Consider the following 141,552-nt stretch of genomic DNA (forward strand, 5'->3'; position numbering starts at 1 on the left):
CAGGGCTATCTAATCAATGTAAATTTATTTCGCTGTGCCTAAACAGAGCGCAAACCCAAGAGGGTTCCATCCATTTCCCCCTTATACTACGGTGGGGGTACGAGTTAGCTTGTACATCCGAGGGTTAAAATAACAGTGCAAAACACCTAAATTCTATTTGTAGAATTTAAATATGGGAATAAAGGGCCGTGATGTTTACATTCTAAAAAATTGACTAGTTACATGTAGAGGAGAGTTTTTCTGGGCAAATCTCACTTTTTAGATTTCCCTTGAAACCCTGCTCGAGCATCATGGGTGGGTCACATGCTTGATGTTGCAATTGATTATTGTCAACTCTTACTTTACACTTGGCATACAAACTCATCAATCCTGAGAGGTATTCTTTGCTGACACTATTGTTTGCCCTCATATATTAACTCTTGAGCTCACCCAATGAATATCCATTTCATGCGAATCGAGTTATAAAACATCTATGATTTTTTTACTTTGCTGCATCAGGCAGGCAAGTAAATCTTAATTAGTATAAAGATAAACATTGGGCATATAATTTTGAAAGCATGGGAACAAGAACCAAAGACCTTGATCAGCAGCAAATAATATCACTAGGTGATAATTAATAGTTTGTTGTTGTTATTGTTATTGTTTATTATATTTATTTATATTTATTGTTGTTATTATTTATTATTTATTCCCACTGCGTAAGGAATTTCAATCTCTATTTATAGATGTGCACACTCCAATGATAAAAAAGAATGGCTTCGATGTTTTGCTCAATTGTAACTTTTTTGAAAGAAAAGCTCGACAATACCAGATGTTACCTTTGTTCTCATTTCATCCACTCACTTACCAGCCTTAGAGAGTGCACAGGCATTAAGATCGTCAGATATGATTTCAGTGATCCACAGGCTGAAAAGGACCTCTGTGACAGAGAAATTGCCACAATGCAGAGCCATGTGCGTTGTAACATAAATGAAGGCCACGACATTGAAAGTGCTAGTGATATCCTATGGCGGGTTAAGGGGTGTCAGGCATCAATAATATTGTTAAGACTCAAGAGTCAGGCCAGACCTTGAAGCACACAGTGTTCGGAATCTGTCTCTAAAATTTTTTAGCTTCAAGTCCGGAGGTTTGAAAGTGTAGAAGGCTTATGATATGGGCCCTGGTAAGCGTTTCACACCTGCACATGAGGAATGGATTTGAAAGACCTCAAGGGCCTGCAGACTTATGCATAGAGCAGCCCTCAAATGTACTGCAAGAGAGACTGCTACTTTTACAGCCAGGGGTTTGACAAGTGTCAGCTCCAACAGCCTCAGTCTAGGCATAGTTAATAGAAGGGGATTATTATGAAACTCAACAAAGTTCTTTGTTGTATGTTTTTGTTCTCTTTTTTGGCCTTGACCGTGCACAAAACACAATTGTTGTATACTACTGAACGAGTAACTGACCAATAGTAACGTTTTGGTTACGTAATTCATGCATAGCGTATGAGTGCCCAAAAAAGATTTTGCACGGTCGTGGACCTTCCAACACAAATCTTGGCATCTTTGTTTGCTCCTTTGATGTTTGCCGGGCTTCATAACCATTCCTCTCTATTAACTATGGTCTAAGACCTTGCAATCTATTGAAGAGAGTCCCAAGTTGTTAAAGCTACAAGAGTGTATTCCTCCTACCCTGAAGAGGGATTCATAAAAGCATAGCAGTCTTTTGCATTCTGCAGAGACACTTGGATGCGGGCAAACACGTAATGAAGTTAGAGAGGGAAACGACATAGACAGCATCAAGATAAAATGGGTTGAAATCCCAAACGTCCTTTAGTGATCATGATCCACGTGAGAAATCTCAAAGGGATGGGTCTGAAAACATCACGAAGAGGAACCCGAAAAAAACATTCTTGGAAGGTGAGGGGACAGGACGAAAGTGTAGTGAATGAGTGCGGTAAGATGAGACTGTGCAAGACAGTAGTGGCAGGAAAATGTCCAGCAAAGAAGAGTAGCTTGCTGCAGACCAAATAGCCCAGTACTTCAGCATGTTGTCTGTAATGTACAGAAGTGGCCGACTAGCCATACACCAGGCATATCTGAATCCATCTCAAGGTGAAGCAGAAGGGATCTTGACCAGGCTTGCAGTACGAAGACAGTACTACTTGCCAGCTACTTTACCATCCACCATATAGAAGATGTAACATAGTCTTGTGACCGGAAAAAACAAGTCACTAATTTCACAGCGCCATGGAGCTATGGATATACTCAGGAGGTTACTGAGCAGAAAAGAAAACGATAGCCAAGAGCCACTCAAGCTTGCTGAGTGCCTAGAAAAATTTAAAAAGTTCAACTGGGCCAAACCTTGTTAAACATAAGACACTGGTACCGTGTATGTTGTCATGTGTGCTCGCTTGGACGCTAGGTTTCAGATAATTTCAGCTACTAGATCTTCTCGAGGCTCAATTTTTCCTCAGAATTGCAATTTTTTTCGGACATCTTCTTACTCGCAGACATGCAATCATTTACAATGTGTTGTGCTAACATCTTTGAGTTATAACCTTTATCTGCGGTTAATTCAGTATAGGAACTTTCAGAAGAAAAACGCATTTTCATAAAAGCTAGCTAAAGCTCAATCTCACAGTTGAAGTATTATATACAAACTGTACGTGTTTACGAAGATTTACTTGCATGCCTGATGCAGAAAAATGAAAATTTCAAGTGGTTTTTGAACTCGGAATGAGGGCAAACAATAATTTCAGCGAAGAATACTTCTCAGGATTGATGAGTTTGTATGCTGAGTGTAAAGTAAGAGTTCACAATAATCAATTGCGACATCAAGTATTTGACCTGTGATGATTGAGCAGGGTTTTAAGAGTAATCTAAAAAGCAAGATATGCCGAGAAAAACTCTCATCTAACTAGTCAATGTTTTAGAATTCAAACATTCTGACTGTTCATTCCCATATTTGGATTTTACGAATAGAATTTAGGTGCCATTTGCATTGTTATTTAACCCTTGGACGTACAAGCTAACTCGTACCCCCACCGTCGTACAAGGGGGAAATGGAAGGAGCCCCTTCTGGGTTTTGTTCTGTTAATGCACAGCGTACTAAACTTACATTGATTGGATAGCCCTGAGCTTGTTCTACAAAAATGATACCATATTCAATGGCTGTGATGTCGTAATGTCAAATGACGTCATTTGACCTGCCATCGTGGATCCGCCATCTTGGATTTTACTTTTTTCTTAAAAAGTCAAGAAATAATGGAAATTGATACAAAATCAAGCCAGAATGCTTATGAAATGTACAAATTGGTGAATTTCTGGAATTTGATGAAGAAAACTGGAAAAAATGCAGAATTATGTCAAAAAAGTTGATTTTTGGCCAAACCTACATGAAACTAGTGGTTGCTATGGAAACATAAAAAATGATGGACACACACTTGACAGATCAAAATATCCGCGAAGGATGAATGAACAGCTAATGAAAGTTTCAGCCCCTTAGAGTAAATCGTCTTTTCAAAATTTTGAAAATACCTTCTTAGGGGGATGGCATCCACCCCACCCCTGTCTTGTACGTCCGAGGGTTAAGGGATATTGCAAAGAGTTTTGCATTCATTGAGCTTCCACTGCCCAAAATAATATTCAAAGACTTTGTAAATGACATTAACATAGAAATAACTTTGATAAACTGATTCAATAATATCTAATATTTTTAGATTTCGCCCTTGTCTCTTTGTTAAAACTAGCCTCTTGTCATGTTGTTTGAACAGCTTTTGTTACCAAAAAATAGCAGATGCCAAAAATTTTATTCTTGATTTCATCAGGCTAAGGGTGACTCTAAACTGTGATGAAATTAGTTTTGATTTAGAAAGTTGGACTTAAGCAATATTTGAGTCAGAATTTCAGCTAATTTGCCTTATAGCTAAATGTTGCGTGACATGGGTAGGAAATGACATTCCTTGATTGGCACCTGTCACTTCAAATGACTTGAAATTCCTGGTGTGAACTAAGATAGGTCCAATCTTTATTTGTGTGAAATACCAATAAAATGCAATGTATTCTGTAAGCAGGAGCGGTGTTTAAATTTGATGCTTATTTTTAGTGACATTTTGGGGATTTTGGGCAAAAAACCAGGGGGGGGGGGTGGTCTAACTCCTAAGGGAAAAATCACAAAGCCGGCCCACTTTGTCTTTTAGAGTTGTTGGGTAGTACCTTTAATCTGGCAAAGTTTCATCCAAAAAGGAGAGATGGCATGTATCACTCCTGCCTGGTCCTCTGGTAAACTCGGTCTTAAACTTTATCTGTGAGATCGTGAAGTAAAAACTCACCTTACCTGGCGGGCGTGTGTTCTCAAATAAAACTTGCAGATGTAGACGAGATATGATGTATCCTGTGAAAGAATTCAGTGAAATCGTAGCGAAAACACCTTGCCGCTATTGCGGGCAGATTGTTAGGTCCATGCACGAGTAAAAGCCGTTGCCAGTAAATCACGCTAATTCGGACACCCTGTTTATAGACGAGATCACTAGAAGACTCAAAGGTTTCTTGGTAGAGTATGGAATGAAACAAAGCAGAAACTGACTATTCAGTCATTGATATAGTTTGTCTAGGGTCTACTAGTTTAATTTAACCGGCTTACTCATGAATCATGCCAATAAATTTCCAAAAAGAGACATCTCGCGCACGCCTGCGGCTGTTGTCCTACCGAGTTTGACATTTATTCGAGAAACATGCTCAATAGTTGAAATGATCTATTCAATCTTGGGGAAAGGCTGAAAAGGCGTCGATTCCCAATTAATGAGTAAAAATCATGCCGGAATACCAACGCGTTAACAAATGATTCAAGTTCACTGTGTATCATCAATCAAGCTATAATACAGGAAGGAAGTTTGAAGAGCACCGACGAACGAGGCAGTAGAGTTGATAAAGGCACAGGCTAGAGCAACTCTAGCTTCTTGCAGATGGTGATCTCCAAACTTCCCAAGTACACCATAAGTCGATAATGCACACTGAAACATCAATCGTTTTTTTAACATCACCGATAGAAATGACTGTGTGACGACGACCACTCACGCAAGAGAATAATTTGTTCGTATCGAACCGATTAGTGAGTCACACCCGACTGACAGCCCATGTCTGACTTTATCCTATGTTAAAGAAATCTGAACTGCTACGATGATCAAGAAAAAGCATTTCGAGGAGTTATCAACCATGAGCTAGAACAGATGGCTGATTCACGATTAAAGCACACTGATCCCTGACATAAAGGAAATTAAGAAGATCGCGTGATAAACAGCAATCTCATTCACAACCTCGCGCACAACCTTTCATATGAAAATGACTTTGATTTACTTTAAAATGAATTTGTAAAGGGGCGACGTTTCATGCATAGTTCTGTGGGATCGTGAAGTAAAAACTCACCTTACCTGGCGGGCGTGTGTTCTCAAATAAAACTTGCAGATGTAGACGAGATATGATGTATCCTGTGAAAGAATTCAGTGAAATCGTAGCGAAAACACCTTGCCACTATTGCGGGCAGATTGTTAGGTCCATGCACGAGTAAAAGCCGTTGCCAGTAAATCACGCTAATTCGGACACCCTGTTTATAGACGAGATCACTAGAAGACTCAAAGGTTTCTTGGTAGAGTATGGAATGAAACAAAGCAGAAACTGACTATTCAGTCATTGATATAGTTTGTCTAGGGTCTACTAGTTTAATTTAACCGGCTTACTCATGAATCATGCCAATAAATTTCCAAAAAGAGACATCTCACGCACGCCTGCGGCTGTTGTCCTACCGAGTTTGACATTTATTCGAGAAACATGCTCAATAGTTGAAATGATCTATTCAATCTTGGGGGAAGGCTGAAAAGGCGTCGATTCCCAATTAATGAGTAAAAATCATGCCGGAATACCAACGCGTTAACAAATGATTCAAGTTCACTGTGTATCATCGATCAAGCTATAATACAGGAAGGAAGTTTGAAGAGCACCGACGAACGAGGCAGTAGAGTTGATAAAGGCACAGGCTAGAGCAACTCTAGCTTCTTGCAGATGGTGATCTCCAAACTTCCCAAGTACACCATAAGACGATGATGCACACTGAAACATCAATCGTTTTTTTTAACATCATCGATAGAAATGACTGTGTGACGACGACCACTCACGCAAGAGAATAATTTGTTCGTATCGAACCGATTAATGAGTCACACCCGACTGACAGCCCACGCCTGACTTTATCCTATGTTAAAGAAATCTGAACTGCTACGATGATCAAGAAAAAGCATTTCGAGGAGTTATCAACCATGAGCTAGAACAGATGGCTGATTCACGATTAAAGCACACTGATCCCTGACATAAAGGAAATTAAGAAGATCGCGTGATAAACAGCAATCTCATTCACAACCTCGCGCACAACCTTTCATATGAAAATGACTTTGATTTACTTTAAAATGAATTTGTAAAGGGGCGACGTTTCATGCATAGTTCCGCACGAGGACTCGTTTTGCCACAGAGGCCAAAAGGCAACTAAATATGGGCGCACTTAATATAATTTTGACATAACTCTAAAGGCATGCATGCTTGAATAAGGTTGTGGTCTTTGATGACGACAAGAAACAGTTTGTTTCTGAGATGATAAATCTTGCAAAGTGCTTTTATTAGGGTATAATGTCTCACAAATTGCAAACTCGTGGAACTTACCTTCAATATCGTTTTTCTTTGGGGATAATCGATGACTTTGCACTCTACTGCTCGCAATGCTAACTAGACAATGTTGCGATATTCGACTTTGCCTCTTCATTGTACATCTCCAGTGACTCGCAACAAAGATGTCTAAGTAAATCACTAAACTAATGATACAAGGGTAGATGGTAATTTGCCTTTCCAGCCGGCTGATTTGATAGAACCTGCTACAAGACTTCTAGTAGTTTTATAGAATGAGTGAATTAACCTTCCAGGGTCAGCTTGTACAAAACTTTATAATGGTGTGTTTGGGATCGTGATTGCCAAGAAAGGTAAGATTTTATAACATAGCCCCAGCGGAGCGCGCGTTCTGATTGGCTAATACGCTCGATCCATTTGCCATTTGACGTCATCCATTTGATGTCAGTTTGTTTATTTGTACTTTTTCTCGGCAATTTTTTCCATCGATGTGGAAGAATTTGCAAATGTAGCGAGCAGGAGTTGAATCAGCTGGTCATGCAAAAAATAATTAAGTTTTAACTGTTTACAAATGTTGCACGTCTCACTTGACTGATCTTTCGGCGTAGAAAAGGACGTTGTAATACTCGGTTTGTACTGCAGTTTAACATTGGAATAATCAACTCTGGCTGATTCTGTGAACGCACACCGTTTTAGTCAGTAATGGTGATCCGATAAACAATGTTTTGGAAAGAACACTTGATACCAAACAAGCCTTCGAAAGCGGACCAACGACATACGCATATAAAATGCCGATTCATTTCATGCGTTACGGAATTGCGCAGTGTCGCAAATTGCATAAATTAAAGTATTTAATTATTGTGCGTTCCCGCCAAATCAATTTTTTGTCAACAGAATATTGAACTGAATGACAAACGCGTTTCATGCGGCTTCAGAAATAATTTTCGGAGTCAAAATTATCAAAATAGTTTCTTTTAAGCGACTGAGCTCTCTTTTTGCACTAGCGCTGAATAATGCTATTGCTGGTATACACCTGAAGGAGTCTTAAAACTACGAAATATATATGAATCTCTCTCTAAAATTAGACAAACTTTTAGGGGACAACATGGACAACCGTGCGTTTATTTACCCACAAATATAATTATTGAAAATGTATGGACGCCTTCTGCTAGTGAAAAGGTGAAATAGGTTTTTTAACGGGAGCTAACTATATCCATATCCTATCTTGTTCAATTTTTTTTTTTTTTTTCAGTTTTGCAGACGTTAGCCCTCTCTACGTTTTCCATACTTTTTATTTGCGCGCGTAAATTTCGCAGCTCATTTAGCCTGTATAATTTGTCATCTACGGATCTGTTGACTCATACGTATACAGTAAGATTTGTTGGGACGATTTCTACTTCATTTGTAACCCGAGGATGAAAATCGCCTTGATTTAATCAATCTTTTCATTTGTATTTCAACGTCGGGCTGAATTTTTTTTTCTTTTTACCCTTGTACTCATTAATTATATCGGGCCAAATCGAGATGTCAAATGCAAGGAGCTGTTGATTCACCTGGTGGAATCATGAAATAACCCTGAACTCACCTTACATGGCGATCTTGTGTTCTAAAATAAAAATTGCAGAGTAAAGTTGAGCAGCAGACAAGATTTGATGTTTCCTAAGAATTACGAATTCAGTGAAGTCTTCTGTAACTGTCTGTCTTCAGTTTGCATCGGGCAGAACGGTCAGACGTACAATAGCTCTTTTCACGGTTAATTTTTCTCATTTGCATTATAATGTAATCCAACGTGGATGCGAGGCAATTTCGGGCTAAAACTGCAAAATAGCCCGGAATTGCCTCTCATACATGCTAGATTTTATTGTTCTATTGTAATGCAAATGAGCAAAGGTAACCGTGAAAAGGGCTATTTTTCGAAAAAACTGATCCAAATTTAAGCTTAACCAATTGTTGAGAAACGCTTTTACCGACTGCAATTTTCGTTTGTTGTCAACTTGATATTTAGGTTAACTGAGCAGTTTGAAATTGTTTGCTAGCCCGAGAAACTATTACCTCGCCGCGACCCAAGAAAAATTTTGATGTGTCGCTTTGTCAGATTTTTGAATGAACATTTTCGCGCGGTATATTGCGCTTTTGACTTCATGTAAGCTGGACGAGATTCAATATACACTATCTCCAAAGTCTCAATGTTATGAAAGAAACGGTAAGCGTGCAGTGTGCAACTATCGAGTTATGGATGCACTTGGGAGGTTTGCTAAGCACTGAAGAAGCTAGAGTCGCACTCGGCTATCGCCTCGTGCGACTCTTACGCTTCTTTCGTGTGCATCCATTTAACAAATTGACGTCAGTTTTTCATGCGTCTGTCCTGTTATTGATCATGATTTTCGTCATAACATTGTCAAAGTAGCTGTGGATCCACGAGGCGATAGCCGAGTGGATCCGCAGTCTGCTTTGACAATGTTATGACGAAATTCATTGTCAATAACAGTGAACAGGACAGACGCTGTAGTGACTAGAACTTTCTTTTCTTTTGGGTGTTACGTTTTTCCGTGACCCCTGGGAATTATGCAACCCACTCTGTAATACTTAAGCGTTCTTCATTATGCGTAGTTTTGTGTTTTTCATTTTTGGCCAGTGCTTGTTAGCGCTGAAAGTTCGATCTGCTGGTTTCTACCGCGTTTTTTCCTTAGCTGCTTCACTGTTGTGTGAGCCCTGAAATAAAAATTCTAGAATTCGAGTCGCCACAGTTTTGTAAGTTTATTTTGCTCCGTTGTCAGTTTTTTCTATCGTTATATTTTGTACTTAAATATTTTGTCTCGTTTATTTTTCAGTTGAATTACACACACACATCACACACCCACGATCACTTTTGTTTCTCTCGTGTTTACGCCCAGTATGATTAAACTTGTGCATTCAAACTGTGTCGCCTGTAGCGCTTACTAGACCTACAGACGCATTAAAAACTGACATCAATTTGTTTTTTACGATAACAAATTGTTAAATTGTCCGCTCTCGCTCCCTGACGCATCGAATAAATTATAAATTCACGTGTCTGTCCGCTTATTGACAATAAAAATTAGCCAATGAGCACGCGAGAATTTCTGCAGTTATCGTAAAAAAAACTCGATAGTTGCACGCTGCCCGCTTACCATTTCTTAATTCGTGGTTTGAATATTGTTCAGTTTAATTGTCACGTGATATTCTGACAGGAACGATATTAATTTGATGTCAAGGATCAGTGTGCTTTAACCGTGAATCAGCCATCTACTCGAACTTATAGTTGATAGCTCCTCGAAATGTTTCAGTTTACTTGATCATTGTAACAGTTCAGATTTCTTTGCCGTGGGATCATGTCAGACATCGGTTGCCGGGTGTGACTCATCAATCCATCATGTCAATCGGTTTGATCCGAACATATTGTTCTCTCGCGTACATGAATTTCCACTGGCGATGTTAAGAAAACTCCCCGAGGCTGATGCAGGCTTGATGTGTCAGCGTGCATCATCGATTTATTGTGTACTTGGGAAGCTTGGAGAGCACCATCAGCAGGAAGCTAAAGTTGCTCTCGCCTGTGCGTTGAGAAACTCGTGCTCTTCAAACTTCCTTCCTGTATTATAACTTGATCGCTGATACACAGTTAAAAACAGGAATCAATTTTTAACTTGTTAGTATTAAGGCATGGTATTTACTCATAAGTTGGGAATAGACGCTTTTTCCCAAGATTGAATTGGCAATTTCAATTTTTTGAGCATGTTTCTCGAATAAATTTCACACACTGTAGGTAAACAGCCGCGGGCGTGCGTGAGATGTCTCTTTTTGGAAATTTATCGGCGTGATTCATGAGTAAGGTAAATTAAGCTGGTAGACCCTAGACAAACTACATCAATGACGACTGAATAGTCAGTTTCTGCTCTGTTTCATTCCATACTTTACAGTTTGGCAAGAAACCTTTGAGTCTTCCTCTGATCTAGTCCACATGCATTGGTGTTTCAAATTTGCACTATTGTCAAACTCCACTCTTTTTTAGCCAATCAGAATTCAGCTAATTATTTGCTGGTTTTACAACAATCGATACTCACTCTCCCACGCAGTCTAAGAACCTCCCCGACCTGTTGAGTTACTAATGTAAAGCAATAAGAAAATATCTCTACTCGGAACCGTGCTGGGAGAGTATCGGCCGGCCGTCTTTTTTGTACAGACCTCGCTGCGCTCACTTCGCACTGCCAAGACCTCGGACCGATAGTCTCCCAGCACAGTCCTCGCACTTGGTTAATAAGTAGATATATGTCGATTGTAGCTTGCCTTAAAACAGCATAACACAGTTTTATGTTACGCAGATCACACCCGGAATTACAAGTACAAAACGTTACAGTTCCAGCTGAGAGCATCAAAGAGCATAGCAATGAGAGAAAAAATTGTTAATCCCTAGGTCATAGTTTGCACAGTTTGGTCCATTGTAGCTCATTGTAACGGACAAAATGTCACATTTGTTTTCAGAAATGAAATCAGCATCATCCATAAGAAGAATATAATTCTTTCAGCTTTAGCTGACTTGGAATACGCATCCGCTGCTATGGCGACTCTGGTGTCTGTCATGTCTCTTGTGTTAACTGACCAGCCCATCACACCTGTTAATAGGGAGCTTAAGCAAACCCCGACGACGACAGCAACGAGAACGCCACCAAACAAAAGGTTTAATGAACTGAACAATAGCTGTGCACGTGCGTTTTAAATCTTTGTATATTTCTTTGCCGTCCTCTGCAAAACAACAACGTGAAATGACCAAGTTCTGCATCGTCTACGGAACGTGGACGACGACGGCTAATTTTTGGTGTTTCCATTTGGAATTGAACGCCGTCGTTGCATATTTAACTTAAGCATATTTTAGAGCCATTGGCGTTCCGAACAGATCTAGACAATCGCGAATTTCGCTGGTAAAATATAAATTCATTTTTCACTAGGCGTCGTCCTTGGCGCCGTCGTGGTGGTTGCTTAAGCTCCCTATTGCCTTTATGCTGCTCGCTTTCATCAATGTTCTACGACCGAGAGTATCTTTTCGCTTAGCCTACGGTTTGGTGGCGGCATACGAAGCGTATGTGTCCCTCAAGAGGATAGAGCACCTCCTTCTTTTAAAGAACTTGCAAACTGACTCGTGGAGAAGCTCGGAAAAGATAGGAAGTGGTCGGATAAATAATCAAGAGGAAACTCCACGAGTTCCACGTGTCTTGGTGGACTAAAGGGCAAACCGGCAGTCTGTCTGCGTGTCAAATTTGACATACAAACCATTCGAGCGAGAAATGAAAGCTATTCTACAAGAGAAACTGAGGAACTCAACAGTTATCACTATAGCTCATCGTTTGAACACCATCAGACTGTGACAAGATCTTTGTTTTCAGGGAGGGGAAGGTAGTTGAGGTTGACACTTTTGATGCGCTAATGAAAAGCGAGGGAAGTGAACTGAGTGGACTTGCTCGAGCTTCAGACGACGGAAATTAAAGCAACCTCTGCAAGAATCCAGAATTTGACTCTAGCCACATGCTTTCAGTCTTTTGGGGAATAGTATTGCCTAATACGTAACGATGTATATGTGAAATAAGCCATACACGCGAACTATTCTAGGCCTTCGTTGCAACAAAAAAGTATATTAAGATTTAAGCCCGGTCCTCACTAGCGACGCAAGCATAAGCGTAAGCATAGGCACAGACACAGGCACAGGTAGTTGTCTGAACTTTTATAGCAAGTAAAAGTTTAAAACTTTCTTTTACTTTAAATTGTGCATTAAAAAGTGCTAACAACTTAACAACGATTTCAAATGACTCGTTTTGCCTTCGACTTGCGCCAGAAATTTGAAGCCGTTCCACATGAATAGAAGTCGTTCCCGAACTCGTCAGACACACAGTAGAGATATAGTAAATATTTTGCAAGGCTCGTCTTCTCGATCCGTACTGTAAGTTAGGGATCCTCGCTTTTCTCCTCCGACAATTTGACTCGCTTTTCCCCTCCGACAATTTCGATTTATGGCCAAAGCGCAAATCGAAGGAGAAAAAGAGGATCCTTAACTTACAGTACGGACCGACAAAGTAAATGCCCGGACTTTTCCGTCGACTGGACTTTAGATACTAAACCAAGGGAATCCAATATAAATCACTAAATCTGATTATTTTTACCAATAGCAAAACTCTACCAGTTCAAAATAGTAAGTAAATAACTACGCAACTAAGAAACTTTATTTACGTGTCGAACACTTCTGGCGCGGTAGGGGCGAATTGGGGACACCATATAAACTAGAAAATACTATTAAATTATTAAAAAAAAGACTTACACCAACTACTACATAAGCATAAGCATAAGCGAAAAATCGTAATATATAGATTTAGTCAAGCCTAAAAGCGGAGCTTCTGGGCCGGTTTACTCAAAGCCCGGTTAATTAAGATAACCCACGTTTAGCGAGATTTTGATTTTAGTTTTGTAACTTTGCAGTGAGGTTTTCTGTATATTGTATATCGTTTGAGTTTCAATAATCTCAAAATACACAAAACAAAAGCAGTGAAAAACATTTGTATACAAGAAATATTTATACTTCCGTTAACTTTTAATCCTGTGTTTTCACACGTGTCAGTTGACCTTAACATGGATGTCCAATATTAAAGAAGGCTAATATATAGATTTAGGCCAGCCTAAAAGCGTAGCTCCTGGGCAGGGTTGTTCAGAGCCAAATAACCCAGGAAAAGGTAGAATTTTGATTTGAGTTTTGTAACTTTGCGTTGAGGTTTTCTGTATATTGTTTGGCCTTCTGTTTTTGGTTTTAATAATCACTCTAAACACAAAACAAAGCAGCAAAAAACATTTGTGTAGAATAAAAAGTTATAATTCAGTTAACTTTTAATCCTGGGTTAGCGGTAACCGGCTTCCGAACAATCCTGCACTGTTTTCAACAAGTTAACCTGAGATGAGCCTGCGATCCAATCGAAAACCAATACTTGGTCAGCGGTCAATTTCAAAAAACCACGCAGCCTTGATGAGTTGTAAATTTGAGCCCGCGATATGGTTACGTGATACTGGTCAGCGGATACCTTGTTTTGGCAGGTGTCAATTGATCATAACATGAATGTTCAATTTCAAAGAAGTACACGGTAAATCAAGGCTGCATGTCTCTGTCAACCTTTTATTTGGAGTATGGCTGCCATGTTGCGCGACTCTGTCGTCGTCGACGTCGCCGTCGTGCGTACGTGCCCACGAGCAATACCACTAGCCGTGATAACCATGAGAAAATCAACTCATGGGTTTCCTTTTCTTTCCTTTATGAGTATGGGGCTCCGCTTGGCGGCCCTTCGGGCCGCCGGAGCTCCACTATAAATCAAGGATATATGTCTCTGTCAACATTTTAGCTGGAGTATGGCCGACATCTTGCGCGACTCCGTCGTCGTCGTCGTCGTCGTGCGTACGTGCCCACGAGCAGTACCGCTAGCCACGATAACCATGAGAAACTCAATTCATGAGTTTCTTTTTCTTATCTATTTAACAAATTGACGTCAGTTTTTTATGCGTCTGTCCTCTTATTGATGATAAATTGCGTCATAACATTGTCAAAGTGGCTGTGGAACAAAGATAACTGAATTTTATTCAAAATGACGCGAACATTGTCAATAGCTTTTCTCGCTTTTTGATTGGCTACTTAAAAAAGTCCATAAAATATCATTGGTTAAAAAGTTGACAGTTTGAGAGCAGAAAGTCTAACTTAAAAGTTGCATAAATTAAAATTTTATCCGTCTGTATTCTTATTGATGATAAAAATAAGCCAATCAGCGCGCGGGAAATTAGACAGTTATTGTAAAAATGGGTATGGGGCTCGGCTTGGCGGCGCTTTAGCGGCCCTTCGGGCCGCCGGAGCTCCGCTGTTAGAATGTCACTACTGCGCATAATTTCTCACGTCGCAAGCGCGTGCCTATATGCATAACACAAGCTGTAGACTCGTTTTTTGCCTCTGTCTCGTGTCTGGTCAACGTTCCTCCCGAACAGCGGCTGATAATCGAGCCTACATTACCTGCGGTACAATCTTTTACGGGGAGGCGGAGAGGGAGACCTTTACGCAATCCACCTTGCCAGGTTCCTGTACGGCTTCTTTCCAGGCCTTCACGGTCAACTGATTTCTGTGAAGTATCCGAGACGAACGCCTCGAACCACGTGACCCGAAAACGATTGACCGAGGCGAAATATCGAGGCCTAGGAACTAAGCAACAATCCACCAACAAGTTTACTTCTGTTGCAGTATGCAAAGCCAAAAGTCAAAAAACAACACAACTGGTGTAACTGTCTTGATCTCATTTAATGCTTCTCGCTCAGTTGGTTGACTTATTGGTATTTTAAAGATGCTTTTTTTTAATTTTTTTTATGTACAACAGTATTAGCACAATGGTGAGAACGATGAAAAGTGAGAAATATCCTAACTATTCTATCTCTGTTAAAGACCACAACGAAAACTGGGCAACATAGTAATAACAATTTTACAGCATCCAAGGAACATTCAATGGTAAATCATTCTTGTAACTGACGCAAAAACTTCATACAGTTCAGCACTTAAGCTCGTGACAATAATATTCTTTTATGGAGGGAGTGGGTACTGGTTACGCCGCAGCTTCCTCGGGGACTCCCCTGTATCCCAGGGACAGGGTGATTTTACGAAGAGCTGGCTGAGCTTGTGGAAACTCCTGATTCAATCGATCAACTATCGTCATAAGAGACTGGAGCCGACCTCGTTGTTTTTGGAGCTCGGCCTCAAGCGTCTCCGGTGTTTTGCATAGCGGTGTATAGCGTCCGCTCTTCAGCTGTGTGTAATATTTTAACTTCTGTTGTTTGGCGACGATGTCGGCGAGATTCTGACAAAGAAAGAAGGAACACAAATCACAACTTGGTTACAAGCCTTTTGCAAAAAGTCGCACCACGTTACGCTCGCAGTTCTCGGATTCAGCTAATACAAGACTGATCGGGTTGTAACTAATATATCAAACACAAGAGACAGCGGATCGGCATATCCAGACACCGAGAAGAGAGTTGAAAATACGACGCCCAGCGGAGTATTTTCACGAATTTCGAGGTGTTTGGATAGCTGATGAAACACTGTCTCGAGTGTTTGATATATCTTCTAATCGAAAGAAAAACTAAGGAGTAAACGGAGAAGTAAAATCGTCAAAATCCATGCTAATTGAGACCGGGTATAGAAATCTCCTTCATGGTTGTGATTTTCTTTGTTTTAACTTGGTGAATTATTAATGAGTTTGAGAAGGTGGGAGTAAAAACTTACCCTCTGCCTCTCCTCTGACAATGTGTCAATTTGTACCTCCAGTTCGTCAGCACTGGTCTGAAGCTGTTGGCATGTTGTCTGTTTTTCCTCCAAATCGCGGCTCACAGACATCTGTTTCTCACGTAACACTTGGATATCTACAAACAAGGCAAACACAGTTACTCACATTGAGAGATACGATGACATAGTCTGTGTAAAGGACTTAAGATCCGAGTTCCCGGTCTATTGTTCAAACAACAGACATCTGAAAAGAAAGCGATTCTGGACTTTTAAAGTCAATTTGCATTAAACCAAAGCTTGAAAGATCTGGTTTCTAGAACATTGCAATTTCCATCACAAATTCACGGTTAATCAGCTCCCAGAGATTACCATATTTCAGTGGCATGGTAAAGCGCTATGCAAACCACAGAATAAGAAACATTCCAGTGAATGAAAAATCCAGCAATTTACAAATTTCCCTATTTAATACAAATATTTCCTGCTAGTGGATAGGGACTTATTCTATGATAATGACAGTGATCTGTTCCTTTGGGTTCCGGTTGTGTTTTTAGCAAAACACTTCTATTTTACTACAGAAGTATGATGGAGTAGACAGAATGCTCATCAAAAATGTAGTCTAAAAAGGGAGAAAGAAGTCTAAAAGGAAGAGAAGCGCGCTCCACGTCCGCGCAGAATCACGCGGGCGCGAATACCTCGTGTACTTCGCTTGCAATTTTGGAGAACATGGCAAACTGCATATCTGCGTTTAATCCCGAGTACAGTACTTACCAGTGTCACAAGCATTAGCGTCCTGGTTCGTCTGCTTGATTTTCTTTTTCATTTCAGCGAGTTTCTTCTGGAAAGAACCTTTCGTGTTCGACACTTTACCCATCTTTGCCTGAGCATCTCCACTAAGGAAAAATGAGAAGGAAACTCGTCAAACTGATTGATCTGTCCTAGCGGTAACTAGGACAAAAACGATGAAATAAGAGAAGGTCTTAGGTTGTTTACCATCTTAACGGAGAAACCGGTTCGTCAACGGTTTGCGCAAATGGTAAGCAAAAATACCTAATGGTAAGTTCCGTTCGGATTGGCCATTTACTTCAATCTACCGAAAGTGACTAGGACGAGTTGGAGCTCCAAGTTGGCGGAGAAGAATTGCAAATGATAAGGACGGAAAGCACATTTTCCACTCGGATATTTGCCCCGTATTTGGGTTGGAAACTTTGGACTACCTTTCAAGACGTTCCGTTTCTTCCGAAAATTTTCCGGTCGGTCGAGCCAAAAATGGCTTACCATTTACATTTTGACCGAAATTTCCGGAATTTTTTGGTAACTGGTAAACAACCTTAATGAGGGCTCACCAAAGTGGTTAAGTGTGGTCTATTGGTTATATGTTTTCCCGCGCTGGTCGCCGTTTAGCATGTTCTCCCGCACTTGCCGCTAGTTTCCTGTTTTTACCCACTTTTCGTCGGCTGGCATGACCGTCTGTTACATGTTTTCCCGCGCTTGTCGCCGGGTTAGCATGTTTTCCCGCGCTTACCGCTGGTTTCATGTTGGCATGACCGTCGGTTGCATGTTTTTGCCTCGAGCTCTGAGATGTTCATTTTTTGGTCTTAGATTCACGACACTCATACTGTTAATTAAAATCTTCGCTCTAAAACATTCACTCACCGGGTGATAATGACCTCCCTTCGAACAACAGTCTTCTCCATATCTTGTATCATCTTCTCTTGTTGCCTCATCAGCTGCGAGTAACGAACCTGACCACAAACAAACCTGTTGTCAACGCATGTCTCATAACGTTTCTAAATAATTAAAGGAGCTACGTCAAGGTTTGCGCATCTTGAAAAATTAAGCCCAAATTTTTCAAGATCGTCGTTCGTAATCTGCGTTACTCTTCTCCATCCTTAACCATCCTTGCCTCTTTATGGTTTATTATTATCTCTTACGTGTTTTTCTATCTTTAGTTATCTTTCCTTCTATTTAACAATTAGATTATGAGCTCGAGATTTCTATGAGGTGATAGTTGATGAGGCCGTAGGCCGAATCAACTATCGCCTCATAGAAATCGAGAGCGCATAATCTAATTGTTTTAGTAGAATTCTAACTTAAATTATCGCAAATAATGGCTTCCAAATATTTTTCGACGCATCATTGAACTTTACGCTTTAACAAAATCGCACGTATTGAATCGTCCTTGGGAAATTTGCAGTTGTTTACGCGCGCGCACCGGTTTTTCAATAGTTTCAAGTTTTTAAAGTCAAGAAACCGTTAATGCCCTTCTTTCGGTCTTCTCAGGAATTTAATTAACGATTTACATCCAAACTTCCTTCCAAAACTTCGGAAAAACGACAGAAACGTCGCATTTCGTGGACGACCGACAGTTTAATACTGCATTCTAATGGCTGATAGTATACGAGTAGCTCAGCCAATCAGATTGCAGCATTTGCATTAGTGTATTAGTAGAATTCTACTAACTTTAATTAGTAAACTACTATTTTCAGGTTTCCTTCAATTGGAAGGTAATTTTGTACGTGGCCAAAATGTGACTACTGTGACTGAGTCTCTCTTAAGCAACGCTCATGATCAGAAAACGAACCCAATGGGACTGAAACACAGGCGAGAGGACGAAAAAACTTTGTTACAGTATTTGTATTTGAGATACAACTGTTAGAACAAGCACAGTATGTTGACGTCATTCCGCGCGCTCTACGTCAAAGAATAGATTTTGCGCATGCCGGAGTTCTGTTATTCAATAACACTTTTTTTTACTGGTTGACAAGCCGTGAGTCTTAACAGTTTCTGGCTAAATGGTCTCTAGCTCAAAACTGAAGGGCAATAACAGTATAAACAAAAAAAAAAAACTCACCAAAAAGTTACAAAACTGAAATCAAAACTTTCCGGCCCAGCGGCCTGTTTCTCGAAGGTCCCGAAAAGTTTTCGCACCCGGAAAGCCGTAGCAAAATCTCAAACCTTATGACTTCAGAGCTGTTTTATTCACGTATTCTTAATGTGAACAGAAGTTCTCTTCATAAAGAAGTTTCAGGCGTATACACCTCTCTGTTTTTAAATACAGATTACCTGAAAATGGCCTCGTGGGCCCAAAACGTTTCCGGGGCTTTCGAAAAACGGGCACCGACTGGAGCTTTAAACTCCTTTACAACCAGACGTGCCCTGACTGACCTGCATTCTATGTATCTCAGCTTTCATGGCTCTTATCTCTCCTTGGCCGTACTCTAGGTCAACAGCACTCTTCGCTTCACGGGCCAATTGTGTCTTCTTCTCCCACAGCATGATTTGGCGCCTGGAAAAAGGCAACGACGTTAAATATCAGATTATTTTATGAACTAGCCAAGCAGAGCAGCGCAGTGATATGTCAAATTAGCCGTCGTGGTCACGTTCTCCAGACAACGCAGAATTCACGTTTTTGTTTTGAAGAAGACGGCAAAGAAATGTACCAAGAATTATAACGCACGTGCACAGCCATTGTCCTGCTCATTAAATCTTTTGTTTACTCACTCAGCCTCCACCAAACTGTTGAGCAGTCTTTCCTTCTCCTCCTTCAGCGCGTCAATTTGATTCTGCATGTTGATTGATTCCCCCTCTGCTTCCTAACACGAAAAAACACGAAAGAGTGTAGAAAACATGAATGTACTTGAACTACTTTAAGAAGAGATTAAACGTTTTAGGTTAGTCTGTTCAATATTGTTGCTGGCTATCCTAACAGAACACGGGCTAAGATGTCGCGTGCTATGGGAACTCTACACATTCTTTGTCGACGCTTTTGGCCATATTTCTCTTGATATTTCCAACTTTTTAAACAATCAAACAACGAACAGCTGCAGGCGCACACGCTCAGTGTTTTATTGGCAAGATTGACAGGACACAATTTGATGGCTTGGGCAGGAAACGGTAAAGCCAGACATAAGATGTAAAAATTTATCAATGTGTTAGCTTCAGAGAGAGCATTATATAAAATGTTTTTAGACAAGTGCTCTTTTACCTTGAGCGCCTGAATGAAGTCGCTCTCCATCAGAACAGTTCCCTGTTGTAAGGCTTCTCTCAGACCACTCTCCTTAGTAATTAGCGTGTTTAATTTGGTCATGTCGTTCTGCATGCTCCTGATGTTCCGCTCGATATCTTGCATTTCGCTATTGTGCGAGTTGATTTCACCTGTAATTAAAGGAAAACAAGGGTTATACAGTTAGAATTACCTGTAAAAAGGAAGAATCTGTTTGGGAATGAGCATCTTTCAAAGTTATCCAGAGCAAAACATGTTTCTTTTTGTCCCTTGAGCGTTCTCTGAGTTCGTTAAGATCCCAGATCATTCGATGATAAACAAGAAATAAAGCTGATTTCCAGGACAAGATAAGAAACTATTTGTGCTGAAGCCGATCGAGAATATAGCTAAACATTCTCGTAAACAGGTAGGCCATCGCGTATTTTATATGGCCTTGGCATATGAGGGCGATAACCAATAATGCATCAAAGGGTAAGCTTTTTCACATTAGTTTGGACAGGACCTCGAGCAGCCCGTATATTCCTTTGGCTCATCGAGTGAGATACCAAACAAACCAAAAGGAAAATATAATTTTTTTGCTCTCCCTTAATTTTTTCGTGCCCCGAGGGAAAAGTTGCTCGTAAGGTCTCAGTTCACACTAGCGACATAACGTCAAACGACATAACGACATAATAGCTTATGTCGCAATGTGAACATCGACCTAGAGGTATGAAGGAAAAGATAAATTTTTTCCTTATGTCGTTATGTTCTTGCTGTTATGTTGCTAAATATGTTATTATGTCAGGATGTTCACAATACAAACAATATCGACAGAACGTTCTTGTTATGTCGTTGTGTTTATGTCGTTTTGGTCACTAGTGTGAACTAAGCCTGACTTCTAGGTAAAAAAAAATCTGCCACAAACCTTCGATCCTCAGTTTCTTTTGTAATAAGATGGTGTATTGTTTTTTGAGATACTCCATGTCTTCAGACTGCTTTTGTACATCCTTCAAGGTCTTCACCAATTCGCTTTGATTTCTGAGCCAGAACTGCTGTAATCCGGTGATTTCATTCAAGCGAGCCTCGATCTGTTTTTGCAATGTATGGATCTGTAGCTCTAGTGGTCCAAGCTCCTCTCCCTAACAAAGACGAAAAAACAATAAGTCCGAGATTACATAGTAAGATATGAATTCTCCAAAGCAATTGGCGTAAATGTATTCTAATGTTTAGATTGAAAATGAAACTTATACATAAACAGTAGCCTCCATTTGGCGCGAAAATATACTCGGATAATTGCCCGCGGACATTATCTGTTTCGAGAAGCGAACAGTTTTCCGAGAGCGTAGCTCGAGGAAAACTGAGAGCTTTATAAATTTATACGTAAGTTTTGAATTTAATTTTTTTAAATAAAGACCATTACTAGTGAACATAAAATACCTGGCAAAGATCTTTCTGATATCATTCGATTCAGGAGATGAACTGGAAAGTGCAAAGTTTTCAGTTTTCGTGCAAAGTTTTCAGTTTTCCTGCAAACTTTGATTGGGTTACAAGCTACTCTACTAACTAAACTTCTATACATGGGCTATATAGCTTACAAACTTTTTACACCAATTTATACATAGAAGATTCGTCACATACCCCATCTTTGCTTCTCATTTGATCAATTCTCTTATTATACTGGTCAATGGTGCTCTGTTTTCTTTCGATGATGGCGTTCCGCTTTACAATTTCTCCTTCTATTTTGGAAATGGTGCCGTTCTTCTGGTGAATCTCGTCATTCAGGTTCTCCATAATGTCCTGGAGCTGGCGGATACGGGTTGTGGTGTTAGAAATGTCCAAAATGTCTCTGGATATCTCGTTTTCCACCTCGGCTACTGAACTTTCCTGATAGACAAAAACGAAAAAAAAATGCGAATTAATTGAAAGATGACCTCTAAATTTTTTTTTTTCACAATTAATTTTCAAGTATTGATGGTTGCAGCTTCAGATAGATTGTGTGTCTTGTTGCTTTGGCCCTTCATCACCAGTTTTGACTGGAAAGCCAAGTCTGTTAGCCAATTGAACACTGTTCATAAATTCACAACATCGCACTGTTCACAAATTTGGAATTAAACCTTTGGACCGCTTACCTCCAATAGTTGCGGCAAAATTTTGTATTTGGCACAACAAACTCGAACATTTCAGGCAGTATAGTTTCAAGATTCGACAAAGAGCTTCTGCAAATATGCGCTTCAAAGCCTTTCTAAATGATCAAAATGCACTGAGACCGCATAGTTACCAGTTCAGTGGCTCTCCTTCTGAGTCTGTCAGTCATTTTCTTGGTGTAAACTGCAGCCTTATCCAATGTAAGCTGACTTCTCATCTTTTCCATGATGTTATCTTCAAGTTTAACTTTCTCCATGAACTCTCGCTCAATCTGTTTTCTCAGAGCTGTGATTTCATTCTCCTTTAGAGTGACCTCCTAGTTTGGTACAAAATAAAACACAGCAGTCAAGTACAAACGAAATATTAATTCTTCGTTTGATAAAATAGCTATTATCTTTTAAAATGTCTTGCATGGTAAACAGACATCTCTTTCATTTCCCCCACACTAACAAAGAGTATTCCTAATTTCACCCTCGTGTAACAATTTTTTCCTCGCCAGAGTAGACAATAAAAAAACCCATTCTTTTGCATGTTCATTTCTATTTTTTATAAATCCCTTTGAGTGATTTGCGGGCCTTTAGGAGTCATGAACTGCAAGTGTGTAGCTCTGTTAGAGAAAAAGAAGGCACCTTTCTTAAACCACCTTTTCATGTATCCAGTCATATCTATGCACATGGCCATTGGAAAACAATAGACCAGTGTGTGTATCTGGGAAAATCCAAGATTTTCTTCTTAAATTCAAAAACAGATTTTAAATTTCTTTACTAAACAGATTAATCCAAGATCACTTGGATCATGGTGTATTTATTTAAAGGAAATGAAGAATTCACTCTGGGCAAGAATGCTTCAATTCCTTTGATGCACCATGATCCAAAAGAACTTGGATTACATTGTAATCTGTTTAGTAGAGAAATACAAAATCCATTTTTTGGATTTAAGAATTTTCCCCACAGAGGGCTTTCTGGTTTGAACCTCATTGTGTAGTTCCAGAAAATAACCATAGCTTGCCCATGAAAGGGAATTTTTCTAAGACATCCCCACCACAACCCCCTCTGAAAATTCCAGTTAAGCTTCATGCATTTCTTTAAACGTTTTGGCCTCACAGAACCCTGCCTCCCCCCACCAGGAAATTCCACTCCCTTCTGTGCAGGGAGTATGGATATTTTCTGGAATTGCACATTGTTATTAAACACACAACATTTCACTCACAGTTTCTGCCCTGCTAAGTTGTTGTTCTGTTTCATGGAGTGCCCTCGTGTACTTGCTGTACTCAGTCTTCAACACTTCCTGCTTGTTTCTACTAACTCCAATAAGTTTCTTCACCATGGAGATATCGGCTTCAATCTTGTTGTGCATCAGCGTGATCTGCTCATTTTGTTCCTGGGCTTTACTAATTGACTTTCTGTAACCTTCGATCTCTGTTTCTATGGCCTGAATTCTTTGTCTTTGGAGACTATTCAGTGCATAAGCAATAGAACTATTTATGGAAAGTGCTCATCTCCTGAAGCTGCAGTCATCACGTGGTGCAAAACATGTTTCAAAATCCTAGGACAACTGTAAGCTTGCATGGGGTTGATTTAAACAAGACCGCTCATGCCATAGACTTGTACTTAAGCTGCTGTATGCAACAGGGTTATAACACCTAAGATACCCCTTAGTTTAATGTAAGTTATTCAAGCAGCATTATTCTTGTCAGCATACATCTCACTACATGTAGGTACATGCACATTTACACAGCTGGATTCAGATATGCTCAGTGATCAACAATTGTATTTCTTTGCTGAGGAAATGACATGAGAAGGACGGCCAGCCTTAGAGAAAATTCTTTAGGTCCAGGGAACAGATTTCTCTATAGTAACTGTAAGTACCTGACTTACCTCAAAGCTTCTTGCATGGCGGCATAAGCCTCATCACGTCGCCTCATTCCAATCAAACTACTGTACCACTGCTGAGTCAGCTGTTTCTTCTCAAGTTGAAGGGCCTAAGCAGTGTTAATTTAAAGCTTTAATCACCAAACCATGGAAGATGGAATTCACCACCTCAGTAACGTTGTGCAAATTAAAGAGTTTTTACCCCGGGTTGGTATAGTATTGCTAGGCATAGTGTATGTTTATTTTTTATTTTTGAATTTGGATGCCCCCCAAAATACAGCACCTCATAAAATATACTTGAACTCGGTGCACAATAAAAGTCACTTTCAAAAGCATGGGGCTAGTGAATTTTTCATTATAAGGCAGGTCAGAAAATCACAGATTTTGGTCTTAAATAGGGTAACGGTTTTGGGAGACAGGACACACACCCCACCCAATTTTTCTGTTTGGTTGTCTCTACAGTTCTTCAATAATTTGAATTTCCTCAAAAATTATTCCAAGAAACTTCACTTGTCCTTTAGGCAGGTAATGGACAGACTCAACTAGTTCAACTGGAAAAGTAGCTTCTTCAGTCTAAAAAACAAGCCCAATTCAACACCATTCAAGACTAGAGTGCAAACACCATGCCATATCTGAGACCAAAATGGCCAAAATCAATACCGTATTTATGACTAGGACAGCTGGAAAACCATACCCTTTGAGGCTGCACATACATGTACCTATAGATATAGATTACAGCCCATATAAGAGGGGATGCATATTAGGCCTCACTTATAAACTGACCGACCTCTATTTCTGTAGTGGCCTCTGAAAGTGCCTTTTGGGCAGCTTTGGTTTCCTCTAGTTGAGCAGCGCACTGAGTCTCAAACATGTCAATTTCTTCCCTCAGGCGATCAACAGTTTGTGTGAGTCTGTCTACAAGGAGATCCTGTAGAAATTTAAGGGAAAAAATTGTTCCTTATTACAACAATCTCAAAAACCTATAATCCATTTCATGCAGAGGGAATTTAGATCTACTTTGTGACTTGTTCACCAATGATTAGATGTTTATTTTCAAGATGTCATTGTTTCAATATCGCCTGGTATTGACTTGTTGATCAGTCAATCAAAAATGCAAAGACAAACCAGTGTGACAGTTCTGAGCTGCTAGTTTTTCTTTCAGGCTTAAGAATATCCAAAGGGAGAAGTAACACTTTTGGGCATTTTGGTTTGTTTGGGTTAACAGACAATGGCTGTAACTCATGCAAAGGACAACCTGGAAAAGCTAATGAATTTTCTTTCACCCTTCTGCCGACCAAATTGACACAAGGGTTCAGTGGGTTGACAGGTTGACAGAAAAGTGCACATAACAAACTACTCAGAATTGAAGACGTGGTTACTGGTCATCTTCACCAGCAACCATGCAGCTATTACTTCCAGCCCTAATATGTGGTACAGAAAGCTCTAAATGCAGCTCCACACACTGTATGTACAGCATTGTGACTGATAATTTTGCATAAATGTTGTGTGAAGTAAGATTAGCTAGCGTGTCCAGTCATTCATTCATATTATTTAGCTTAACAGCGACAGTTGTATTCACTTTGAGGTCGGTATTGGAGTTCAAAGACATAATTGCTTTTGGTTGCTGTTCCGTCTGACCACACTGTACATACCTGTTTCTTTTTCTCTGTCTCAGCCTTGGTAACTTCAGTGTCTGCTTTCTCTGCTGCTCTCCTCATGACAGCAATATCAGCCCTGACATCCTCTTTAGCTTCTTCCATGTAATGCAGCCTAGCTGCCAGGTTTTCAACCTCTGTTCTAAGCTCCTTAGCTACAGACAACAAATATATCAATTTATCACAGGACTGGGGAAATCAACTGAGAGTGGTCAGCTTAACACTAATTTTGAATTTACACTGCAGTACAAATTAATATAGGCATGTTGACTTCATAACTTTTTCAGTCAATATAATAAATGAGTAATCGAATGAAGGCTCAAGCAATTAAGGATTTACACTACTCATGATACTTGAAAATTCTTTCAAATTGCACGCAGCTTAAAGCGTATCCAATTTTGAGAGAACTTCAAAATGTCTAACGAGTGTAAATCCTTAATTTCACTCACATTCACCTGATTTCCCATTGCAATAATGAATAAAATTATCCAATAATTCCACATTGAAAATTGTAAACCAGAAAGTTATTCCGTTGAACTGAATCTGTACAGTCATATACATGCCTAACTGGCTTATTTCAGGAAAAAAATCCACACTCTCCAACAGTTGATATGCTGTTCAAAATTTTTGCAGGAGATGGGTCAAGGATCCTGGAAATCCAAGTGAGAGGAAGGTAACTAAATCTATGTGTGGATTTATTATAGAGGACCCATTCTCCGAACCTTGTTTTCTTTGATGGTTGACCTCTTGTGATGTCTTGTCATGTAACTGTTTAGTTTCCTCCAGAAGTTTTTCACATTGTTGTCTCAGTTCATTCTCTGAGTTGTAGTTATCATGTTCTTTTTCCAAAAGCATTTGCTGTCTAGCAAGTTCTTGTTGGATTCCATACAACTGGACACCAAGCTCCTCTCTCTCACGCTTTTTGGTCTTAAGATCTTCCGTCTACATCCAAAGAAAGATACAAATAATCTCTCAGAAATTGATAAAGGAAGTATAGACAGACAAATATTTTGCAAACTTCGCTAAATTGATAGCTGCTCAACAAACACCTCTACATTGTAACAATAAAATCAGTGTACATGTACTGTATCTCACTCTAATAGTAAACAGACTTTGTGTTGCATTCTACAGTATGGTTGAATCCCTTCCCCAAAGCAAGAGATATACGCTCTAAGGGGTATCTTATCAACCTTGTTTCAGATTCCATACTGCACGTTACTGAGCTTTGTTTTCTCCATCCCACTTCTCACTTGGGCCATAACTCAGGGTGAAAATTTGTAGCATTTTCACCATGCAATTAATATCACTGCTTATTCAGTACTAACAAATAACCATTCTACTCACCAGCTCTCTTAGCTCCAAGTTAACCTTCTCTTGTTGCCTGAGTAAATGGGATTTGTAAGCAGCTTGGAATCTGACCATGAGAGGCTGAAATGACATAAAACATCAAAATTAATGCACATGATAACAGAATTCATGTCACTTATCTTGAGAATAGTGCAACACCCTTAAAATATGTGGATGTGGACAGTTAAGTATAAATCCAGTCAATTTAACAATAACAAGTATCAAGTCCTTTTGTCTCATCAACCTCAGATCACACCACAAGATATAGCCTTCATAATTTATGGGGTGAAATAGTTCTTATTTTATGTGACAACAACTTCAGCTTCAACTGTACTTCCTTTATTGTGCACTATTAACACTGTCCAAAAGAAATTTCTTGTTCAAGAAGAGCTATGTATGATATTGACCAAGCAAAGAAGCAATAGAGAAGTCCATGAAGTGTGGCTAAGATGATTTACTGTTACATAGCAGTGGATTTTTAGGATCTTTGCACAGCATTGTAATGTTACCATTTTGTTTTACTCAAATTTCAGATGACTCTCACTAAATAAATAAACCTGAGTGTTTGAAAAGAGACCAAACCCTTTCTGGTTTGTGGGAACTTTGAAGTTTTGATTTAAATTGAAAATCCACGTTACAGTAATTCATTGGTTGGTGCTTTGGTAGCTGTACATTATATACAAAGAGTAGTTGACAAAAAGCTACAATGTAGTAAGATTGTACAACATACATTATGCAGTAATCTGCTTATGAGCTAACATTGTCTTTTCTGCAATGAGGCGGTTATCACTATTAACTTTAAAGATAGATAATTTCGGAAAGTATCATCCACTCACATGATCTGGATCAAGAACCACCATGTCACTTTCTCCATCAGAACCAGACTCCTCATCACTGAGATCTTCGTCCCTGTCTTCACCGTCATCACCCTCAATCTCGTCTTCTCTGGCGTCCTCGCCACTTCCACTGATACCTTCGGAAAGCAACGTCTGCGCTTCGGGAGCTCCTTGAGGATCGAACGCGGGAATATCCTGCGTTAACGTAGCCGTGGGTACAAGGCCTTCGCTCTCTGCACCGGTCACAATAGTATCTACATCACTGGGGTCGCTCAAACGAAACTCTTTCAGAGCTTTGACGGTCAATTTGCTAACTGCATCTTGAATAGACTTTCTGGAATCAGCTGAGCCCTTTGATCTTCCGGATCCCGGCCTCTGTTCGCCGTCTTTTGCTTCTGTATCGCTAAGCCCGTTTTCTTCTGGTCTGTCCGCCATATTTTTCTCCTTCAAAAACAAGGTTGAACACTTGTTTCCTTGACGACCTGAGATTTGAGCCCGCGTTTCAAAGGTGAATCGTTGACGTCACATCCTATTTCCTTATATGTAGTATCGACTCGTCATTTATGGCGGAAAGAATGAGAGAGATACGGAACATGTAGTCTGTTTGTTTGTACTTTTCTCAGCTGTTTCTCACAAAACCCTATTCGAAATGGGTAATCGATTCAGCAGACAACATGAGGGAGTCGAGGATATCGACGTTTCTTCAAACCCTTATCGATATCCCCCTCTTTCAGGTAAATATCTCTCGCGATTTTCTTGCACAACACAAGAACGGCACATACACACTCACTAAGCTTATATTGATCATCACGTTATTCGAATGCCATCCCATCGGTACTAAACTTGAACATTTCGTCTGTAGGAAAGAGCTACTTCGCCGATTATTTTCTTATGGGAGGATCTAGGTTTGATACGCCGCAGCCGGAGGCGTACCTTTTTGGAGAAAATAGCGACTTGAATCTACTAAACCCGAAACCAGTTTCGGTAAGTACGTGTTATGCTCAAGTAAGCGCCTAATTCCCATCACTAAGAAAAGGTGTTAAAAGTTTTGTCGTAACTGTTTCATGGTTGAAAACACTGGGATGGTCTTTTCTTCACTCCAGTTAGACAAGATCGGCTTGTTGTGTTGGACATGGATTCAAAAGCGGGACATTTATAAGATCTGTGCTTGAATGACAGAAATGATGAATTAACAGACTCTATTGCCACATTTCTTGGGTACGATGTAGTAATTTGCGCTTGGCAACGCTTCTGAAGCACTTTTTACGCATTGCCGTGTGTCAGCAAGTTCTCTTTTTAACTATACGCAGTGAAGTCACGATAATCGAAAAGCTGTGATTTACACGCATGTTTAACTTCCGTCCTCGACTCAAATTTCCAACCGGACTCATCTGTTCTTCAAAACTGGCTGGAGAAATGCTTTCGTCTCTAAGCTGACTATTTATTACAAATTCTAAGGGAAACTTGAATATTAAATGCTGATTAACAGAGAAATTTTTTTAAAACCAGTTTGCAAGTCACACTAGTCTTTTGTTTACACTCAGTTCGATTTAAGGTTCTTTCTTTCATTTACCACACGAATTACCCTGACTTTTGAAGTTTATTAATAGGGGCTTCAAACAAACTGTAGCACTCGAACATTCAGAGAATGTTCCTTTTCATACGAGAGATCCGTAAAATGTCTTGACAAACATGGGCAAGTCTTTTTTTTTTACTACATCTGGTTATACATGTACACCGTACATTTCAGCATAAAGATGGGCACAAGACAGATTGTACATCAAGAAAACCTGCAATTTTGTTTTAGTCCATCTTTAACAACAACTAAGAGACAAATGTGGCAGGGACAGATAATCCGTCTGCATGTTCATCAGATGAATTAAACATGTGTGTACATGTGTCAATATTAATGCAGGCAGAAGACGAAAACCTCAAAGATGAACTGTCTGCTTTTGTAATTGATGGCTTAGCGTTCTTGGTAGTTCAACTTGTTTTGTCACTAGATGTACGAACAGCCAAACGAGGCTAGACTTCCTCACAGTCTCACAGCTGATAAAACTTAAGCCGTAGCATCTCAGATCAGTGACTCTTCTGGCAATTTAAAACCTGGAGAAAAGGCCTTGAGAGAAGCAACAAAAAACTTAAAACACATATATGTAGTCCCCAGCCTTTTGGTATCTGAAAAAATGAAGGTTTCATTGTTAGGACATAAGTACTTACCTTACTGCACCATCTTTGCTGTGTTTTAAATGCACTGTATTTGAGATAAAGTGTGACTTTAACCTGTTCCAGGCTCTCAGTAGTTGGGGACAAGCAGAAAAAGAGGTGAGCGCCCTCTTTTCTCCCCAACTACCGAGAACCTGGAACAGGCTAGCATAACTTAGAAAGGAGAAACAGGACATTTAGTAAACTGAGCTTTGTTTTAAGTGAACCAATGGCTTTACAAAGCTGATCTTTTGTGCCGGCAATCGTTCTATTTAGAAAAGAATCCATAAAGTACATGTAATTTGTGGATCTTCATTGTTAAAGTTCTTGATATTCCGGGAAGTTTCATGTAATATCCAGCAAAAAAAGTTTTGGAAAATATGTATGTGTAGCAAACTGTCTGTCAGTTTGCCAATTATGCTTCAAAAAAACATTCAATTTCTATGTAATCTATGTATAGAAGATGATTAGAATTACAATTGATTGTTTTTCCTTAAAATAATTGAAGCTTTGCATGTATTTATGTGACATCACATCACTGAAGCATTATGTGCATTCTTGTTGTTGTTTTCAGTTTCCATATCCACAGCCACCAAGTAATGAACCAACAAAGACACTTAGAAGTCTTGTGAATTTAAGAAAAGATTCACTCAAGCTAGTGAAGTAAGTGTTTTTGTTTTGAGGACACTTTGTGTTATTAATCATTGAAAATTGCATGCATATTATATTTAGATGATTGGATGATCAAAATTTGTCATATGCAGATTAACTATAAAATGTACATTTACATGTAAAATGTTTTAATTATCCAGTCAGGCATGATGGAACATACATTCCCCTGACTAAATCATCAAAATAGAAATAATTTATGCAAAAAGCATTTTTTTATAATTGAACAACACCTCAGTTTTACATGACTTTGTACATGTACTTGCACTTGAATGTGTGAATCTTTGCATTTTCTCATTTTAAAAGCTACTATGCAGTAAGGGTTGTTGTGTTGCAAAAAGCTAACAGAATGTGGACGGTTGAATGAAGAGTTTTTTTGTCTTTGTTGATTCAGTGTGTGACACAATTGCAATCAGCAAACACAATCATGGCAGCAATTTAAAGTCTAAGAGTATGTGTGCCACCATTAAAGAGAAATGGTAATGAAAAACTACATTGAAACTTGCCTGTAGGGTCAGGGTAACAAACTAGCTGATGCAGAAATGAAAGCAGTTTTATTTGAGTTAAGGGACAATTTAGGAACAGTTTTTCAATCAGTTTTTACTTTATCCAGGTCCTGGGGTGACATTTTTTCTTTGTTCTTCTTCTCTGTAGGAGCTCAGATCAAGAGAGCTACTCAGTTGAATTTGTTTTTGATGCTGATGTGAAATGTGCTGTAACAGTCCACTACAGGGCAACTGAAGACTTGTCCACAGGCTTAGCCATGTGAGTTCATTGTTCTATGCTAGATCACAGGAAACTCCACAATAGTTTGATTTTCTACTTGTACTGGACAGTCCTGGACATTGCTGTAACCTCAGCTGACAAATGACAGAAACATAATGCAGAGACATGTAGAAAGTACTGATGACTACCTGGTAAAATAAGCTCAGTGACATGTTGATGAGCAAGACATGACACAGTCACTGCGGGTAGTGTTTCTAAGTTTAATTCAGAGTCCTTTGCATGAGTCTTGTTGCTAGATATTAACTAACATGCAATCCTAGTTTTGAGTTTATAGAACCTGGGCTTGTAGAACTTCAAAGAGTTCATTTTGGTTGGCCTTACATGTATTAATCATCTAGCCCCGGTTGTTTGAACGCTGGATAACGCTATCCATTGGATAAATCACTATCCAGGAGATAACTGTTAACAAAACAAACCATGCTACCTGGTGGATAGCGTTATCCACCTTTCAAACAACCCAGACCTGGAAGGGTTCGTATTACATATGATCATGCAAGTGGTGTAAGATGACGTTTTCAATTGAGCTAACAAGAAATGACTTCAGATCTGTTAAAATTCCCACATCTCAGACACAGAGTTCTTGTGATAACAAAATTTGTTCTCCAGGGCTAAATTTGATGGAATTTTAGTGTCATACAAGTTTCAATCTAACATTATTTGTCCACATTGCAGTTACACATCTACGGAGCCTTTCTCGTCGTCATCCAAGACACGTTTTCCAAAAGGTTCTGGTCAGGTGTATAACAGTGCTCCTAAACACAAAATTAAACCCAGTATGTTTACTGAGGAGGAGGTGAGTGGTTGTTGTACCTTCTCTAATTATGTGTACTTAAGATACAGAAGTGGAAAAATCCAAATGAACAGTCCATACATATGCACTGACTTCAGCACAAGGTATAGTGCATCATTAGAAGCAATATCACCCCAGAGTCAAGTGGTGTGACTGAGATTGGTGTGACTTGTGACTCTGGCACAATAAACACTATTAAAGTCAAACTTAATTCTATCAATATTTGATTCAGCACAATGATAACATGATATTTTAGCATTGCTCATGGCAGTCAAACTGCTTTTTCTTCACACTTTTATTCACAAATATTCTAATTTTTTTCCTATGAAGTATTTTTCATCATCATCATCATTTCATCAAGTCTCTGTGCATCAGTAGGCGCCCTTTTAAATGAGATATATAACTTAGGCTATGCTGCTGTAAATAACTGTTCAGAAATTAAATAAAGAAGAGAGTCAGGAAAAGGGTGATCATTGTATGATAATCAATTAATCCTTAAGTGATAGCAAGAGTGACTTCAGTTCACCTCTGAAATAAGATTTGATTTTTGGTAGCAGTTTGTGGTTGTCCAGGTAGTAAATAAAAGGCAATGGAATAGTGTAGTCATTTACTGAATAATTTTACTTGTGTGTGGAGAAGGATGAGTCTGTGTAATATTGCTCTACTCATCTCTTGCCATCTGGGGAAAACATATCATCTTCAGTGTTAACCTGTTTTATTATTCAAATGGCTATACTACATGTATAACTTTGTCTATAACTTTGTTTCTCAGGGTTTCTTTAGTTGTCATCATTGCTGCATGTAGTTCATTTAAAGAGTGTATGGTTAAGTTCTTATATTTTTACTTCATTGTAGTTGAACTATTGCCCAATAAATCATTCCCACATTCCAGTAGTGATTCAGATTGATGCCGATGAGGAAGGTATGGACCCTATAGATTAACTAGATAAAAACACTTGTTAAACTGACTGAAAATATTTATTTGGCAATCAAGATTATTGAAAAGTTTAATGTTGTAATTAGAGACTGAAGAATTGTCTGAACACTGAATCTATTTTCAATGAACATCTTCATGTATAGTCAATCAACTTGTTGAAACATAATTGAACTTCATTATTTACACTTGTCTTTCTCTTTTGCTTGGATTTAAAGTACAGTGGAACCCCACCTTATGGCCACCCATTAATATGGCCAACTCTTTATGATTGCCACTTTACGTTGGCCTGAACAAAAGCTCAGACATTTTCTTATTTAAAGAACTCCTTTAATATGGCCACCCTGTTAATATGGCCAGATTTTGTTTGGCTCGTTAGTCACCGAATTAACAGGATTATTTTCCACCATAGCTACATTTGTTCATATAATTTACATGTATGTACATGTTTGAGATTAACAAACAAATAATGTATATATTTTTTAAACAATGACTTAAAAAATCAAAACTTTTGAACAGTTAAATGATTACAACCTAGCAAAATAAGTCTCAGGGTCTAAAGAATCAAATTGCAGAACACTGCACTGTGCTTGACAAATTAAATGAACTTGTATCTAACCGTGTTTTGGATGTTTTTGTACAAGTTTACAGTTTTCTTTGTATTTGGTCCACAGATTATCTGGGTCATTCAAACATCACACTGGCAACATTTGAAAAAATGTCTGATGGATCATACATTGTAAAACCCATCAAGCAGAAACAAATGGTATGACAAAAAAAAAAATTAATAATTAAAAATAGGAACATCTAAATTAAGAAATAATGTTGTTAACAATAACAAAACATCTATCAACTGACAATCACAGTCATTCTTGTCATTCTTTTCTACTTGACAATACATGTATGTTAGTTTAGAAAGGATAAAAAATGCTAGAATAACATCATTCTTAAGCTCTTGCTGTGGCTAGAGTTCTCTAGCATGCATGGCCACTCATTTGCTTTTATATTGTAAGTAGTTGCTTTTGTCTTAAAAATTCTGACATAGATGACAAGGAGAATACACAGGAGTGCTCATGTTCTCTCTTATCCTGCTGGCTCAGATACAGCTGCACATTTTTGTCTTAGCATACAGAGAAGCTTAGGGCTAGATGACTTTACAGTCAAGCTGGTGGCTTCTATCTTTCATCTTTTGTTTTTCAGGGGGATGAAATGTTAGAAAATTCAAATTGAGGAAGTACAGTACTTAGAGAGATCAAATTGTTGTTGAAATTTTAGCTTTTAACTGATTACTTGTGCAAGTGGGAAATTTTTTCTCGAGCTAGTAAAATTTACTGTCAGGCTAGTTTATGCCAGAAAGTCAACTGATTTTCTTTGCACCCTGATATATGCTCAGGAAAGCTAATGAGCTAGGCAACACAGGTTAAATTAAAGATTCTAAAAATAAACAGCAAGTATTGCACAGTGGCTTTTCTTTAATGAATAGTCGCACAGTAAAGCTTTCATCCACAGACTTAAAATCATTAATTCCACTTCCAAAAAGAGTTTCATGCTTTTTGCTAGCTTCATAGGTCTGCAATGCATGCTAAGGACCCTTTCTTGATATAATTTTTGATTTTTCATCAAGAGTCTTTTTTGTTTCCTACTACAAGGTTGATGGCCTGTGCTACCTTCTTCAAGAGATTTATGGAATTGAAAATAAAATTAATCAGAAGAGTGGCAAGGTTAGTATTTCAGCCCATGACCGTTGCCATGTTGGGGCTACTTATCTCCGCAGACCGCGAAGCTTGGGAGTGTTTTATTGCCGTACTGTTAGAATGGTCTAGGGTCTTTGGTCTTTTGTCATTTGGCAAGCCTTGCATTTTGGCCAGAATCACTGTGTGGTTTTCTTGTGTAAATATACACTGTACTCTCACATTACCTCTCTCTACTGGGAGTTTAAATTGGTACATGCATGTGGTAGGGGGAATGTTGTTACTTGAGGCAAAATGTTGTGGTGTTACCTGAGATCATGTGATGGTCTAGCATCATGTATTCAGGTCACAAGTGGGAGGAATGGTGGAAGCAGCACACCTAGTTATTTCTTGTCTTTTAGAGGCATAATATAGGCTCATTTGAACAGAGCACAAAGCTTACTATTAATGGACACAAGTTAGAAAAATATCACCTTATAACACTTTTTGTAATTTACTGAGACCATCATATCCCTGTTAATGTGTATTGTTGTCAGGAGATTAATTTTTTGATAATGATTCAATTATCTTTGGCAGGATGAAGATAATGAATTAGAAGAGACTGGTTTGGAATGTGTGATCTGCATGAGTGACATGCGAGACACCTTGATCTTACCCTGCAGACATCTATGTCTTTGTCGAGATTGTGGTGAGTTAGGAGTTCCAATCAATGTCCAGATGAGTTGAATTTAATTGCACAGTTTGAATAACATCTTTCAGATGCTCTTGCAGAAGATGTTGTTTAGCATAGTACTCTCTGAATTGAACATGCCCTGCAGCCTTTCTGTTCCAGCAGTAGTTGCAGAAAGTAGAACTTGACTCCACTCTGTGCATCTTCTGCTGTAGCAAAAGTGTTGCAGGACATGCTTACAGAACCTTTATTGTCCCTGTGGCTTGATTGAGTAATACGTCAGGGTCAAATCAAAGTATTTTCAGATTTGCACCGGAAGTATTGAAGTTGAAAGCATGTGTGAAAAAGTTTCCTTCTTTTTCAGCTGAATCACTTAGATATCAAGCAAGTAACTGTCCCATATGTAGATCACGTAAGTAGTGTTCTTTTAAGGACGGAAAACGTAGTTGAAGCAGGGTATCACCATGATTTCTAGCCTGATGTGGCAATTTCTGAGTTCTCAAGCTGTTTTAGAGTCACCCCTCATCAAGTGTGTCCACACATGAGGCCAGAAGTTGCTGTTTCTGCTGGGGCATGAATGTTACAAAATTGTTCTGCTACATTGGAAATTACGTTTTCCTCTTGACTGTGTGTTCACTGCTTTGAATAAAATGGCTAGTTATTAGAGGAAACAATTTTTAAACACAAACTGAAACAACCTTAGTAGTAGTATTAATCTTAGCTCTAGTTTTCAACCTTAGTTGTATTCTGAAGTTTTTATTATTATTCTGTATTTTAGACTTTTAATGTTTTTAGACTTTTATTTTTTAGAGGAGTCTCCTAAAAACCATTGCTAATTGATTGGATGTTTCCTTTTAAAATACGTATTTATTATTACTATTTATTATTTTATTAATTAAATTATAATGTGTCAGATTTCTCATCCGTTCCACCTCATCTAAAACATGTAAAATTATAAAACGTTGTTTTAAAAGTTGTCCTTTGGTACATTCATAATTTCTCTGGTCGTTTTTTTTCTTAGCGTTTCACGCCTTGTTACAAGTTTGTGCTTTCATCAAGAAACAAAATGGTTCAACTGCTCAGGTAATACGCTGTTAAATGCACAAGCAAACTCCATTTCTCCATCAGACATCGTCTTCCAGTTGCTGATTTCCCCTATTCTCGTCACTTGCTTGCTTACAATGTATTGACAGGGTGAGGAGAAATTTGAGTTTGATAACATGCACTTGACTTCAATTTCTCATTGTAGGACAGCGCATGGCCTGGTTACGAAGAGATTCCTCTTGTAGAAGCATTGAATGGAACGATTAAACCAGACAACATACCAGAAGGTATTGTGTTAATTTGTAAAGCATTTGACCTCCAATATCAAAATATGACTTATCATAACGAATTGTCATTTTGCTGGAGCACGAAATAGACCGCTTGCAGACGAGTGTCAGTAAGCCATTTCAAACACAAAAAAGGCGGTATGGCCGAGTAGGGATGTGCCCACGTCTCGTCCCATTCCCCTTAAGGCTAAAGCGTCTTACCTCATAATCCCAGCTGAATTTCGAGAAAACAGACTTCCAGCAGTCTATGCTTGAAAGCAATGTCCCACAGGTATAAAGAACTGCAGTAAAACCCGTGCTTGAAACGTAGCCAGCGAAAAGATCCCCTTCGTATTAAACGCCAAAGCGACGGGAGCAATGACAGGCGTTTGTGCCTTGAAACGTGGCCTTAACGTATCGTATGAGGGGTGAACCATTTGACCTTTGAGGGGGTGTGAGTGATTTGGTATAGGCACGATTTTTTAACCCTTTTCATGCACCAGAAAAAATTTTCTCGGGACGTGTCTATGTGTGATATTGTTTTTTTTTTCTCTCTGTACAACATCCTTTTTTTCCGGTTCACTGAAGGTGCCTGAATTTTTTTGGTGGTGGTCGGGTGCATGAATGTTTTTTTTGGTTCAAGTATGCTTGCAGAATATTTTTTTCAAAATCACCCACCCACCCCCCACCCCCCTCAAATGTTAAATGGTCCACCCTAATCTAAAGTTTGTCACTAACATTTCCTCATCATTGCCCCATTGCAGAAGCTGCAGCACGCATGCGCCGGAGGTCAGCGTCAAGTATTCGATACTCTGGTCGGAGACGAGTCGAGAGTGCTCGCAATCACCGGTACGTTGAACGATCTTTGTCTGCATGCTCGGGGATGTCTCGGCCTGGAACAGCTCCGGCTAGTAGAAGCAGAGTTGAACAAGCGGAGGAACCTAGTAGAATTGAACCAGTTGAAAGACAGGAGGCTTCTCTAGAGACAAAAGACATGGTCACGCTAATTGGAGGCACAGAAATCGAAGAAGCAACTTCAGTGCATGAGGATGAACAAGGTGGGAATCAAAGTCCTTGTCGTCCTGTTTCTTTTTTTTTTTTGTGGTAGAGTTACAGCATTGATACATAAAGTAAACAACACCCTTTTAAGTACTACATACATTGCTTACTTGCTGTCGCTTCTCCAGCTTCCCTGGTAATTTACTGCGACGAAGCTGTCATGGTTTCGTTAATCTTCCTAATATGACAAACGCGTCCTTTTTGTGTGAACCATGTTTTGGCGTACACTGGAACCCCGTTAATAAGGTCACCAAAGGCCATAAAAATTTGGCTGCATTAACGGGGTGGCTGTAATAACGGGGTAGGGTCATATTTTATGACCGGCCTATTTCAAGTGACGTCTTGCGACAGATATATCACAATTGCATTTCTGAACAACTGCTCTTTAATAAGCATCCGGCAGGCAGATATAATTTTAAACAATTGAAGCTTCATTCAGTTCATATTAACCGCGGAAAGATAAACGTAACTGGATTCTAAACACGAAACGAGAGCAGACATGGCTATGCATATCGTTCTCAAAACAAAGGTTCTGACCTCTCGGTGCGAGTGGCCGTATTAACGAGGAAAAACTATAAAGGATTATCCAGAACTGGCCATTGGCCGTATAAACGTGGTGGCCGGATTAACGGGGTTTTCTTATAAGGAAACGTGCGGGCGTTCCACCGTAACAAATTCTCCTGTGAGTCATTTTGTGTGTTTTTCATTTCTGTAGCATGTCCAGTATTCACGGGGAAACCAGAAGAAGACGAAGATGCACAGGACCTCCAAGTACACGTCGACGTGTCCTTACCCGGCACACCGCTGAGTAGTGATATCAGCGGGCGCAGCAGCCTGAGTGCCGGAAGTGTTTCAGCTACTACGCCTACGTATATCCGGTTAGAGGAAGGGACTGGAGAAGCTACGGTTACCACTATACCTACATAATTTTCTATGATATTTAAATTCTCGGAATTCGGGGCAGAAGGGTAGCATAACTTGTCCCTTAGCTGTAAAACAGTTTCTTGGTTTCACATAAGGCAGAGTCGGTTCAGATCGGGTTTTTTTTCGCTGTGTCTACACGCCCGGCAGCCGGACAGCGCTTTGAAAATAAAGCGTGTTCGGCAGTCAGAAAATTATTCTATCACATCGTGTTACCATCATAATTCTTGAGAACGAACCGTAAACAGGGTAACCGGTAACCTTTTGTTCTTTTCATGGTAACCGTAGAGCTATTCAGGCTAACCGGACACGGAGTACTACACGTCGTTGAAAAATAGTGAACTTTGTTACAGTTAGCCTGAATGGCGCACCGGTTAGCCGGTTTACGGTTAGTTCTCAATTGTAGTGGTAACACGATTAATAGTTAGTCTGCCGGACATGCAGACGCAGCGGGGTTTTTTTAATTGACAGGCAATGAAACGTTTCAACGGTGCTACAAACTTTTCACTGGATGCCTCTGGGAGAAAAGATCATTAACTATTTGCTCCCTTTGAAAACTTAATTATGATGAAAGTAATCCGACATTTCAGTTTGCAGAATGACAAAAAGCAAACAGTACCCCTTAAAAGTGCTGCTTGACAGCTTTCATTTAAATGGTCACACACTAGGGTTTCATCCACAGACTTTAACGTTTGAACCACCTTGCACAGCATAATAAACAGTACCACATGAAATTACTGCTCAATAGTTTTCATTTGAATGGCCGCACATAGCATTTCATTCATAGGTTTGAAAGAAAGTAAGGACTATATTTTGTTAAGGTTTGCCAGATAACTTCCTTTTTCGTAACAGATTCAGTTTAGCTTCGAGGATATTTAGGTCGACTATCAAGAACTGTTTTGCAGCTTACTTGTTGTCATCTTTTTATTTTACCCCCAAAAAAGCAGTCGAAAAATTGCGAATATGCAAAACTATGTTTTACAGCGATTCTAACCTGGTTTATTGACAATGTTTTCCCATGTAAGACAACATATATTGTCTAGCTAATCTTTATTATTTTTTAACATTTTCAAAGTATTTTTTAGCCCAACCTTAAGTTTCGTATTTAAGGCTAATGGAAACTGCTCTCGAATCTCCGTTGCAAATGAAAAGAGCAGGGTTAGCTTCGTTTTAAGAATCTTTCTCCAAACCCTTATAACGAGACTTCACAGGAATCAGAATTATCCCCCACCCCACCCCCCTCCCAACCAAGGACACGCATACGTTAGAATAGAGGCGTTTAAATTTCACTGCTTGTTTAAATAATTATGCCGAAGCAGTCATTTTGATTGTAACTGTGTGTAGGTAATTAGATAGTTTAATCAATGGCAACTTGGTGCCTTGCACTAAAGAATCCAAAGATGGCGGCTAAAGGTAGCCACCATGGGTAAGAAGTACTGATGTAACAATGGCTGTAGATTGAATCACTATTCGCTAAGTAGGGGTTTAAGACCAATTTTAGAATGAGAGAAAATGTTAGTCTCCTTAGAAGACTGGTTTTGAGCAAATTTCGAGGACTTTCGATTCGTAGGCGGCGATGAAACATCGCGCGATTCACGCAGGTTCGAGCAACCGGGTTGCCAGGCGAACTTCGTTGACAAAACCGTCACGGGTCACGCAGTCTTCGTTTCTGTTCAAATAGCTAAAAGCATACTAACGCAAAAAAAAATTACTCAAAGGAAATACATGTGTATATCTTTTGTACTATTGCAAGTACGGAGTAAATCAGTTATGTGCTATTTGTATTTCGATCTCTCGCTGAGCACTGAGGGAGCACTTGCTTTAAAGTTGGTTGCATTTGGAAAATAATCTTGTTCTTTGTAGTGTTAGTTCCAAGGGAGCTAGTGATTCCTCTACAGGTTGTGGTACAAGGTGTCGCTTGACTGATTTTGTATTATAAATACTTTTTGTACATAGCTTATACACTTTTTTTTTTCAATTGAAACTTGTAAGCGTGCTATGACCTGCAGTCATATCGGTGTGGTCAAGTTTCTGTAAGCGCGGTTAGGAATATAAACTGCGAAAGGAAAACATTCCTCGCATATCTTGTGAAGAAGCGTAACATATCGAATAAAATCCCGCCCCTCCCAATGTCTACTTTGAAATAAAAAAAAATGAACTTGTGTTGTAACTATCGAGTCTTAATTACGAGTGGTCCGATCGTTTGTCAGAAGAAAATAGGGGTTCTTCTAGATCACGGTAGTCCCGTCCGTCACGCAGGTAACGCTATGCTCGTGAATGTAACGGTGTTTTGGAGGGGACGCGGGGAATCTCGTGTCAAAAAGTCAGGGATGCTGGTGCTTTGCTGAGGGTGTTATAACGTGTGAGTCCAGGGCGGGAAGCCAATATTTTTAGTCGTCAAGGAATCATTCAGCGCTGCACGCGAGGAAATTAAAATAAACACTTTCGCAGTGTTCCATGTGGTCTAGAGCGATCAGGCTTGAGCTTAATTTTTTTTCAAAAAATTATCTTTTCGGGGTCAAATACGGTAAGGCTTGAAAAAAACACGTGCAGATCCCCTTGAGGTCATGATTCAGATTGTCCGAAAACCGCCCCGACACTTCAACTTGGAAGTTCCTCTGGACTTTGAGACCTACAGAGCTATGAATGACTCTTGTCTTGTCATAAAGCGAAAGAAAATGAGCTACCAATACAACGCTGTTTGAGGTCAACATACTGCGACGATATATTGAAATCCTTTTTACAGGATCAATTTATGGTAAGGCGAATTATTTAAAGCCTTAGTAATTGCCATGGTGTAATGAATAATTCATAGCACGAGGAGTAAGACAATGAGACATCTGTTCGCTTTGAGTCTATAAAGTCACAATGCCGGAGAGCGAAATAACGAGGATATCAAGAAGCACGGCCAGGGTATTCCTGTCAAGAAACCCACAGCCTAAATACAAGTACATCGAAGACCCGGCGGACGTTGTGTCTTTGACGTACAAGAACCAGTTCAGTCAATTCAACGAGAAATATCACGAACTGAAAGTGACCGTCTGGCCGATCTTCGGTCGCTTTAGCGGCGAGCGAGTGGTTTTCCACTATGACTGGGACACAGTGAAAGTATCTGTGGATAATAACTTGGCTTACGTCATGTTTCTCCGAGCAGGGACTTCCCCGGAAAATATGTTAAGGTTTTGCCTGAACTTTCTCTATTCAAGCGACGCGGAGGGAATTTTAAAGTAAGGCGATAATTAATGAGTTTTTTTTATCGTTTTTATGCTATTGAATTTTAACTGTGCTCCCATCCAAATGCCACACTCTCTGTCATGATTGAGATAAACTTTAATATGGAAGATTTGATGAAGATCCGTACCAATTTAATCCTAATCATAAATTCTTAGTTGAAAATATATCGTGACGTGACTGGTATTAAAGTAGCGAGCGCTATCGCCAACAGATGCTTGATCGTCAAATCATTGTTTGCATTTCTCAGGGGTTCTTTTAAATAATGATATTTCCGATATTTCATAGCATCAACATGTTTTACACCAGGGTTGAAAGCGACGGGCTAGGCTATAGTGTGAGATCTTCAGTTGTATGGTGGTTCGATCTGTTAACTTCTGACTGTTTATAAAAGAAACAGTTATTTCCTAAAGCCAAGAAAGCTACATCATACATTTATAATATATTATTAGACATTTTGACGATCATTATTAAACTTTTGTAAACATTCTTTTCGGTGTCGTATCGAATGTATCGAAAGTTTTGACATACGTTAATTCTTGAGGTTGCAAGGTACACTTCTAACGCGTGGCTAATGAACGCTTCGCGCGCTGTACCCTGAAAAGCTCATGACATGATTCACGGTCCAGTGGGATAATCTGTACGTTCACGGCACTCTCAATGTTGTTTTTATTCTTTTTTCTTCCAACACGCTCTGCCAACCGATCAGTCAAGAGTCCCTTAAAAGGTCAAGTTCCCTAGTTTGGGGAACTCATCTGATTTTGACTTGATCTGGGGGTGAGGGTGGGGGTGTACTCCTTTGGAGTAGTACTCCTTTATATGGTCTGTATAGGTATGTGGGGCCCCAAAGGGGAGGGTTTTTTGGCCTGAAATAGGATACCGAGTTTGGCCATTTTGGTCTGAAATAGGGTATGCCTGTTGTGCACTCTAACCTTGAGTTAGGTATGTCTTTTAGAAGAAGCTATTCCTTCATCATGATCATTATTTCCGGATAAGACCATCAACAAAAGCCTTTCTCAAAATTATGTCTACGCCAACCGTGTAGGTGCCGCAAGGGCTGCTCGACTAATGAGGGTCAGGTCGGAAATGGGGTAGCAGGGTAGGGAAAGTCGCAGAGTTTGGTCTGATATCGGGTAAGGGCTTCTGGAAGCGGGTCGCACAACCCCACCCACTTTTTCTTGGGGTATCCCCCCGGGGTTTGCTCCAATGCTTAGCTTGTTTTAGACCAACGGGGGATTTCTACTTGTTCTCCTTTGACCCCGCTAAAATTTGTAAATACAATTCGCTAAGTAGTGCCACAAGCCTATAAGCCAACAAAATAATTTTATTTCTACAGTAAACATGATGCACACGTCGGCGATGAAGTCTGCGTTCTTCAATCGAAGGTGAAAAACACTCCTGCGTCTTTGGTGGTCCAGTGTTTGAGGTCAGTGGTTATCAACATGCAAAGCATGCCTAGGAATGAACTACAATATCTACCCTCTCCTTATCAAGAACTTGTTCAACCAGAATCCTTCGTTCAAACGAAATTTAAACTTTGGCCACGGTACGTTCGAGGAGAGAGCACAACTTTGATGATGAAAAAAGGCACAATAGTCAGCGAAATTCTGCTCTTGTTGAGACAGAAGTTACAGCTTGGAAGTGACTTAGAGGTATGCCTGTTCAAAAGTTGTCTTCCTTTAGAAGAACATGACGTAATTCAAGAGGAAAATGGCGACTATGACTGCGTCTTTAATCCGTCAAAAATACCAACGAACATTTCGGATGCAGCGCGGATCGGGAAGTCTCGGGATGTTACTCTTACAACTCATTCTAATAAAGATGTAAGTATTGCTGTGTTTCGTACAACTCAGTCTAATAAAGATTTAAGTATTGCTGTGTTTCACTCTGCGAACATGCTCTAGGCCTATTCATTATTAGCATGAAATTAGTCTTCGCAGAAGGCCAAAGAAATCGGTACGAACTACTAGCTAAAACAGGAGCGCAAAACAGAAACAAGTGGGCAAACGCAAAGAAAAGAAAGCGAAAACGGGCTAGGAAATTAAATACGGAAGAAAACAGAAAAACTGAAAAAGGGCGCGAAATTAAAGACTGGAGCCGGAAGCCTAGACGGCATGGTGGATTACAACAGTTTTAAATGTTAAAACTTCTTTTGAATTGTTTCAGGTTATTGTTGCATCACTGGTAGGAAAGGAAATGAAAGAGGTCCACATTAATTTGTCTCTTCCCCTCAAATTTCTGGATATACAGCTACGCCAGATTTTTCGACTCAAGCCATGGAGTTTCCTGGCCTTGTACCTTCCAGGCGAAGATCGTAACATATTCCACACCGGTAGAACGATTTACACATCATACGAGGAAGAATTCGCCAAATTTCTTATATCAAACGGAAAAAGAAATTTCCCGAGGCCAGATAAAGGCATCGAAACACTGGGAGTCAAAGAAATGTATAAAGAATGCTGCGTTTTCAAGAAATCGCTTCGCAGTCTCGGCTTTCATCCGGGAGCTTTTGTTGAAGTGTTTGAGATCACTGGGCCGAGTATCCCGGTCATGTACTCTGGTGCGGTGACTAAGGCTCAAGTGATTGACGTGAATCCTGATTGGCCGCTACAGACATTTCTGTATTACGTCAAAGTGAACACTCCGCAAGCTGCGAAAATCGAATCTATCGACTACGTAAACAACTGTAACGAAGGCATTGTGACCGACATCTTGAAGATGATGAGAAATTTGTGGAACAGGCCTAATGAAGGAGGACGACTTGAATATGTGAGATTGCGCAGCTAAAACATAACTATAACAAGATGTGCATTTTTATAAGACAATCGTAATGGAAGATATCAAGGAGCAAATGAACTTAGTCTAGCGAGTGACTCTTCATAGATTTTAATACTTTTATAGAGTATTAGAAAATGGCCCAAAGGATGTACGCGCGCTGATTGGTTTAAAATCGTGTTTCTATTTAACAATTAGATTATGAGCTCGAGATTTCTATCGTGGGTTAGTTGACGAGGGCGCAGTCCCAGTCAACTATTACGCATGGAAATCGAGAGCGAATAATGTAATTGTTTTAGTATAAAGCTACTAGTCGTTCAAAACTTTATCTAAATCGTCTTAACAAAAACCTTTTCTATTTCCTCATTAAAAGTTTTGATACAATTGTTGACGTCGCGGTTAATGACCAAACAGTACCGACGTATCTTTGCTACTCCATCGCGAGTCGACACCGACAGTTTTTTAGGTTGTTGGAATATTTCACCGAGACTCATTTGTACCGCACCTGAGTCAAGAAAAGCCCTGTGAAGGTTAGATGTCTCAAGAACATTATACAATGGCTTTACCAGAACTCAAACTTTGCTGTTCCTCTCCAGGGTTTAGAGTACCTCGTACCAGGGCACTTTCCTCTTCAGAACCCGCTCTTCCTACATTTGAGGAAAGCGCGCTGGGGACTAGGTTGGAGTCTGGACTGGTACCAACACTAACGGAACAACGGAAAGGTTGATTTGGGTCAATAAGGGGACTAAAGAGCCAAACTGCTTTTGTTTAGAACGATAACAACTTTTAATAAGAGCAAATCTTTGACTATTCACATTTAGTCTTTTAATCTTATGAACATCAGTAGGATATTTTGAATGGTCGTATCAGTGGTCTGTAGACAAAGTAGAGTATAAACACGAATCAGCATGAAGACATGCAATGAGGGTTTACTGCGATTATCAGTTGAGTAAGCCGCGACGGAACTTTGGTGTATGACGAGAATTACGGTGTTGTCATGGGAAACTCTACTCGTTTCCAGTGATAACAATATCGTCACCTGCAATTTCGCGCGCTAGGCTGCGCATGACGTCAAAAGTCGACAAGTTGCCAGTAGAAACGGAACCAGTTTCCCGTAACAACACCTGGTTGAAACCTGGTTACTAAACTTATTCATCTTTTAAACGTAGTAATTATTAGCTATCCAATAGCAATCTGCAATTTTATGACCAGTGTGAGTTAATTAGGGAGGGAGAAACAATCGTCATATATGCTGATTGACGACTGCTGTTCTACTGCAGTTTAAAACTGTGAGATTAATAAAGCCAAGCCATCCGTGCTCGAGAATTTTAGCCTGCTACTATGCCAAACGCCGTGAAAAACAATGTATTATCTACGCATGTAGACAAAATTTTAAGTGTCACCTTTCTTCCCACACAGCTTGCTAAACTTACCTTCTATCAGAAAACGTTCTTCTCATCTTGGTTCTTCTGTATCTGGTTCAGCACCTCTCTTCTTATCCACTTGATTAGTGCGAGATATTCGAACAGCGTTAAAGAAGCGATCACAAAATTCTTTTCTAGAAGAATTCCAGCCTTTAGTAAAACCGACAAACAGAACCTAAAAAATAAGTTTTTCTGTCAATTTTAATTTTTATGTGTTTAACATATTGCATATTTTAGCTCAATTTTAGAAGGCTCAAAAATGCTCTTGCGTCAGCAATGTTTTATTTTCACCTGCTCAGAACAAGTAGAAGAACAAGAATAAGGATCAGGACTTGATTTAATTTTGTAAAGCTGGACCTACCGACTATTGCATGTAATAGAAGCCTATCAGAAAGTGAAGATATCGATAGCTAATTTTACGATAACTGCAGAAATTCTCGCGCGCTCATTGGCTAATTTTCATTGTCAATATGGGGACAGACACATGAATTTATAATTTATGCGTTGCGTCAACGAGCGAGAGCGGACAATTTGACACTCGGATTTCCGAGTCAATTTGCCTATCGCCTCGTGGATCCGAAGCTTCTTTGACAACGCTATGACGAAATTCATGATCAATAACAGGACAGACGCATGAAAAACTGAAGTCAGTTTGTTAATTTCACAATAACTGCAGCAACTCCCCCGCGGCTGTTAGCTAATCTTCATTGTCACTAAGCGGACAGACACATGAATTTCTAGCGTTTTGACGTAATTTTCTCCTTTCTGCCTTTCTGTTGTTGTCAAAAACAAATTGACGTCAGTTTTTCAGGCGTCTGTCCTGTTATCAACAATGAATCTCGTCATAACATTGTCAAAGTAATTTGCGGATCCCCAGCTTCCTTGACATTGTTATGACGAAATTCATGATCAATAACAGGACAGGCGCATGAAAAACTGGCGTCAATTTGTGAAGTATAGAGTGGACTCGCAATGCGCCTTTTGCAGCAGTGTTTGAACCGTTTATTTTTTAACTCGTAACAATATCAAAACCGCCTCGACCAATCAGAGCAGGAAGAAAGAACAAAAAAGTCAACCACTGAGGACTCAAATAAGATACTCGTTACGACATTCTCGCTGACCATTTGGAGCGCTGACTCTGGCCACGACATTGCGCCAACAGAAGTGGCCAAATCCTGATTGTTTAGATTTTGCATCTGGTTGTGTACATAGGTGTTGCAACTTGCAAGCGTTTTAAACAAATGAAAGAATGTGATAAAGAAAAACACACTGAAAACCGTTCCATTACTATTCAAATCACGTGTTTATACCCACGAGCCAAAAAAATGAGATTACCAGTAAATACCTTGACAATAAGTGTTACTATAATCAGAGCAAGTTCCAGTATTGCGGTAACAGCTAGCGACGCTGACAAGTCATCGTTGACGCCAAAAGATGCCGCAAAACTACTCCTGGCAAGTTTACCCAGAATGCTCTTCACGTTTTCACATTCCTCAATTTCACCTGACGGTAGAAACAAGGGAGGTGTTTACCATACATGAATATTGAAATTCAACATTTTTTTCAAAGGAATTTATTCCTTAACGTGCATATATCAGCGTGAATGATTTGTTCAGCTCAGTAATCAGGTGTCGAAATACTGGGCGCTTTAACAACGACTTTTCTGGTGGGAAACCAAATGGAACGGGCCTTTTTCAGAGGAAATCTTTTGGAAATTTTGGAATAGCTTCGGAAGTAACACTCTTTTCTCGTTTTTACTGCAATGACCAGAAAATCACTATTCCATTTGCTTTTTTGCACTATTGCTCCAATGAAATACTCAGTAGTTTCGGTGGGAAACAGAATGGAACAGTCCTTTCCAATGGAAGGTTTTCAAATACTGTCAAATGGTACACACTCATACCGTCTCATTTTTTTGTTGAAGATTTGTAGTGTTCCCTTTAGCGAAAAAAATTATCATCGGTTTTTCCACGCGAATGGAAACGCTCATTGATATGGCTCATGATACTTTTCCCGCGCTTTCCACGGTAGCCGGTTACTTGTTTCTCGCGGTTGAGCTTGTTTTCCCGCGCTTGCCACGCTTCGGTCTCTGGTTGTACCTCTATGTTCTTTGTGACAGGAAACATGTAGTTCGGTCTTGAGAGCATTGGTTTTATTAAAAAAAAAACTCGTACTTGACAGCTAATTCTCACCATCTATAAAGTCAAACTTGGTCTTCTTCACAGGAGTGATGACTTCGCGACAGACGTGAGATATTTTTACAAAGCATTTTCCTCGGTAGTTCAGACTCGAAGCTCCTGAACTGTTCAGCAATTAAAAGGTAACATAAGTATTGCAGAAGTATTGTCAAGGTATTATTGAACATCCCGCGAGAGGTGTTGGTCATGTAACTTTCAGAAGAAGAAAGTTACAGTAAGAGTTTTATGTCTAATGTTACTGTTATCAAAATCTGTTACTTCACTACTTCACCAAATCACCGTTAATTATACTACGCACGTTTTCTTCCTTTATGCTCCTATTTCCAATGAAAATTCATCTGTTTTTGCTTAAAAGGGGTGGTCAGTTTATACGTTCAAGTTTCTGTCCAGCCCCTTGGTCCTTTCCTTAGATTCGCTACAAGAATCTTACGAACACAGCACAGACGAGTAGTCAGTCTGGTTTAACGTATCATAAGAGTGTACGCAACAAAAACATCACATAGCCATATAGTTTAATTTCAGCTAGGGGAAATCACAATGTGATAATAAAGGAAGATGTCGTGTTGTCATACAAACTACCACTAGGAAATCTAAAAAAAAGGTTGATTAAAACTTCTCCCAAGTCGTCGACTTTGATCCTAAAATCGTCCTTCATCTATTTTGTGACTTTCAAGTTTTAAGTTCCAAGTGCAAGTTTCTTTATTTTCACACAAGAAAATATAGATTAAGACAGGGATTGGAAAAATGTGAACGAAAACCCACGGGTTTAAAAGATTTTACCCATGCTCTTAATATAATATTTAGCAGGAGATATTTTTATATTATATGTGACTCACCAAGACAACGGGAACTCAAGAGTCCATTTCTTGCCCTTATCAAGCTGCTTGTACATATCAACCAGTTGTAGGGTCAATACCGCAGGCTTGCAGGTTGCGTTGATAAGAAGAATAGAAGACTGAAAACAGAGGTTAAAGAGTATAGCCATGAAAGTTAGTCTCCACAAGATAGAAGTATATAATCAATAATATAACAATTGTGAGAGTAAAATGTTCCATTTTCCATCTGAGGTCTCGAAAAGGAAGTTTTATTGGTTAGAAAGACGGATTTTGATTCAGGTTTAAAGGTTACGCCGGTGGCTGCAGTGGCTGATCTAGGGGAGGGCCCCTCTCTCCCTTATTTTGGGTAAAAAAGGGAAAAAAAACACAGAAGGAAGCAAAGCCGGCAGAGCAAGCAAAAAAAAAGATCAAGGTCTGGATCGCCACTAGGCTGTATTGTGTTCTTCAGCAAGATACTTTATTTTCAGTGCTTCACACATCCCAGGTATACAAATGAGTATTGGCAAGGTTTTGCGTTGACATAGGGCAACCTTGAAAAATATCGTCGGGGATAACCTGTGAAACACTAGCAACTCAAGCCACGAAAATGCTTGCTTCTTGTTTCTCGCACTCTTCGTTAGTACGCAGTATTTGCTCGTCTGGCAACGAATTTTTCTTTGAAATATGAGTGTGTAGGTAACCTTCGTTCACTTTTTTCTTTCAGTCATTCATTCAGTTATTCATTCTTGCATTCTTTCTTTTATGCAAACATTCACCTATTTGGTTTTGTTTTACGGTACTACGCTTACTGATTTGCTTCAAAACTTCGCACCATTGTCTCAACCAATCAGATGTAAAACCAAAACCAATCGTGCCTCGCCTACGGACGTTTTCCCGCGCTTCGTGCCCCCACTACACGTATTCGCTTGAGTTTTGATTGGTTCACTGTATTGTCTGCGTACTGTGGTCGCGTCCTGTGTGAATGGCCAAAGTCAGCCGGTATATATACTTTGGTTTTGGTTTTACGATACTAAATTAAAAACCGCTCTAAATACAAATTACAGAAAGCAAGCAACGTGACCTACTTCTCCTTTGTTATACAGATTAATCTGTGTGGCTCTCAGTGAGGTTGAAGCTGAAATTGTCAGCTGACCCTGTTGATCTAAACAGAAAACAAAATATAACAGTCTCAGACTTTCATCCCGTCCTCTGGCATGTAGCCTGCGTCGCAGACGCTACATACAGCCGGTTTAACTTTCGTCTACAACTCAGGCTACTGGCATGGAGCGCTGCTGGAGGCGAGAAGAAGAGACACCCGAGAAAGAGTTATAACATTTAAAGGTCTCGTTTGTAGCAGTTTTCGACCATTTTCCTCATAAACTTGTCAGGATAACTAAATCTTGTAAGTTCTTTATAGTTGTCACATCTGTTTATCTACGCAATGTTCTCACTCCCGGGAGGTGATCTTCCTTTACAAAATTGTGTGAACGTTGAATGCGCCGTTCACAGCAGTTTTCGAACCGTTTAGTTTTAAAATTCAATCTTACTAAATTGTACAAGCTCTTCCCACTGTGAAGTCTGCTTTTCTAGCCCGCCGGCTCCGGGAAATTAAGTTCTAAATGGGGAGGTAAGCATCGTATAAGCGGTGACTTCCGCGAAACTAAGTCGTCCAGTACTGATGGGTTAGTTACAAAATCACAGACAACAAAAAAAAAATCAAAGACACTCTTGGTTCCTATACTAACATCTAGAGCATTTGTAGTAGAACATTCCATTGGGCCAAACGCTGATATTGAATTTGCAGTTCACGAGACTATGGGCGTCTTCGTTCCATGTGGAGAGTTGACATTTGTGTAGGCGCACGCTCGAGTCCTTGTGGTAAGAATCTGTTGCAACGGCGATTCTATAAGCCAAGTCACGTGTCTTGCCCTGAAACAGATGACAATCTTTAGATAACTAACTGAAGGGAGACTCTCTCTTGAACAACAGTGGCATTAGCCTCCTTGACAGAGGCATTCTTGTTTTATTCATATTTTGTCCTTCCTTCCCCTTACGTATCTCTTTTCTCTACTTTCGTCAAAAGCACATGAGAGAAATAGCGTTATCCAGACTCTTTGTGGTTGTTTAAGACATATGAGCAAGGACATTTCGCGTCAGCTTTAAAAAACACAACCTCGTTGAATTACCAAGGTCTTCACCGCGCGATTCGTTACGAATTCCTTGTCTCAGTGCGGCAGTAGAAACAAAATAGCACCCAAAAGGCCAAGAAAGTGCAAATCAAAGAACTAGCCATTTTCAATGCCCCTTTATCATCGCTCCAGCATCCCCTTGGCGTTTGGTTTTGCTCACATACTGTCCTTGTTTTTCTACATGCGATTTCTTCCCACCCATCATTATTAAAAATTTGGCTTTCAGTCACACTGACAACCTGCCCCCAAGTCTTAAGATATAAATAAAAATGAATCATTTTTCTTTGGCATCTTACCGGAGGAACTCTTAAAGCTGACTTTGGCTCTTGTATTTTGTTCATTGTTGCACACTGTAAGGCCACGGACATCTTCTTTGTCGCTCCTGCCTGGTGGAAGATGTGTATTAAGCCTTTCAAATTTACAATAAAGTGGCTTTCAATACATTTGACTCAGTCTTGAAATCTGTTAGCCGTATTCAGGGCACCCGATAGTTCGTTTTGTTCAGAGGGCCTGTTTTCCTTGTCCATTTCGTGATATGAAAAATATAATGCCTGTTGTTTTTTGGATCGATAACAAATCGTTTTGAGCACCGAAAATAGGCCAGCTATGATTTTCGGAAAGGCAACAGCTGTTAAAGTTTTCGGGAAATGGACAAAAAAAGTGCAAATAAATTGGAGAAGAGTTCCCCTAGAATGATCGAATTCCACATTTCCACGGATTTCATGAGCAGTCACTTCTTAATAGCTAATACCTTTTTATAAACATTAACAACTTTTAAACCTTTGAAGGTTTTGGACATTTCAAGCCTTGTAAATAGTTTTTTTTTTTTTTTTTGATCTTTAAGCGAAAATAATGGGCAAACTTTTCGGACAAACAAATAAACTAAAACTACCCTCACCGAATTACTCAGCCTGACATTAATATTGGCAAAATGTGGATCGTCTGTGGTTTCAAACTTCCAATGTTTGCAGTTTCTTATGTCCTCTGAAAGCGATCGCCGCTGAAAAATCAAGAATAGAAGGCAAAAGATAAAAGTAAAATCCTGTTTTTCTTTGCGTAAATGACATCCGTGTGTATGCTGCTTGGTTTTCGTGGATTTTTTGTTTTTGTTTTTATTGCGATGAGGACATGGCAAATGGTTATAAAGTTCAGTCAACTGATCTCGTGTCACTTTGTATCTGACTGGTTTGAGTCATTTTGCCCCCCCCCCCCCCCCCGAGGGGGACTCCCATATAAAAAGGCCGGGGGAGGTCGTCGTACCTTTTAGTGGTTAAAAAAGCGGTTTTTGTGTCTCTTGGGGTCTTCAGCCTCAAAAGGTCCACAGCGGGAGCTTTTGAGATACCTCTTAGGGTACTGAGCCGAAAAAACAATGGCAGGAGATAATGAGTTGTTTTAAAATTGCTATACCTTTTAGGGGTGAAAATATTTCAAGCCACGCCCGCAAAATAGGATCTTGGTGCCTATTAGGGGTTCTTTTCCTAATTTCCGACGAGCAGCCCCGTCCATTTTACACGGGAGTTCTCCCAGAGTTTGCAGCCTTTCTGATTTGCCTTGCGACTGCATTGTTTCGACCTCGTAGGCAGAATGACGCAGCTGCGCAGATGTCTTACAACACCTTTCAGAAAATATTTTCCGTAAAACGTTTAGATAACATATAAATTATTTTAAACAGAGGTCACTTACCGATCGCAGCTTGTGCTTTGTTCGTAAGCCAGGATATGAAGAAATAGGTGGTAAGGAAAGTGAACATGTGAAGAGCACTATGAGAAATCCTCTACTCCAGCAATTCATTCTTTCCTTTTCCTGTTTTTCTTGGTAAAATGTGACGTCATAAACGTTGACACTGTTCTCGCGCGCGCGAGCACTGAGGAAGGCTTCAAAAAGAACTTTTAGACCTTAGATAACAGAATTAAGATATTTGTTTGCAGTAATGTAAGTATTGCAAGTGCTCAGGCTGTAAATAAAATTCGACTCAAAAAAATATATATATATATTTGTTTGCAAACATTGTGTTTGTCATACAAATTTTCCGACAACGAAACAAAAGAACCCTTTTTTTTCGGCAGCCAATAATTCTCTGGGTGGAATACCCGGGTGGGGAAGGCTTCCCTTTTGAAAAGATCGGGATGCTCTTCGTCTCTCTTGGGGTATAAATCAGGGATTCTGGTCTCAGTTAGGGTGTCCATGACAAAACGCCACAATTTTTAGCTGCCAAAGTATCTTTTAGGGTGCTCTCGAAGAAACAATAATTTAGAAAACGCTACTATTTCCGTTTTTAGGCTCGATTTTCGCCGGTCTCTCAAGTGCGGTCTACTAGCGCGGACTCCTAGCGCGGCTCGTAATCAAGCCTATTCCTTTTTAAGTGGTATCTTTTAGGGGTCAAATAAAGCTCCAGCCATGCTTAGATTGGTCTCCTATAGGGCTTTAAGATGGACTCCGCTCAAAGTTCGAGCAATTAGTACAAAAATTATTTACTAAAAATCTACTCACAGCACGGTAACTTTTTAATACTATTTGAAACACCTCACTGTATTTCATTTCTTTAAGTGACCCCGCGATTAAATCCCCAAGCATTCTGGAGAAAATTAATGTCAAACATCCTAAGAATGCTTGATGCATGTGTTATTGTGTTTTCAACTAACGCGAAACATCCGTTTTAATTGAAATATGGATAACTTCAAGTTAAATTTTCCCTCGCGGGGTCAGCTTGAGAGCTTACATCTCGATAGGTTCTTCTTACTTTTATTCAAAAAATATCATGCTATGAGGTTTTTTTGGTAACTATTTTTGCCATTATTGCTCGAATGTTCTGCGGAAATCACCTTAATTCAAATTTTCCTAACGAGCATCCCCGACCTTTTCATATGGGAGTCCCCTCCCCCCCCCTCCCCCCCCCCCCTACTCCACCGGGTTGCCATTTATAAATTTATAACGGTAAGAGACGGAACCGACAAATGTGCTATAATTACATTAAAACAAAAAATGTGGCCCGACGCTTTCGAATCGACGCCGAAGAGGAAAGGTAACCAGACACGTACTGTCAAAGCCTCTACTTTTGTTAGTGCGCTCAATTTCTGAGCATCGCGCAAGGCATGGTTTACACCAATCTCGTTCCCAGAGTCTTCGTTCCCCTTGACCAGCGGTCGGAAAACGAGAGCTCTGGGAGCAACCATTTTGAAATAACCGAATTCAGGTGATTCTGCCCATCCGGTTTCACTGCGCAGCCTGCATCTATGGCGCATGCCTCAAATGGTTGCTCCCAGAGCTCTCGTTTTCCGACCGCTGGTCAAGGGGAACGAAGACTCTGGGAACGAGATTGGGTTTACACTAAACACGCGCGCTAAACCACGCTACGAAGTGCGCGACTAAAATGAAAGCAAAGTTTGCTACTGTGACCAAATCAACTTTAATGAACCAGTACTAAAACCAGGAGTACCAGAATAGCAGCATTTCCGCTAACCACTAAATGTTAACATCTTCCAGCTGAAAATATAGCTTTTATCCCGCTTTTATCCGTAGAAAATTATACCGAAATCCAATTGTAAACATGTACCTGCAGATGGCGTAGTGCGCGCAAAACAAGTGCGAGAGACCCAAATATTTTACTTACTGAGGTGTCAGGAAAAAATGTAACGGGCGCCGTAAAAGTTTTCCAAAAACATGAAAACAACTCATTTAACTTAAGAAAACGCATGGTTACCCTTACATTTTATTTTATGAAATGGAAGTGGCAAGCCTATTCAACACGTGATTAGTTTCTGGTTGTGAGGAACAGCTGTTTAGACTGTATTTTGGCTAAACGTCAAAGATGCTAAAAGCGTTGTTGCGACTATTTTGTTATTAAAATCATACCAAAATTGTTTTTTTTTTTTTTGTTACCATTTACCATGTAGTTTAAAGATCTTTATAAATGTCTTTGCTTTTCTGTTGGTAAAGGCGAATTCTAAGGAAATCTGTGAAGAAATATTTATTCTTCCTTTTTCATAAAAATGCTGACTTCAGCATTTTTATTCGAGATTCAAGACCAATTTTCTCGATCAAATGCGCGGCTACCCCTAGTTTTCTTTGTGGCTTCCAGTACATATAGCCCTTGCCCTTGCTAAGATCTACTTTTTCCACATGGTCCTAATTTGGCGAAAAGAATTTTGTATTTAGTAGGCACCGTCCAAAGACACTGTAAGACAATAAAATATAGACTACTCAACTGAATGCATGTGTAATTCCAAGGAAGTTGTTTTGTGCGCATGGCTGGAATTCCTCATTTCTTACCCCTCAAGTATTCTCTTTCCCAGTGCCACTCATCTTGAAATGTCGTTAATTTGGTGACTACGTGACCAAAAGAAACGGAGGCTCTGGAGACGAGAATGCCCCCCAATTGGTTTTTGAATACTGACGATTTTCTTTATTCTCACTACATGGCTGCTAGATAATGTACCATTATTGTATGAAGAATCTAGACGTTGATCAGTCTTGGAAGTTTATGGGTTGATGTTGATTGATCACACAAAGACAATCGATGACTGAGAACGTATATATAAAGCAATATTTACTAGAAAATCACTTTCTTGTTACACTAATTACCATGATTGAATAATGCTTACATCTAATTGCAAATATCCTACTATATGGCAGATCATTAATTCTTACTAATAAATCTAGCTTCAGTGCAATCCTAAATTATGGCCACCTTGTTATGTTCATACAGTTAGCCTGTGCTATACAAGTCTAAAATAACATTATTCTAAAGAGGGCCTTGTTGCCAGGCTTCTGTTCTTCACACCATGCACAGAAAGAAGAGAGGCCCTTCGAACAAGGCTTGAAATTTCTCTCTTGAACTTTCATCTACTTCCAAATCATCCAATTTACTCACACACAAAAAAACTTTACCTTAAATTCTCTCACTCAAGTAAACAACCTCCAAAAGTGATACCAACAAAGCTGTCACTCCCACCACATTACATAAATTTGTCTGCAAGGGTTTCCTTGCTCTTTCAAAATCTCATCAAGCAAGAAGTTAAAATAGTCAGAGAAAATGGCTGTGGTCTCTTATTAACAATTTACCTTCTTGCTCGACAATCCAAACTGCTCCACTAACACTTGAATGAGTCTAGCCAAGGTGTTCTCTTACAGCAACAGTTCAGGGAGGGTGTCAAAACTCAAATTTCATCAAGCCTCAAGTATTATTATAATTCTACTCAATTGTTATTGTTGAGTTACGCATAATGCACACAAGCAGTTTTTCATAGGTTTTTTTGCACAACACATTATGAAAAAAATCGATCTGGGAACTAAACTTTGCATAATTATATTAATTTCAGCCATTCCTAGCTATCAGTAATAACAGCGTTAACACCGTACCACCTAAATTATTTTAAGTTAAGTGCAACTGTACCATTCATAGACGTACAGTGTGTACTTTATGCTTCCAAAAGCATGATGCTAACACAGCAGCTGCTCACAGGTAAAGAGACAAAGCAACATGGGTTAGAGTTGTCTTGCAATGAAACTTAACCTATGAAATACATTAAAGTTGGCAAAGAGTGACTATTAGAATTTTGACAATAAGAGCACTTACGTGTAAATTATCAACAAAGGCATTTAAGTAGCCATGAATACAGATCAAAAGAAATACATACTTTTAAGTGAAACCATGGAAAATATAAATGACAAACTTCCACAAGGCCTAAGGAAAAGCTCCTTCTGAACAAAAAATGATAAGAACCAGAGCTTCCATTTCCACTCTTCAACTTACTTTTTAGTTTATAAAAAGTACATATTACAGAATTATTGCAAAGCGCTATCTATATACCAAAGTAATAACAGCTAAAAGGAGTTACAGATGTCCTGAACTCAAACTTAGCTCAAGTGCTGCATGGAATTTACCACCTGATCCACAAAAATTTGGAAGAAACTTGTAAATTCAGCAATGATGACAGATAAGTGATCATCCACAGCTACGAGTTCCTAGTTATTATTATTATTTTACCTCTTTGCTACTATGTATACACACTGTGATTGCTCAGTTTACTGCGTAGTATTCTACTGTACAGCCTGCTAAAATTTGAAACTGTTCCCAAACCTGTCAAAGACATGTACAGATTTAATAAATATCTTACTAACTTTGCCTTCTCTGTCCATACTATAAGTTACGGATCCTTGTCATTCCCCTTGATTTATGGCCCATGCACTTGGACCAAAAACAGAAATGGAAAAAACTTGGTTTGTAACTTACAGTACAGACCTTGAGTTACACTAGTAGGAGGTATTTAATTGATCTTTGTGGATAGGCTTTGCATAAAATACATGGGTTGGGAAGAGTCCAGGCAACTAAGTTGGAAGCTGCTAGGTAAAATACTAGAAAATGTTCAGGCCTTACTAAGTGCCGCCTTTCTTCATGAAAAACACTAATGGAGCAAAACTGAAACCAGAACCTCATATAGACGAGAATATAATACAATGGAGTTCCAATTTCTTGAACCTCAAGGGAAAATAAAAATTTGCTATGAGATATCTTGGATAAAATTACACACTTCTGCTTTGGGTGGTGAGGATGCTGAAGAAATGAGGGCTCAAAAAATCAGGATTCCACCATAATATATTATATTATTTTGCAAACCCAGTACACAAACAATAAATTGTTAATTATGGGAAGAATAATCAACTTTGTAGCCCTTACATGTACAGTATGTTTCAACAATCTTAACAATTACATTTCTGACTGTCTTACTTACAACAGTATAAAAGTTCATTACTTTTTTGACAACAAATTGAGTCCTAATCAAGTTTTCTTTTGCACATAGGTCGCTGGAAACAATCCCACATTTCCACTGGTCATGTTTTTGCCTTTCCACCAGTTTGAATCTTCTTTGTCAAGAACTTCTATTAAATCTCCACGTTTAAAATACAACTCTCCTTCCTCCTCAGGACGGAATTCATAAGCTGCGACATAGACCTCTTCCTGTGGAGTCTGATAAAGCAAGATAGTCAGGCCTTGATGGAAAGAGGATAAGATCTTGAGTACTCCCCAATTAACAATTACAAGTGATGTCACCAGCATGCCCATCAGTGCTTACAGAAAACCCCTGCAACTTTGCTGGACCTAGATGACCATTTGCACAAAGAAACCCCACACTTGCAGTCAAATATTAATTGCTCAAAGGAACAAGCAGGAAAAACGGTTTTTATTTTTACAGGTCAAATTTGATTGACATGAGGTAAGAAAAAAACCTCTGCAAACAGCTGGGCAGATATAGGGCAAAAGAACTAGAAATTATTTATATTTTTAAGCTTGTTTAACTATACATCAATAATAACAGTATGAAAGCAGTTACTATAAAAAAAAAACATAGGCACACAAAGCATGCAAGAGTTATTTTTTGTGAATTAAAAGCGCCTGGAGGTAGCAAAACCCACTCTTAACAGTTGTAATAAGGTTAATCCAACAAGATTGTTTGGTTATGATGTACAGCAAAAAAATTAGAATTTGTTTCACTTAGGAGTAGCTTACAAATTGTTCTTTAGTTCATATTGTGTGATCGTCGATCATCCGGGTGAGGGTAGTTCTGAAAAGAACTCAGTGTTGTTGGTGAGTGACGTTTCAACAACCTGAGCAGAAGTCATCTTCAGAGTCAAGTGAATAGTGTTTGTCAGTCAATTGTGTTATAAGTGGTCCGTTGAAAGTCATTGGTCAGTTTAGCCACAATGGTATTGGCTATAAGACTCGTGTAAAGTTTGTCATCGGTCATTGGTCAGTTTCGATCTGTCTACTGGTAGTCAAATCGGTCTGTTGGAGGTCCGTCTATTGTTAGTCAAATAAAGTTGGTCTGCAAGAGGTCCGTTTGTCGGTTTTGTTTACGGCGTGGATCATTTGTAAGGTGCCAGTAGTTGTTGGCATCTGTTAAGAGGCATTCGTTCCAAGTTAGTGTTTTGTACCAGCTTTCCAGAGTAAGTCATTGGAAATAGTTTGTACTGTAGGTTCTCGTTGAGACGCTTCTCAGTTGTATTAATTGATATCACTGTGTATTAATTTGAAGTGGTTATACTGTTAACGGCAAAGGTGGCAATAGAATAAGAATGCACTATTCTGTGACTCAACATGTCAGATGTGACTATCTGATAATTAGATTAGTTTTTGTTTATCAGTGAAATGATGAGCATTTGGAATAAAAAAAATCGTTCTTCTTCCATTTTTCACCAGATGTTTAACTTAATACCATTTATCTCCAGCAACCAAGAAAAACCACATCGCCCATATGTTTTTGAGAAATTAAACAAGAATTTCACGTTGTATACCTCGACAAGGAAAACAAAAATATCAAGTTACAAACGTTGGCGTGAAAAGCAAAATTGTCACATTTGCTAGTCAATATATTGAATTTAACTCATTTTATAACAAGACCCAATCAGGCATGGTCTCATCCTGTTGCCAGCAATAATCATAGTGTATTTTTTGGTTTTGATATTCCACAAAACTGCTTCAAATTAATTTCGATATCAAAACCAAAAACCTTCCATCATGGAAGGTAAACAGCGTTACCTAACTTGAGACTAGAAACAACCAGACACGTGAAGAACTGAGACACCATGAAATCTGCAGAGTTTGGGACGTCTCCTTGTCACATTACCCTTCCCAATGCCTGCGAGTTTCTTTAGTGACAAAAAGTCAGTTACAGAAAAAGTTTTCTCACTTTATGAGAGACGTAAGTTAACCTTTTTGAACTGTGCAAGGAATCTGTTTCAAAACAAAAGAATGTGTCATCTCAAAGTCTAATCTAATGTGCAGTTTCACTTGCTGCCATGGGAGTCTTCAGGAATATTTGAAGATGTTCCATACCACAAACCTTAAAGAAAATCGCTGCTAAGAATTCCTGTTTTTAAGAATTTCCATAAATGCAAGAAATTAAAATGCCACGGAAAACAGTAAGAAAAGAGATGTCAAAACATTTATATCAAGTTAAAGTTTCTGGACAAGCCGTTAGATTGGCTTCTTGTTTGTTTATTCTGACCGTGTGAACAAGAGTCACTGATTCGTCAGTTTTAATTGCAACTATTCATGCATGAAAAACAAAAGTGTCAAGTTACCACTTGAAATTAACTAATAAAAATATCATGTTACATTTATCTGCAACAAAAACAAATTTCAAAACTCAGCAGTGTTCTCATTCATAACTAGGCATCTGTAATTTCTTTGGTTTTGACAAAGAAAACCACTTCAAATGAGTATCTCAGTATCAATTCCAAGGAACATTTCAACGAGAAGACCGTATTACTCTGTGAATAGCCAGCTAAATAGCACTACTTGATTGAAACTTGCATTCACAAACTGAAACATGTTGCGCAAAAATAAACAGTTTGGACTGAATCCTTTTTTCATGAACTGTGCATAATGCAAATGATATCGATGGCAAATACCATCACAGACAAAAGCCCAGCAACATCCCAATGGTGCATTTTGCACTAAAAACAATTGTTCCTGTCCTAGAATTCACCAAGTTACCGAGCAGCTAGACTCATTTCATTCACACTTTCATGTGATGGGAAAGCAAAGCCCTTGGGACAAAGCCTTGATGACATGTTAGTGTATGCCAATAAGACTATGATTCTTCAGCTGATGATCGAATTCTGAACTCTTTTGAAACCCATCCACAAAGTCCTGGGCTCAACCATAGCAAACAAAGCATAGGAAACGTCAAAATAAGGCCCCTACAAGAATACCTGTTTCTGTTTGTAGAAAAACAAAGATGGCCGTTCTAAAATCAGGATGAAATCTCCACACACATGATTCACGTTAACAAGCGGCAATTTGATTGGTTGTTTATAGTAGCTCCAATCTGATTGGTGTGACATACATACATCTCTCACTGATCCATTGATCCATTGATCCTTTGATCCATTGACCCGATGATAACAAACCCCAGACCCGTTGACTTTGAGGTATTTTTTTAACAAAAAAATAACTCAAAACAAATTATGTACAATTTTAGAAAATTCTTACCAACTGGTCTTCTTCCATCATGTCTTTTAGATATATTGACTGTGATCTGCTGACGGAGGAGGTGCGATGGTATTCCACCAACTGATTCAGTGAATTAAACTTTACAACCCACAAGAAATACTTGCCAGACCCATCACGCAAAACTTTGAAGTGTTGCACACCATCACCAAATCTGCAGAGAAGGAAAAAAGAAGAATGGCTCATATTCAAGTACACTTTATTATGTCAAGTAACAAAGTAATGATGCTGAGCTGAATTGTGCTTGCTTCTTTTTAATAAACAAGCCCACTAAAGTGAGCTGCAAACATGGAGTAGAAGAAGTGCTAATTTCCATGCTAGAATGACCAAATAGTTCTGCTACAATTTCAATCAAACAGGAAATCTTTCCCTGCTGTTAATTAATTACCAGACCTGTTTAAAAGATCAACTACTGATGTAAAGAGAAATGAACGATTTGTTGAGACTGAGTGTCGCTGACCTCTTATTAGGTCATGTTGCCCCTGGACCAGGCTTTTAGTCAGGTGGCCATCCAGCCATCCTGAGAACGGCCACTTTTCAGGAGAAAATAAACAAATAAAGCAGTGATCCGATTTCACCGAAAGGAACTTCACGTAACCGGCAAGAAGCATTCCTTCTGAGGAGCGCTTGTTGGTGGATACATGAATTGCTAACTTGTGAACCAGCATGTGTTGTTTCATAGTCACCTTCAAAGTGACCACAATAGTTAATTCAAAAACTCTTTGCCATGCAACAATATTTGCTCACTTTCTTCATGAAAAAAAAAAAAACTGAAGAAACACAACTGATGCATTTAATATTGGCAGAGGGAACTTCAGTTTCAATCCATTTTAGGTTTTTGGCAATGAAAATGACGCATTATCATTCAGTTTCGATCGATAAATTTATCAGCTAAAAATCGCAGAAACATACCTAAGACGCTTCAGTTTCTCAAAATTTTCTGGGGGGCATGCCACCAGACCCCCTAGCTGTTAGTGGATGGCCACTCACGGAATCCTGGCTAAGGAGCTGGTCAAAAGGTATAGGGGCGGGGGTGGGCTGGAGCATTTGGAAATGTGGTGGATAAAAAACACATGGCCCACCCCTTCCTTTTGGCACAAAACTAATTGACCCACCCCTAAATAAAGGTTGGAAATTACATGACCCACCCCCGTTATAAAACATAAGAATTTGGTTTGCATTAAGTCAATGAAAACAACATTTTTGTATGAAGTTGTCCATACATTTATATTTATTTCTTAAACAGATACAAAAACATGTAAAAACTCTCAAAAAAAACTCTCAAGCTTTCCATTCTTAAAACCAGTACTTTTAAGTAAATGCCTATTCCTGTTTTAAAATAGGATGACCCACCCCCACTTGTTGCTGAAAATCGAATGACCCACCCCTTTCTAAGGGCTCAAAAAATCATGACCCACCCCCTCTCTGCTCCGGCCCACCCCTCCCCCCCAATACTTTTTGACCAGTCCCTAAAAGCCTGCCCTGGACATTTCCAGGATTGATCCAAGGTTACTAAATAAATCCTTACCTCACAGACAAGGAAAAATCTCCTGTAAAAAAAAATATGATGAGTTTATTGTTACAGTCATAGAGGTTGTAAATTACCACACATCCATTGAACAGATCGCAATTGTTATAACAAAATTAATCGAGAACTAAAAGGTGCATTGCTGAAAATCATTGACATCACTGATTGGTCAAGAACAACTTTCCAACACAGTTATTTTTGTTTGCATTCAAGAGGTGTTTGGTGAGTTGAGTTTATCACCAGTCAGGAACGCAAATAAAGGTTAAAGAAATAGGTAAAGAAGATAAAAATATGCAGAAAAATAAAACTGACTAAATTATAATGTACAACATTCAAACACATCAACACCTCAACCCATTATGTCTAAGCTGGCCATGATTTATATTTAACACATGAAATAACTGTACTGGAGGAATTTGTGGTCAAGTGCTCTGGCTTTGCGATTATACCACATAAAAAGTGTTGATGCTCTGCCAGCCCCTTGTACTATATCACTCATCAACTTTGCATTGGAACCTGTTTGGAAAATGAAGTCACCAAACATTTTTTTCACACACAACCAATATAGTCAACACTTTTTTCAAAAACACTCTTCTTCAGAAAATCACATCTGAAGAAAAATTGATCTGGAAAAACTAAACTTTAATTCATCAGTACCCACTAGTACAGTTGGGAAGGCACTGAGACAGTGATTCAGCTGCAACATAGTGAGCCTAAACCATGCTTAAACCCTTGACTGCCTGGTCAGGGTTGTCGGAAGTAGGCAGCTACTGGTAAAAATCACCATCTAAGTCACACTTTTGGGTTGGCTACTCCGCAGAGCTATTTGTTTGATTCTTTAGAAAACGACAGCAAAATCACACTCCTACTCCAGCGATAAATATGGTTCCTCACCAAAAGTGAGATATACAGGTTATTGACCAAGTGTGTGGTCAAGATGGTGGGATATTGGCCAACTTCTTTCTTTGCGTATTTATGGACCGAGATGGAGCCGAGGAATCATCCTGCCCGCTCACGGAGTTAGTCATAATTATAATAAACCTGCCTACTTCAAAACCTTGTGACAACCCTGCCTGATACAGAATCAGCACACAAACCATAAGGACACCTCGGGAGCCATATATGCTATACCTGGTGTACTTTCACTTTCTCTGATGAGGAAAGCTCCATCAATCTTCTGCTTCTGAAGCATTTCCTCTGCCTGAGCTCGGGTTATTTTACCATAAAACCACCTGAGAAAAATTTAGAGAAAGAATTAGTATGTAACATAGTTAAGCTTATGACAACAGCATTGTTTATGTTTAGACCTTATACAAATATATTAATAAGGCTGGATCTATTAAAACAGTGTTAGTGAAACTCAGTGTAAGCAATTTATTTTCTTGCCAAAAGTAGGCGAGAAAAATTCAAAGGAATGTTGTTCTTATTTTCCTTTTTATACCCTTGAACCATTTTTCCATCACTGGAATGATTTTCAGGCTTTTAGCCATCGTAAAATCAAGGTTTTTATCTCACTTTTTTTGAGGACTCAAAACACATGCTTGTGATTTAGCTGTGCATTCCTCAGGCATTTCCTTTCCCATTTTTTCTCTTTATTCAGCCTTGCTCTTCTTGTTTACCTCTCTTGACAGCTTAGGAAACAACATTTCATGACCCATGACGTAACCACCATAAAAGGGTGCCCACTTGCTCAACATCAAATAACTTCACAGTTCACAAGTATCAGCACTAGCACTGAACTCCAAACAGTTAAGGTTACTTCCCACCTTCGCGGGTGTCCTTCGGGAAAAAAATCACACGCACGCCAGTTTCAATAAAAGCCAAACAAACTATATATAAGAAGAAAGCTTAATAGATGTAGTTTACAATAAAAATACAATTCAAGTGAGTTTTTCTTTCAGGAAGTGTCAGGACCAGGTAAGGCATGAAACGACGGAGGGTTCTTCTATTGAATTTATCAGCTATCGGATGCCGCCACACAAGCAAAATGGCTGCACAGTCTTATTCACAAGGCATCAATCAACAAAAGTGTGTCAGGCTTTTTCAATATTCTGATTGGTTATCTAGATATCCGCATCTAAAGTTGGAGTAGCTAAAAATATACAAGACGTGTTACCTAAATGGACGCCACAGGAAAAATATGTTAAATATCCAAATTTCCCAACACACTTTTGTTTGTCATTATCCCTGGAATGTTCTGGCGAAATTGCACAAAAATCCGTCAAATCTGCATACTCTATAAATTCGCTCAAAGTGGAGGTATTCTTCCCAAAATTAAATGCGAGATTTTAGCTCGTAAACATTCGTAAACAACTTGTGCCACACCAGGAGATTATCTCACCTTATGAAACCGCAACCCAATGGAACAACAGAACCTCCTAGCGATCATGATTTTCCGGGAAAAGCATCACATTGCAACCTGTTTTCTATCTCACTCTCGCATTGAAGAGAAAGAAACTAAAACGGGCAAAGTAACCAAAGGCAAAAGAACAAATGCGCGATAAAAACAATACCAAATTACATGAAATACAAGCTCCAAGATGAGCGTTTGCTGCAAAAATTTCCCCTGATGGTTTCTTCCACTTAGCAATTATGACACCTTCCTGGTTTATTAACTTTATTCGAAAATGTGTTTTTTATAAATAACTCGTCCTCTTTTTGAGATTTTTAATATTTTTCTTTTGTAAACTTCAGATAAAATGACTAACTTAAATTTTGTCAGAGAAAAGAAAAAATGATTTTTTTTGTGCCCTTGAAGGTGGGAAGTAACCTTAAAATAGATCACAAATGCACCGCCAGCAATCCGAAAATGATTACAATACGTGACCGAAAATGTTCCCATATGCATTGCAAATAAAATAGATCACAATTATCAGCCCTAACAATGAACTCCCATAAATCACAAATGCAAGCCTGCAAATAACAGTCGGTCACCGGACAATTGTCCAGTAAATTTGAGGTTTTGACAGGTAAAAGCTTAGCCTGGTCGGACACTCTGACCGGGTATTTCTGCTAAAATGAAAAATATTTTAACTGGAAATTTGTGGCCGAATATGGGACAAGTTATTTTGTTATACTGCCACACAATACTACGCAAAAAAGCTTTGTTATCGGTTTTGTTTTTATTCCAATTCTAAGAATTTTATCACGCGCAGTGCGTCGTCTCAAATGTTATAATTATGTCGAATTGTAAACACGTCACATCAGATCCACTAACCCTACATGTTAATTTACGCATTTTGCGGTGGTGTTGTGAAAGATCATGAAGCCCCATTTAGTCTGAAAAACTGAAAAACTACTAAAAACTGAGGTCTTATGTAATTACTCATTGTTTGTTGCTACCAAGTGTTGTGGAATTCATTTTCAGTCGTAACACATTGGCCCAATTATAATAGTATGGAAATTGAATACATGGCCAAAATACTCACATTTCGTTTATCTGAATGCAATTGCTTTCAAAAACTTTTAAACCTCTAAAACGTAACCAAATGTTTTGCTAGTCCATATGATCAAAAATCAGTTTAATTTTTAACTCTTATAGTTTTTTTTACGTCTATCAGTGTGGTTGAAATATAGTTTCCGTACCACAGAAATGTTTTTGTGAAAAGCCTGAATGTACAGATTAGTCACGCTTTATAGTCATGACCACCTCCAATTCCACATTTTAAATAATTACGCAAATTTTTTATTCAATTGACCCCAAAAACATCCAGAGGAAACTTGCTTTCAGAAAAAGTCAAAGAATTCATTTCAGCCAATTTTCAAGTCTCTGAATGTCTACGCGGGAGATTGTTTCATCGCTTTTCCTGTTTTCCTTAGACGTCTTGGGAAACTTGTTACGTTAGAACGGCCCTTGTGTGACTAGGGATATAAACGTTTGTAAATTTGTCAATTTTCAACACGTAAAATAATACCAGAAGTAATGTAAAGGTCCCCTTGCTGGTGCTAGTAGCGATTTTACACTCAGTTGACTTATAAGCTTTTCGAATTTACAACCAACATTTTGGCGAAGAGTCTATACTAAAATACCAAAATGTCTCAAATGTCTCTTTGTCCGACCAGACTGGCTTTCTGTCAGGTCAAAACTGGTCCTTGTCCTGACAAATGACCTGCCTATAGACAAAAATTAGTTGCAGGCTTGCAAATGCACTACCACTTAAATATCAGGTCGAAAACATCTGGTCTTATTTGTAGTTAACTGTTAAATGTAACAATTAGAAAGATTAGAATTGTAATAGAAATGTCAAATGAACTGTACCCAGAAAGCAAACAAAACAAGTTCCCATGTTTATAGATTGACCCAGAAATGTAAAACGACACATGTGCCTGCAATACTGACTAATACAGTGATTTCAGGAGCTTCATCTACTGGTTGGCAGAACTACTCCAAAAACTTTACAGATGATAGAAGGACATCATTTGCATGTCATTTGCATAATCTGCACCGCAAATATCCGTATTGATTGCTTACACAATCTCCAGGTTAAAAATGAGACATTAAAACCTGCTGACTTGGCCTCAGAATGGCCAATAGCAGATGAATATATCTGCTCCTCTTTATAGAAGAACAAAGGTGGCTCTTCTCAAATCAGAAGCAAATCTTCTGATATACAGTGCACCGTTAGAAGTGGTACTTTGGTCAGTTGTTAATGGTGGCCGTGAAATGCATGCTGTAAGCAAAACTTCCCCGCACAGTCCATTGCAACAACTACATATCATTTTTGGTTACTTAGAAACAAAAATAACACATAGTACTAAATAATATTTCTTCATTTCACATTTAGTTGTCAGCAAATAAGTTTCAGTTCTAAATAATTGCCATACCATATTTTTAGATAATACATTTTTGATGTCATTCATGATATGCAATCATCCCATGATCCGATCAAATAGAATTCTCGTAAAAGGAATCCAATTCTATGTCCCTTCTTAATGTTAATATTATTATTTTGCTGTACCAGATCAAGGCTTGAAAAGTCATTGGAAATAATAGTAGCCTAATTTTAAAACGTCCCTACGTCAACAAAAATTATGTGAAATTCTGCGATATTTTGCTGTCGGCTATGTATCGACGTAAGCTTATATATTGATTAACAGTTAATATCATAGGGACCCATAAGCTTATATCAGTAAAGGAAGAAATAGTCTAAAGCAACAGTGCACACAAACTTAGCTCATCTTTGTTTAAGCATAGCATCGTTCTAGAATTTCACACATTACACACTCTTCCTCATTAACTGTAAACCTCTCTACTAACTGGTGTGGTTTAAGAGTGATGTAGTTCGCTGGAACGAGTCCGGTGCGGCCATCCTGTTCAGCTCGGAACCAGTTATTATCCTCCTCTTTGCTTAAAACCTAAAACATCAACAATCGCACAACAATGTGAACTTAATAAGCTTCGATTATCGGTGAAAGCGACCAACTGCAGTGCAAATTCCGGTATTTTACGTAGAGATGTTGAGAAATGGAGATCCTACATGGTAAGCTTTGTGGCTTTCGTTTACCTTTATGACCGATCCCTTTTTGAATGAAAGCTCGTCATCTGCGGTAGCATGAAATTCGTGCTTCGTTACAGCTTCCATCTTACACTCTTCTCCCAAATAGACAGACTGATAACAACATGAAGAACCCTGGAAAACAAATATGACTGACTGTTCCCATCCGAGCGGGAATGAGCACGAAGTCAGACATTCTTTTTCGTTTGCCTTATTTGGAGATCGTCGTCCGGAAAGTTTCTTCTATTTCCGGTTCGTGACATTCTTGGTTCCCAGGCCTAAATCTCAACTACACGGTCAGCTTTATTTGTGTAAGCATAGGATATTTGAAAATCCCCGCAAAATTTCACGAGCCTTTGGCCGAGTGCAATTTAAAGGAAATTTAAAATATGAGTATATTAAGAGTAGTGTAAATCTTCAAATGCTCGAGTTTTTATACGATTACCTATTTCAGGGGGAGATTTAGTGGGGAATGGGGGCTGGACTGAGTGGCTAACCACCCCCCTCTGGAGAAGCAAAAAATGAAGAATAAAGTGTGTGAATATTGTGGAAAAAAGCAAATACTTTGGACAGGCACTTTATTGTTATTGCGGTTTTTTTTTTCTAGCTAAAATAGTTGTGGCATAATTTGCTAGTATTTCTGGCATTTACAGGTTTTTTTGAGTTGCCCAAAGCCTCTCTATCAATGTGAGGCCTGGTGCACAGCCATTCATATGAAAATGAGTTTAATTTGCATGTGAATGAACTCTCATTTTCATATGAAAGGATGGACACCAAGACTCTCTTTGAGATATAGCCTATTAGATTCCCAGTTCTGACAAATTTGCAAAATTATGATTGAGGCAAAGCTCGTGGTTTAATTCTATTCCTAGATATTTGGCAGCCATTCAATTTCCCCCTTCGACAAAAACTAAATAAATAGGTACTAAATACAACTGAGGCAAGTGCCTCAGTTTGCCTCATACTACCTACATGCCTGACTCTTAAGAGAAGATTAGGTGCAAGCCAAATAAAAGAGAGCATAAAGATACTACCAAACTGCAAGGGCAGCCCACATGAACTAAGAGTCTCAAGCTAAGGGGTGATGAGGGGTGGCATGCAATACTCAGTTACTTCACGTCCCAGGGGAGGGGATACTCCCAGAAAAATTGGGTGGGAGTGGGCTCTATTTATGGCCAAAATCAGCGATTTCTCTTACCCTATTTATGTCCTGACCAAAACTTCAATACCCTATTTATGACCATTGCAGCTGGCACAGTTGCCCTAAAGATCATTTATGAAGAGATTTTGTTGATGGTCTCATCGAAAAAGTGGCTTCTTCTAAAAACCATACCCAATTCAAGATTATATAGCCCATATAAGGAAGTACCCCCTGACTTCATGTAATCTGAATAAGCGCCAGTGATGAAGGCCACTTTGGCATGCATCAAACGGTGATGTTTGTCACTTCTCCACAGGGATTGAAAATAGTGCTTTGGTTTTGAGGGTGTTCCATTTCAAGTTGTCATAGTTAAGATCTTAATTAGGTCAAACAAATTGTTTTTGTCTGGTGCATGGCTTTTAATTTGGCTGGCCAGTGCTTCCGCTGCTACTCATCAATAAGAGTAGAGTACATTGTTTCAAAGGAACATCTCCAGGTTATTGTTAGTCAAAGCTATTTCAGTGTTCTTGTTGAACTTTCTAATGCCCCAGTCTGTCTGTTTGGTATCTTGATCTGTTTGACCTAGCCAAATATACTACTTTTTATACCTCCTAACTCAAATATGTTTCCGATTGGGGGAGAACACGTCACATGTCATGGGTCAAATCTCACTGACTCCCTAGGATGAACAAAACTCACTAACTCCCTAGGAAAACAATACCTTGAAATTTCAACCTACACTTGATCAGGTCGTGCTCCTTGAAGTTGCGGCTAATTTGTGTGCCAGCTAGCATCAAGGAAATTATATTTCACAGTATTATTTCTATTTTTGGGTTGGGCGGTATAACAAAACACTTAATGACTGCACCCCACCCCCCCAAAACAGTGAGTTTTGTTTCCCCTCAACTTCACTTCGGGGAACATTGAAGGTCTCAGGAAAACAAAACTCACTGTTCTCTTGGGGCCAGTCATTAAGTGCTTAGTAATGAGTGAGCAGTTGGTACTCAATCACTGGAACCACATTTTGTTTGTTTTTTAAGACTCACTTTAGAACAACTGTTGCATTTTTTCAGGTAATCTTGTAATACCTACTTAACAAAGCTCAGTAAATTCATGAAATGCCTTGCACATATTCCAACTTATCACCTTTTAAAGGAGTAAGTTGACATAAATAATTACTAAAAGTATGCGAGATGCATGTAACAGAACAAATTTATACCATATCTCGTCAGGCAACACATCACAGCACAGTCTATTATGAACTTAGTCAGAGAGTTTGAAGAATTCTGCTGGAAAATTTATCAAATTACACACGAGCAGTTTTTATAAATCACTGATTGAAATTTGGAAATTAAAATTGATAATCTAATCATTGAACTGTAGCCTCCATGTCTGACATCGACATCCAAAAAACATGTTTCAGGTCAATTCAGATTCAATTCAGGTCAACCACCATTTGTAGGGGTTTCAGTAAGGGCCAGGCACAGGTCATATTGACCAGCTGCAAGGATGATTTTGCCTGCTTGGTTTGACCATATGGAGGAAAGTTTTTCTAATAAAGAGTTTAGTTGAAAGTTTTCCCCACAGGTGAAAATGCGGCAGGGAGGGGGAGGAACTCCTATATGAAAAGGACAGGGGTGCTTGTCTGACATTTTCAAAAGAACCTCTAAGAGGTACCAAGACCCTGTTTGGTGGGCGTGGCTTGAAATCTATTTCACCCCTAAGAGGTACCAATTTAATTGACAGGCTTTGTTGGGCTCAATACTCTCACTTACGGGTACTGCAAATTAAAGCTCTTGCTGTGGGACCTTTTGAGGCTGAACAGCTTAAGATGTACCAAATCCACTTTTGTTTAAACCCTAAAAGGTATAACGAGCACCCCCCTCCTTTTTATATGAGAGTCCCCCCAGAGTGAAAACCAGTTGCCGTCCTCCTCAGAAACGTACTACAATTATCAGTTGAGTAAGGCACGAGGGAAGTTTGGTTATGAAGTTTTGGCCCTAAAATTATGGTGTTGTCACGGGCAACTTACCTCGTTGCTGTTGGTAACATATCAACAGCCGTCGGTCGCCTGTCGCGTCGCCTACAATTTCGCGCGCTTTGCTGCCAATGATGTCAGAGATCGACAAGTTGCCAATGGATACGGAGCCAGCTGCTCGTGACAACAAAACGATTTTTACGTTAAAACTTGGTGACCAAACTTTCGTCCTGCCTTACTCAACTGATAATCGTAGTAGGTGAAACCCCTGCATTTGCAATAGGAACGACTGTTGTGCAACTTCTGACAAAGGCTACAAATTGAGAAATGTTAAAGCACAGCAAAGAAGAAAACTGCAAATTTGTGTGACCTTGGTTTGCACTACTCAGTTAAACACTAAAAAATTGATTAATAATCTTTTTTTTTCAGCAGAACACTCTTTTCTACCTAAGGGTCGAACCCTTGTAAGGACATAAAACAAACTGAGTTTCTTTGTTTGTTTTTGGAAGTTGCTGAAAATCAAATGACATCTATGTTACTTAAATCTGGGTATTATTGGAGGTGAAAGGGTTAAAAAATGGCAGAAACTTCTCTAGGGTTTTTGTTATCCGATCTGTTGTCTTCTGTTCAGAATTTTCAGTGGCTTCTGTCCACCTTCATCAGAGTTACAATCTTAATGGTCCTTAATTATGTAGAACCAGCCTACATGTACATCAAAAGCCATTAATAGATGGAAAGCTACAAACTTGCCACTGACGAGTTATGTGGATCAACTTGAACCATAAGCAAATAACATTATTTAATAAATTGTAAATTGATCAAAGCAATCTGTATGAACAAGCATGACAACAAATTCTCTGCAACAGAAATTCATGAGCCATTTACTCATAATTATGACAAGATTGTAACCTTCCTCATCACAGCCATTTGAATGTGTTTTCACTAATATTTATACATCAAATTAACATTACATCAGTTTAGTTGGTAGTCGGTGAATGTGAAACATTCCTTGCATTGAGATATTAAAGTACTTCTATTGACAGAGGAGAGTGGAAAAAGTAACTACATGCAAAATAATAATTATTATTACTATAACAGCAATATATCTTAGTTACACATAAAAAAATTTTTTGCAGCATTTCCTATTCTTTTGTCAGCGGCAATAAAGAGCAATTTATTTCACTTTACATACCAGTACTTTTACTTTGGCATGGAGTGATCTTTGATATAAATTTGTTAGCAGCTTAAGATAAATTTACACTGTACACTCAATCTGTTGTAATATTGATATATGCAGCCATTTTAATAGATGCTAAGAGGTCTGTCAGAGTCTTTTCAAAGCCCTCTTCTTGTCTTTTTTCTTTTTATCCAGGGCTTTGTCGCTAGCCCTTTTTATTCCTTGTGTAGCTTCTACAGTTTCAGCCTTTTCCATACTTTCCACCTTACTAGCAAGGTTGTGCTTGGCATGGATATCCGTCCACCACTGTGCTCGCTTTGAATAGTCATCATATTTCTCTAATAACAGCTTACCAGCTTCTTCATTCAACGCTGACTCAGGATTTGGGACTATCAGAAGACATTTCACAGTCTGCAAAAAGCAACATGAGTAGGACATAACAAAATAAGGCTTTTAAATTGTTCTTGCCTACAGCACGTGTTCTCGATTGAGTTTTTGAGCACCCAGGGACCACAGACAACTAACTCTTGCCTTTGCGCAACTGGAAAAACTTTCTTTTTTCGCATAAGCTTAAGTGCTGGGCACTCAGGATTTCATGGTTAGGAACCTTTGGACTCCTCGTAATTTTTCTTAGACCACAGCCACACATAATTGTATGACATCATTCCTATCATCTGTTCAAGATGTATTGACCATAGCTGTGACAGCACTTTTACAAAGAAAACTTGGTATTTGTTACCATCAATGCTGTATGTAGAGGAATCCCAAATTTTCGAACATCCAAAGAAAACAAAACTTGGCTTAAAAATAAGAGTAGTTTGAGAAATCAGGGGTAAAATAACTCCATTTGACTGCAAGGAGGAAAACAACTTTGGTTCAAGTTAATGGAAGGTTCCAAAAATCAAGGGTTTGGGATTTGACACTATACATCTTTGTCTGACGGGGAGGAAAAATAAATCACCGAGCATCAACACAATTAGTTAAAGTTCTACCGTAGCACAATCACATTAACTAGAAACAAGGCATCATAAGATTGAAAGTCAAGCACAGTCAAGTATATCATCGAATGACATACTTTTGTGCATAAAAACCATTCCCAGAAATATAAACTTTATATAATTCTACATTAAACTTGATCCTCCAGAGATCATAAGCCCCGTATCATCTGGCTTACCAATAAGATATGTTTTACTCCAAGCTCTGGTTTCCAATCCTTTTTTAGTGTGTTTACACAGATTTCTCCATTGCTAGCTACATTTGGGTGGAAGATTTTTGTTAAGAAAAATCCTGAAGAAACAAAATGATTATAATACAATTTAGCTATTTGATGTAATTAATTATTTCCCTAATTTCTGTTTGGAGGCCTCTATCCACCTTCATCAGAGCAAAACAATGTTTGCTACACATAGCCTGCTCTTATTAGTTTAATCTTTCATTGACAATACATTTTTGACAGCATTAACTTGTTCCAGAAGTTCTATTAGTTAGGGACCAGTGCAATAAATGGTGACAGAAGAAATAGAGGAGTGTGGCTTGTGTAACAAAAACAGTCAAAATTGACCAATCACAGTGTACACAGAAAATGTTCACAGGCATTCTTTTCCTCTTCACCCTAGACCACTCCTTTATTTCCTCTTACTTTTTTCTTTTTTCCTCTTTTTTTTTTTTTTTTTTGCACTGCTCTCTGAGCAACCAAACAGCAGCAAGCTGCTTGGTCACTGCATATTTCAATAGCACACAAACTCAGAGGTCCAAACCCTTATGGTTCCATCAACTCCAAGCCTACTCCCCCCCCCCCCCCTCCCACCACCACCCCTCCCGGCATTTGTAAGGCATTTGATAACTTGTCCTGCCCCAGGGTAGGGCATTTGCTATTACAGGTCAGCCCGGTGGTGTGGTGTTGCCAATGTTATCTGTCAGTTTAGTGCATCTTTCTTTGATCGTTTTAGAACAACATTTTGACCTTGTTACATGGGTCAGGCATTTGCAGTCTTCCTAAAGTTCCACCAAGGGGATTAATTTGTACAAATATATTGTGGTGCATTGACAAGCTTTATTTTTCAAAACAGGACAAATGCATGACAAATGCTGCAGGCGGGGATGGGGGAATAAGCAGGTTAGAATTGAAATTGTGATATAAATTTCCCATGCAGGAAAAAAATGTTTTCTGTCTCATACTGTAGAAAATAAAACTCCACTTAAGCCAATCAGAGCATGCACAGAATCCAAACTGTGTCATAATGTTGTCTAGTATGATTCATACAAAATTTATTCTTGAAAAGAAAATCCAAACAATGTATGATAAATACTGTCTTATGATGAACATTTTATATTGGACCTCTACAATTATCTAGAAGAAAGCAGACACTTCTATCTGCCTTAAAAATGTCGTTATTGTTTCCAGGCTACTCTCTTCCAAGCAAGATGTTTTGGACGTTGTTAACTGTTGCCCTGAACATAAACTTGAAAGCTCAAAACTCAAACCATAAAACTTTACTCAGCGATCAAATGATGAGCAAGCTATCGATACATGTAAAGGAGAAAGGATGATTTCTTAGAAGATTGCTATAAACAGACACAATAGAACTTGAACTGTAAACGATACCGATTGTACAGAATTGAACCCTAGACACAAAGAAAATTTTACCTTTAGGAGGCGCAGCAGGAAAATCTTTCCCAAGCACTAGTTTTACACGAAAGAGTCCCCCTTCATAAGGCGTTCCAGCTGTCAAGGATGGAAGAAAACGGCACTCAAAGTAAAAATTTTCGATTCACGCGAAATGAGAAGACAATGTACTAAGCTACAACAGAACTGAATTCAAACCTTTATGATCTATGGATCTATGTGTATTTCAAAACTCCAAAACAGTGGAAAAACATACCTGGCCCTTCTATTGTTGCTTGAATGTCTGTTACATCCTGCTCGTTGGTAAAAACTTTAATACCTTCGGGTGGATCGCTTGATAAACTCGTTAGTTCTTTAACAACTTTTTTGATGATTTGTGGGTGAAGATTCTCGACGTTCGAACTTGACTGAAATCCACGTGAAAGAAGCAAAAATCAGTGAATTCAAAAATCCATGATCGGCAAGCTGAAACAACACTACTTACCGATGCCATTCGCTAGAGTTCTTGCCGAACCAGAAAGCAAGGAAAGCAAACGTTCAAATAAGTGCAAAAGATAAATTCGTTTTCGAGAGGCGAACGAGAAGCGCTGCCTACGGTTTTGGTTTGTTATTCTATCAACCAATCAAATCACAGATGGATCGACCGTGAGATCCTGGTTCTTAACAAGGCGCGGTGGCATAGGTCTTACAGCCATGCCCCAGGGGTCACCCCAGGGGACATCACAGCGTTTGGAAAAAAGAAACAGTGGAAGCTAGTGGGGCCTTGGTATAACCATGGCTATTAACTATTGTATAACGAACGATATTCTTCAGCCCGACCAAGTTACAGTAAAATGTATGGATGCACGATATAGCTTAAAAGAAATCGAACCAATTTCTCAGTTTGGGTACTCGGTTCATTCTTCATGACTCTCATGGCTTCTTTAAATGTCCGAACTGCACGTTCCGCTTCACCATTGGATGCAGGATGATAGGGTGAAGACAAACACACGCGAACACCATTGGCAGTTAAGAAATCTTTCAGATATCACGAAATCCTCGTTATAACGGGTACAATCCAGACGCCCAAACATATAATATACCCCGATATAACGAAGAAATGTCAACACGCGACAAAAGATAAATAAGAAACAGACCAACAAGGATTATAAAAAGATTTTCATCCTGTAGCAGTAGATTAGCCTGCGAGAAGGCTTACAATTCAGTGCCGTAGCACGGGGAGGGGCCGGAGGGGCCGGGGGGCCCGTTCCCCCCCCAAAAAAAATTGACTAGCATACAATAAAAATATTCAAAAGTAGAAAAGTAATAATGTTGGGATACTGTTGAATTCTTTTAGCATAATTAACACTCTAGTTAACTCTAATTTTTTTTTTATAACGTTTTACAACAAATGTCCAAATGGTTCGTGGGGTCTATGTAATAGGTAAATATTTATTACACAACACTATCAATTTGTATAATAAACCTGTTCAATTAGGAGAGTACGACGTTCAAGTAACATATCAGATCACATTCTCGTCCTCAGAGCCTCCGTTTCTTTTGATCACGTGGTCGGAGAAATGGAGCTACTCGTCAACGACATTTTAAGACGAGTAGCACTGGGGACGAGAATGTTCAGATCAATGATTTTAGTCAGTTAAAAATTGCTGTAAACTGCTCTCAGAAGACTGGAAAGGCTATTCTAGAGAGCCCAGATTTCAAAATCTCCAGGGGAGCATGCCCCCGGACCACCCTAAAAGTTCGCGCTTTCGGCACTCAGTCGAGTGCCCCCCCCCCCCCCCTCAATAAATTTTACCCTGCTATATACGGCACTGAACTGGAGCTCACGCACGCCTCTTCACCAGACTCCTTCCCACTCCTTCCCGCCGGATCGCTCTGCTCTTCGCCTCCCGCGCGCGTGACTAGCAATAGATGAACTTCTGCCAGCAGAACAGGCGGATTAGCGCGTTTCGCTTTCTGCCCCGCTAATCCGCCTGTCCTGCAGGCTAAGTTAAGACAGTTAAAAGCTCATTATAAATGCAGACAGTCTCACTGACACTAACGACACATTTGTTTTTGAAGGCTTCTTGTAGTAAACGTCAGTTGCAATTATTAAAATTCTGTTGACCTATTTAGTTTTTCGGTGCCGTTGCTATGTAGAGATCTGTACAGTGTAATTGTAGCTTCACAGAGACATTAAAGCACAAATATTATTTACAGTAATCGTTCCGGATAGAGAAATGCTGGGTTACGAAAACAAAAAAGCAATTTTTAACCATATCTTGATATAACGAACATTTTGGTTGTTTTTCCGCAAATTCGTTATATCGAGGTTTTCGATAAAACTCATATAACGAACCCTTTCGAGCACTTTAGTGGGGCAAAAGCATTAAGCATTATTCGAGCATTTTAGTGGCATTTTCGTGAAAATTTTTTTTTTCTGTTCCTCAAAGCTCATTGTCTGTTCGCTTCTTGGAACAGATAATGTCCGCGGACAAATATCCTAGCATATTTTCCCGCCAAATGGAAACTATTGTTTATTTATTCCACTACTTCACGTTATTGTGCTCACTATGAAGACAATTTTTACCATAACTGTCTAATTTCTCGGGCGCTAATTGGCTCATTTTTATCATCCATAAGAGTACAAACGGATAAAATTTTAATTTATGCAAGCTTTCAACAGTTTAACGTTCAGCTGTCAAATTGTCAACTTTTTAACCTATGGAATTTTATTGACTTTCTTAAGTAACCGATCAAAAAGTGAGAAAAGCTATTAAAAATGTTCACGTCATTTTGAATAAAATTCACTTAGCTTTGTTTAAGGCAAGTTTACAGCTTTTTTTCCCCTTATTTATTCCCGGCATCTGACCACTTGGGACTCGTGGTTCCACAGCCACTTTGACAATGTTAGGACGTAATTTATCATCAACAAGAGGACAAACGCATAAAAAAACTGACGTCAATTTGTTAAATTTACAATCCCTATACTAGAGAGAGCTGTTTACTAAAAAACACAAATCAAAAGAAAGAGAAGTCAATTTCGGATCTCGAAGTTATAGCTTATGAAGAGAAGTTATGACAGCATATTCAAGGGCATACAAAAACAGCACATCAACAAAAGGAGAAGGAATAAAGAAAACCGCAGAAAGTCAAATGAAAGAAAGAGGAAGCGGACTGAAAACAGCGTTCAACGTTATTTTAAAACAGGAGAGTTTTAAATGAATTTGTATCCCGTCTGCTATGTTTGTTCTATAGCAGTTCTTTTAATATTAGAACATCGTGCCATTTCAAAGTTTTACTAAAATATTTCACGTGACCCCCCCCCCCCCCTTTTTCCCTTATTTTTTTTGGGATGGCCCTCCTCGAAAGCCACTTTTTTTTGCATGCCCCCCCCCCCCAAGTCCCACCAGCCCCCCTATCTCGTAAAAAATGAACGGTCCCTTAGTGGGGAATTAAAACCATAATGTACAAAAGCCTAAACCGCTAGCCTGCGAACGCAGACGTATTTCCGGCTGTCATTTGGCTCCGCCTGCTTGGCTTGGCGGTTTTTAAGCAATTTGAGCGCGCTAAGAAAATTCAGATAAAGTAGTAGTCTTGAACTTGGCGTGAAAAAAATATTTGGGACAAAATTGGTCATTGAAGGTCTACAGTAAACCTAAAGGGGCTACGTCACAGTTTGTTCTTCATGACGTAGCTCGTTTAACAGAGGACCGCTTGTTTGACTGCAGTTTTCAACTCGATCGTTAGTCAGGACAAACTATTGTTCATACTCATCCGCCCTAATAACTCATTGATATGCGCGCACAAATCAATCCAGGAGAGAAATCAAGATTGGCAGTGCCGTGAGATATCACTGAATTCGATATTTCATGAGATACAATCAAACCTAGTCGGTTGCTCACCTTTATTCAGCAATGTGAATTTGAGAACTCGCGATTGCCATTTAAGGTGAGTTTTTACTTCAGGATTCCACCAGGTAGATTCTGACTGTTCATGTTTGCAAAGGCCAGTCCTCAGTTGATATTGACTGCACGATAACTAGTGAGCGGATAAAAAAAAATAACTCAATTTTGCAATGCAACGGATTCAATGAATCAGGCTGATTTTCATCTTTGTGGTACATACCAATGAAAGGAAAATCGCGCTAACAAATCTCACCGTGCAAATCAAGTTTACGCGCTCAAATAGAGAGGATATGGATGGCTAGTTTGTGCGAAAAAAAATATTGAGCCTAGTTTTGCTATTTTCATTGGCATGCATCCGAAGAGGTCCATATTTTGCTCGCAAATTCTACGCGCGAAAAAATTCAACAGTGGAATCCATCTTCAGTTTGTTAACCTCTGTCTGTTTTTGCTTTTATTAATTTTTAGTTTTAGATACATATGAGTGATCTTCTCGGAAACTTGAAATAGTTACCTCATTGTATTTGTGAACCACGCAAGGCACCCAAATGATCACACGGAGAAATGTTAGTTCAGTTTGTCGCATCAGTTTCACCGTGCATGAATTCTTTGCTAAAGGATTAATTAACGATCGAAATGGCAGCGCCTGGAAATAAAGAATTGGTTCATGCTATCGAGTTATGGATGCACGCGGGAAGTTTAGAGAACACGAAAGAGGCGTAAGAGTTGCTCGAGGCGATATTAGCCGAAATCCTGACTCTAGCTCCTTGTGTTCTTTCCAAACTTCCCAAGAGCATCCATAACTCGATATACGCACGGCTAAAAGCATGAGCCAATTCTTGTGATTGACTACAAAGTTCTCACAATGCATGGTGAAGGAAAACAAAGGTCATTAGGATCCTAACACGCCACCATCAGTTGAGCAACGGTTGAGCGAAAACGCGTAACCTGGTTTCTAAAATTGTCAATGAAAAATTTGCTTCTTCAAATTAATTATGATGAAAATGTACGTAAGCAAAGTCAAAAATACTCAGTGAAAATGTAAACAAACAAAGTCAAAGTACTCAAGTTTAAGTAAACATCTTAGCTTGGCAAAAGTCAAAGGCTCGAAGTTGGGTTTGGATTGTTCAGAGTAATCTTCACTGTCATTGTCGAAACTTAAACAAAAGGAACTTGCACTAAACTCGACAGAAATTTTGCAGCTAAATTGCAACTGCACACGTCATGTTATATACGCACGGCCGTGCGTATATAGAAGAGATTTCGTTCATGATGGCTCAATAAGAATCAGGTAGGCCGGACTAGCGCGCGCTATGTTATAATACAAACTGTGAGTAACAGAGATAGTGCTTAATGCTCGCAAGAACTCTCAATGTTGGTCTGCAATAATCCACCTCTCTTCACTTGTCTAGTCTCAGTTAGAATTTCCCGTCTTAAAACTTTATTTTTATTTGCAACAGAGCCAGTTTATTGCATTTCGGTGTATTTTCCATACACCAGCAAAATAATTATGCAAAATAGTTAACATGGCGGGAACTCTTAAGTATGCCCGCTTTGTCCAAATTATGCCATTTGCGATATAGATCGGCATTTTGTATGCGTGAGTCGTTGGTCCGCTTTTGAAGGTTTGTTTGGTATCATGTGTTCTTTCCAAAACATTGTTTATCAGGATCACTTATAAATTAAAAGGCTAGCGTTCACAGAATTGGCCATAGAGGTCACGTATGTCAACGTCCTTTGACTTCCTTTCTCCGCCGAAAATGAAGTCCACCCAGACGTAAAACATATCTGAACAGCTAAATAAAGTTACTTGTGTTTTGTGTTAATCCGGAGTTTTAAGTTTTAAGCAAATAAACGAATCCCTTGGGTCATCACAAATGCATAACCCGGTATAAGACCCCGGGGGGGTACTCCCTTATATGGGCTACACAGGTATGTGCGGCCCAAAAGGGTATGGTTTTTCAGCTGTTTTGGTCATAAGTAGGGTATCGATTTTAGCTGATTGGCCATTTTGGTCATATATGAGGTATGATTTTTTGCACTCTAGCCTTGATATGGGTATGTTTATAAAAAGAAGCCACTTTTTCATCATTATCGAAAAGAAAATCAACAAAAGCCCTTCACAAATTATGTTTACGGTAATTTAACATTGGTCTGAACTAGGGAACTAATTTTGGGAGTACCCCCCCCCCCCCTCGGGTATACGACTGGTATCATAAAGGGGTCTTGTGAAAGAGGGCAGTAAAGGGCCTGGAGCCATGTTGGAATATTGATTTATCGAACGTAGCTCAGTGACGGATCTAGGAGAGGGATTCGCGGTCCGCCCCGACCCCCCCCCCCCCCCACCCCTCGCCCTTATTTTGGGTCAAAAAAGAAAAAATCACAGAAGGAAGAAAAGCCGGCAGGGTAAGCAAAACAAAACCGCCTCCCGCCCTCCCACCCCCTCCCCTTTAGCTCAAGGTCTGGATCCACCACTAGGCTTCTTTACTGGCTTACAATCTCTAAATTCATTGTTTGAGAGTCTATGAGAATTTTCCTCGAAGTTTCGAACACAATGTCCATGTGGGCGCAAAGTTCTTTCCCGAAGACCGAGTTTTCTCACATCTTCCTTTTTGTTATTATTTTATTCATTGTTTTGCTGCAAAATAAACTGCTACTTGCTGAAAATGATGAAAATTTAATAAACGTACGGCATCGAGTAAGCGCCCATTCTGAAGGTCAAAAATTTTAATGGCGTCGACAAAATCTGGATCGGACCGGATCACGGACCAGATCACGGATCGGATCATGGATCGGATCAAGGAAAAAAAAAATCAAAATTTTGTTGAGCAAATTACACTAGAGTGACTACTGTGAGTAGAACGTTTTATTTAATTCAGTTGTGATATTCCTTTATTCTTTTATAATATCAAGGCAACTGGGAACTCGTCACAGATTAATTTTTTTCAGGCTGTTGGGTTTTGATTGCGATGATCAATCATGTCTTCATATCTTTCTCCGCAGTTCAACTATATGATATTTCGTATATTCACTTGCACTCTTCACCATCTACAGGTATATTACGAACTCACAATGTGACCAGCTCCAAGTTGGCTTAATAGCTCAGTTGGTAGAGCACTGCACCGGTATCGCAGAGGTCGTGGGTTCGAATCCCGTTCAGGCCTGAATTGTTTTTCAGGCTTTAATTTCACAACTGCTCAAGTTGTGTGTGTAATTGCGATGATCAATTATGTCTTCATATCTTTCTCCGCAGTTCAGATAAATGATATTTCGTATATCCACTTGCATCAAAGGTAGACTGTCATAAAACGAGTCAGCATGGTAATAATAGGACGAACGTGTGACTGAACAGAAACGCAAAAACTAGAAACACTAAAAAATTAAACAACTGATGATTTCAAACAATTTCCGATTTTGAGACAAGTCTATACTTTTACAAGATGTGAGTTTGGAATACGATATTTCGCACTGGAGTAAAACGAAACAAACCATTTGTATTTCAAGGAAATATAGCTGTTTTACAAAAAATTATGGGAATAACATCGATAGTGTGAACGATAGCGCAACCCGAGAATAACTGAAACATTTTAGGAGTTACGTCACGATTTTTAGAGTGATTTTTAGGGTCGTAAAGAGTTGCCTTTGAATAGAATAAAACGTTAAAATGATCGTGTTCTAGGATAGAAAACACTTAAGAGTCAAGAACGCTATCAAAACGGAATGAGGATCGTTAAGGATGGCAAAGATTAACGAGGACTGCAAATGACGAACTTGAAAAACTAGGCTAGTTCTTTGAAGGTGCGCAAATCGTGACGTAGCTCCTTTAAAGCAAGTCATGTCCTTAAGCTTTCGTACGTAAGTTTTCTCATTAACTGTAACGCCAACTGTAACGCTCACATCTGACACGAAAATGTAGCCGAGAATTAGCCACTGATACTAACAACAATTTCAAAAACGAGAATGGGAGGTTCACGCAAGCTTCGAGCCAACTAACCTTAAAATATAACTACATCTGCCTGTTCATTACAATTTAAATTCGTCGTAAATTAGGCGCTTATGTGGCTTTTTAAATGACCTCTTGTCATTCTCTGTAATTAACATGTCATTGCGTTAAATTCGGGATTCTTATTTTCATTTAACACACTTTAGTTTTCCACTTTTATTTTTTATTTATTATTATCTTATAAACGATTTGATTTTTTTTTTTTTTTTGGATTTTTTTCTTTAAAACTTTGTTGTTGTTTTTTTCTGTGATCCGATCCGTGATCCGATCCGTGATCCGGTCCGTGATCCGATCCGTGATCCGGTCCGGTCCGGTCCGGTCCGGTCCGGTCCGATCCGGTTTTGTCGACGCCGAAAATTTTAATAAGTGCCAATACGGTTAGCTCTTTCCTGATTATGCTAACATTCTTTTTTTGGCATTATTTGGTTAAACAAGCATTGTTTTCGCACTTTTTCTATGTAAAGCCCTGGCCAAACGGAGTCGCAAGTAGACGCAAATTTTCAACTTGCGTCTACTTGCGACTCCGTTTGGCCAGGGCTTGCGTACACTTGCGTTCACTTGCGATGACTTGCGCTCACTTTGGTCGAGATCAAATTTGCACACAAGTCGACGAAAGTTTTTCACCGTTTGGCCACACAACCCAAGTCAACGCAAGTCGAGTGACGTCCATTAAGCTATTATTAGCCAATGAAATACAGGATATTTCTGCCTTTAAATGGATTTTATTGCGACTTGCGGGTACTTGCGAGGAAACTTGCGAGTCCGTTTAGCCACCCAAAGCAAGTCTCTGCGCAAGTTCAACTTGTGGTTACTTGCGACTACTTGCGAGTCCGTTTGACCAGGGCTTAAAGAATTGCTAGCATTATTTAGCATTTTTTACAACTTTGATCACGATTTCAGCACTCAAAAGATTTTAAATGCTAAATCAGTTTTAGAATTCAAGAGCATTGTGGTGATTTGCTTTTGTGTTTGAGAGAAGGATTTCTGTAACTGTAACTACGAACTGAGTGCATCTGAACTGACTCGATAAGTCCGGACCTAGCTGGTCAGCGGTTAACTTTCAGAGGCTGATCCTGCTAACCCTAAGACTATTTTCAATATTGAGATCGTCCTTCAACGAGCAACAGAATTGTGGTCTTGTTGACTACCTCCAGGCCAGCGTCATGTCACAGTACAACAAGCGCCAAGGACTTCGAACATTAATTAACTGTTTATCATTGGACAAGTTGTGGCTGTATCAGAAGTTTATAAACAGACATTTAAGCACTTTTCACTCTATTCAGTTAATGATAAGCACACATGATGCCTGAGTTTGTACGTTTTGCTTGAAATAAAACAGAGCATTTTCTGGAACCAAAGTAGCATTATTTTGAGAATCGAGCAGCCCAACAGCTAACGCACATAAATTGCAAAATGACCCGTTCAATATATCAAGTTCTGTACTTTGAACTCACTTTCACCCCGAAACACGCGTTGCCACATCACGTGTTTCGGGGCGCAAGGAGACAAAGGGTACTTACCATTTACATGGGAAAACGGAAATTCCAGTTGGAAAATCAAATGGTTCGCGCCATTCCGTGTGGGAAGCTTCAGAAAATATGGGCTGTGATTTGGGTTGATGCTATTTTTCTGCTCTTTTAAGTCTCTCTAGCTGATGTGGATATACTTTATAGCAATTCCCTCTCCCGCAATGTTCAATTTAATTGTTTAATGTTTATGCCTGAAATTTCCAACCGGATGGTTTTTGTAAATGGTAAGCACCCAAAGTTTCAAGATTGGTGTCTCGAAAAGCAAAAGAATAAATGTGGCTGGACAAGGCCAGCCTAAACATTTAAACATTCAACCGCATGGCCAGTAACATGCTTTTGCAATTTTAACGCACATAAATTTGCAATTTATATGCATTAGCTGTTGGGCTGGCGTTACATATCTTCGCTACACAGTGCTGACGAGCCCCAAGAAGGGCGAAACAGCTGTCCTCTGTTGCGATCCTACTTTATCGGTTCTTGTCATGTTGGTGTCTTGAAACGTTTTTCACGTAGTATCAGTCTTGCAGTCTATTGTTTGTCTTAATACGGTATATAAGCGCTCCATAAGACATTGCATGGAATTAAAAGTAACGAGGGATAAAAACGCACAACGAAACACAATGTTACTTTCTTTTGAATAAAACAAATAATACGGTAATTGGGTTCAGAGCCACCTTGAACTTTCGAAAATCTGAGGTGGCTCTGAACCCCATGCTCAGAATTTTGAAAAACTTCGCCAAAAGTTGCGTCTGAATAGGCCACGCTCGATATATCAATATTCTGACATGGCTCCGAGGCTTTCGGGTCTAAATTGCAAATTTTTCAATTTTCTTTGGTCCCTCACTCAATTCCTAAAAGAGACTTGGATACAAAGGAAGCAACACCAAATATAGAAGTTTAACCTGAAAGCCTCGGATCCATGTTAGAATATTGAGTATATCGAACGTGGCCTATTATAGCCACTAAATTAAGGGTGTTTTAGCAGGCCATACTGTTGCTACTGTAACCTATTGTGTCACGAAAATGGTAATAATGCATTCACCAATGCTTGGGCAGATTTTTGATAACATGATTGTAACATCAACTGATAAAGAGTGGTTATAATGACCCATCAGAATCCGAAAGTGCTGGAAACTGTTTTGAGCCACCTTAAAAGCTAAAGAATGAATAGATTTGTTGCCAAAATTTCTCAGGAATATGAACGAGACTACACATTTGAAGAAAATACGCACACTCTTAAAATTTTGAAGACATGCTTCGGATACCCCGTATCCATCATCAGTTTGAGGATGTTATCACGTGACAAAGACTCTATACAAAAGGTGATAGAAAATTGCAATACTAGTAAAACGTAGCTTATAGCACAATTTCGATATATTAAGATTCAGCCTAAAACAATAGACCTCAGCACGAGGCTCCGGGGAATAAACCCCACAAACTTTGTAGTTATTCCTCGTGCTGAGGTCTATTGTCTTAGGCTGAATTTTAATATATCGAAATTGGTCTATTGCAAACAATATGTGAAAAGGTTACGTAGAACCTGAGGAAAATGACACACTGTAATAAATAATACCAGACTAAAGACAAAAAAAGGTAGAGAAAAAATATGCATAAAGTTGTTAAAAGATTTGTGTGGAAAACGTTCAATTTACCAATCAACGAACCATTTTTTGTCCAGTTACAGATTCGACGCTATGCAAAGGAATGACTACCAAAAGATCTCCACCGAGGAAGGTGAAGCAAATCACGTCGGCATTTTATCCTTCCTTTTCTTTCGGTGGATGAACCATGTTATCAAGACAGGCAGTAAACGAGCTTTAGAGCAAAGTGACTTTTTGCCGCTTACCCAAGAAAACTCAGCATCTTCATTGACCGAAAAGCTGCAGACTAGATGGAAGGAAGAAAAAGCGAAAGGCGAACAAAATGGAAAGAGGCCGAAATTCTGGAAAAGCGTTTTAAAGTTGATTTCAGTTAAAGATGTCTTAATCATCATGTTCACAGGAATTTTAGAGTCGTGCTGTCGGATCTTCCAACCGCTATTTCTCGGCTATTTGATTTCTTCTCTGATGGCAACCACAGAATCGAGGAATGATCTTCTTCTTTACGCCTGCGCAGTAGCTATGGGTGTCAATGCTTTGATTAAAAGCCTCTGTGTGCAGCACTTCTGCTTCAGAACTGAAGTGCTGGGTGTCAGACTCACTAGCGCAATTAAAGGCGTAATCTATCGAAAGGTATGTACGTCTTTAGTTGTCCCCCACATTCTGTGAATCAATTCTTAGCTCTGTTTTAGGGCTCTGGTGTGTGAACACTCAAATGAAAGCTGTTGAGCAGTAGTGTACTTTCATGGGCTAGTGTTTATCCCATATAAAAGGTAAAATCGTTCTCAAGCCACTCAACAGGTCCACATTGCCGGGGCATATCACAATAACAAGTTTTCCTACTCGCGTGAGACTTTTCATTAAAATTCTAACATGGCTCCGAGGCTTGGGGGGATAAAACAAAAGAAATTAATTATTCATCACTCAACCTCGATGTGATTTCTTTTGTTTTATTCCCCCGAGCCTCAGAGCCAAGATAGAATTTTAAGATATCGAAAATGGTTTATTTTAACACCAGGGGCCGGTTTCTCGAAGGTCCCGAAAAGTTTTCGCACCCGGAAAGCCATAGCAAAATCTCAAACCTTATGATTACAAAGCTGTTTTATTCACGTATTCTTAATACGAACAGAGGTTCTCTTCATACAAGAATTTTCAAGCGTATACACGTCTCCGTTTTTAGATACCGATGAACTAAAAATGGCTTTACGGGCCCGAAAGGTTTCCGGGGCTTTCGAGAAACGGGCCCCAGGCCCCTAACAGTTCCATTTGTGATCCTGGGTGAAGGAGTAATCTGTGAATACTAACCGCCTCTAATCCCTCTTGATTGGTTAGGCGTTTGCAAGAGAAAGCACTTTTTGTGGCGAAAGCGACGCTGACCGGAAGCGATACCGAGGGTATTCACATATGAAAATGACGGGGATTCCTGGCGTACCTTTTGGGGGTTACAGGGGCGGGGCAGAAGACTCCTGAAAGTGTTCTCCCCCGCCCCTGGGGGTTAAAAAATGGTTTTAGTACATCTTAGAGTGTTCACGTTCAGCCTCAAAAGGACCACAGGGGGCGCTTTGGCGGTACTTTTTAGGATATTGAGCCGAAAAACCATGACGGGAGATAATAGTTTTGTTTTAGAATTGGTACCTCTTATTAGGGGTTCTTTTCAAAATTACCGACGAGCATCCCCCTCCTTTTTATATGGGAGTCCCCCGCCCGAGCGATAATCGGCTGTATTTACTGGCAGGGTAGTGGAGAGAAGCAGTATAATCACACTGTGATCCCCGCTAGCGCACATACCATGGTTGCGATCAACCTCGTTCCCAGGGTCTTAGGAACGAGATTGGGTTGCGATCTGAGGTTGAACGACCTTTCCATATGGACACTGCATCTCCAGTGTGTACTTTTCGCACCTTACGACAGCGACCTTTGCGGCACTCCCCCCACGTTCGTCGTCGGATTTAAGGTTTCTAGCTATTATTCTGTACAAGGTGGTTAATTGCTTTTTAGTCTGAATGAAACCCTAGACTATGTGACCATTCAAACAGAAGCTGTCCAAGAACAGAACATAAGGTTCTGTTTGTTATTCCATAATTCTTCCTCAATCTTTCAATTTTGAACGTTGGCACTCTTAGTGCAAGGGGTATATTGCTGTCTCAGGAAACAATTCCCTTTTCCATAATAGAGATGCTGAGACATATCGTCTGTCTGAACGTCAGTAAGGGATGGTAAAATTATGCCTGCAGGATATTCTAAAAATATATCCTGGAGGCATAATTGTACCAAAAAATTCATGCACCTGGCCACTGCCAAAGAAAAAAATTCAGGCACGTTCAGTGAGCCTAAAGCTAGCATGTCATACGGAGAAAAAATTACATGCATACAGGCGTCCCGAGAAAAAAAAATTCCTAGTACATGAAAGGGCTAAAAGAAATCGTGCCTGTGCCAAATCACCCACAACCCCCGTCAACCCTAAAAAAATAAAAGGTATAATTTTTGTTAACCATTTAGCTCAAGTACAACTGTTAAGCCAACCTATTTTAGAACATGGGTTCCATGTGATTTGATAAAGACTTGAACGTTGCTTCGCCCCAGATCCTTCTCCTCAGCAAGCAAACATTGATGACGTATACCACAGGACGCGTCGTCGACCTGGTGTCCAATGACGTACAAAGAGTGGAAGAAGCCAAGTGGCCTTTCCGCCTAGTCATATCAACAATTGACGTGACAGTTGTGACAGCTTTACTCTGGTACTTGATTGGCTGGCAAACGCTTATGGGCGTGGCTTTTCTGATCTTTCTCGTCCCATACTTTGGTCTCCTATCTTTTGCTGCGGGCGTATTGCGCCTGCGCACTGCCACCGTGTCCGATCGCCGAATCTCCCTGATGAACGAGATCCTGTCTGGCATCCGTGCTATCAAAACGAACGCGTGGGAGGATGAGTACCGCAGAAAGATAAAAGCAGCACGGAGGTAAATGGAAGTATTGATTGATTTATCCTGCCCATAATCGTTGATAGTCTCTGACTGGTTTACAAATAAACTTAAGACGCACGGACTAGTACTGTTTTCAATGAGGTGTAGTGAAACCAAAACCAAAGTAATCACTCTATCCATTCGCAAAGAACACAGACAATACCGTGAACCAATCAAAACTCGAAGAACACGAAGTAATAACACGTAGCTGACGCAAAGCGAGGGAAAACAAGTGCGAGTGAGATGTAATACAACGGGTTTTAGTTTTGCTTCTGATTGGATGAAAACGTGGCGCGAGGTAGAGTGGTTTTTATTTGAGTGTCGAAAAATAATTGGTTTTGCACTTACTACGCTACACGATTGGCTTAAAGAACTCGCGCCAATTTTTCATCCAATCAGGGGTAAACCCAAAATCCGCACTTTGCGCCAGCTACATGTAATCACTTGGAGTTTTGATTGGTTCACTGTATTGTCTGTGTCCTTTGTGATTAGTCCGACTGATTACTTTGGTTCTGGTTTTACGACACTCTATTGGAAACCGCTCTATTTAAACAAATGGTGCAGTGAAGTTGATGCAAAACTTACTTTTCGACACTGAAATGAATACCGCTCTAAGTTAACCACAGTCAATGCAAGAATACCCGACGAGTAAGCGACTTCAATATTCACCGTAAGGACAATTCCTAGGTTCTCAGCTGGAAAACAATCTCACGTTTTCAAACCTCAGCCAACAAAAAATAATGAATTTTTTCCTTGTTAGCGCCTAATGTTTTCATTTTCTGATTTTGTTGAATGATTCCTTTTTTGTTTCTTGTGTACCTTAACGGTACTTTTTTAGCTTGTTTTGTACTTCTTAAAACTTCTTTATTTATTTTATCCACTTCTTAACTTAGCAGTTTGATTCACTTTTAAAGATTTTGGTGATTTTTGCCTAAGATTTCTCAGCTTTTTAGATTTCGTAAGTAAGTAAATTAAAGTGCGATCAAGAAGCCGCTAAAATTGAATTGCTGCTAAAAAAAAGTGTGATCATGATGAGAATGAAGCTAAAGTTTAGACATTAATTTTGCTGTTTCAGAGAAGAGATCAGTGTTCTACGCACAAAAAGCATGCTCCTAGCAGCTCTACCTGCTTTGGAGTTTACTTCCGGAGCTATGGCGACTCTAGTGTCTGTCATCACTCTTGTACTAACTGGACAGTCTGTTACACCTGTTAATGTTTTTATGCTACTGTCTTTCAACAATGCTCTCCAACTCTGCATTTGTTACTTCGTATCTGGTGGATTGTTGCAAATAGCCGAAGCTTATACTTCGCTCAACCGGATAGAGAATTTCCTTCTCTTGGACGATCTGACTTTAGATTTAGGTGAACTTAGTACAAAGGGTATTGGTGAGAAGGTGGCAGAATCACGAGGAGAGGTCAGTGAAGATGTAAATACGCAAGGAGAAGAATGGAAAGATTCTAACGAGGACGCTTTTGAAAAGGATTCTATTTTCACGACACCAACGCCGATTCTAAAAGTGGCAAATCTTTCATGCAAACAGATTAACAGAGATGATTACATTCTGCAAGACATAGAACTGTTTGCAAGACCAAGAAGTTTGGCAATTATTACTGGACCAGTGGGCAGTGGAAAATCGACTCTACTCTCCGCGATCGCTGGTGAGGTCTTAGACATCAGTGGAACAGTCACCTACCAAGGGACTCTTGTCTATGTACCTCAGATAGCCTGGGTGTTCTCTGGAACAATAAGAGAAAACATTTTGTTTGGTCAACCATATGATAAAGACTGGTATAATCGAATCCTCGAAGCCTGCTCTCTCGTGGAAGACATCCAACAATTCCCTGAGTATGACCAGACGGTTGTTGGTGAATGCGGTGCAGTTCTAAGTGGAGGCCAGCGGGCAAGAGTAAGTTTAGCACGCGCAGTGTACGCCGATGCAGATGTTTACTTGTTGGACGACCCTCTGAGTGCTGTGGACTTCAAAGTTGGCCGACAAATTTTTGAGAGTTGCATCAATGGTGTATTAAGTGATAAAACCCGAGTGTTAACTTCACACCAAGAGGAACACATGAGAAAAGCTGATGAAGTGATCGTGTTATACAAAGGCCGTGTCCTTGAAAAGGGAATTTTTACCGACCTACAACAGAAAGGTATTTTAAACGAAACTATTGACCCCCTTCTGAAGAAAATTCCAACAACAGAATGTAAACTAGAAGAAAGCTTGGTAGCAGACTGTCAGAAGTGGCATTCGACAACCGAGCCAGGGGTCTCACAATACCTCGAGAGGACCGCACAACTGGAGTGGTGTCAGCTAAACTATACTGGGACTACTTCAGAAGCGGGGTATCTTTGTTGGTGATCTGCGCAGGAATTTGTTTTTGCTTCATTACGCAAGGTAAGCCATCGTCTGCGCAACGAAAATGATGGGGTGGGGACAGGGGCGTAAGGGTTGAGAGTTCCACGGGAGGCTGGACAACAGAGGGCGGGTAGGAGAATTAAGAAAACAAATCAACATTTGTTATAGTTTTTAATAGACAGAGAGCACGGGTGGGAGCCACCGCGGAAAGGAAAGGTGAATAGGAATGTTAATATTCCCCTTCACCTCCTGTATGGTCCTGAATCCCGCCTGCCCTTGCCCTTTGCAGGACAGGGCACTCGGTCAGGCAGTCTGGCAAGCAGTCAGTCAGTCAGATAGTTAGGTAGTTAGTCAGTCAATCAGTCTGTGAATCAGTCCGTTAGGCAGTCGGGCAGTCAGACAGTCACTCAGTCAGGTAGTCAGGTAGTCAGGCAGTCGGACAGGCATCAGGCAGTCAGTCAGGTAGTCAGGCTGTCAGGTAGTCGGGCGGTCAGGCAGTCAGGCAGTCAGGCAGTCAGGCAGTCAGGCAGTCAGGCAGTCAGGCAGTCAGGCAGTCAAGCAGGCAGTCGGGCAGTCGGGCAGTCGGGCAGTCGGGCAGTCGGGCAGTCGGGCAGTCGGGCAGTCGGGCAGTCGGGCAGTCGGGCAGTCGGGCAGTCAGTCAGTCAGGTAATCAGGCAGTCCGGCAGTCCGGCAGTCTGGTAGGCTGTCAGGCAGTCAGGTAGTAGAGCGGTCGGGCAGTCGGGCAAGCAGTTAGGCAGTCAGGCAGTCAGGGAACGATTGGGCAGTCAGGCAGCGACCAAGCAGTAAGGCAAACATGCAGCCAGGCAGGAAGTCAGTCAGTCAGTCAGTGAGTTCAAAAGATTGTGGCTCGTTTGACACTTACCGTGTGTAGTGACCGACGGGACTGACTGACTGACAGACTGATGAAAACACGAGGCGTTATGTTGATTGTATATCCCGTCTGATTATAGCAATCGTGGTCTCTCCTGCTGTGTGGCTCGCATATGTAACCAAGAAACAACAGGCAGATCAAGATCACTCCACGGACCTTGGCGTCTATGGCTCTCTTGTAGGCGCGGCTTTCTTACTCACTTTCATCAAAGCTTATGCCTTTCTCCTGGCCTCTTTAAGATGTTCAGAACGTCTCCACGACAAAATGGTTGTGGCAATAGTCCAAGCACCACTTCTGTTCTTCGACACAAATCCTGTTGGAAGAATTTTGAATCGTTTCTCCAAAGACGTGGGCTGCATGGATGAACTGTTACCGAAGGTGTTTCTAACTTCACTGCAACATGTTCTGTTTGTGTCGGCAGCAGTTCTTGTTCCCGCCGTAGCGAATTTCTGGGTGATATTAATTATTGTACCATTGACTCTGTTGGGCGTTTACATCGTAAGACAATACTTAAAGAGCTCTCGCGAGCTGAAGAGGTTACAGTCCATATGCCGGAGTCCCGTCTTCTCTCACATTTCCGAAACCCTGAATGGATTGGATACCATTCGAACAAGAGGAAGACAGAACGATTTTATCAGTCAACTTTACAGGTAAAAGAGTATCTTGAATGTGGTGTCACTATTCAGTGATGGTATCTGTGCATGTATATTTCAGCATTACTAATGTGTTCCTGATAAAAGAGATGTTTAAACTAACGCTGTTTTCATCACTTGCAAGTCTTCAGTAACTGCTAGCTTTGTTTCATTTTTTTAAGGCTTTCCTGCAACAAAATGTTGGCCAAAACAAAATACAGTTTTTGTAAACAGCAAAACTCTGTGTAACTGTTCCGGCCGGGGAACTCCTTTACATCGGCTCCAAAGGGTGCTATATAGGCTCCAAAGGGTAAGGATGTATGCAGCTCCAAAGGGTATGGTTTTTAAGCGGTTTTGGTCTGAAAAGGGTATCGATTTTGATCACTTTGGTGTGAAATATGGTATGTTGGGTATGTTTTTCACTCTAGCTTGGCGTTGGGTCTTCTGTTTTCAAGGAACTTTTTCTCCACATCAGCATTGGCACATTTGTAACCCTTCTCAAATGTTTACGCAAATGGAAACCATTTTTGGTTAGCTGTGGTCACTGATATAAGAGCAGTGTACTAATTTTAGAGGTCTGAAATGGGGTATTTGTTTTTCGCTTAGGTCTGAAGTAGGATATGGAAAACTCACAGACTTTTGGTCTGAAATAGGGTACAGGTTTCAAAGTTTGGGCCGCACACCCCCACCAAATACTTTGGGGAGTACTTCCGCGGGGTAACTGTATAATAGTATTCTATTATGATCATCCACTAGATTGGCTTACTATTTCGATAATCCTAACTCACGATAAAGTCATTGTTATTTTTATACTTAGTTTTTAATGTGATGATCTATCTTTATTGTAATCTGTGTACTACAGCTAGCTGAGCTGACGTAAAAAAAATTAAATTTGATTAAATTTTGATCAAACTGCACGCTTTCTTTTTTCCGGCATTTGTAGCAAGGGTTCAATCTGGCTAAAAAGTCATTGGAACGCTGTTATTGGTCAGCGCTATGTAAATTTGAAGTCAAAATTTGAAGGCAAAAGATTCTCGCATGTCTTTGTTGTTTTGTTTTGTTTTTGTTTTCTTGTTTCCACATTTTCTTTCACGGGGATGAATCTCGATCCTGGCAAAAAATAAGAATGTTTTCCTAGACTTTTGTCTTGGAATGTTCTTTCCAAAGATTTGATCATTCAGTTATACAGTTTTGTTTCCTAGCTTAATTTCCAAGTTTTGGAAGCGGAGGAAGAGAGCAGCGACTTAAATAACGATTTTGATTTCTTCTAGACATCAAGACATTCACAGCAAGTCATTTATTATGGTGGTGGCAAGTGCTCGATGGCTCGGCGTTCGGTTGGATTTTCTCAGTGAGCTTTTCATTTGTGCCGTGTCTCTGATGGCCATCATTTTTTCTCAGAATGCTGGTAAGAATTTGCTGCAGGGTGATCTCTTCTCTCACTTGAGTGAAACTCTGGTAAAATCCGTTTTAATCGCTAATTTGATTGGTTAAAGACGAATATGACTCAATCACATTCCTTGCGATGGCATTTCGTGGCACAGATTTTCAATGCACAATTTGGCGTGGTTTTGAAGAGATTTAGATAAATTTTTGACCGACTAGTAAATTTACACTATTTAACAATTAGATTATGAACTCGAGATTTCTATCGCGTGATAGTTGACTCGGGCATTAAATAGAAAACTTTCTTTGTTTCTTCTTTTCTTCAGGTAAAGGTTTGTCTCTTTATTTTCCCTAGATTATAATGGTTCCCTCTGATTAATTATTAGTTTCTTTTTAATTTTTCACCCAGCTTTTGCCGGCCTTGCTTTGGTTTACGTCATTGAGACAGTGGATTACATCCAGTACACCGTCAGAATGTCTTCGAATGTAGAGAATTTAATGACATCCGTTGAACGGGTTATAACGTACACCAAGCTTGATTCCGAGCCCGGATATAAGCTTAAACGACTTCCCCCAAAACACTGGCCAAGCAAAGGAAGAATCGCATTCCAAGACGTATCACTGACATACTATCCGGGGGGACCTCAAGTACTGAAGAATATAAATCTCGAAATCAAAGGAGGAGAAAAGATTGGTGTTGCAGGGCGCACGGGTGCTGGGAAATCATCTTTTGTAGCAGCTCTGTTATGCATGCCTGACGCTGTTGGTGATGTAATCATTGACGGTGTTCGATTAAAGGAGATCAACCTCCAAGAGGCGAGACGATGTGTATCTGTTCTTGGCCAAAGTCCTGTTCTTTTTAGTGGATCACTGAGGAGAAATCTTGACCTTATGGAACAGTTTCAGGATGCAGATTTGTGGCGGGCATTAGACGAAGTGCGACTGAAGCAGATGGTGGAAAATCTTGAAGGACAACTGGACTACGAGTTGTTGGAACGCGGTACAAATGTCAGCGTAGGAGAACGGCAATTAATCTGTTTGGCTCGCGTGCTCTTACAGCAAAACAAGATCATCATCTTGGATGAGCCTACTGCGCACGTGGATCCAGACACGGAACAAACAATCTGGAACACGGTGCGAGAGAAACTGAGGAACTCAACAGTTATCACTATAGCTCATCGTTTGAACACCATCAGAGACTGTGACAAGATCTTTGTTTTCAGGGAGGGGAAGGTAGTTGAGGTTGGCACCTTTAATGTGCTCCTGAAAAGCGAGGGAAGTGAACTGAGTGGACTTACTCGAGCTTCAGAAATCGAACAATGAAGTAATCGTACCTAACTTTGCTATTGACAAAATGATAATCAGTCTCAACAAAAGATGAAAGATAAAACAGACAAGAAGATGTTTAGAAAAACAACTGCTACGACGGTAATAATAACACATGCGGAGCACAAATGAGTTTACAAGTTCCGGCACTATGTCGTATGAAATATGAAAACACAAACGTGATATCAATCTATGACTTCTTCAAATTTCTAAAAGACTATCAGAAATATTTGTCTGCCTTTTAAAAGCGAACGAAACTCTTTAGAAGGGTTCGGCTCACCTTCGGAATCTTCGGTGGCCTCCGGGGGACCTTCGGAACAACAAGCGTGATTTAAAGACCGGTCTGTAATTTACCCCTCCATGTCAGAGCGGCTTAGCCGAGCGCTTTTCATTTGAGTGTCGTAAAACCAAGTGCAGATTGAAACGTAAACCAACACAACACTTGACTATGAAGTTATCACGTACACGCGAACGAGAAAAAAACAAGGGCGATTTCTACTCAACCAAAAATTTCAGTTTAATCTCCGAAAATTTCCAATGACGGACTGCGAACAGTATTTCCTAGTTGACTACACCAAAATTGAAAATTACTAAACATTGCGGATTCAATAGTATTCGGATAAAAAAAAAAACATTCACGATACAATTCCCTGAAAACATCAACTTTCTTTACAAATGACATCCGCATGTCATAGAAGGTCGTACCACACTCTTCCCAGACAGAGTTAAGTCATCACATTTGGAGTTCATTAAATTTCAAGTCTGACAGCTCTTTGCAAACGGCTGGTGCACCTGAAATTTGAATTGACCAACCAGGATTCAGCAGGCGGGAAAAACTCTACTGTTATGACGAAGACTTAAGTCAATTAATGTTTACATGTAAATCAGTCGGGCAACTTTTCTCACTGAAGACGGCATTGAATGTTCGCGAGGAGGATTTATAATGCCAACAACGGTAGCAGATGGTAGAAAGTAGAAAATAGAAATTATTTTGTTCTCCAAGGTTTTAAGGTCGGTACAGACGACTAGTCCCTGCGAGTAGTCCCTGCAACAAGTCGCGGGGACAAGTCCCATCGTGTGAACTGGCCATTTTTGCTTCAAAATCTAGTCACAGGGACCAACTTTGGTCCTTGTGACTAGTCCCACGAATTCAAACCAGTTTGAATTCTTGGGACAAGTCCCTGCGACTTGTTTCTCAAAACGCTTCGTGTGAACTGTTCGTGAGACAAGTCCTTGCGACCAGTCCCCTCGTGTAAACTCTTCAGGGGACTAGTTACTGGGACTAGTCCGCTCGTGTGTGCCGACCTCTAATTTGGCGCCAAAACTGGGTCCCGGTTTCCGGCAACTCGCTCGTCGCTGAGTCGTCGAGTATCGCTAGGTAGGAAAATGGTTGTGCTTTTTTGAACAAAATATGTTGTGTCTCGTAAATTAAACCCAGAGTTCTCGACTTAAGTATTCAGGGACGGCGAAGGCGGCCCCCCTTCCCCTCGCCCCCAATTTCAAGCAAAAAATACATAAAAAAAAATAATTTTACAAACATCTCCAGACTCCCTACAAGTTAGGGCCTCTGGCGCTCGCTTGTAAGTCCCCCCCCCCCCCCCCCCCCGCCTCCCCAATTCAAAATACGCTCCGCCATCCCTGGTATAGGAGAATCTTTGTTTACAATATTTGTCGCCTCATTACCATAAGAGGTACAGTTTCTGATGGAGCTACAAAGAGATCAATACTGAATATTGAAAGGGCACAGCACGATTAACTGTCCCGAGGAATTTGAGCTCGACGTATTGAATACTTTTTGTGCGACGAGGGTTTAAAAGCTCAAAAGTTTACAAAGAATGTATGAGCTCATCAGCGCTTTTTCCACACAGAAATTTTGATGTTTTTGAAAGCCAATTTCACCTCGAAAATTACACCCAAAGAGCCAAAAATTTCACCACTTACTAAGTTTCACAAGCTCTTTAAGTTTTTCAGATAAAATCGTGTCTAGCATGATGCCTTCTATGCGCGAAGTCGTATGTTAATGAGGAAAAATGTAAACAATGACGTCAGCGAAGATTCGCCTATTAGGAGAGGCCAGATCAACGTGAGAATTTTCATACTCTTATCGAGTCGTTTCGGATGGACAGCTCAGTTTTGACTGCCGCTCGTACTGCGGGCACATCAACCATATGCAAGGGATTTATCCTTACAGCAACCTATGACACCTATGGCATAAGAAATTTCTTGAATATCAATGTGGAATGCAATTTTTCACCGCAAAATCTAGCCATATAATAAGCCATAGCATAATATAATTGTACCTTATTGGCCGATAACGCTACCAGGATAAAATGTAATATTAAACAAGAGAGGTCGAAGACAGATCGACATGACTCAAAAACAAATGTCTACAAAATGTGCGGCGCCAGCTAAGAAACAGGAGTCTGTTGCTGTACAGTTGTTCTGAACAAAATAAAACAACAAAGCCACCCGGGAGCCCGGGAGGGCGGCTGTAACACAGCCTAACTGTTTTGTTGTTTTTGTTTTGTTCTGTTTGGGGGAAATGTAGACTTTGTCCGGTTTGACTGATTCCGGCGGGAAATTTGTTACATGTACTACTTTGAAAACCACTTCTTCATCTGTGGGAAGCTGAACGTTATATATATAAAAAAAAAAAATTAGAGGTCTCTTCTCGGTCATTTTCATTTCTTTGGTCTTAGGGACCGTCGACATGTCAAAGTGTCGACACCCCCTTACCTAGCGCTGTACGATTGATGGTCGATTTCACAATTCTTGTGACATTTATTGACAGCCAACAGCTTGGCTCCGCCCACGCTGTGCGTAAACATTTAAAAATATATATCATTTATCACTGTTTATGCTAGGGAACTGTTTATCCGTTTTGCTATAGAATTCTAAAAAATATGCATGGAGGGAACATCTCGAGTACGGCATCAATCTGGGGTGAGGATGTCGTATTGCAATAACTTGATGTCAGTGAAGGAGGCGACTGAAAGGAATGATGTACGATATTTCACGAATTTTTACCGATTCAGGAAGTGTTTAGTTGGTTCGCTATAAAAACATGTGTGATCTTGATGCAAATGAGCTCTCCTGACAGTTACTAAAATGAATGAGTTTCCACGGGCATTGCATTTTGAAAATAGAAATTATTTGAAATTTGCAAATATTTCACTGTGAAGAAAATGAAAATATGATGCCACTTTTGACCGTTTTCGATCTTAACGCTGCTAAGCTAAGAAAGACAAAGAAAATTTAGGTTTTTCTGTTGAATGTAAAGTTTGCTAAAATTGCTGATGAGCCGATGTTTTTAACAGCTAAGTGACCAATAAATTCGCTGAAATTTTCTTATTTTTGTGTCACGGTGGTCAACGAATCACATAAACAACGTTCTTTTATCGAAAGCGGAAACTTGCTCTGTTATGGGTTATAATATCAGTTTGAAAAGGAAGAACGTCGAAACTGCAATATTAAAATAAAATTTTACGTGGAACACATCTTTTAAAAAGTTCACCGCGCTCGTGACCAAAAAAGCACTTCGTAATATTGAGAACTTTTAGAAAGCTTGTTCGCCAATTAGGTTTACTTTTTTGTGATTCAATTCCTCATCTCGTTGTACATCAAATTTAACCGTACTTCGTAATATCATTTACGCAGTTTAGAAATCGAAGCGGAAGGGTCTATTTTGATGGCCAAAGAAAAAGCAACACTGCTCGCGATCTACATCGAAGGAAAATGTAAACAAACGAAGCAAATTATGAAAGTTTATTTGGTAATATATTCATGGGAGCATTTTTCCGTGTAATTTACGTTTTTGTCCACATTTATGTCGTCAATTTTGTTTCAGGTTGGAAGTTTTTATTTAAGCTCGTTTTTTTTAGGTGTATTTTTACTGCAGTTCTAACCTCATTTTGCGTGCGGTCTAGAAGAACAAACCGAAGAATGACACTTGACAGATGTTCCTCACGTGCGCTAAGCTGCATTCTGATTGGCTGAGAAACTGACCTTTCTTAAGAATACGGGTTGAGAGATCTTAGGATAAAATGGCGCGACGCAAGAATTTGGTGTGTGTTGAACAACTAACAAAAGCGAATAAATAGGTGTTTGTTTTGACAACGTATTCGTGGAGAAAAGAACGTTGTAGTAGAGTGTTGTCCGTTTTTTTAAAAAAAGACATTCTGTTTCGTGTATTTAGAAACGTTAGCCGGAACTCCAGCGCACTTACCATGGCCACAAGCTATGGCTTGTGTTCATCTATTCATGTGGATTTCAGGTACTTTTAGATGTAGACATGTTGTCTTTTATGTTTAATAATTTACGAGGAGAGTTTTTAGCGAATTGTGACTGGCGGAGACCGACCAGGTACTCGCCAGTGTTTTCGCCGCTGCCCTATCGCGAGGCTTAAAAACTTCTCTAGTTGAAAAATAAATTACGCTAGTAATTCTTTTCTCGGCTTAATTTTTTTACCGTCAACACGGAATTAACACTCGGAAAAAAAATAAACGTTTAAAATGGATTATTTCTATTAAAATACTTGCAGCGAATGATCACGAAAACGTCAGTTGGAAGAAATCGCGAGCAAATACTGAGTACAACCGTGTTTAGAGTTACACTTCAGCACGAAAATTAGACAAGCAGATCCGAGAAACGCTAGTGTGAAATATCGCGCGTATACTTCCGGTCGCGGTATATAATTCCAATGATAAACTAAGGTTGCCTAGCATTTTCGACCCATCTCGCCCGTGATGACATGTGAAAGAGAAAAATAATTGGAAAAGTTAGGGAAAACATAGTTACAGAATTCATTTCGAAGCAGTGTTTTTGTTGTCGCTTTCGAACTCATTCGATCGAAAAATTGGACCATAAAAGCTGTCTTGAACTGTCTTCTCCAACTTCTCAAAGGTTAACATACTGATTTTAAATTGATCCACGTTTAATTAGGGTTCTTTCACAATATCTCACAGAGTTAAACCAGGTCTTCCAATGGCTATGTTCCAAACAAAGTTCAGCGATAATTCAATCTGCGAAATGAAAAACAGTGCTCGAAAGAAGCCGAATATGTTAAAAAATAATCTTTTGGAATCGACAACACAGTGTTACGCCCTCCAGCAACTACGACGGATTTGACTAGGCATTTCCGCTTAAATTCCCAAATGAAAACTAGCCTGGGTATTGTTGTATCGAATTTCCTTGTCGCGGTTAGATAATTATTTGTCTGCTTCTGAAGCTTTGTGCCAAACATCACAGCAGAGCGGAATTTTTGCTTTCCCTTGTGGAAAGTGGTCTCAGCATTAGATTTAAGCATGGAATTTTTCCAGACTTATTGACTGGGAGGTAATCAGCTGAGATCTGTCGCTTTTGTCGTTTGTTTTGTAATGTAAATCTGCGTCAGACGCGACGCGATCGTATGAATCTTTCTTCAATATCGTCGATTATTGTGTGCGCACGCGTACTGGGCTGATTTCCTACTGCGAAAGCAAAATAAGACGGAGTGTTTTTTGTCCACTATAAGTTGGCCCGCTTTCGCGGAACAAGCTCCGTACAGGTAAATATTGCTCTGTAGTTGTCTTCTTTATTTTTCGGTTAGAGTAATGTGTATGTACGTAAAGTGCTCCGCGCGATGCCTCACTCATAATTTCTGAAACTCTGCTGAGGAGTTTGCAAAGATGGCTGGTTGGCTGGTGTGTCACCCGAGATGCGAGTTGAAGACAACGTGACGACCAAGTCATTCGCCACCGAACCTCAGCGCGTCGAACTGGCAAACAAACACGCAACTTTAGCATCTTCATTATTTGAAGATTTCTAGTGATTCAATGGAATGATTACCACTGTTATTAGAGCCTTTAAGGACATCTTTTCATACGCAGATTTAATCGCCCATTTTTGAGTTAACTGAAATGGAAACGTGACGAAACGTCCTTGCGAATTCCATCATATTGAACCCTAGATTTAACAATAAGTTGTCTCTCGGTCGTTTCGCCTGTTATTCAAGGTAGCTAGTAGTTCTCATTGATTCAGGAGCGAGAGTTATTTGTGAAGGTGGAGCAAAATAACGACAATTTAACACAGCGTTTTATGTCGATTCAGAGACATAATCCGGGCGCGCATGCATTGCTAAAATCGAAAACGAACGATTACATTAAATATGAAGGGAATCGTCAAAACTGGGAAGACCAAAGCCGAGGATTATACTATTCCGACCTAAAAATTACAAACTGCAACTGAATCACTGAAATTTAGCAAAACGCTAACGGCGTTATTGTATCCCTGCAACATGTCACCGACTATAAATTCATGTGCGCCCATCAGCTTATTTGCACATCGTATTGTATTTCCTGGCTTGTCTTGCGAGAACAAATTTACTTGTATTAGCTTCAAAAGAATAAAATACGTTTGGATCGGGAAGTCGTACAAAAGTACAGATTGTTGATGCAGACGTTTGTGCGTGTTCGTCTGCTCAAGGTTGTAAGTTTCGCCGAAACAAACACCGCTCGGCTTCTCATTTGACTCCGTAAGTGGCACATTTTCAACGCGTGTTTTCGAAGTCCACGCTCGACTGGGCATGTAAGAGTGAATAAATTTGCAACTCGCCGAAGCGATTTGTTTTACCGCCTACCTTTTCTCTCGCTTATTTCAAACATCACTGACTTCGGACTTTCGATTTTGAAAGGTTTTATCTTTCCGCGAGACGCTTGTTTTGTTTCAGATCACGCTACCACGTTTCGAAAGGGATATAGGCTTCTTCTTATAAAGATTGTCAGAATTAATTAATATTCATAGGGTTGTTCCAAGCAGATTGTTTGTCTTCAATTCATCATTGAAGGCAGTGTTTTATCGTGTGGATTTTGCGTAATTTAACTTGGGATCTCTGCGGATGAAAACCATTTCGGTGTATTTTTTTTATAAAAATCGTTATTTTTCTTGTCAAAGAGGTTAGGAGGATAAAGTACATGGAGAGCACGACCTGAAAGATTTAATCTTCCTGTGTAATAATCTTGTAGAAAACTGAAACAATGTTCATGTTTTGTGATATGAAGGCTATTTTCAATGAAATTTTGGATTAGATATTTAATGCAAAAATATTGAAAAAAATTAAGTTAACTACTTTTCAGAAACATGTGCCAAATTTTATTGTTCAAATTTACATGCTGGAACAATCTGTTTCTAAAAGCTAAAGTTAGAAGACCTAACAATTTCCAATACAATTTTCAAAGCATTTGAGTTCGTTTCTTGTGAATAGTTATTTGCAATACAATGTAGATGCCATTAATTTTGCTCTGTTGAGTTATAAAGTAAAGTGAACCTTAATTTGGACAGTAATTTTTATTTCAAACAAAACTTAATGAGTTGAATAAATATATAATTTTGTGCCCATAAGAGGTTGTGAGAGTAGATAATGTTAGTAGAAACAGTTTGTTTTACTGCTGAACCAATGAATTATATTCTGTATGCTGACTGGTGTATTTCCTTGTTATGTTAACATATTCATTTCTATCCTCTGCAGCCGCTGTTTTGTTAAACACCTTTTCCCATACAATTAAAATGATGGGTTTTTTATTGTACTTTGCACAGTTAATATTTTTTAATGACAGTTATTTGGCAAGATAAACTAAGACAGCCTACCATGGAGACAGCTGAGACAGCCTACCATACAGTTTTTTATTGGAAAAACACGAAATATTAAGTTACAATTTATAACTTCTGTTGTGAATCATTTTTATGGCATGCCAGATGTAATATTTTCTTTCTGTGTGATAAGTAAGTCTGATCAAAGAATTATTTTTATAACTATGAATCCTACCTTGTCTGCTAAAAGTGTTTCTACTAAAATGAGTGATTCAGTATTTTCCATGTGATTGAAGAATCAGGAAAATTGAGCCCATATCATTTGTAGCATTTAAGGCTGCATATAATCATTGTTATAGGGTGTGATATTTTTTTAGTATATTATATTTTTTTATGTATGTACACTGGTCATATTGACCAGAGGCAGGTTAGATATTAGTTTTGTCTAGTATGTACTTGTAACTGCAATGAAGTAACTCACAGTTGTCATTTTTTGACCACTGAGTATTCATCTATAATCTACTCCTTTTAGTTAGAGATTTCAAAGATAATTGTATGTTTGTAGCCTGCCAAGTACAGTTGAATGCTTCTCAACCATTTTCTCAAGAGTTCTGCTCCAAACTGAAGTATTTAATGCTTCAAATTAAAGTTAAGATAAAACCAAAGGTATAATTATACAGTTGAATATTTTAAAATATAATTACTGCATGTGAAAAAAAATGTTTTTGACAATAGGCTTAGTTAACAACCCGGAAAAAAGCATTTTGTATGACTGGAATTTTAGTAATTTTTCATCCAAGACATTGTCATATATATTTGCCCAACAGAATCTTACTCCAAATTTTTGTCTTTTAATACAGAATTCTTCTCTAAATCACCACTAGTTCACCTCATTTTTTTGCTATAGTATCAAAATAAATGTAAATATATGGAATATGACAAAGTAACACATAATTATTATTATTATTGCACTAAAAGGAAATATTTTGTCTTAAAATGTAGACAATAATGGAATTGCAAAAGAAAGTTTGTAATATTTCAGATAACATCTTTGATCTAATTGTATCCTGTTTGTAGTGATGGACTGGTGTTTGCAGGTGATGACAGATGATTAATTGACTGACATTTATGTTGTATTTAAAATAAAATAAATTTAAAAACTTATAAGCAAACAAAAACAGTCGTATTTTACATTCCGAAAAACTTTATAATTATACTGAAGAGAAAAATGATGTACACAAAAATTGTTCAAGCAGCAAAATGCTCCTGACACTTAAAGTACTTTGTATTTGAGATTTTTTATGTCAGTATTGTTTTTGTTACAGTAATTTGTAAAGTGGAAGATTTCTGAAGAGTGATCTTGTATCACATAACAATAAACTATCTTGGAATACACCATGAAAGCAATGTTTTCGGCAAATGGTGTGAGATTTGAATGCTCTGAGGTTTGAAAATAAGTTTTGTCCACTAAGTTGACTGAAATTAGTACCAACAATTAAAACACATACATGTAATATGTTCAAGCAGAAATCAGTCTCATAACAATCTACTGATTGATTAATTCTTCCCTTGTTTAGTTTTAAACTTCAGGCAGCTCTCAAAAGGTAAAAAAAAATACAGACAGTTTTTTACAGTTAATTTAGGTTTCATATGCTTGCAATCTATTCTCCGATCAATTTTAACCTGTCTTTTCACACGACTAAGCCATTTTGCTAATATTGGATGATTGTGGTGAAGAATTCTGACACTCTTTTCATTATGTTTTCTTGTTGATACAGTTTTGGCACCTTTCTCCTAATTTATTTTATAGTTGTAAGAAGGAGAGGGGATGGTGTTGTATTGATATCCAGCTAAAAAAAGAAAAATATTGGTTTATGATAATTAAAGTGGTTGTGATCAGTCCTTCAGAAAGAAACAAGTCTCTCCCAAGTCAGAACCACACATGGAAGCTTGGAATTTTGTGACCTACCCTTGAAGTACCCTTGCTATTTTTATATGTTAAATATTTGGCTAAACTACACTCTGTTAAATATTTGTAGAATTTCATCTGTGTGTAAGAGGCCTTGCATTGTTATCTAGTTATCTCTGTCAGTTTTCTGTCATACTTGACCTTTTTAACAATATTACTGACCAGTTAATGAATCATTTCCTAGCCAAAATAATTCAAAAGAAGAAAAGTTGCTAAAATGAAATCTTGCCTTTATTAGCAGCCTTTTTAAAAAAAAAATGATATCACAGTCAGTTATTCTTTAGACGTGCAGTGCTTTATAATGAAACTGAAAGTGCTGCATAGTGTATGACAACCCTGTAAACGTGACTTGTTGCAGCTTTATCAATATCAACCCTTAATTGGTGATCCAATACAAAAGATCTTTTCTTCAGAAAATTTGCACACTCAGTGGACCATGATATAAATTAGATAAACTATGGATGTTTTGTGGCTGAAATATCATGGTTGGTTAACCCTTGTCTGAGTGATTGATCATTTTTTTGAGTAAAATTGTTCAAGGGACATTGTGATCCCATTGTGAAGAAAAAGCACTAAATAGTATTAAAGAGAAACATGAGACTTATTTCTATATGCATGGCTAGAAACTGTATTCTGACTCTAAAAATAACAAAACAAATTATGCATTGCACAATCATTGTTATCACTTATGAAAAGGACCACGTGTTTAGTGACCAGTTTGAGCAAACTGTTCCTGATAGGCTACTATTGTATTGTGCTTTTCATGCCTGACAAAGTTTTGAATGTTCATAATTTTTCCTTCTGAGATCACAACTATGTTTTGCTTAGTGGCAGAAATATTACAGAACCGTAAGTATTTATCATAATTTTATAATCCGTGTTTTGTTAAAAGAGTGAATTTTATGGAATGAATTTTTTTTGAACCATATTATATAAATTTAGTCTTGTGTCAAATTTTAACTTGCATCATTACAAATCAAGAAATGTACAGTATTCACATTTACTCACCTGTGAACACTTATTTTCAGTAGGCTTAGCAATGTGCATTTTAACGGCTGAGACATATGGTTATGGAAAACAGTACATGCATGCACAATTCTATCTGCTACAGCTCCACATTAATTATTTTGTTTGTGAAGATTGTTCAAAGAGCTACTTTTAGTTAAACATCCCTTCTTGTAGAACAACCTGTACGGATCTGGAAAACACAGAAGAAATCTTGAATAATCACATTGTTACTTGATTTACCATAAGTTTCTTGACCATGATCTAAGCAGTATACAAGAAAAATTTAATATGTTATTTGCAAATGGTACAGAGGAACCTGGGAAGGAGCATTTGTATGCACCCAGGGGACTAGCTGTGTACTCCTAGCAGGAGCGAGTTTAAAAGGCAAAAATGGTGAAATGACAAAATGGCACTGCAGTTAGCCTAAATAGCACTCCAGTTAGCCTGTATAGCACTCTAGTTAGCCTATATAGCACTCTGGTTAGCCTAAATAGTGCTCCAGTTGGCCTATGTAGCACTCTGGTTAAGCCTTTATAGCACTCTGGTTAAGCCTATATAGTACTCTGGTTAAGCCTATATAGCACTCTGGTTAGCCTAAATAGCGCTCCAGTTAGCCTAAATAGCATCCCAGTTAGCCTATACAGCACTTGGGTTAGCCTAAATGGCACTGACTCAACAGCTGTTAGCTCTCAGTTTTTGTAAGGGTTTACCCTTACAGACACTGTACACCCATATCCCACACTCTTACCTGTAGTGCCATTTTGTCATTTCGCTATTTCATGTTTCAAACACGCCCTCCTAGTAAGTAGCTGCTTTGTGCCAGCAGTGTATAGAAACTGGCTGCTGCACAATTAAGTCCCCTGCATGTTCAGTAGAATCCTGAATTCTTAAACGCTTGATTTCCAAACGTCCCTAATAACTCAGACCATAAGTCATAATTTTGCTTCAGATTTTTTTCACTTTAGTTTAATTTTATCATGGTTATCTCAAACTCCTGATTTCTCAAATCAATTTTCATTTTCTTTGGAGATTTGTATTTCATTTTAAACAAATATTTCATTTGGGTTTTAGGGAGATGGATGCAGACCCTACACCAGAGCAGGATCCTTCTGGTGTAAATGATGCAACACTGATGGACACAGATGATCAGCAAAAATCTGAGATGTTCAACCCTGGCATTGGTGATGAAGCTGCAGAGGTGTTAGCATCAGTAGAGAATACAACTGTGCAGGAGAACTGTCAATCAATTTCTGATGTCACGCATGAGGATAGTATGGATTCTGGCAATAAAGCTGATGACAACATGGAATCAGTTCTAGAAGATGCAAATGTAAGACTCAAAATAGGTTTATTAAATAAAAATAATTATTTATATGTCAATTTCAATTCTGGCAGTCTTTCAGATGAGTGTAATTTATGAGTCATGAGCCTGATCTTGTGAAATGTAATGTTTTATGGATTAAACTTAATATCACTTAAGTGTTATATACTTAAGTGTTAGAAGTTTATACTTTTTGTTTTATGATATTGTATATTATACATTACTTACAAATGTTATTTTGTACTGTACATTACGTTTTCCTTTATTTATGTGTGGTATGAGAAATGTTCAAAATGAGTGGCCTAAGTACATGTAATATGGGTGACATTCATGACTTAATAGACTTCAGATGAAGTAGTCTGGGATTACATTTAAGCCTTGGTCTGATTGCAGTGTTGTGGTATTGGGAAAGTCTTGTCAGACTCCCAATGCATCTCTTCACCTATATAGTCAGTAACTACAGTTTTTTTACTGTCAATCTGTTAGCCTATGGCTTAAAGCTATAGGGCAACTAGGAAAAATTCTGGGAGTTACCATTCCCTTTCAAGAGGGATGGGTATGCTGAGGGAAAAAGGTCTGGATAAGTTCTGCTCAGTGGTATATGTACATGTAGGCGATTTTGACAGGGTGGAGACTTCAGCCTCCTTTTCATTTTTGTTGTATATGTGTATTGTCTAGTGTAATTGTTGTGAATAGCGTCACTTTTTGATAATTTTGGCCTGCTACCCTGCAAGGGTATATATCTGATTCTTTAGAAAGAGATGGAAATATCAACCACAATGATTAATACTACCCACTTAAAACTTTGCAACAAACTTTGTGACAGCCCTGTTAAAATGAACAGGTCTTTTTTTTCAAAATGCACAATGTTACAATTTATTTCAGGTATGTTAACTTTCAATTAATCATTCTTTTTCAGGGATTTCATCCTGAAACCAGTGAAGCAGCAACTGAAGATGCACCCCTTAATACCAATGCAACAAATGTTGAACCCCTGGCAACAGAAACTGGAACAGCAACAGACATCATTACCCCCACAGCTGCAGCTGTCACAGATTCAACTCCTTCAGTTTCTGTTGAAGATAAAGCCGAAGATAATTACCTGCAGGATGAAGATGAGAAGCCTGTCAAATTTGGGAAAATTGTAGATCCTCATGTTTTGGGATGCTGTGAGTTCTGTGGTGGTCCAGTCAAGAGGCGGCGGTTTTGCTCCCCTCTCAAGAGATTCTGCTCTAAAGGTTGTTCTCGAAGCTCTAGGAGAGCTAACTTAAAGGTATGTGACTCTAAATGCCTCTTAGAGTGGTGGAGATCACTTAATTAAGGTGGCTCAAAACAGTTTCCGTGCAGCAGTTAGTTTTTGATGGATCATTATAACCACACGTTATCGTTTTATGCTACAATCATGGTATCCAAAAACTGCCCAATCATTGGTGAACACGTTGTTATCATTTCTGTGACTCAAAAGGTTACCATAGTAATGGTATGACCTTCTAAAAACACCATTAATTACAGCTTTAGGGGCTTATAACTCAAAAACGGTGCCCACAGTGAATTTTTTTTATATTATGAAATTTTTATAAGCATGATAAGATGCATTGTTTGGCAACATTTTAAAAAAATCTGTACGTAGGGTTCAGAGCCGCGTTAAAGATTTGAAAATTTAAGGTAGCTCTGAACCCTATATACAGAATGTTTCTAAACTTTGCCAAAAGTTGCATCTTATCATGCTTTGAGCCACCATAATGTATCATAACTGCCAGTATTTAATTGGCCCTTAGGCAACACCTGCGACACATAATGAAGTTGTTTATGCCACTAACTTGTTGTTCACAATCCATGATGGAGTACTCTCAAGTTATGTCTTGCTAGCAATTAATGTTTTTCCTTCATTTCTGGTGTTAATTATTTAGTACTATATATTTTGAGAAAATACATGTTGAAACCAGTGGTATTAGTTAGAGTGTTTTTTGGTCTGACTTGGGTAGTACAGTGGCTTCCATGTGAAATTCGGTACTTGGTGCAGGGGATACTATTACGACATTATACTGAGATACACAGCTGGGTAGAAGTCAGTGATCATAGGCAAACCAAACAGGTTAAGCCAGATGGTTTAAGAAGTTTTTAGGTAATAATCAAATTTCATCTTCATGGCATTACAGCAGCTAGACTTTTAAAAGCTGTACATTTGTAACTTAGATTGAATTCGGAAGACGGTTAGGAGTTAACCTGCACTGTGATGGAGTAGTAAGCATCCCAGTGAAAGGGAGGTCGGGAGGTACAGTACTTCCAGTCATTTAATAACAATAGGATGAAACTGGAGTGTAGCACAGGCAATAATGAACCATCAAGTGTCTTGAAATCTTTGAGAATTGCAGCAGACTGTAAACCTTAGAAGTCACTCAAGGAAATACCCAGACCTGTCTCAATGAAGGTCATTGAAAATTCTGTGGAAGGTTTTTTTCCGGAGCCACATATATTGATTGTAATTGTAAAGATTCTAGAGGTTGCCTTTACTCAAGTCTTAAACAACTACAGGGTAGCGCGGTGCAAGATATTCGAACTCCACTTGATAGATTCAAACTGATTTAATGACAGATCAAGTCTATAGATCTAGTTCACAATACATAGCGACTGAAGAAATAGCGAAAATCAGTAAATCGCTAGTGGTAGCAGATACGAATAGGAGTAGTAGTTGTACAAGTAGATGTAGTAGGTTCGAACTGAGAAGCGCTAGTTAAGAATACATCCTACTTAGATAAGGCATAAAATAAAAATCTAACAGGATAGAAAAATCATAACAAAACTAACAAGATCACAGCGTGAAACAAATAGACGTGGCAATTGATACTTGAAAGTAATAAAACTGAGACGATAACAATTCTTGTCGTAACAAATGAAGATATCAACGGCTATCTTGCAAAATAGCTAAATATAGCATGAAAGAATCACAATGTGGTAATCATATGACTATTGGACTAATAAAGCAACTTGACAATAAGCCTTAGCAATAGTAGAGCTGTGAAAGCGATTTCAACAAAACCTAGATAAACTAAATGAAACCTATTCGTGATAAAGAAAAGACAAACAATTCGCGACTTAGTAAATAACTACAACAATAAGAACTTACGTACTTTGGTTGCCGACTCGCACCAAAAGGTAGGAGAGAGACAGCGATCGAAATACACTTGAAATAGCGGCAACTTGGATCCTTTGATCGTAGCACGGTAGCAGTGTAACTTCACTACCAATGTCTGACTAAAAGAAGTTGCACGTCGTCTTATATTGCCTATGCTACGTGAAAAACTAGGACGTTGTGAGAAACGTGGCACCCACAATAAAGACAATTTCCTAGCAGCAAAATTTCTAGAACTATTACATACTAGGAAAATCACGATTTTATGAAAGCTTTGATTTTGAAATCACGTACTTGGCTTGCATAATAACTGATAATAAATCAGTAGGAAGTTGCAAAGGAAATTGATAAATGATCAGCGTTTCAAAACTAACATTGATATCTGTGAATTCATCTAATTTTCAGAAGAAAGAAGGCGAGGACAATGGACAGGACTCTGATGAAGGGAGTACTGCAGGAGGTTAGTCACAGAAACACTTAGAAAGCTTGATATATCATTTTCAGTTGACATCTCACCACACCTGCTTGTAAATCACATGGTCTTGAAACAAATAACTTTCTTTTTGTGGCCAGTCATACCCTTCAACTTGCCATATTCAGGATCACAGTAAAAGGCCAGATGCACTACAGGATTCTACCTCTGCAATATATGACATGTAATACTGCATGCAGCAATTACGTGATTCAATTTAACCATTGCGAGTAGTAAAACACGCAATGTTGCACAGGTGTCTGGGCCTTTACTCTGTTAATATACAGCTCCAAAAAAGATCCATTTCCAACCCATGCAGGACAGTTTTTAACCTCAATGAGCTAATCAACACACAGTGATCGAGATCTAATTTTGGCTATTAAATAATTTTATACCATTTCCTTTTTTCAGTTGCTGAAGGTGAAACCCCTCATAAATTTACATGGAGCGATTACATGGAAGCTGCATTAAGCAAAGCTGCTCCTGATTGCTGTTTCAAACATGTGAGTGCAAATTTGAGTTTTTATGCAGTAAAGGGTAATATCACTGACAGTGATTTTGCTGCATTTTTTTGTGAAAGCAGTGCGTAAATTATGACTTAGTATCTCATTTGTACATCAACTGCTCAACCCCAAGGTGACAATATTGAGTGAATAATAATTTATTGTTAAAGGGAGTGCAAGTTGTAATGTAATTATTTGTTTGTAGCCATTTTGCCAATGATATGATGATGAAATTGGGAAAGTCTGCCCGATCTTTTCAGTCTGATATCATAGCCTTGTACATACATAATTGGTAAATAAACCCCTTCTGGCGCCTGGTATGTTGGCTGATAATGTCTGCGGCTGAGATATTGTCTGAAAAATGAATATTTGGCCGAGAAGCGAAGCTTTGAGGGCAAATGAAGAAGCTAGTCATAAAAGGGGATAAGTGACGATTTTGGTTGCTTTTCTTTTTTTGCTCCAAATTAGCTGAATTTTTGCATGTGGTCCTCAATGTAATAGAAAAACGTGTCCCTGTATTTTTGCTGCTGGTTTTTGCTTCGCTTTATAAAGACGCCGCTAGGAAAACCGGGTGGTTTTTTGCGTATGCAATATCCCGAAAGCGAAGCAAAGTTTAGCAGAAAAACTACGGGACATTGCTAAACATACCTAAACAAAACTGCATGCGAAATTTGGAGCATTTTTGACAAAGTTCACTTTTAATTAAAATACCTAATGCCCTTTTCCCGCTGAGGCTGCAAATAAATGAAGCCGGGCCTTTGTTATGATAAACAGAGCCGATCCTTTATTATAATAGCCAAGCCAAGCCTTTGTTATAAGTGGAAGTCTCGTCTCAGTTTATCATAACAAAGGCTCGGCCCGCCGCGACCGCAAGGACTTTGATTTCACTTAGAAAGCAGCAAAATGTCAATTTCACGTAACGTATAAGCTCAAAAATGTTAATTTTAGGTCAAAAAAGGTTTAAATGTTGATTTCACGTTAACGCGTGACAGCAAGGAGGTTGATTTCACTTAGAAACCAGCAAAATGTCAATTTCACGCAACGCATAAGCTCAGTGATGTTGATTTCAGGTCTGAATAGGTTAAAATGTTGACTTCAGGTTAACGCATGATGGCAAGGATGTTGGTTTCACTTAGAAACCAGCAAAATGGTAATTTCATGCAGCGCATAAGCTCAGTGATGTTGATTTCAGGTCTAAATAGGTTAGAATGTTGATTTCACGTTAACGCTTGATGGCAAGGATGTTAATTTCACTTAGAAAACAGCAAAATGGTAATTTCACGCAGCACATAAGCTCAATGATGTTGATTTCAGGTCTAAATAGGTCAAAATGTTGATTTCACGTTAACGCGTGACGGCAAGGATGTTGGTTTCACTTAGAAACCAGCAAAATGTCAATTTCACGCAGCACACAAGCTCAATGATGTTGATTCTAGGTCTAAATAGGTTAAAATGTTGATTTCACGTTAACGCTTGACGGCGAGGATGTTAATTTCACTTAGAAAACAGCAAAATGGTAATTTCACGCTGTGCATAAGCTCAATGATGTCGATTTCAAGTCTAAATAGGTTAAAATGTTGATTTGGCGTTAACGCATGACGGCAAGGATGTTGGTTTCACTTAGAAAACAGCAAAATGGTAGGAGCCCATGATGGGCTCCTGAAAATGGTAATTTCACGTAACGTGTAAGCTCAAAAATGTTGATTTCAGGTCAAAAAAGGTGTAAATAAAAATAAAATAAAACAAACATTTCAATAAGCACTTTTCCAAATACAGCAACGTCTTAAATGGCTAAAAAATCACGAGATAAAACATAGTTTTCGACAAACGTGATCGTAGCTTTATGTCACGCACCGCCATAACTTCCAAGTTCAAAATGCGCTGGTACCTCTTATGCCTGATGAGGATAACAACTTTAGTGGCTGTTTAGTTTTGGATTTAAGAATTTGAAGACTGCACGTGAAAACGCTCTATAAATAGGGCTGACAGATTAACAGATAAACCCTTCTGTGCAACGTACGGGTCTCCATACATCTGCATGTCCCCTGATCCCAGAAGCTCAAAACACTACAATTAATCATGCTGATTTGAAATAAAATCAACGCAAACTGGATCACAGATCTGTTACAATCGATCATCACTTGCTGGCCATTATTATGTTTAAATCTAGTTACCAGTTCGAGAAACATCTGCAGAACGTAATCGCAATGCCGGGAAGGGTCTTTACACCTCGTGTGGGGGAAAACATGGTGGTCAATACAAGACAAATTTTATAAGTCTAAAACCAGTTCTCGCTTTCCAAACTTTGACGCTAGCAACGCTTGGCAAATGGGCCACAACTCACCAGAGGGTATTTTTCTCGGGCAAGAACTGCTCTTGGACTTTGCTACCTGGCTCGACCTGACTTCGAATGTCTATAACACGATTACGTTATATCAGCTGCCTTCGAAGTTTCAGAACACATTTTGATTCTTTAAAACGTGCTGATGACTTACGGGTTTATCGAGGCTTTATGATGCCTTTCAACCACCAGGCAGGCATACAAGGTACTTTAAAACAATGCTTAAGATATTAGTTGACAGAGCTCTAATGCGGCACATCTCTTTTTTGTTTGATGACATTTCGTTTGACGCTCGATCGATTCACGTGTTGTGTTCACGTCACAATAGCCGATGTAAACAATCCGTTCCCAGATTTCCGCTCTATGTGCTGTGGGATTTGGTTTTGACTTCATACACTATAAACAGTCTGCCTGTTTGCTGTTCAACAAATAAACTCCTAAAGACATGGCTAGGAAAAGCCAAGTTGTTTGCCTACGTTTTAACTCGAAAACAAAGCAAAAACTAGCGAGAAAAATACAGAACCACGTTTTTCTATTACACTGAAGACCACATGCAAAAATTCGGCTAATTTGGAGCAAAAAAAAAGAAAATTAACCAAAATCGTCACTTATCCCCTTTATGACTAGTTTCTTCAAATGTTAAATTTTGAGGACAACCTCTCAGCCAAGGACAGTATCAGCCACCATACCAGCAAGCCAGAAAGGGGTTTATTTATTTTCTAACCCTCCCATTAATTTTCTGCATATTTTGTTGACTCTTTTGTACTTATCAGAACAGCAATGGGGACCCGTTTTTTTTTATGTCATTATCAGCGGATTCCACGAAAAGAGTTTATTTTTCTTCCATGAAAAATAATAAAGATGAAAAGGTGAAATTCTGGAGCTGGATTTATTCCTTTTAGCTCTGTTTCTTTTCGACAGAAACAGTCGCAGGGCAATTATCGACACAGGCAGAGGTTATTGCTTGATAACTGCCCAGTAATTTTGCACCACTTGACGTAAAGTAACCAATAGAAGTGCGTGAAAATTAAGCGTGGGTTGCAACTCGTTATAAACCCCTTTAAAAGCCTCAAGTGGAGGCGTGATGGCCTAGTGGTTAGCGCACTGGACTGGGGATTGAGCAGTCCTGGTTCAAGACCTGGCCAGGGTCATTGCATTGTGTTGTTGAGCAAGACACTACTCTCACATTGCCTCTCTCCACCCAGGTGTATAAATGGGTACCAGCAAATTTAAAGGGTAACTCTGTGAGGGACTAGCATCCCATCCAGGGAAGAGTAGAAATACTCCCTGTTGCTTCATGCTACGGAAACCAGGATAAGCTCTGGCTCTATAGGCTTCTGGCCAGATGCAGACTAAACCTTTACCTTTGGAGCTTCACTGCAGTTATAATTGTTAAAAAATCTTGACCATTATTTCTGGGTTTCCATCAATAAAATATGTCTTGTGATTTGAGTTTTTTAAAGTTACTCTGTTAACTGTCAATAATGCTCCAGCTGGTAGTGCTATGTCATGTTTTCCAATTGTTGTTTTTACAGTCAATTTATTTGCAGTATTTGGTTCCAGCCACTTTTTGTCTAGTTCTTCATAGGTTGCAGGCTGCAATCTGTCAATGTGTTGTGCTCTTTATCCATATGCCATGCTTTCTTTATTAAACGTTGTCCACTCATTTACCCAACAGACAACTGTGGAAGTGCCAGGCTTAAAACCAGGAATGAAACTAGAAGCTGTCGACAGGAACAATCCTCCTTCATTCTGTGTTGCCACGGTAATACAACAGGTTGGGCAGAGGGTGCGTATACGTTATGATGGCTTTGGAAAGGACAGTGGCAATGACTGCTGGTGTAACTTCCAAGCAGAGGAGCTCCATCCTATAGGATGGTGTGCACAGAATGGCTACCCTCTGCAGCCACCTAAAGGTATGTGGAAATTAAACAATCCCTTAATAGGACTAGGCCTGAACAGAATTATCTTCCATGATGTAATTTCTTGTTTTGACTTGCACTGACTTTTATGTCAACGAGTAAGAAATTAAAGATTTAAAATTTCCAAACTTATGCTTCAAACACTTCATACACTTTAAACTGAGGGCATCCACTGAAAAAGAAAAAAACAGACAGTTACTGTACAAAACGTGGACTGGATCAACTCAGATTGCTGATTTGAATAAGAATGGCAAAGTTATATTGTTTATGTCTCGTTTTTGACTAGTTACCATTCATTCAATCAGTGATCCAGGTTGGTCTGGTCTGAGTTTTGTCCCTCGTGCCTGAGAAAAAAAAACCCTTGATTTTTGTGTTAATTATAATTATATTGTTCAATACCTTTAATGTATTTACATTAATTTGTTATATTGGGTTTTTCTTCCATATTGCTTTCCAGTCAGCAGATTTTAATGTTTGTGTAACTTCATTTATGACGTGATATATCTGCAGGTATAAATAGCACTCTTGAGGACTGGAGAACATTTTTAACCCAGACCCTGACCGGCGCACTTGCCGCACCTCATGATCTGTTTAGAAAGGTGAAGACAGAAAGTCTACAATATGCATGTACTTGTTTTTGGATTTGTTTAAGGAAAATAATGTTACTGAAGAATATCAATTGAAATCTTCATTTGTTAGTTATTCAAAATCGTGTTCACCTAATTTTCTTTTCACTGGAAATTTAGCAACAATATAGTACTGCAACAAGATTCCCACCTCCATGGTTTGAATTCACAAATTTAAATTAATATGTAGAATGCTTTTCCTCTTGTGCAAGTACCTACTTCTTCAGGACTAGCTTTATAGTGAAAGTATTTTGATTACTGTTCCTATAGTAGTTAATACACTTAAAAGAGAGATAACTTACAGTGCCAGTATCTATGATGGTAACCTTAAAAAGTTTGCTTTTGGATTTATACTTAACCTGTGTGTACTGTGATCCATTTGAAAGTGTTAAAAATCTGTATATGCCTCAGACACCATACTATTGTCTAAAGAGTCATCGGTATGGAATGTCTTTTTGCACCTCTTGAGGTTTCAGGTTTGCTAATTCATGTGATACTGGTAGTAGATTTGTTTTTTAATTCACTTATTAATTTCCTTTGCATTCAGACTCAAGAGCATTTCCAGCCTAGAGTTCATGGATTTGAAATTGGCATGAAGTTGGAAGCTGTTCACCCGATGAAGCCATCGATCATTTGCCCGGCCACAGTCACTAAGAGCCTGGGTCCATACTACTTTGCCATCACTACAGACTACCAAGAGAATGTGCCCTCAGTCACATTTTGCTGCCATAGCGACTCCCCAGGAATCTTCCCAGCGGGATGGTGTTCCAGGCATCAAGTGGATTTGTCTGTTCCTCAAAGTAAGTGATGCCTGACAATTTGTGTCATAATTAACTGTGATTCTATGTAAGATTTTTTTTTTTTTATTATTTTTAAATGAGTGGACATTGTATTGTTTGCAGTATTGTGAAATGTAACTAAGTTAACAAATGAAAGAAGCTTGTATTTATTGGTCAGTTAGCCTGCAAACACAGATGGATTTCCGGCTTTTGTTTTACGCCAGCCAAAAATACCGCTATTTTTTGGCAGCATGAAACAAAAGCTGAAAATCTGGCCACGTTCACAGGCTACTTCTCAGTCATCATTATCTTAATGTTAGCACAGGTTGAGAACTCTCATTCATCGTTGTTGCATGTTCTTTGTGATGGGTGCCCAGATGACTGTACTTAGGGGCTTGCAAGGGCCATAGCCAGAAAAAAAAATTAAAATGACTGAGGCAATGTCCGTGAAAAAATTGTGACTGAGGCAATGTCCCTGAAAAAATTATGACTGAGGCAATGTCCCTGAAAAAATTATTACTGAGGCAATGTCCATGGTAAAATTCTCCTCCTAGGTTTTTAGGGAGAATATAAACAACAAAAAAGGAAAAAAGTGAGTGAGGCATTAGTGCCCTGGCTTGCCTATTATAGCGCAGTGACCTCATGGTTAGTGCTCTCGTCCCCAGATCAAGTGGTCCGGGTTCGAACCCTGGGCAGGGACACTGTGTTGTGTTCTTGGGCAAGACACTTCACTCTCATAGTACCTCTCGCCACCCAGGAGTATAAATGGGTACCAGCAAATTGTTGGGGAAACCTAACAAATTGTGGGGGAGTGACCTGTGATGGACTAGCATCCCATCCTGGGGGAGTAGAAATACTCCAAGCCGCTTCATGCTACAGAAACCGGGATAAGCTCTGGCAGCTATGAGCCCGTCAGCCCTAAGGATTCACACTTGCCAGTCACTAGCCACAGCCCTGCTTGTAGGTGGATTGTTGGGATTGCCTGTAAAACCTTCTAGGGACTAGTGGGTCACAGTGGAGGCCCTCCATCATTCCAGGCACCCACACAATGCGACTGTTAAGGAATGCTGAACAATATTATTTAGACTTCACCTTTGTGGATCATATTTTTCCCATTGTTATCTTACACTATTGTTTAGCTGGTGAAATACTGCTACTCGACCGTACAGTGACCACTTGATTGACCATGTATTAATGGCATTTTGAATTTCAGACTACACTAAAAAGACTTTTGCATGGGACAAGTACTTAGCTCTGTGTAGAGCACCATTTGCTCCTGCTCATTTGTTTAGGGTATGTGCAAAGTTAGACACATAAATTGTTTCAATCATCATCATTAATATCATTGTAGTCATCAATATCACAAATGCAAGTGCTGCAGCATTGTTTTACAGTTTTCATCTGACCTTATTAGCAGAGTTGCGCATGTCAATTTGATATTCTTTACCATTTTGAACTAAATGCAATCATCATTTTTAAACTGGTTTTAAAATGTCACAATTTAAATTTCCCTTTATTTTCCTTGAATCATGTAGCCTGTTGAGGGGTGTATAATTCTATGATACAAAGATGGGATTTTGAGGTCCTGGCATGTATCCCTTTAGCACTAGAGGTACAGTGCACTTACAAGTGGCTGTGGGGTAGAGGGTACAGTGGGACTGGGAAGGGGCGGGGGGTGAGTTCTAGAAGAGTTTGAACCTAGCAAAGGGTCAATGTGTTGTGATCTTGTGCAAGTCATTTTCACAAAGCTTCCCATGTCTATTTAGGTGCATAATGGGTACAGAATCTGCAACCTGGCAAAGTCAATGCAAAAGTGGTGGGAGACAGGGGTGGTTCATGAAACTGCCTTTTCTGTTGACTTAATAACACACTCCATTTATCCGTTATCCCACCTACAGTAATCAGCTTTCCAGACTAAGTTTTCCTATATATGATCAGCTGAGTAATTGTACCTTGATTTTCAACGTTTTTGAAATAATACTTTGATGTGTTCTCACCCAGAAAACAAAGGCCCATAAATTCAAGCCCGGCATGAAACTAGAAGTGGCAGACTTGGAACAGCCTCAGATCATCCGTGTAGCCACCATAACTAACATCATGGGCCGCATGCTGCAGCTGTTCTTTGACGGCCAGTCAAAGTTTCAGTTTGTGGATTTTGAATCACCGGACATCTATCCCATTGGTTGGTGTAAAAGAACAGGGCACACACTCCACTCGCCATTTGGTCCAAGTAAGTGTCTGTATGTGGTGTTTTCTGTGCCTTATCACTGGGTATTAAGTCTGCACATGGGCCAAGTGGCCCATCAGGCTGAAGCAAATCCCGTTCTCTTTAGCATGAAGCAACTAGGAGTATTTCTACTCCCCCCTGGATGGGATGCCAGACCATCGCAGGATTACCTCCAGCATTAAGTTTGCTAGTACCCATTTATACACCTGGGTGGAGAGAGGCACTGTGAGAGTAAAGTGTCTTGCACAACGCAATATCCCGGCCAGGGCTCAAACCCAGACTGCTCAATCCGGAGACAAGCCCACTAACCGTGAGGCCACCGTGCCTCCCTATCACTGGGTATACCCAAGTTGTTAAAAAAGAGGAATGGTTTTCTTTCTTGAATAGGTGTAATTATTATGTATAGGTGTAAAGTTAATTATATAATCTTGGTAGTCAATAGCTTTCATCTGAATGGTCATCCTGCATACGACATAATTTTAATCAGTCGGGACTCAAAAATAGAAACACATTTATAAGTCCTCAAGTTAACTGTTGAGAAATGGCTGATGACCGAGTAGTGGAGTTTTGAGGGCCACGTTGACTAAACCTCATAGAAATGTTAAGTTTATGCAAAAAGTAGGAAATATAGGCCTGAAGGGTTAGTTGTAAGGAGATTAGGTGGAGGATAATATTTCTGCTAGTGTATACTCGGTTTTAATGAGCCATTTAGTTGCTTAGTCCAAACCAATAACGTAAATTCCTCCTTATCTCAAGTAGACAAATCGCGAGGGAGGGGGGGGGGGACCCCATATATAAATAACAGGGGTGTTCCTCATTCCTTTTTGGACTCAAAAATGCGCTTTCAGTATTCCTTGTAGGGTGTTAAGCCTCAAAAAGTCCACAGCAGGCTAGCTTTTGCAGTACCTTTTAGGGTATTGAGCAGAAAAAATATATGACAGGAGATAATGTGTTATGTTAGAATTGGTACCCCTTAGAGGAGAAAAACTTTCAAGCCACGCCCACAAAACAGTATTTCTGTACCTCTTAGGGGTTCTTTTCAAAATTTGCGACAAGCACCCCTGTCTTTTTTATATGGGACCTCTCCCAGGAGGCAAATACTTTGTTGTTAATGTTCTGTACGCTTTTCTCATTTCAGTTCCTTCTGATGCGACCAGGTAAGCCTTTTAGTGCTAAATATGACAAATTGTTGCCTAGGTCAAGATAAATTGTCTGTTACTATAGCCAATCGTGTGTTTAATAGAATTTTTCAAGCCTAACCATCGGGTATGAAAAGACTTTTCTCGAACATGCTATCTGCTCGTCATCAAAGTCTTTCATTTTTTTAAAAGAAAAATTAATGATCTGTTAAATGATCCCCACAAGGTTTATATTTTAAGACTTGTCCAAATGCAACTCTTTTGTTGTAATTGTCATTAAAAGTAACCGTGAACTGTTTTGTTGTTTACAGCTCAGCTGATGATGAAGACAGTTTAGACTTACCATCATTTCTGGAGGTCATGGGAAGACAGAACCAAGCCCAGACAGGACAGACAGCAGTAGGTAAGGGTGATCAATTTCTCACTTCTCTTAACCATTCTGTAGTCATATTTAATGAAGCAGGTCATAAGAAGATAGGATTATATCATATCAGGTAGCCCAAGCTGTATTATTTCAGTGTTAAATTATTTCAGTATGATTAGGCATAACCTCACTAGCATTGTTATGCTTGAAATTTAGTCGAGAAGATTCCCTCTTCTCCCGTCATCATCTCTCCTCCCCTGCCCCCGGGCGGTCATGCCAGGAGGAGGTCTGGAGGTCTGGAGGTCTGCCCCCTCTCCTGTGTTGTCTCGCCCCTTCCTTTCCCAGCAGTCTAGTTGTGCCCAGCCTGATGTAACATTTTTTCCTGCTGATTGTTTGTCACGCCTGTTATGGTTGATAGGAGATTGCGTGACAAGTAAAATGTAAGAATGTAAGTTCATTATTAGTTATGCCGTGAATGTTTTTATGACTATAAGTCGGTGTTTTTCCTTTAGGAATACTGCCAAGAAAGCTTCCTACAGCAAGGTAGGCTTAGTTTTCTTTTTAATTTATTTCAGATTTCCTAGTTTTCAGCCACACAGATTTAAGAATTTCCCCAGGGGTGTTATGACATTTTATTTCGGATTCTATTTTGTCTTTGCTAAACTAAACAGGGACTTAGAAACTTTGACAAGAATTAGTTTAAACTGACAGTGTAGTTACCTGTTACACCTGTTAGTGTAATTCTTGCCTCTGTAAGCTGCAGTGGTCTCAAAGTTGATGCATTGAACTTCAAATCCAGGCACACGAACGTTTCGAACGTTTCATCATGGGCCTTACATTACTTCCTTTATTTTACTTTTTTATTGTCGCGCACTATTTTCAGAGTTAATTTACGTCAGTATTCTAAAATAAATCTAAAAAGAGAAATGGATGTTACATATGGCTATGGAAAGACTAGAAAAATATGTGCGTAACCAGAGAAGCCATTGGCTTTCGAGCTGGTTACCTTGGTGGGTAAATATGTGATATTGAAATGACAGGGCAACCGGACACCAAACGTCGGGGCAAACCGTCCACAGTGCGAAGCTACAGTCTTGTATTAATGCTATAGAAATCCGGAGTTACACTACCTATGGTGTGCGTCGTTTGGCGACTTATCTTTTCGTACTTTCATAATTCCAGCAAAATTGAAAAGGATGACAAGTCACCGGGGGAGGAAAGTGACATTAGTGATGATGATACAGGTCTGTTATTTTATTATCTTTTTTTTCATCTTGAATGTACTTTAAATCCGTCAATATGAGTAAGAGAGCTTTTCAATGACTTCGGTTACAGTAAAAGTAACTGAAGAACATCTGGTCCACTGCAGCCAATCACTACGCGGCTCAAAAACTCAGTCAGCCAATCAGGATTCGTAGCAAAGCCACAATCGATGCAAAGCGCAGGAAAAACACGTTGGCAAGATTCGATGCAATCGGCCGATACAAGTATATCGTTGTTCTGATTGGTTAGAGTACATCGCGCACATTTTATAGCTAATAACAGAGCCGCGAAAAGTGCGAAACCAAAACAAATACTTTGCGTTCTGTTAAACTTATCTAAGAGAACACATCAGCCAGTTTTAATACGGACAGCGTGTATCCAAGGTTATTGTTCTTCAAGCAGCATTATAACTTGTAGTCTGTCCCGAGACATGTATTTTTTTTGGCTACGAGTTATTTTTCTTCGAGCGCGCGAGCGGCCGTGAAGCGGGCTATTTTGATCTTTCCCAGCCCCACCCCCTTGCGTTTTAGCGCGTGCATCCCACGCACTGGGATTGTAGTTAAGTAACCTTACGATCTCGACGAACTCAAAACAAAACAGAGGGTCTGTGAGATACTAAAGGTGACCAGTTCTCAAGCCTTGATCTTAGAAGAGCAATATCATGATTATGTTTCGGCCAGGTTCGGAACGTTTTTACCACAACAAGAATCAGATCTTCTTCAACAAGAGCTGCTGTTATGGACCCTTGTTGGACCCAGACAAGGTGTCACAGCTGCCCGAGGCCACCCCTCCTGGGAAGGTCAGCAGTGTGATACGCACGGGACTGGAGATGGTAGCCAAGGCCGCGTTTGACCCTGAAAAGGTGATCGACCTCATGCAGGAGGGGTGCGGAGTACGAGTGGTTGTCAAACACAAGGGCAAGATTCTGAAAAAGGTAAGATTTCACATTCAATGGTACATGTTTTTTAATAGATCATTTCCGAGTTCGGTTGTGCCTTTGTTTTAAAACGAGTCCCCGTGCAAAACGTGTCATGAAAATGAGTTTGATTCGCATGAAAATCAACCCGTTGGGGGAACACACTTTCTTAAGAATAGTTTCGCACGAAGGTTGGCGTTGACATAGAGGCATAAGGCAACTCGGAATTGGCCTATTGAACTTATCCAGTACAAACAAGGGCACAAGAGGAAGCCCTGTATGCACCCATTCGTATTTCGCTGGTTACTGTGAACTCGCGCTGTGCTTTGGAATACAACAGATGCTTTAACCCACGTCATAATGTCGCAATGCGTTTATTTCGAAAATTTCATCTCCATCTTGTTTGCTCCTTTAGTTGTTTGCGATCTTGTAAACTTGAAAAAGAGCCTGTATGAGGAACCCAGGTTCTTCTGTATGTATAACTGATTCACGCACTTTGAAGACGTTTTTGAGAGTTCACCTCGTTCTGTTTTCACGCATGCATTCTATCAACAGGCGATCTCTCGAGTAGATTCGCGGCCGAAGTTGGAGCGTTACCTTAAGAGGTTTTGCCGGCGACTCATCTGTTGCGAATTCTTCTTGAGTTTGAAGCCCGTGCCAACACCCTGTCCTGATCAGTGCCAGGCTGATGGTGGGTATATCAGTACTTTATACTTAGTGAGTTAGCAATACGCACGCACGGTTAGACTGTACAACTTAAAATAGTGTAGTCTGTAATCCCCCCAGAGGGGGGTATTCCGTTCCATGGGCTAAATAGGTATGTGCGGCACCGAAGGGTTAGAAAAAGTAGATCGCTAAATATGCTAACCATTTGCAGCGTAGTTAAAATCGCTTGGTCGCGTAAAAACGTTTACTGAATCTTTTTGCTCTATGTTAGAGAACAGCGTTCCTACCAACCGGGAAATCATTGTTTGATGAAAATGTCTTGGACTGGCTACCAAACTGAACAAGGACGGTTGATAGCTGGAGAAACTTTTTGAATCTCATTACTTCCCAAATTGAAGTCGCATTACCTGTTAGCAGAACCATTGCAAAATAATTGATTAGTTGCTTGAATGGAATTTTACACCAGCAATATCGTTTGAATAACCGCAATAGTATTGCAACCATTACATGTAATTTTATTGTCTGACCACTATTTTAATGTGGCGCCTTGTTTGATTAACATTTACCTCTTGCTGGGTAAAATCCAGGGCGCTGTCTTGAATCCGAAACAAAATATTTCACCTGCTGAATCAAACAAAAGCTAAACAACGCAACATTTCTTTCACTTTTAAGTTTTGTTTCTAAAACTAACCGGCACCACTTCTTTTTCGTACTGTTGACTAAAAGTTGTTCAAGTAGGAGGTGAAGGAGATATGCGTGTGTTTCATAAGTAGCAGCTCTCGCTGTTTAATAATATCTGGATGACTGTTGCATTTTTTGATGAAAAAAGGAAATTTTCAAACAGAAAAACTTAGACGTTTGCCACCTGCCACCATGTGATCTGTGTAAAAGAGTTATCATAAAATATTCATGAAACAGTGATGATGATATCACATTTTACAACTTTGAATTTAGCTAGATATCCCGGCATCTAATTCGAATGTTGGATCAGATTGTGATGGAAGACACCCACAAAACGCTGATGATTATGACAAACAGTTTTTGAACACTGAGTCACGCGAGATGCTGCCGTGTACTTTAAGTAATAGGAGTTGTTTTGTTAAGAGTCCACTGACAATGAATAGACGTGTTTCTAACTGTTTAGCTTAACAACTGCTGTTGTGTTTTAGATCAAGGGAATCTGCAAGGTCCGAAGGGGCTCAAAGCCAAGCGTTCTCGTGAATACTTTGAAGTCAAGCATCTAGGAGTTGAGAAAAAGAAGCGCGGCCGGAAACGGAAGTCGGAATACCTACTTCCGGGCGATCCAAGCAACGCTGTTACCAGGCCCCTGGTAGAAAACGGCATACCCATCGTAGGGACGTCTTTCAGTGTGGTGCAGGGGCAGAAGATCTCGCCGTCAACAACAACATCAACCATTGCTCCCGTTCAGAATGGTACCGTCGTTACTCAAACCCCCGGGGCTCCCATTGTAATACCCCAGGGGGTTTCCCCAGGGATTGCCGCACCACCAGCCTCCGTTGGAAACGTTGGCTACCAGGTTCCTGGAAATGTAACAGTGCCTCATCCACCCAACTCAGTAAAAAGCGTACCAATGCTCGCACCCCAGGGGAAACTTCCCATGGCTCACCCCCATAGGGCACCTGTGCCGATTAACGCTTTACCAGGAGGAAAACCTGTCATGAAGGAGGTAAATATTGTCTCTTTACTTCTTATTTTATTCCCAACCGAAAATGAAAGATACTTGTTGACTTTCGAAGGACTTTCGGCTTTCGATAACAGTATACCTGATTTTGCGCACGTTATCAAGTTGTTCCGGCAATCTTCCATTCCTATCAACGTCTTGTGGCTTAATTTGAGAAACATTTGTCCTTTTCTTTGATTTGCTAAACCTTTGAAACACATGAAACATTGTCCAACCTGAAGTTGTGAATCGTTGCTTTGGTGGTGTTTCACTGCCCTAACAGTTCTCTCTTACCGTCTTGACCAGAAACGAAACACAGGAAACCATTGACCAGATGGTCACTGCGGTATCTACGAGCGCCAAGAGGTAATTAGCTTTACTATAAACAATAAAAAATGTTTGTTTTGTTTTTCCATTTGCAGGGAGTGCAAGCACACAATCCATCCGGTGGCCCTATCACCGTGTCGTTATCTGACGGCTCAAGTCGCATCGTCACTAACGTATCAGGCCAAAGATTCGCCACAAGCGCCACAAGCTCCGGTACAACCATCACATTTGGTCGGGCCCCACCCAATGTCACCATATCAAACTGCATTCCCCCACCACTGACTAAGATAGCGACTGAGGCCAGCAGCAGTCACGTGACTACTACCACCAATATGGCTGTCGAACCCCCAAATCAACTTGTAATTCATGCTGTGTCCGCGGTGCAAACGGCCAGCAGCACTTCAGTGCCGCCACCTTTTTCTTCCGCTTCTGTGCACGTGCCTCCCGTTTCCAGGAACTCGTTTGGCACGACTCCCGCTGGACAGATGCCCATGGGGGCTGGATACAGACCAGCTACCAGTCCACCGGTGTTTCCTCGACAAGTATTAGGTGCAAACGCTGGAGGAGTGATCCGACATCCTGGGGTCCACCCGAATCCTCCGGGTACTTCCTCTGCGGTTCAAATCAAACCGAGCAGTGGAACACCCCCTCCCCCTCCTCCACTGGTCCCCAACGCTCGCGTGGGACCTCAAGGAGTAAGGCCCCAGGGGATGTACGTTCAAGCTCAGACGAACAGCAGCTCCATGCCACAGCCACGCCCAGGAATGCATTCCCACCCGCCATCCTACAACCCCATAGCAGCTAGAGGTGGGGTAGTTAACCACCACCCTCAAGCCAACACTCCGCCTCCCCTGAGTAGTTCCCCCGGGGCTCCAAGCGGACCTCTTCAGCCTGGCGCAGGAGATAGGGGAGTTACCCAGCCTGGATCCGCACCCATTTCACAAAGGCCCATTATGCCTAACTACCAAGGAATCCCTCGATCGATGAACCCTGGCATGCCTCCTCGAAGTACCCCTCTGAGGTTTTCCAGTGTAAGAGCTCCCCTGGGAAGTGGATATGCACGGCATCCCCCACCCATGCGTCCGCAGGGAGTTAATCCAGGGCAGATGTCTTCCCATCAACAGGTAAGGTGCTTTAAAATCAAGGTATTGGGAGCCTGATTTGGATTCACGTCAGAGCTATTTCTTCGAGAAACAAAAACCATTTCGAGAGTTTATCAACAAGGTCTTCCATTGTAATCCATAAAAAATGTGAAGTAAAGTACAGGTCAGTGTTAGGAATCAAAAGGTTGAAGTGGTAATTTGTTGAGAGGGGGAACTTTCCTTCATAGGTCGAATAGATAACGACTAGTCGCCCATCATGGATCGTCCTGAAGAGAAACAGAGAAAAGATTACTCAGAAAAAAAAAAATGGCGGAAGACAGTAACTGCAATAGGTCATTTCCGAGGTACCGTATGCCTCTGTTTTAAAGCAAGTCCTTGTGCAAAATCTTTCATGTGAAGACGAGTTTGATTTACGCGAAACACATTTTCATAATGGAAAGTTTCGCACGAAGACTCGTTTTGAGACAGAGGCAAAGCCAACTCGGGAATGTCAAGCAGGCTAAGTATCGGGCTTTTCACCCCTCCCCTTAGGAAAGCCTGTCACTCGGGCTAAGAGACAAGTAGAGTGTACAAGTGTAATTGAGTGAAATTTGTAATAACTCTTGCTTTACTATTTTTTAGAGCTTCAAATTGCGCTTCACAGTTCCTACCGTCTCAGGGACTGTGCAGAGAAGTCTTGGATCCAATCCGCCTGCCGTCACTTTCGTTGATTCTGCATCGATTACCAAATCGCACATCTCACCGACTCCGATCCAACCCAAGAGCTCCATCGAACATCTACAGGCCCTGACGAATGCGACCGACAAAGACGCGAAGATGAACGAGGAGTTGAAGATCAAAGAGGAAGAACGAAAGATGACGGAAGAGGAAGAAGAAGAAGGAGAAGGACAGGAGGGCAACGAAGAGAAATCCGAATCACCTCCGAAGAGAAATCTGTGGTGGTTAAAAAAGAGGCGGCGAAAACGCACACGGCTGACGTACATCAAATCGAAATACCGTCGGAAGGAGGACGAAGCGGCACCGAGCACTTCCGAGGTCGCTCCGATGGAGGAAGAAGCTGAACTCGACGATCTTCAGAAGACGTCTTTGGACGAAAGGCCAAAGCGAGGCCGACCACCGAAGGGCGTAGGATTTCGATTCAAAACAGAGAGCTTCTCTAATAGTGACCCAGACTGGGACGAAACCGAAGAGAGAAGGCGAGTTAAACCAGTGGTGAAGAAGAGAAAGGGACGAGTCAAGAAAGGTACTTTGTTACTGAGGTTGTCTCAAGTGCCAGTTGCGACTACTAGTAACTAGGTTATCTCCTCGTCAAGTTCATTCCAAGCGAGCATGTCTGTGGTACAGAGTATGAACGTGTGACTGATGGCAGCCCGACAGGCATTGTTTAGTTAAAAAATACTGAAAAGGAAATCGCTTTGTAAACTTTGTAGGTGATAGTGGCAGCAATCACAGAAAGTTATGCTGTCAGATTTGTGTGTGTAAGGAAAGCGTAAGGACAGTTTCTCGCTACTACAGCTGTTGTCTCGCCCCAACTCATAAATGTATTGACTATAATACTGATTGCTAGTGAGGGCAGTTTCTTGAAAATGGATCTTTGTTTTTGGTCTCAGATTCTAACGAGGTGACGTCACCGAAGCTCAAGTCCCCTTTGGCCGGGCCATCACAGATCCCAATGATTCCTGGCATGCCTATAATGCGAGAGGCTGGGCCCAAACACGCTGCCTCGATGCCATCCAGTTCTACGTCACCAATGGGGCGCTCGCCCCCAGTTTCGCCACGATCCATACAGCGTGGACATGCTCACCACGGACCAGGAATGGCTGGTGATAAACGTATGACGTCACCCAAGGGTTCTAAAATGATGCGGATGAGCTCTGGGTCGGATGCAAGAGGTAAGACGAAGAAATAATATGCAACAGCGAGCTATTTACCTTTCACCGGAAAACAACGATGTATCTTGGTGCACCTGTAAACTGGCTGGTGCGTCCTGAAGATTCTACTTATTAAGTCTATTGGATGCACTGTTACCATAGCTAAGAATGCAACCAAGTAAAATAAACTATATCTATGTCTATGTCTATCTGAGAACTGCTGACCTTTACCTTCATTGAGAGGTCGAAACTTGCAGGTTTTTGAAATTTGTTTACAGCTGGTTACACAAGGAATTTGGGAAGTTGTCAAAATACCTAAGAGCCGTCGGTGAACCAACTTGTGATGTGCGCTCTACTCCGTGTGGAGTGGTCAGGGGTTGAGACCTGGCCAGGGTAGTGTTATTGTGTTCTTGGGTAAGACGCTGTATTCTCGTAGTGCTTCTCTTCAACCGCGAGTATAAATAGATGACAGCGAATAAAATACTTGGGGGTAGCCCTGCGATAGACTAGCATCCCATGCTTTTATTCTTATCGTGTTTAAATTAAGGATCTTACTTACTATCTAGAGGCGGGAGATACTCTTAGCAGTCTCCTCGTGCTGCGGGAAATGGAGATAAGCGCCTCTTAGCCTTTCCTTTCTTGATCCTTTCAGTATGTTAGGTTAATTTTTTTGTGTAGTGCAATGCTCTAAGAAGGCTTTTCATGAACTAAAACGTTTGCTCTTATCCTAGGTCACCACTCTCATTCTGCATCAAGGTACTCGCCTTACCCCTCCCTGACATCAAAGGCACCCTACTCCCCCATGGGGCATCGACCCATACGCCCAAAGCCGTTCTGTGTCGATGTCGGTACTAACACGTCACTTCCGGGCTGCGTGAATGGCCGGTCACCTGACCTTCCCGCCAACCCTGTCACGTGGTCAGTGGAGCAAGTGGTGAGATACGTGCGCTCGACCGACTGCATTAATTATGCTAATATATTCTTGGATCAGGTAAATATGCCCATTCATCAATCGTTCCGTCATTCAATAGGCGATTTCCGAGTTACCTTGTGCCCCTGCTTCAAAACGAGTCTTCGTGCAAAACTTTTCATATGAAAATGAGTTTGGTTTGCATGAAAACGAACCTGCAGTCGAAACGCATTTTCATATGAATGGCTTCGCTCGAAGACTCGTTTTGACACAGAGGCAAAGTGGCCTATTTCGTTTCTTGCGGTGCACAATTTTCGTATAGTAGAGCATGTTTAAAAAGATACTTGATTGACGTATCATATGGCAGTTTGCTTACGTTTTGAAGGCTTTCCCCCATGCCAAAGGTTTGCTACGTGGCAAGGAAAGGAAAGAAATTACTTCACCTCGTCCTAGATAGGAAGTCTAAGAAATAAAAACATAAAATGACTCGTATAAAAGGCTTGGCGCTATCATTTCTTTCATTTTGTAGTCCTTTGCTCCTTCATACACATCGTTATTACACTATTTTTAACGACTCTTGTATTTGTGTGATAGCTCAGACACACTGGACGCGGCTTTTAACATTTGATATGTTCTTGACAGGAGATTGACGGCCAAGCACTGATGCTCTTATCACGTGACTCGCTGATGCAGTTCACTCGCATGAAACTGGGGCCGACGTTAAAGATGTGTAGTTATATTGCTCAACTCAAACTTCGAGCGCGTTAACGCTCGGCTCTGTTACTGGCATGTTTTGGACTTGCATGAAAGCACTCTCTACAAGTCGTCGACTATGAATCAGGAGCTTTTCCCGTAAGATTGTGGACATAGTTGAAGTCTTACGGTCCGATTTGTGGATACAAAATGATGGAGTGTTGATATCTTGAAGCCAACAATGGGAATCTATTGGATTTTAATGAACCAACTAGTGCTGACTTAAAGATTGTTGATTCCGTAGTATCCTCAAATATCATTCATTTCCCGCGCTCTGGCGTCTTTTGGCCAGGAGTTAAATCGATGGCAGACGACGACCCATGTTTCAAGTTGCTCCGGAAGTGACACTTTCAGCCTGGGGCTGTGTCGAACTGTAAAACTTTCAAGCTTGTAGCAGCTATATTGCTAGCGAGAAAGTTAACAGCGCATCACCGATGTGCTGACTCTACACCCCGAATAGCGAATTTCAGGGATTTCACGCTCTTTTGCTTTTCGGGGTTCTAAAGGTGTAGGGATTGTAGAAAAAAAAAAAACTAAATGCAGTCTAGCGTAGATATTATATTGTCTCCAGTTAGTTAAGTTTCAATTCTCCTCAATCTAAGAATTTTAGCGTTAATATGAGTTCACATTAACTTTGTGACCTTGATACTTTGACATGGGTTCTTGTTTCTCGACCGCTAGTTTGAGAAAGCGAAGGCTCCGGTTCTAGCCTTATGACTGAGATTGTGGTTTGTGCCGCGTGGAAAATTTGTCTTGGACAATAAATAAATATTCAGAGTTAATTTAAATTACAAGGAAACTTAAGTGATCAAGGCGTGATCTGTGAGCGCCCAGTGAACGCAACTCGTGTATTCATACGCAAGATTTACATTTTGATATTTCCGAAATATTATAGAGTATTGTATTTTAGGTAAAAAATAGTTTTTGTGGATTTGATAATTATAAATTGAGAGGTTTCCGGCCTTGGTAGTACTCTCGGAAACCAAAGGATAACGACTTTTAAATAACGGAGTAATCAACAAAGGACCATGATCTTCGGTTTTCGACACCCGAACGAATGGTCAGGTCGACAGCGTCCGTCGATTCCCGAGGGTAGGAGGCGAGCGTTTAAGGAGTGTTAAATCACCTATTAATTATGATTGAACCTATTTTGTGTGGATTATGACATTCGACATTGTAGATAGACTTTTTTGTCAAGTATTAAAAATTATTTTTATGTACCTTGAGTCTTAAGTGGTGTTAGATGCAGTAATTCGTTTTTAGAGAGCCCTTCGGAAGTCAGGGTTCTCAAATTGTTAATGGTTTCCACCGCTTAATCGTGGTTAAGAAAGTCTCTGGCTCCTTGTTTCTTGATCCATGGCGTTCCCCCGTCGAATACAAAGTAGCTCAGTTCTTTGTTTCATCAATGAATTGCAACCTGTATTCTGAATATCATACCATAATTGCGATTCCTTTATGATATTTACTCCGTTCGTTGTGACGTGCTCTTGAGCAGCCGAGGACGCATTACTACCACAGTACCTCTCCACCTAAGTGTATTAAAGGGAACCGCTGAAATATGGAACAACCTTACAGAATATTGGTAGTACCCCTGTGATGGACTAGCATCCCATCCAGGGGAGGCTGAGTAGCCTAACTCCTTGCTGCTTCATGCAACAGAAATCGGATAAGCGTCGAGAGCTGTGAAACTGAGCCACTTGGGCTTCAAAATGGCATGCAGTTTGCTTTTTATGTCTCTGCCCTCATTTATCGTAAATTTGATTTTTAACTTGAAAGAAGAAGAGCTTCTCGTACCTTTGAACGGACTAAAGAACTGCTGAAACAAATACCCCTAGCCATGCAGTCTAGTCGACAGAGTCATTCTCTTTATTTTCTCGTCAAAGCCCGCACATTTTTCATCGTGAATAGGTACGTCATGTAAAAATCTCCTACATGTACCATCATGGATACTTGTCTTGGATCAAATCGCTCTGGCCGAAAGTCGAACGATTTGATTTCGGTACTTCGTGGGATCTTGCTCGGCTAGCTTCGTTTGTTGTACCACGTGAGTCTAACACTTGTGGCAATGCCGCGGCCCCATCTCCAGATTTCCTGCTCTTTTAAGAGCGCGGGAAAGTCAAGATAATGTGATGCGGACAAAAGCGAGATGAAAAATGCTCCAGTGTATTTAGAAACTAACACCAAGGGAATTAAGAGGCAATCAGTGGTCTCTGAAGTAATACCTCGAGTGTTATGTAAATGGTGCAATGAAAACTTAAACGCGCTTATTTGATACGTTACAAAACTTATTATTAATTCCTTGCTATGAGCGAGAAATTCACACATTTGATAATGAAATTCAAACTAAACGACGCAGTTTCCTTTGTCCATGCGCACCTTAGCCAAATTTCATTTTCAAATTTCTCAACCGACGTTTAGTTCAGTTTGAGCTCTATCCACTTCGCGTCAGGTTTGCTGACTTTTAACAATGCGAGCGAAGCTTTAAAAGGATACAGCGAGTTTTGTTTAAACATTGAGCATTTCATTTCACGTGAACCTGAGTTTCTTGAAGCTTTGAGACTGAAAGTTCGCTTCACAAGGTGGCAACATTCCTTCTAACGGTTTGATTCAAGCATCGCTGGACTCTGTGGTGCTCACCACTTGGGTCATTTCAGAACTGTACTGTAGTAATCTTTAGTAGCTAGCAACCCACAAACAGGATAATTGATGCTTAACGATGCAATCCGCCTTAATTCCTTCTTCGCCGGTGAAGCATTTAGATACAGTCACTATGTTGAAGTATGCGAAGACAGATAAGAGAGGCAGGGCAATGGAAAGAGCCTTGTTAAAGGTAAGTAAGAATTTCTCATTCTATATAATCAGCAAATAGATTGAACTTTATTCCAAAAACATTTCTGAACATTTTTTGGTCATACGATATTTCAAAGACTAAGCAGTCTCTTAAGAAAGTAACTCTCAGTGACTTTCGGGCTCTACAACAATTCAGAGTACCAGCAAAAACTCGATATTTAATTTTCCTAGAAAAGCTTCAATACCAGTACCGTGGGACAATGATCTGTATGGAAAGCAGTTACTTTATCTAAGAAGGTGACTCTCGCACATATATACTGATATATTTACCCTTACACTTTTCGTAAATAAGCTTCAATTTTCATAAAAACTCTTTGTGATAAGACACGAAGAGACCGAAGACAGCATGTAATTATAAAATGCTTAAACGTGGTTTGCCTTTGTGAATTACTAATCTAAAGACCTATTTTTCTCTAGATTAGTCCTTGAAGCGTTGATTACTGTGCAGTGCGTACATGACATGCATATCGGTGTCGCAACCCCGGCAGTCTACTGATCATCAGCCTGGTTCAGTTGTGGCTTATAAGGATCCATACTGTGGAAAAACTGGAGTGATTCCTGGCCGGAGAAATGCCTCGGACAGTGGGATGGAAAGCGGAAAAGTCTTTTCTGAGAGCAACCAGACTGTGGAAAATTCTGGTAACGATAGGATAAGTTAATAAGGACAGAGGTCAGTATCGACTTGTTTCTTAGAAAAATCCAGTAAGATGGAATGCGAAAAAGTATTTCCTGAGAGCAACCCGCTTGTGGACAATTCTGGTGACGATAGAATAAGTAAATAAGGACACAGGTAACGACTTGTTTCTTAGAAAAATCCGAGATCAGTGCTAAAACGAGCTAATAAAACGTCCATTTTGAAATCGGAATGATCGCGGACGGCAATCACGCATTCCTAAGCTGGGTGGAGAGTTTCGTGCGCTCCTCTTAGTGCTTGTTTTACTTTCACGTCCAGAGGGGTGGTAGCAGCCGAGAGGTCGACTAGTCATTCCGTGTTCGCAAGTTGGAAACCTATCCTGTTGGACACAGCACGCAGGTATCATGAGTACCATGCGACAATCCACCGGAAGCATGAGTCTGGATGGAGTGTCGGAATAGGGTGGTTGATTTCTGACCGTTCCTGTACTGCCTCAGCGCTTCTGGCTTCATATGTCCTCATATGGACCCCCCGAGGGCTGTGTCTGTATTTCAAGCTGGGTTTGCAGGCTGTCGTTTCTGTTTTTTGTTTTTTTGTTTTTTTGTTTTCTGCAATCAAAATTCTAAAAGAATTATTAAACACTTGATCCGGGTTTTTCGAGGGCTAGTTGTACTTATCAGTAACTTGGAGGAAGGAAGAAATGTGGACACAATATCCGATTGTATGATCACCCTCGAATGGAGCAGATGAACATCTATTTCCTGTTTAGCTTTTTGAGCTTTAAGCAATTCATGTTCCTATACAACAACAATGCCATTGGCTATTGAACTGATATTACATTTTTTACCTCTAGAAGCACTGATAAGGTCAGGAGTAGTTTGTATGTTGAATTAATGCTTCACCCAATGCATGCCATGGATAAAGACTGGTTTGGAGTCTTTCTTACATCAAAGTGGACAAGTGTGCTTAGGCAGCGTTTGCATGTTGTCTTTCTATTTTCTGCATGAAGAAGTAATAATCAGTTATTGGGTTAATCGAGGATGAGAAGAACTTCTTCATGAAAAGAAAATTTATGGATAATGCTGAAGTTTCGCTAATATTTGTGGGGTTGTAGTTAAGTTACTAATTATTTTCTTTTGTTGTTTCTAAACAGTTTATTGACTTCTTATAAATTACACAAGACTGAAAAAAGTTGCTTGCTGCGTCTTTGTGATGCGACGAAGCTTGTGCGATTTCCTGGCCTCAATGAACAAAGAACTTGGATAATATCCAGCGCTCTTGACCTTACGCTTAGTCAATAACCTATATGTAATTCTATGGTGGACCATGTAAAACAATGGGGAATATCTAACTATGTATGGTTCTGTAGGACTTTGTAAGCAGGTTTTGAATGATATTGTACTTTGAAATTATCTGGAATGTAATCAAGCTTAAAGTTTGGTTATATATGGTTATTTGAGTTTACTAAGGATTTTGTGTCACTATCAGGAAGATGTAGGGCTCTCGGTAGGGCTATATCAGCTCAATTGTATAAAATGTATTGTTATGTGGAGCTGTATAGGCCTATGTGTGGCTATGTCAAGCAATTTAGAGCTGTAGAGTCTTGGCATGCGTGAAAAATAGCTCTCTATGACAATTTCTAACTTTTGGTTGGGCTTAGGCCACGTTTATTCCAGACTCAAACGAAGCCTTGTCATGGGTGTTTGCATCCTTCGAACTGTGCCTAAACGCATTGCAGAACTGGAAATGAAGACAGAAACTCACTCACGGTATCATTAATTATTTACTCGTTCGATCTTTTGTGACCTTCGGAAAACTTCGGACATCTTGGGTAACCTTCGGTAAATCGAGCACTGTCGGAGAAGTTGACCTTTGGAAATCCGCCTAGTTAGGCGTAAAGAGCATCACCTTCGGTAATCTTTGATGACCTCCGGGAAAATCGAACACTGTTGAACATCTTCGGAAATTCGACTAATTCGACAAATCGAGCACTGTCAAAACATGCGCAGAATATCTTCGGAAATACGACATATATCGAATATCGAACATTGTCGAAGAAGGCAATCTTTGCAAAATCCGACTAATTCGACAAATAGAACATCTTCGGTAACCTATGCGAAAATCCGAGTAATTCGGAAAATCGAGTACTCCCAAAGAAGACAATCTTCCGAGACTCGACTAATTCGGCAAATAAAACGAACAGTGTCGAAAATCTTCGGAAATCCAATATTCCGCAAGTCGAGCTCTGTCGAAGTATGTGCAGACGAATATCTTCAGAAATCCGACTGGTTCGGAAAATCGATATACTGCCAAAGAAGACCATCTTCGGAAATCCGACTAATTCGGCAAATACAACATCTTCGGTGGCCTTCGGTAACCTCTAAGAAAATCGTACTTTTTCGAACTTCTTCGGTAATCCGACTATTTCGGCAAGTCGAGCAATGTCTGTCGCTTTCGAGTGGTATACCGCGGAATTGCCCACAAGACACTTGTATTCTCTTGGTATACACACTCGCCTTAAGGCTTGTTGTATATACCACGAAAATACAAATGACTCGTGGGATAGTCCATGCTATACCACTCCAAAGCGTTGTATAACTAGTATCTACAGCCAACTCTCGCCTTGCGGACACCCCGCTATTACGGACGCTCGCTATTTCGGACTAAACCCAGATCCCCTGGAAATGACTCCCTCGCTATTACGGAATTACTGACACTTTCGTGGTACCAAAATGACAATTTTATTGTTTTGACTCTCGGTAAAGCGGACACCACGTACTTCTCATATAAGATAACTATGTTAAATTACAGTCTCTGTTCATCATTTGTCAAAATATACTTCAGAAGACTTCTTGAATGTTTATATTTACATCAGTTCTTTTCTCGTATGCACAATAGTCCTTGCCTCTTCACTTCAGCTTACGCTTTTTCGTTCCCGGCTCTTTAGGTTAAGGCACTTTATATCTCAGACCCCGCTATTACGGACTCTCGCTATTACGGACACTAGACGACGTCTCCGAGCGTGTCCGATATAACGAGAGTTGACTGTATATGCCAGGTTGATTACACTGGCGGCGCGAAGGTACCTGCTTCTGCCCTTGGTTCTCCCCCTCCCCCTTCCCTTCCGCGGTCCCTGATTTCATTTGTGGTTTTGTATATACCTTTCAGTAGCCTGAAATGTCAGTTATCTCCCGCCCTCAGCTTAATCCCCGAGCGATTAGGCTGAGGGCGGGAGATGACTGATATTTCAGGCCACCTTTCAGGTTGCGCGAGCAGCGGGGAAGCCTCTTGAGCCGACTGTACGAGAGGATGGCCAGCAGTTTCCTTCTCAAATTCAAGATGGCGGACGGTAAGTGCTGTCGTGCGAACGAACGCGTTAAAAATTGCTGTTTGCACAAAAATAAATGATAAAACGAGATAAAGATCAACTAAGGCCGAAGTATAAGTCTTTTTCATGTTTTTTTTTCGAACAAAATTCCAGCTTCCTCTACGGAAAAGGGCTGGAAAATGTGCCCCGTCACTGTGTTACTACTTCCTTCTTACAGCTTCTTGTCTGCAGGCTAAAGGCAAAGATTTAATTTATTTGCATGCTTAGCGACATTGTTGCGACAGTCCACTCTCTCTAGAGTCCGAGTAGGCAAGTACAGCAACGGCGTTGACTGTAATTCTCACTGAGTAACAATGTGGTTATTGTTTGTAAATTTCAGGTCAGTCGGAGCAAACTCTTGAAGAAGTGTTAAAATCTATCAAGCACGTGATTCTAGTTTTGTCCGGTAAAGGAGGAGTTGGTAAAAGCACTGTTACGACACAGATTGCATGGACTCTTTACAACAAAGGAAAGAAGGTAAGCTGAAATGTTGTCGTTCTGTTGACTTATGAATGGTTTACATTTCTACGTTTATCCAGCACATTTATATAAGTCATTGATTTATACGCAGGGGAAGGGGTTGCGGGAGAGCTTCATCGGACAATTTTCTATGTTTTGGATTGTTCTTGTTTTCCAGTTTTAAGAATGGGAGGGAGACTTGTGACCATAATATTTACAGTAGGGAAATACTGTAAAGGGAAAAATTCCATATTGGATTCAAAATGCTCACTTTGCCTCCCTTCCCCCAACACAGTCTGTCTTTCTCCCCCCTCCCCTCTCGCCTAAAGTCACCACTGTGGAAATCTCTGGATCTGCCACTGGTGACAGAAAAGTGTCTTGAAGAATGTATTGTTACAGCAGTACTACCTTGGTCACAGTAAATGGCTAATCTTTGCGTTATCTCTTTATCTTACGGGTTGGCATATTGGATGTTGACTTATGTGGACCAAGTATTCCAAGGATGATGAATGTAGAGGGAAAAGATATACACCAGTGTTCTGCTGGGTAAGTTATAACATTAAAGGATCTTCTTGTGACGCCATTTATTAAATCATACAGATACTTTAATTTTCATCGTCTACAACACTCATACTTGTGTTTGATTTGTAACAGTACAAGAGTGTCTATGAACTTAAGTGGCTCATTACAAGAGAGTTCCTCATCTGTAGTGTGTTAGCGAGAAACTGACTTGGAGTATTGCGGCTTCTCCTGCATGAAATAATGGTCTGTCAGGGGCCACCACCCCACTTCCCAACTTTTGAAGGTGAACTTGCATAGTCAAGATCAGCTGGCATTTTATTGATGTCAAAGCTTTCTTATGTTCTTTGCCAAGGGGGTTGGTATTTTCTTAAGATCACTTGAACCTTTCTTTTTAGTTGGGTTCCAGTTTACACAGACAAGGATCAACGACTGGCTGTTATGTCAATTGGTTTCTTGTTAAATAACAGAGATGACGCTGTGGTGTGGAGAGGACCTAAGAAGAATGGTATTTATTCCTTAAAGTTTATGTTCTTTATTTATATATTTTTTTACAAATACCTTGACCTGTTCAAGCTTGTAATCAAAGCTAGATCTGAGTGTCTCATCATTAGTGAAACTCTACTGAAATCACTTTAAGGAGCTATGCCAGCGCATAGTGAGTCATTTTTGTGATGTGCAAAATTATCTTTAAAATGTAGAAAGTCTCAGAAAAATGTTTCCTAAGGAAGCCATAATTAGGCTTTGTTGATAGTAAGTGAACATTGTTTATTTTTCTTATTGGGGGTAGTATTATGTCAAGTTGATATATATTACAAAATGTTTTGTGTATTCACGATGAACTGGCTACGACTGGATCTACAGGGTAACAATTTGTACAAAGGTTATGCAATTTCTTTTTAGACACTTTGTGACTTTCACTGGGCTTTTGAATGAAAAGGAAGAAAAATCACCTTTGAAATGATATTTCAGCAAAATGCTTTTAATTACTAATTTAAAAACAACTTTGTTCCAGTGCAACAAACTGTGTGCAGTGTGCTTTTAATTAAGGATTTAATGGTGCAAATTCTGTAGAGTGCTACAAACATTATAATGTTCCTGCAGACTTCCTTCTCAAGTAACAGTTGCCGATATTTTTTTTTCTAGCAATGATCAAGCAGTTTCTATCGGACGTGTGTTGGGGTGACCTGGATTATCTGATTATTGATACACCTCCAGGTATGACTATATTTTTGTGCTTTTCAGAAGCTTGTGATGTACTGATGTGTGAGGTACAGTAGCCCAGTGGTTGATGTTGTATACTTCAGATCAGTAGATCTGGATTCAAGGCCTGTTCATTTGTCTTTATACTATGTTCTTAGGTGAGAGACTTGACTTGCAGTGCTTCTCATCTGATCACACTAGAGGAGGAATGAGTACCAACAAGTTGTTGGGCAATACTGAGTTCTATGGGGTATCCAGCAACAGGCTAGCACCCCATTAAGGGAGAGGTAGCAATACTCCATACTAGGATACTGGAGTTAACCTTCTCCTCCTTTTTAATCTGAGCAGATATACTATTTATTGTGAACTTTGCTGATAGTACAATAATGCACATTCTTTTTGCAGTGTGCATTGTTATCCTAATTTATTATAATTGCTAAATGTTTGAAGATCTTTTTTCATTGTCAAATCCAGGGACATCTGATGAGCACATTACAGTGGTAGAAAATCTACGACATTACAATCCCGATGGAGCAATTCTTGTCACTACTCCTCAGGTATGCATAAAGTATTTAAACTTTTATTGTGGTCTAATTCTAATACTTAGTTGGATTCCAGAAACAGTTTACTCTTAGTTAATTTGTGTATTCTAATCCATTGTTGATTACCCTAATGGCATCAAAGAAAGGGCAACCTTTCTTGTAGGCATTTAGCATTTTAATAGTCAATCAATTTAGGTGGAATGGCCTCAAATCATCTTTTAGTCAAAATCTAGAATGCTATTTTAGTATCAGATGAGTATTTTAGTATTGAGTTAATAAGCCAAAGCCTTTTCCTTTGTTTTCAAAGAAAAATATCAGCAGTTGTTCCTGGGTGTGGGATGATCCTCCATCTTCAGTTGCTTAATAACAGAAACAGTTTTGCAATAAATTTACCAGAGTGAACTTTGTAATACTTAGCATTTTATAACTTTTTTAATAAAATTCTTGTTGTTCCTCAGGGTGTGGCAGTGTCTGATGTCAGAAGAGAACTAACATTCTGCAAGAAAACTAAGATCCCAATCCTGGGTGTGGTGGAGAACATGAGTGGATTTGTCTGTCCTCATTGCAGTGTAAGTGTCTTGCCTTAGGTGTGTGTCCTTTATTAGTCTCTTACGCAGATGTTCTTTGGAGGAACAAGTGCATGACAAGTCCATAATGCATCTCAAGGAGGCTATTCCTTTATATGATATTAAAAGGATATCAAAATAAGTACCATGATCTACTTTCACAGCATACCTTCATCTTCATGGTATGTAATAATATTCCACTTCCTTTCTTTTAGGAATGTACAAATGTGTTTTCAAAAGGAGGTGGTGAAGCCTTGGCAAAGAGCTGCAATGTTCCATTTTTAGGTAAAAATACTTATTTAAATAATGTGGTTTGCTGAATGTGGCAATCAAAAGGAAACTACACAGGGAGGAGAATAGAGGGGGAGGGGTGATCTAGATCATTTTTGATGGAAAACAAAATGTTGTTTCACCATTTATTGCACATGTCCATCTTAGTTTGTAAAAGAAACAAAAACAAACAGCGAAGTTTGTTGTATGGAAAAGCAAAGGTCTTGTTGACTGGTAAGCTTAAGCTTCTTGCAGCTTTAAGCCTATCACATGGAAGAACAGATTGTTTGTGAACTAGACTGAG

At 39.7% G+C, this 141,552-nt stretch overlaps 10 protein-coding genes across 11 annotated transcripts in view; 6 read left to right on the plus strand and 4 right to left on the minus strand.

Moving 5' to 3' along the window:
- Positions 1–14,954: 14,954 nt before the first annotated feature.
- On the minus strand, positions 14,955–28,258 carry LOC110049791 (coiled-coil domain-containing protein 40-like). The gene is made up of 17 exons (XM_089290563.1): positions 27,785–28,258; positions 26,946–27,029; positions 26,324–26,543; positions 25,599–25,756; positions 24,734–24,874; positions 23,953–24,056; positions 23,285–23,528; positions 22,209–22,391; positions 21,569–21,814; positions 20,856–21,069; positions 19,934–20,103; positions 19,450–19,541; positions 19,114–19,234; positions 17,602–17,690; positions 16,717–16,838; positions 15,949–16,085; positions 14,955–15,523 (listed from the first exon to the last, which is right to left on the minus strand). The coding sequence occupies exons 1-17, from the start codon at positions 28,217–28,219 to the stop codon at positions 15,272–15,274; spliced, it is 3,012 nt and encodes a 1,003-aa protein (XP_089146689.1). The 5' UTR covers positions 28,220–28,258; the 3' UTR covers positions 14,955–15,271.
- Positions 28,259–28,337: 79 nt separating this feature from the next.
- On the plus strand, positions 28,338–40,989 carry LOC110049792 (E3 ubiquitin ligase RNF157-like). The gene is made up of 14 exons (XM_089290564.1): positions 28,338–28,518; positions 28,647–28,768; positions 30,564–30,652; positions 31,313–31,423; positions 32,117–32,237; positions 33,090–33,156; positions 33,843–33,934; positions 34,818–34,889; positions 35,436–35,547; positions 35,894–35,941; positions 36,551–36,612; positions 36,779–36,860; positions 37,604–37,897; positions 38,614–40,989. Exons 1-14 carry the CDS (start codon positions 28,434–28,436, stop codon positions 38,823–38,825), a joined length of 1,569 nt encoding a protein of 522 aa, XP_089146690.1. The 5' UTR covers positions 28,338–28,433; the 3' UTR covers positions 38,826–40,989.
- A 94-nt stretch (positions 40,990–41,083) lies between these two features.
- On the plus strand, positions 41,084–46,151 carry LOC110049833 (uncharacterized). Its single transcript, XM_089290565.1, has 3 exons — positions 41,084–42,046; positions 43,387–43,873; positions 44,217–46,151. Exons 1-3 carry the CDS (start codon positions 41,688–41,690, stop codon positions 44,835–44,837), a joined length of 1,467 nt encoding a protein of 488 aa, XP_089146691.1. The 5' UTR covers positions 41,084–41,687; the 3' UTR covers positions 44,838–46,151.
- A 74-nt stretch (positions 46,152–46,225) lies between these two features.
- Positions 46,226–53,426, minus strand: LOC110049834 (uncharacterized). The gene is made up of 9 exons (XM_089290566.1): positions 53,135–53,426; positions 52,350–52,451; positions 51,748–51,837; positions 51,008–51,191; positions 50,348–50,424; positions 49,284–49,402; positions 48,442–48,551; positions 47,595–47,752; positions 46,226–46,424 (listed from the first exon to the last, which is right to left on the minus strand). The coding sequence occupies exons 1-9, from the start codon at positions 53,240–53,242 to the stop codon at positions 46,281–46,283; spliced, it is 1,092 nt and encodes a 363-aa protein (XP_089146692.1). The 5' UTR covers positions 53,243–53,426; the 3' UTR covers positions 46,226–46,280.
- Positions 53,427–55,982: 2,556 nt separating this feature from the next.
- LOC110049852 (growth factor receptor-bound protein 2-like) lies at positions 55,983–68,658 on the minus strand. The gene is made up of 6 exons (XM_089290572.1): positions 68,496–68,658; positions 68,249–68,346; positions 64,123–64,223; positions 62,992–63,013; positions 61,446–61,617; positions 55,983–58,418 (listed from the first exon to the last, which is right to left on the minus strand). The coding sequence occupies exons 1-6, from the start codon at positions 68,571–68,573 to the stop codon at positions 58,230–58,232; spliced, it is 660 nt and encodes a 219-aa protein (XP_089146698.1). The 5' UTR covers positions 68,574–68,658; the 3' UTR covers positions 55,983–58,229.
- A 3,721-nt stretch (positions 68,659–72,379) lies between these two features.
- Positions 72,380–76,024, minus strand: LOC110049884 (ubiquitin-conjugating enzyme E2 S-like). Its single transcript, XM_020755726.2, has 5 exons — positions 75,893–76,024; positions 75,665–75,815; positions 75,430–75,507; positions 73,957–74,069; positions 72,380–73,193 (listed from the first exon to the last, which is right to left on the minus strand). Exons 1-5 carry the CDS (start codon positions 75,899–75,901, stop codon positions 72,930–72,932), a joined length of 615 nt encoding a protein of 204 aa, XP_020611385.1. The 5' UTR covers positions 75,902–76,024; the 3' UTR covers positions 72,380–72,929.
- A 10,494-nt stretch (positions 76,025–86,518) lies between these two features.
- LOC110049835 (ATP-binding cassette sub-family C member 4-like) lies at positions 86,519–91,745 on the plus strand. Its single transcript, XM_020755661.2, has 3 exons — positions 86,519–87,055; positions 89,006–89,382; positions 90,461–91,745. Exons 1-3 carry the CDS (start codon positions 86,519–86,521, stop codon positions 91,743–91,745), a joined length of 2,199 nt encoding a protein of 732 aa, XP_020611320.2.
- A 1,118-nt stretch (positions 91,746–92,863) lies between these two features.
- On the plus strand, positions 92,864–96,565 carry LOC110049836 (ATP-binding cassette sub-family C member 4-like). Its single transcript, XM_089290574.1, has 3 exons — positions 92,864–93,284; positions 94,538–94,674; positions 95,062–96,565. Exons 1-3 carry the CDS (start codon positions 92,899–92,901, stop codon positions 95,973–95,975), a joined length of 1,437 nt encoding a protein of 478 aa, XP_089146700.1. The 5' UTR covers positions 92,864–92,898; the 3' UTR covers positions 95,976–96,565.
- A 3,408-nt stretch (positions 96,566–99,973) lies between these two features.
- On the plus strand, positions 99,974–132,058 carry LOC110049837 (uncharacterized). 2 transcript variants are annotated; one of them, XM_089290577.1, is made up of 22 exons: positions 99,974–100,251; positions 107,593–107,851; positions 108,762–109,115; positions 111,381–111,435; positions 111,859–111,950; positions 115,970–116,207; positions 116,724–116,812; positions 117,387–117,639; positions 118,832–118,911; positions 119,620–119,848; positions 120,984–121,002; positions 121,296–121,387; positions 121,861–121,891; positions 122,531–122,592; positions 123,292–123,545; positions 124,083–124,218; positions 125,363–125,880; positions 126,297–127,325; positions 127,926–128,547; positions 128,915–129,196; positions 129,907–130,166; positions 130,728–132,058. In XM_089290577.1, the coding sequence occupies exons 1-22, from the start codon at positions 100,205–100,207 to the stop codon at positions 130,851–130,853; spliced, it is 5,127 nt and encodes a 1,708-aa protein (XP_089146703.1). In that variant the 5' UTR covers positions 99,974–100,204; the 3' UTR covers positions 130,854–132,058. The 2 variants fall into 2 exon arrangements, with proteins under 2 accessions (XP_089146703.1, XP_089146704.1); XM_089290578.1 differs by lacking the exon at positions 99,974–100,251 and adding an exon at positions 101,204–101,523.
- A 5,569-nt stretch (positions 132,059–137,627) lies between these two features.
- Positions 137,628–141,552, plus strand: part of LOC110063452 (cytosolic Fe-S cluster assembly factor NUBP2 homolog) — a 5,363-nt gene continuing 1,438 nt past the window's right edge. The window contains exons 1-8 of the mRNA XM_089290579.1: positions 137,628–137,671; positions 138,030–138,165; positions 138,605–138,694; positions 139,066–139,175; positions 139,814–139,885; positions 140,345–140,427; positions 140,871–140,981; positions 141,194–141,263. Of these exons, the coding sequence (XP_089146705.1) occupies positions 137,632–137,671; positions 138,030–138,165; positions 138,605–138,694; positions 139,066–139,175; positions 139,814–139,885; positions 140,345–140,427; positions 140,871–140,981; positions 141,194–141,263 (712 nt within the window). The 5' untranslated portion in view covers positions 137,628–137,631. The remainder of the gene's footprint in view (positions 137,672–138,029; positions 138,166–138,604; positions 138,695–139,065; positions 139,176–139,813; positions 139,886–140,344; positions 140,428–140,870; positions 140,982–141,193; positions 141,264–141,552) is intronic.

The sequence above is a fragment of the Orbicella faveolata genome, unplaced genomic scaffold (assembly GCF_042242905.1).
Source record: "Orbicella faveolata isolate gen_17 unplaced genomic scaffold, um_ofav_v1 contig_2, whole genome shotgun sequence".
Taxonomy (NCBI): Eukaryota; Metazoa; Cnidaria; class Anthozoa; order Scleractinia; family Merulinidae; genus Orbicella; species Orbicella faveolata.

Bases quoted from the DNA above. Each gene is read 5' to 3' on its own strand.
- LOC110049791 (XM_089290563.1), bottom strand. From the start codon at position 28,219: ATGGCGGACAGACCAGAAGAAAACGGGCTTAGCGATACAGAAGCAAAA. The intron at 25,757-26,323 runs GTTCGGAGAATG...TGTTGTCTGTAG, and splicing joins CAACCATCAAAGAAAACAAG to CTAAGGAGCTTAGAACAGAG. The intron at 21,070-21,568 runs GTATGTGACGAA...CGTCTTTGTTAG, and splicing joins AAATGAGAAGCAAAGATGGG to GGAGAGGAGCTTGGACCACT.
- LOC110049792 (XM_089290564.1), top strand. From the start codon at position 28,434: ATGGGTAATCGATTCAGCAGACAACATGAGGGAGTCGAGGATATCGAC. The intron at 32,238-33,089 runs GTGAGTGGTTGT...ACTTCATTGTAG, and splicing joins GTATGTTTACTGAGGAGGAG to TTGAACTATTGCCCAATAAA. The intron at 36,861-37,603 runs GTATTGTGTTAA...GCCCCATTGCAG, and splicing joins ACCAGACAACATACCAGAAG to AAGCTGCAGCACGCATGCGC.
- LOC110049833 (XM_089290565.1), top strand. From the start codon at position 41,688: ATGCCGGAGAGCGAAATAACGAGGATATCAAGAAGCACGGCCAGGGTA. The intron at 42,047-43,386 runs GTAAGGCGATAA...TTATTTCTACAG, and splicing joins GACGCGGAGGGAATTTTAAA to TAAACATGATGCACACGTCG. The intron at 43,874-44,216 runs GTAAGTATTGCT...GAATTGTTTCAG, and splicing joins CAACTCATTCTAATAAAGAT to GTTATTGTTGCATCACTGGT.
- LOC110049834 (XM_089290566.1), bottom strand. From the start codon at position 53,242: ATGAATTGCTGGAGTAGAGGATTTCTCATAGTGCTCTTCACATGTTCA. The intron at 50,425-51,007 runs GTTAGTATAGGA...TTTTCTGTTTAG, and splicing joins CTACTACAAATGCTCTAGAT to ATCAACAGGGTCAGCTGACA. The intron at 49,403-50,347 runs GTAGGTCACGTT...CTCTGTTTTCAG, and splicing joins ATCTGTATAACAAAGGAGAA to TCTTCTATTCTTCTTATCAA.
- LOC110049852 (XM_089290572.1), bottom strand. From the start codon at position 68,573: ATGGAAGCTGTAACGAAGCACGAATTTCATGCTACCGCAGATGACGAG. The intron at 68,347-68,495 runs GTAAACGAAAGC...TTGATGTTTTAG, and splicing joins AAAAGGGATCGGTCATAAAG to GTTTTAAGCAAAGAGGAGGA. The intron at 58,419-61,445 runs GTAAGAATTTTC...TTGCTTTATCAG, and splicing joins TGATGGAAGAAGACCAGTTG to ACTCCACAGGAAGAGGTCTA.
- LOC110049884 (XM_020755726.2), bottom strand. The intron at 75,508-75,664 runs GTATGTTTTTCC...CATCCTTGACAG, and splicing joins AGCAACAATAGAAGGGCCAG to CTGGAACGCCTTATGAAGGG. The intron at 73,194-73,956 runs GTAAGCCAGATG...TGCTTTTTGCAG, and splicing joins GAGTAAAACATATCTTATTG to ACTGTGAAATGTCTTCTGAT.
- LOC110049835 (XM_020755661.2), top strand. From the start codon at position 86,519: ATGCAAAGGAATGACTACCAAAAGATCTCCACCGAGGAAGGTGAAGCA. The intron at 87,056-89,005 runs GTATGTACGTCT...GCTTCGCCCCAG, and splicing joins AAGGCGTAATCTATCGAAAG to ATCCTTCTCCTCAGCAAGCA. The intron at 89,383-90,460 runs GTAAATGGAAGT...TTGCTGTTTCAG, and splicing joins AAGATAAAAGCAGCACGGAG to AGAAGAGATCAGTGTTCTAC.
- LOC110049836 (XM_089290574.1), top strand. From the start codon at position 92,899: ATGGTTGTGGCAATAGTCCAAGCACCACTTCTGTTCTTCGACACAAAT. The intron at 93,285-94,537 runs GTAAAAGAGTAT...GATTTCTTCTAG, and splicing joins TTTATCAGTCAACTTTACAG to ACATCAAGACATTCACAGCA. The intron at 94,675-95,061 runs GTAAGAATTTGC...TTTTTCACCCAG, and splicing joins CATTTTTTCTCAGAATGCTG to CTTTTGCCGGCCTTGCTTTG.
- LOC110049837 (XM_089290577.1), top strand. From the start codon at position 100,205: ATGGCCACAAGCTATGGCTTGTGTTCATCTATTCATGTGGATTTCAG. The intron at 118,912-119,619 runs GTATGTGCAAAG...GTTCTCACCCAG, and splicing joins CTCCTGCTCATTTGTTTAGG to AAAACAAAGGCCCATAAATT. The intron at 127,326-127,925 runs GTAAGGTGCTTT...ACTATTTTTTAG, and splicing joins AGATGTCTTCCCATCAACAG to AGCTTCAAATTGCGCTTCAC.